Source organism: Dufourea novaeangliae, unplaced genomic scaffold, assembly GCF_001272555.1.
Source record: "Dufourea novaeangliae isolate 0120121106 unplaced genomic scaffold, ASM127255v1 scaffold8, whole genome shotgun sequence".
Taxonomy (NCBI): Eukaryota; Metazoa; Arthropoda; class Insecta; order Hymenoptera; family Halictidae; genus Dufourea; species Dufourea novaeangliae.
The window spans coordinates 6060289-6204467 of record NW_015373923.1 but is presented as its reverse complement, the minus strand read 5'-3'; the positions used below and the strand labels follow the sequence as shown (position 1 = coordinate 6204467).

The following is a 144179-nucleotide window of genomic DNA, read 5'->3' as shown; positions in this document are numbered from 1 at the left end:
TCTGGGTTCTCGACCGACTCCGACGCACCCGGGCCCAGAAAGAAGGGGATCGTCGAGAAATGGAACCGTTGCGCCGGATGTGTCCCTAGGCGGCGACCCGGGGGAAAACCTTGTCGAACTTGCCTCAGCATCAGCGCGGCTGTTGAAACCCCTAGGTATTTTTGCTTCGCGTTTCTTCTTTTTCGTTCTTTTAGTTCCACTTTTCCTAATTATCATTTTCCTGGCATTTCTTTTTCCAGTTTTACTTTCTCGAATTTTGGATTTCCTAGTTTTCAATCCTCAAGATTTCCTTGTTTTTTAGTTTTCCTCTTCCCATCATACCTTTTTTCCTAGGATCCCTTTTCCTAGGATCTCTCTCCCTAGGTTCCCTCTTCCTGTGATCTCCCTTCAGGTATCCTTCTTCCCAGCGTTCCACTTCCAGGCATCCCACTTCCAAGGCATCCCTTTCCCAAGGCACCCCTGTTCCTAGCATCCTTCTTCCAAGGCATCCCTCTTTCTAGCATCCCTCTTGCAAGGCAACCCTTTTTCCAGGCATCCCTCTTCCTAGCATCCCCTTTCCTAGCATTTCCTCTCAGCGTTAGTGTGGCTGTTGAAACCTCTAGGTATTTGTGCTTCACGTTTCTGGTCCGTGTGCAGTGCTATCCACTTAACCGTTCTTCTTTCTCTTCCACTCCACTTTCGCAGTGATCTAATGCTACTACATATTTCATATTCTCCACTTGCATAATGGAAAAGAACGTTATTATTAACGTGCCGATAGGTCGCAAACGGTATCGGTGAGCACCAGTAGCCAGAGCAGCCTCGAATCGCCGCCGTGTTCACCAGCCATCGAGCTAAGGCACAGACCACCACCGGCGCCCCTACCATCCAGTCCACCCGTCTGGTCCCAGGAAACGTTGTTCTAGTTACACGAAGAGAATTCACACGCGACACGTGGTATAACCGATACGAAAAAACACAAATCAACACACTCAGGAAGCTTTCGCGCGGACAGACGGCCCGATCGAATCGCACAAAGGTGATCCTCCTGCCGCGGGTGAACACATACGTGCAGGAGGATCGAACGAACTCACGAACGGGTGGCGAACCTGCAAATAATCGCTATGGTTCGTGGTATCAATTCTATTTTTTAAGAAATAGAAGTGGAGACAAAGCAAATGCTGCGTGGAATTAGAATTTTAGACGAGCAGGAAATCTGGAGCCGGGGTGTCGTTCGATGTTATTTTAACAGGAAGAATGGAACGGGAGAAAAATTCGAAAAAGAAATAAAAAAAACGTGCTTTCGTTGAAATAGATGCTGGCTGTGGATCTTTTTTCAGGAGAGAGGATGCAGAGGAAATTTGAGAAATGGGAACTGTTGGATGGAAAGGAGTTAGGTAAAGTCTGATCAAGGAATAGTATAAATGGACTTTAAACGGAAGATCATAATTAAGTGTAGCGAATAATAGAAAAGAACTGTTGAATTGTTCATGAAACAGTCGACCAGTCGAAGGGAAGACTCGGATGGAATTAATTCTGGTTCTCCGCGTGGCTGGCGAGGAGAGAGAAAGGCGGAGGCTGTCGCGGAAGAAAATGGTGTCACGAGGATGAACGTGGGTACAACAAAGGAATCACAGAAATGCCAAAATTGTTTGTATAGTTACGTCTAAGGGATAAGAAAAAAAGAAGAAGAAGGAACTAAGCAGCCAACAGAGACTAAAATAATAATTGCTCGAACGAACTGTTGTAAAAAAAAAGACGAGAAGAACGGGGGTAGCCGCTCGATAGATATATACTGTAAATAACAAAACCGAATAAACCACAGAGAACTGCGAGTCCCTTTGTGTTTTCCGGAAATAAAAAGAATGCCCGGGAAACACCGTATTACGTTTGCATTAAGACGAAGAAGAAGCAGGAACGGAAATTGAAATCAAAACATTTAAAACAACAAAAGACGTTGATCTAGCTGTGCGTGTAATAAGAAACAAAAAAAAAAAAACAAAAACAAAAATTAATGATGTTGAAACAGAAGAAATATCTTCGACCTCTCGTTATTCATGGTTTTTTTTTGTACTACGATGTGTCTATGTATGTACGTAACGTATATGCGCAATTAAAGGTAAAACGGAAAAAAAAATATGAAAATTTAGATTAACCGTGTGTCGTACGTTTCGACGGTGAAATTGTATGGAACTGAAAACGACTCCGTTATATTTTCGATGTTGAAAGGGATGTATTTTTCTGGTCGATGTTCGAACAATAACGGGAAAAGTATCGTTACAAGGATTATTTATGGGCTGCGGGTGTTTGTGCATATTTACACTTTTATAGAGAGAACGTAGGGAAACTGAAATTACAAATACGGAATGTTGCTTCCCCTGCCTGATGATGATGATTTTGAATAGATCGAACGTAAAGTATAAACTTAAGTATTGTTGAAACATGTACTACCACTGGCAGAATGTATTTGATCGAACAAAATTGTTCCGCTATGTCGTCAATTATAAAGTAAAACACGTATTTTTGTTGATGATAAAAAGCAAGAAAGTAGAAAAAATAGTATAGAATAAATGTATGTGTACCTTGTAAAATGGAAGATAAAATATGAGTAGGTGAGACAGTGTTTGGAAGGATATGTATAGTCATCTCCAAAAGTTTCTGACTACTGTCGTCATCCTTTCATTTATTCGGAAACTGAGAAATGTTTAAACAATTAACGATACTACTCACAAAATTTTCTATAATTTTCTCATTTTAATGAACGCTACATTATTCTGTCTTAAGTGAAAAGACAAGTAAATTTATTAATTTGTTAATATGTACTTTAAGTATTATTAACATTATTATTTGGTTCCTCACATGTGTACAGGATGTTTCGTTACGTTCGACTATCGAAGTATTCTACAAAGAAAGTCTTCATACAATAAACACTATAATTTATTTTTCTTGGAATGTACGTAACGAAACTATTGATATAATATAAGTACAAGTTCTTTAATTTTTCGTGCATTTACAATACATATTATATATTAATGTATCAACGAATTAATTTATTCTTCTATTCAATTGTTCTATTCTTTCGTATTTTCTGTGATAGGGGTGATAAGTGAAACACCCTGTATATAGTAATATTTTTTACTATCAAAGTATATGTGAAATAATTAATAAAAATGTTAATCGTTCGATCAAACACGTTCTGCGAGGAGTTAGTACATTGTTGTTACGTTTTGAACACTTTTGTATGCTACAAATGCATGAAGATCCGCAGTCTAATTGTTTAATTAGAAAAAAAAAATGGATCTCGATTTGTTAGTTCGAATGTATTCGGTCCTCTTCCAGTCTGAACGAAATCAAAAAACAAGGACAGTCTAATTAAAAAGAATCTCCGAAGTTTCTGTCTAGGTTTATTGATTCTTAACTGTCTCGTGCTTAGTTGATTGATTAATTAATGACGCTTCGATGACTGCCAATTAAACAGCAGAAATCCTTTGTGTACGCGTGTATGTGGCTTCCAGGGGCTGGTGAACGAGTGATTGTTTAATGTGAGCGTGCGTGCCTGTGTGTGTGTTTGTGTACGTGTATGCATGTATGCGTGCACTTGTGCATAGAAAACTAGAGAGACCGAAGCCAAATATTAATAGAGTTGTAAAATTTTCCGTTAATCGGGTCGCGTTTACGATTCACAAGAAGCAAAATTAAGAACAAAGTTTGTCATTCATTTATTGTGCAATGAATTAATACAATTAACTACACATTATAATTCATACAACACAATCGTATCATATCTATTTATTATTGTGTACTTGTGTAAATTTAAAAAATTAACTAAAACTACCTGCTCTATTGATTCAAAATGGGACACATCTTTCTAAAAATGTTTTCTAAAAATGTTCGCGTTATAGGAAACTAAAAGAACTAGTATGGTACATTGACGAGCAAATTCGGCATAAATTTCCCTAGCGGAAGTGTACATATCCTCACGAACAAATTCGGCTTCTGCAAGGAGAAATAGTGGTGTAGGGCCTCCTACTACTTGAACTCGGGAGTTACTGAAATTAATGCCAAATTAACATTCAGTTCTTCAATTTACTTCAGTACTTAAAATTTTACCAAATGGTAGGAGGCCCTTCCCCTAAACTACACTACTTTTTCTCCTAACGAAAAGACCTACCACTTGGTTTCGAAAGTTTCTGAAATTTATGCCAAATTAACATTCATTTTAACATTTATTTCAGTACTTGAATTAAATTTGAGTGTACATACACATTATTAACTTGGAAATTTTGGTTATCATTAATTAATAAAACAGATATCACCGTGAACGCGTGCCCGATTACACGTTCAACAATCACGTTACAACGCGAAACAACTTCTCTCGGTGCCTTTCCGCCGGATCTTCTTCCATTATCATTTAGAGAAACATCAACAGATACGGAAACACGAAAAAAAAATCGGAGGTGCAACTGTGTCGCGAGCGTTGCTCTCCGAGCAGTTCTAACCACGATAATCATGATCGTCAACGGCGATCACTGTTGTCATCGTGATTATAACGGACATGAATGAAAAAAAAAATAGAATAAAAGAGTTAAATTTCGTGAAAATTTGTCTCAAAAGTGTCGCAGAAAATAGTGTTCAAAATTAAACGAGAGCAAAAATCGAGAAGAAATATGTATAGAGATCGTGCGTGAAATTGGACGACGAAAAGTGACTGAATGGATCAATGAGAAGAATGAAATTAGACGGTTATGATTACGATGACGGTTCACGACCGCGAAAACAAAGGCCCCATTACTCTTTCGTAATGTTTGGAACGAAATCTATCCTGTTGTACGAACAATAAAACTTTCACCGTTTCCTACTATCATTTTCTTTCATGACGCCTTCCTCTTGCATTCTTTACTTTCCGAAAGTCAACGATCGTCCATTCGCGGGGTGTATATACTGTCGAATTTATGATATTTTCAAAGTTTCTCTACTTTCTCTTGGCTCTTGACCCTTTGAGCGTAGGGCATTCCAAAACTGAATCGCAACTGTGGACTTTCAATAGTATCCGATGACTAGACTGCGGATTTTGTGCGTTTATTTACTAATTTATAAAGTAACATTAATAAAAACAAATTTGACAGAGAATTTTTTAATTTAATTAGAAAGTGATCATCGAATCGAATTAGTTTCAATACGTACAAGATCAAACAGGACCACAGTAACTAAACGCAAAATTAATAATAAATGTTTTATCATCGAAAAGAATTAAAAGAACTTAAGAAAATTCATTTTCGACAAATGCGTTAAATATTAAGAATATTATTATGTTTTCTCTTGTGGGTCGCGTAATCACATTCAATCCGCAGTCTAACGACAATGAAAGTATTCTTTCTGTATACTCGTGCCCCAAACATAATTATTTCTTCGTCACTGGAGTATTTTACAAGAACCATGTACCCGACTTGCACTGTTTGTAACGAAAAACCCCTATACGATCTCCGAACCGAACAACTGTTTCTCGATGAACGGATGGTAGAACGCTCGTTTCCTTCGACGTATCTCTATTTTTTCAGATACCGAAATAAAAAAGAAAAATGTACGTGTTGAGCATAAAACGTTGAAACAACATATCCTCCACGACTTTTATTCTGCACTCTTAATTACCATACGAAACGAAATTCTCCCTTTGCACGAATCATTTCCTTTCACGGACAATTCATTTTTACCTCGATAACAATACCGAACGTAAGTATTCCATATTCAACCAGTTGTCCAACCAGAAATTGGGCGTTAGACAACGAGTCTAATGCAAATCACTGATGCATTTAATATTTTAGTCCAAATTAGAATTGAAATTTGAACATTTATTTTTACAGAAAACTGCATGGAAATTCACGTTGCAGTGTCCAGAGGATTTCATAGATTTTCAGTGTCACTTCGACCAACTTCGATTATCTTTAATCAATGATTAAGTTACCTACACCGTCAATTGAGTTAATTGTTGATTAAAGTTAATCGAAGTGGGTGGAAGTGACTCTTACAAAATAATTTGCAACGAAGCGATGAGATACCCTGTATATTTATATCCGAAAAATTACTTTTGCAATATGTATTGTTCATCAGGCCGACCGCTTGAGTGCGCTTTAGATAACCTCGAAGAAGCGTTGATAAGAAAATGATTTCTCTTCGAATCCGAATTGAATGGAATCAGTAGCTCGGTCGAATTTTCGGCGAGAAGGGGCAATTGAAATTCCGTGTACGTTTAATAATTATTGAAAACAAATTGCGAATTATTCGACTATGTGTATTTTGAACGTTAAATCGGTAATTTAATTAATACAGTGTTGTTATTCAGTTTGGTGTAAAACGATTCGTTATCGTGACTAAGTAAAATCAGATATCGAGTAGATTAGAATTGAAAGTTCAATTCGAAACAAGAGTGAATAGGACTGATAAATAATCAACGAGGAATTTTTTAGGAGTTAATAATGGATTTCAAGAGATTTATCACGAAGGTCTCGAACAGACGAAAGCCTGGTATTCTCCGGAAATGGGGTAAGAGTGGATCTGTAGTGTACAGGACTGGTCAAAAGTATGGGACCGATTTTCATTGACCCACTGATTAATATATTAGTACCAAAAAACAATCCATCAAATATTTTTAGTAAATCACATTTCATAAATTAAATTGTTAACATTTAGTGACTTCCAATTTTGGAATGACATACAAAAGTTTTTAGCATTGGTATGCATAAGATTAAAAATTTTACATGAGTTATGTTGCATCTTTCTATTTTGAATTTTAAATAAAACAAGGTTATTTTTAAATAAATATAATTCGAATATGTGAGAGTTTTCTGTGTAATACAGCCAAGATATTCATGGAAACCCCAAACGCGATAAGCCTGGCAAACGGAATGCCAAATGACAAGACATTTCCGTTCGAAGAGATTTCTATCAAGTACAAAGGGGGCCATAATATCAAATTATCGGGGGAGGATTTGCGTTGGTCCCTTCAATATGGACCATCACAAGGGTAACTCTTTAATGATTCATTAAAATGTGGAATAACTGGAATAGTGACATTTTCATATTTAACTTAAAAATATACAACTTTAAGTTATGTGTTATGTGCTTTACTTTCAATTAAGGTACTACAGTATTTTCTAATCAAGATATTGAGTGGAGAACAAAATAATTTTCGTTAGAATTAATGGAAGTTCAATGAACAATATTATTGAGGAGCAGTAATACTAAAAATTCTCGGTCAATATTCATTGTTTAAGTTAATAATGTCGAGAAGTTACAGCAGTTGAAAGTTGACTATTCATTATCTTCGACAATAACAAATTTGAATAAGAGGATTTGGATGTTAATTTATAATTTAAGGCAATCTATTAAAATTTTAAAGTTCATCTGTGCTTTTTTTCTGAAGATATTTACCACTGGTAAAGAAAATGAGGGATCTTCAGGAATATTGGCACAAGCCGAAGTATAATCAATGGGACGTACTTGTTACACCTGGATCGATGGAGGGTTGCAGCAAGGTTTTCGAGATGACATTAGAAATCGGAGATCCTGTGATGGTTCAAGTCCCGGCTTACAATGGAACCCTAAACGCGGTAAAATCTTAATGTATATTAACGAATTTGGATTCATTTATATTTGAACAATCGAATTATTCGATAGAATCATAATTTGCATCTTTTTTACGTTGGTTAAATACCCTTATGTTTAACCAAAAACATTTTACAATTATTATAATATTATTAAACAGAATCTATATATTATTATAAAATTCAATAATTTTACAAATTTATTCTATTAATGTCTTTATCGTTATTTAATTATTATTCAGTGAAATCTATTATACATGCTTCATTATTAACGAATTTAATAATCTTATGGATTCAATTATTAGTGAAAATTATCACTGTATCATTAGTATTTAATCAGGTCTATATTCAATTATGTACGGTCTCCCTAATTACGATTTACTCAAATCCATTAGTGAATTTAATCGTTCCATGTACTTAATTAAAAATCCATTATACATTTTGTATTACGGCGGAATCTAATAGTTCTATCCATAGATTGATCAGTCTCGTTATTATTACCCAATTACTTTTTTATTAAATTTTCGTTATCCACGGTCGAAGTTGTTTACACACGAACCTGATATTTTTAGCTAACACCATTCATGCCAGAGTTCCTCGAGATTGCGCAAGACCATGACGGAATAATCCCGGATGAGATCATGAAAATCTGCAAGGAACGATCGCGAGATGGTAAATCAATGCCAAAGGTACACATCACAGTATTTATACATATTTAGGGTAAACACACCAATGAATGAACACTTAAGAGATGTTGTAACTATTAAAGTCGAATTTTAAATAATAGTAGTATTAATAAATATTTGGCGCATGAAAATTATCATGAAATTATTCTAATATCTATACCTTTTTATAACGTATAGATTTCAATTTGAAAAATTATAAAAATTATACTAAATTAAACTTAGAAGAAAAAATACAGATTTCACAGAGTGAATGAACAGTGTTAAGTAAATGAACATTTCTAACCAGTGGCGCGAAAATTGTTTGAATACGAAATGAGGAATTGAAAAAAAATCAGTATTCAATTATTTGCTTAGTTTACTAACTTAATTTACACGTTTTTATATACATATAGAGTTCATTTACTGGTGCATGTACCCTATTATCTTCTGTTTTTTCTGTACAACGTCAAGTTTCTTTTATCGCTTACGTCGTCACGTATCAATCACCAACAACTTTATTTAGTTGTTTTCGTTGTTTTCGTTGTTTTCGAGTTCATTATTAAGCAAACACTGTATTGATACAGGAACAAAAAGTATAATAAACAAATAATCTTTACCACACGAACAATTTCAACACTGTACGATATCAACAAATTCATACAGTTCCTCGTAATATTAAACATTCAACTGGTTGCTGTAAATTCTGATATCTATTCTCTCACTTCGCTCTCTCGTTAAACACGCTCATTTTCCCACCACGTAACGAACAGTCATAAATCAATATCATTCGCTCTACTGGACCCAATACGAGTAATATTCTTCACGAGAACGATATACAATACGGGTGTAAACGTCAGATCGCATTAATCGTAGATTTTATCGTCCTCCTAGTCACGAACGGTTTAAAAACGTTTCCCGGTATTCCGTGGGATCGTATCTGACATAAAATATCGCGAAAACATTTAGAGGTTTCCAAGTGATTTCGCGTATCCGAATAATTTACGATTATTCCATTTTCTGACTAAAATACCGCTGACTCTTAAATGAAACGTTAGGGAAAAAATTTTTAACCATTAAAAAATCGTGTATCGCCTATTTTGACAGTTTTTGACCGACTTCGAAAAGGTGGAGGTATACAATTCGATGTGTATGTATGTTTTTCACTGGGATTGCTCGCAAATTTTAATTAATTATTAATTAATTCTTCATATTTAACGTATAATACTACTTTTTTAAATCAAAGAGATGTTTAAACAATATATAATTTCTATTTTTCTTATTTATACAGAAATGCAACAGCGGTTAAGAAAACATATTTTCTCTGACTCAATAGCATATTAAATACATTGCAAGCTATACTTTTTAGCGCATTTCGAAGTCGGTTCAAATTTTTTGAGAAACTCTTTTTGTTTTAAATAAAACAACATTATAGAAGATAACCGTTAGAATTTATTGTCTTGCGCTGATATGCTCTTTTTATAGAGAAATAATTGTAAGTTATCTAAGTGTCTACCGTTGCGATGAACACATTCATTCAACCTGGTCGGAAGAGATAACATATATTACGTCCGCCGTAACATGATTCTCGGAGTTTCCGGCGTATCGGAGTGCATGTAATGTCCCTTTCAAACCGTACCGTTGTCCATTATTTCTCCGTAAAAAGAGCAATGTTTACACCGCAAGACAATAAATTTGTAGGCTTTTGTCTAAAATATTATAATTTTATTTTAAAACCCATCAGGTGTTTTTGGCACACCCTGAACAACCGAGAAAGCTATCAGACTTGACTATCTAGCGATCGAGCCTCTGATGACCAGCCAGTCGTACGACCTCGAGTTCTATGAGTCTTTTAACTGTTTTAATTCCATTTAAAAAAAAAAACTTAGTTAATCAATCTACGTGTGTCTTATTGGTCCAAAGAATTCTCAAAATGCATCATAATATAAAAGAAATTTCACCCTAGAAAACAATAAATATTCTTTTAAGTCCCAAACTCCGAAACTTTGAAAGTTTCTTTTTTCTTGACCTTTTTTTTCTACCAATCGCAGCGCGTAGCCAAGGTCGGGGTTTTTCGTTAATATCTCGTTAACAAAGCCTCGGATAACATTTTTGCTAAAGAAAAAGTTGTTTCGAATCATCACAGGAACCCTCCATTTCCGGGAGTCGAAAATATTTTGGTACACCCTGTATAATGTTTTTATTCGTACACCAGTCCGCACGTATTCTTTAAGAAAGGGACGTCTGTTTTCTTCAGATAATCTACGTAAATCCAACGGGAGCCAACCCGACGGGCACGGTGCTAAGCGAGGATCGAAGGAAGAGGATCTACGAACTGGCTCGAACGTACGATTTCTTAATCGTCGAAGATGATCCATACTGTTTCATCCATTTCCTAGCGAAACAGCCGACGTCGTTTCTCGAACTGGACACCGAAGGTCGAGTGATACGTTTGGACTCGTTCAGCAAAACTCTTAGCGCTGGACTCCGATTGGGCGTCGTCACGGCTCATACGGACTTTATAAAAAAATTACTCTTACACATGGAGACCACGTGCATACACGCTTCATCCATGTCTCAGGTATTTTCTGTCATTGTTATACTGCGACGTGTTCTATTAATTAATTTAAACTTAAAAAAAAAAACAATAATTTTAATGTAAACTTAAAATTAATTTAAATGGCAGATACAAGTTCAAAGAATTTTTATATAATTTCATTGAATAAGAACTAATGTTTATATTTCCCCCAAATTCTTTATACCGGCATTTAAAGTATTTTTCAGTTTTTTAAATTGTATTTTATTGTATAATAAATGTGTATCGCGATCTACACTGCGAACAACAAAATTTCTCGACAGCGAAATTTTAAACTACACGGCTGAGTCAGCAGTCGCAATAGTAATACGTTCTTACAAATCGTTATAAACTGATACGTTGATAATAGGAATGGCACGTTATGTTGTTTATGGGTTGCATTGTTGTTCCGCAGATGTTGGTGTACAAATTGTTGGACACGTGGAGCATGCAGAAGCTGGAGCAGCACTTCGACGATATCCAAAGATTCTATCGCGAAAGACGAGACGTTATGTTGGCTTCGATCCAAAAGCATCTAACGGGTAATTTACTTTTTTTTTCGTTATAAACATATTTCGGCCATTACCAATCAGACGAAGAAGGATCTGGAAACCCTCCGCAACGACAGGACAACTTAAGAAATACCGTCGCCGTGGAAAATATCAACTAACAAAACATAATAACATATGGAATAAAAGGGGTCATTGTAACGACGGGACCAATAGGAATTGCCATAATTTCGGCAATCGGTATATTCTGTTATAAAAGGTATAAAGAACGAGGAAGCACCCAGGGGACACGAGGAATCCATACGTAACAGAACACCTATATCAGCACCGATGCCGATCATAACAATACCCCACACCTTCATCGTTAGAAGTGCACGAAATCCCTCTGCACGAACCATATAAGGGAATAGAGGCATACTAACAGGGAATCACCGACAGCAACCGTTTAGCATCCGTCAGCACTAACGACGAAGACCAACGAGAAGCAGAGAGGGAGGACTGCCGAAGGAACTATAAAACCCAACCGCAGCAGCGAGAAACAGACATACGTCAACAAGAAATCGCAGTAACAGAAACATGGGATCATACCGTAAAATATGCATGGAGGAATACCTAGACGACAGGAACTAGCCGACGCCCAGCACCTTGGCCGAAGCCATCTTGCCAGCGCAAGATCAGGCATCTTTCCAACGTCGCAAGTGCGTCCGAGGAATGGGACTCATAAACCATGCGAGACACCAGATTGTGCGTGGACCGTGGACGGGGAGGACTTGCAGCAGTACTACTGGGGGCCCATTGTCTAATCCTGGAGGACCGGGCCTGGCATGCTACCCGGTACACGGTCTGCAAGATTCAGGTCTTGCAAATCTGGTACAACAACAACTGCACGGGTTGTCTGCAAGCGTTCATCGCGGTGCTCCGATATCACCAGCCGGCATTCCCGCCTCTAAAGTAAACGCAGATATACTTTTTTTTTTCTTCACTTTTCTCTATTATTAATTTGTTATTTTTAGTTTTAGTTCTTTTCCCTCCCTCTCTGCCCCTGTTCATACTAGTATTATGTTAAATTATTCTACATATATACTACGCACCGTTATATTGCTATTGCTATATTATTGTTATATTATGTTATGTTACTACTACTACGCTACTCTGACGAGAAACCATTTGGAGATTTGTTTTCAGGGCACAAAAATCTATAAAAAAACGGCTATAGAGTGTTAGAAGTCCGAAGAAAAGTTAATAAATTGTTTTTAACCCTTTGCACTCGGAATTTCTAATTTTCCATACATTTTGTCGCTTCAGAGGCGACAGTTGAGTGCAAAGGGTTAATACAACTTATTAAAACCGTTTGAAGGACCCAACGTGCTCTGCTGCCATCGTGCGACGCCAGGTCTATTTAGCTTCATGCATTCTAGAAACCCTATTATAAGTTCTGTGAATGCAAAACAGCGTCGGGCCATTCGCCTCCGATTACACTCGAGATAGGTTGACGCTAACAGGTACCTTTGCGAATTTTCCAAGGAATACAATAGAATAAACTGGAAATTAATTGGAAAGTCTGTAACATACATACAGGGTGTCTCAGTATTAATGGTGCAACCTGGGAGTGGGTGTTTCTACATGTGAAAATATGGAGTAAAATGTTTTCTTCGAGGTTTCGTTTTCGAGGAAATCGACTTTGAAAATCTGCTCCACACGAGTGTAACTGAATAGGACTTGGCTAGCACGTTTGTTCATTGCATTTCGTTTCTACTTACTACCTTGTATGGCGAATACACGCGTTCGGGATTAATATTCAAAGTCGATTATGTATCTCGAAAACGAAGCCTCAAGTAAAAAAAAATGTATTCCATATTTTCGACTTAGTTTCTCATGTAGCATCACCCCTCTCCGCTTGCACCATCAATACTAGGACACCGTGTATATATGAGTCAATAAGAACTATCTATAATCATATACATATAGTGTAGGTATAATAAATCGTTACCTATTGGTAGTATCGAAAAACGTTTTAATGATTTATGTAGCATTTTAAGGGACACATCGGATGGATACAATTTGATATTTGTATGCCCTATTTTTTTTTTAGGTATCAAGGTGACCTTGATTTTTTTCAAGGTGATTGCGTCTTTTTTTAATACCATTATGCTATTGTAGGGATTTTGAGTGAATAGAAATATTTTATAAAGCAAGAATATTTAATGAAAGAAAAGGAGGAAAACAAAAACAAAGTCACACACAATACACTTGGTTACTCGCTCTCTGCTCTCTCTAACCCAGACCTGCATCTCCATCCCCGAAAACCGAACTCCTCACGCACACACTCATTCACACCGATAACATAGACACGCACTCCTTAAGACCTAGAGTTCCTTGAATCCATAAAGCAGCGACCCCACACTATAGGTAGCTGAATTCGTTTTTCCATTGACAATAACGCGATATTAAAGAAAAGATGGATTAACCTTGCAAAAATTCAATGTTACCTTCGTATCTTAAAGAAAATAAGATATATAAAATCAAGCTGTATCTATTCGATGAAAAAACGTTATCTGATGCAACCAAATAGGTAACGAGTTATTTTAAACAGTACTTATTGACTCACCTCGTGTATTCAAAAATACAAAAATATTTTTGTTGCTAGTGGAAGAACGTAGGACTTTTTAAAAATGTTTGACTTTGGCCAAAAAGTTTTATTGGAATATGTCTGTAAAAAAAGAAAGTTTTCAAAATATCGAAGAAATTCTACGTTTTTCCTCGGCAAATTTCTGCAACATATTTTCAGTTTACTTCATTGTATTTTGAGAAAAAAATTCACAAAGGTACTTATGATTTTCAAACGGTCAGGGTGGGCTCACCCTAATTATGATCTATCATTGTCGGAAATATCGAAGTTAAAAACCACGAATGTTAATGCATTCTGTTAAAAATAATAATACCGTATCGTTACGAACTAGTATATTTCAAATAGTACTTAAAAATAGTATTTTAAATAGCGTTGATATTAAGTATTCGTTGTGATATTGGTTAACCATCCGTCAGCGGACGCCAGGTCACTCGTGACCCATACGTTGACTCAATTTTTGTTTAATCTTTAACCGTACAGTACGCACGGTTAAAAATTAAACCGTAAAGGCATTGCAACTTGAACCACGCCCCCTCCTCTGGCCATTAGCGATAAGGAAACTCGCATACTCGCATGCACCCGAAGAAACTTTTTGTGTAGTGAGGCTTAGTGTAGTCAGTATTCAGTGTAGCAGCGATCAGGCAAGGCGAATATTAGAAAAGTGTTTTCGATACGTACAACAAATTGCATATAGTTATCAGAATATTAAATAGAATCTTTCATTTCAAATCTACGAATATGAGTGAATATGAGTTGTACAAATTGTATGTTCTTTTATATTTATGGGTTGTTTTTATTTATTTGCTAAAGCGGTACATATTCATAATAAGCTCTGCCATTTTCGTTTATTGTCTGTTAGTACTAATTGTAAATCATAATCAAGAAATAGCGAATAAATTTAGTAAAAGTGAGTTTTGAAGAACGTGTCTTGACGTCGTTCGTCTTCTGAGGGTAATTCGTAATTGCGTACGCGGTTTAAATGAACAAAAAATTGTGCGGAGAACATTTTCTTGTAGTTACTCGAATTTGCAGGGTTGGCAGAGTGGGACATTCCGGACGGCGGAATGTTCGTTTGGATAAAAGTGAACGGACTCGATGACGTGATGGAATTGGCGACGAAGAACTGCGTCTCCCATGGGATATTTCTTGTTCCTGGTCACGCGTTTAATTGCGATTTCGGGAAACCCGATCAACATCTACGACTCTGCTACAGCTATGCAACCACAGAAGAAATTGAAAAGGTTCCTTTCCCCCTTTTTAAAATTTTTTTTAATATATCTTAAGCTATGTTTTTATCAAGCAGTAATATATTATATTATTTTACGTATTATATTATATACAGAATGTAATTATGTATATTGTATTAATTTATGAAACAAACATTTAGACACATTTTTATTTTATGTTTCTTTCATTTTTAGGCGATGTCGATTCTGGCAATGTTAATACGCGAAGAGATTAAAAAAAAAGTGGGAAATAAACAACCGTACTAGCACATACAGAAATGTATTTTTACATCTAAATGGGACGTACGGATATATGACATTTTAAATATTTTGTACAAGAAATAAAGCACAATCAATTGAATGTATATATATCTGACTATTGTTACTTCGTTGAACATTATACTTAGTTCCCTGCTTTAGTATTTATTACTCCAGATCAGGCTATACAGGGTGGGGCAGTAATTATGTCCACTTTGAATATTGCCGAAGATGATTTTGGAATCTCCTCTATGCCTTCAACCACGCAGAAAATATTTGTGTCACAATATGCCTCTCTCTATACCCTGTAAGTTTTGTAAATAACATTTTTTCATATTATTACAAATAACGACAATATTCAAAGTGGACATACTTATTGTCCCACTCTGTATATTAATGTATTAATATTAGCTTTTTTATAGGTTTAGGCTCAAGAAAGAAGTCATGCGTTAAGGGATTTTAGTGCTGATAGCATTAGAGAATGAAGATTGAAGTTATTTATACAGGTAATTGTGAAAGGTGGATAGATGTAGAACTTTTGATTCCACCTAAATCAGTGATGGGCAACCGCGGGCTCCTGTGAAGGCGACGCGAGGCAGGAAACGTAACGACATATTTGCGTATTGGGATTCCTTGACCCTTCTCGCACATTTTAATCTAAACTAGCGTATCACTCGTATACATTAATAATCATTTATGTTTCTTTTTATTCAAAACAGATAGAAGCAACCTGATCTTGTGTCGGCCACGCGAAAATGGTGCCTTTATATTAAGTAGTATTATGTATAAGTAGTATTTAAAGCAATTGTTATTAAATTTATACAAATACCATTGTAAATTGTATATTTTCTTACGATTGTTTAAATAAAAGATAATAAAACGGTACATATGCGTTGTTCATTAATCCCATCAACACCTTCCTCCTAATTCCTCTTACTTTATTTATTCTTAAAGAAATCTGTATAAATATAGTTTTCTTAATAAAAATGATATTTTCATTTATTCTTGTACCAACAACCTCGAAACTTGTGAAACCATAGTCTCGGTTACGTTAACATTCGGCGCCAACTATCTTCCGGTGTAATTAGGCGCCCAAAATGATCGTCGTCGGTCTCAGATTATTCCTGACGACTTAATGCGTAAACCCAGTATTGCAGAACACCAGAATTAGTACAATTATTTATGCTAATATTAACGTTGACCCCTTATGGAGTGGCAACCCTAACAACAACAGGTTTGGATTGACAGTGTATCCCATCATGCATACCCCGTTTAGATCACTTTGGACAGCTGTTACACCGTTATACGGATAGCTTCCGTTTAGATACAGCACTCGATTTGTAGCTAAAAGAACGTAGATTAATGCCCTGTCATTCAAAATAACAATAAACAACCAGAACACTGTCAAAATCGCATTTAATTGCGGAATACCACTATTTTTTCGACTGGTGGCGCCACCCGTGGCAATTCGCTCAAACTGCTAGCCAAATTATATCGACAGGTGAGTGAAAATTTCCAGTGATGGAAAAATTCAAATATCTCAATAATTAAGCACTTAAAATGAACGTCATTAGTCTCAAATTGTCCCTCAGGACTTAATGCATGGACCCAATAGTGCAGAACCCCTGAATTAGTAAAATTAGTTATGCCTGTATTACCGTAGCCCCTTATGAGGCGGCAATCCTAATTGCAAAAGATTTCGATCACATTTACAACGCTGAACGGACATCATTTTTCCTCGTCACGCATTAAATTCGAAGTTTGAAGAATGTAGAACAATACTATCTAACGGCTGGGAACCAGTAATTACAAGAACATTGTTAAAAACGCATTTGTTTGCAACGATTGACACTGTATCTCGCCATGCGTACCCTGTTTAGTCCACTTTGAATAACTCTTCCAACGTTCTATGGACAAGTTACGTGTTGATCAAGCATTCAGTTTGAAGCTGAAGGAACGTAGATTAAACTCCTGTCATTGAAAATAACAATAAACGATCAGAACACTGTTAAAATCGCATTTAATTGTTGAGTACCACTATTTCTTTGACCGGTGGCGCCACCCGTGGCAATTCACTCAAACTGCTAGCCAAATTATATCGACAGGTGAGTGAAAATTTCCAGTGATGGAAAAATTCAAATATCTCAATAATTAAGCACTTAAAATGAACGTTATTAGTCTCAAATTGTCCCTCAGGACTTAATGCATGGACCCAATAGTGCAGAACCCCTGAATTAGTAAAATTAGTTATGCCTGTATTACCGTAGCCCCTTATGAGGCGGCAATCCTAATTGCAAAACATTTCGATCACATTTACAACGCTGAACGGACATCATTTTTCCTCGTCACGCATTAAATTCGAAGTTTGAAGAATGTAGAACAATACTATCTAACGGCTGGGAACCAGTAATTACAAGAACATCGTTAAAAACGCATTTGTTTGCAACGGTTGACACTGTATCTCGTCATGCGTACCCCGGTTAGTTCACTTTGGACAACGCTTACAACGTTATACTGACAGCTTTCGTCTTGACCAAGTCTTCCATTTATAGCTTGAAGAACGTAGATTAATCCCCTGTCATTGGTAATAACAATAATTGTCCAGAATACTGTTAAAATCGCATTTAATCGTGGAATACCACTATTTTTTTGACTGGTGGCGCCACCCGTGGCGAATCGCTGAAACTACTAGCTAATTATAGGCTAGCAGTTTCAGCGATTCGCCACGGGTGGCGCCACCAGTAAAAAAAAATAGTGGTATTCCACGATTAAATGCGATTTTAACAGTGTTCTGGTCGTTTATTGTTATTTTCAATGACAGGAGATTAATCTACGTTCTTCTAGCTTCAAACTGAATGCTTGATCAAGACGTAACTTCTCCATAGAACTTTGGCAGAGCTATTCAAAGTGAACTAAACAGGGTACGCATGGCGAGATACAGTGTCAACCGTTGCAAACAAATACGATTTTAACAATGTTCTTGTCATTACTGGTTTCCAGCCGTTAGAGAATAGTACTCTACGTTCTTTGAACGTTGTATCTAATGCAAAACGAAGAAATCATGCCCTTCTCATTAGTTGGTAAATGAGAAGGGGGCTCTATAGCCCCCGAAGAATGTCACAAAATATTACATTGGATATGTACAGTAGTCCCTCGGTAATTGATTATCTCGGGACTGTAAAGTGTAGAGGTCCAAATTTCCAGGAACCGATCACTTAAGGAGCGTTAATTACCAGCGCGCTTTTCCGATCAGTCGTCCGTTCATGTGCGCGACGCAGCAACGTTAGTGGTGGTCGGTGGTTAGTAGATGTTGGTGTGTAGAAAAGATCTCATCGGAAATGCATTTCAATTATCGCAATATTTATTCGGGGGAACTGAATGGAATGTACACATTCGATCTAATTAATATATTATATTTTTCTTCATATATACAAAAACATGACTGACCGCATATCCGGTGCACGCGTGATCATTGCGTTATTACATCGTATCGCGAGCCAGTAGTATTAAATACTATGTAAAAGGAAGATATAATACACGTAATAAACCTGAAGCGAATCAGTACAGCCATTTTCCTCGTGGTCTTCCTGTCGAATTATATATCGGTAAATCATTCTTCGTTGACGGTTAGACGACTGTCCGCGATCGTTTCACGACACTTCGTCGCGGGTACAATAGTTTCTCGATGGATTAGTCAGTTTTTACGTAACTGGGCCCCGATTATTCATCGTGAATAACGATGTACACGCTCGCCGCGCTAGACAACATTCCACATGTGAGCGTTCCCTCCGGGAAACCTTCTTTTTAGATTTGGAACTTATATGTATGGAAAGTACTTGTTGTATTGAGTTAAACGATACCAATTTTGAGTTCAGGAATCGTTTCATTGAAAAGTGATGAGGTGAAAAAGATTGCGAAATTCTGATATATTTTCTAATCTTTATTGCGACTGTAATGGTGGTTGTTGCATATGATTGGTTCTGGGAGGGATAGGATCCCAGATTGCACATGACGCCTTGAAGACGCACATTTTACGGCTATTTTAGGTCTAAGGCGCCTTTAAGCCATCTTTAAGGCGTCATGTGCTGTTTGAGGAGTAGAGTTCATGTTTCCAGTTTAAATTTGTAAACAGAGTGGTTTGAGTTGGCTAGACTTGAATTGTATGTCTGCATTTGCATAACAACTACTATTACCCGTGTTGTTTTGTCGTTTTTGTTTTTAAAGCATTATTTCGGCGTATCTTTTGCTTAATAACATTTCAATAGATGAATTCGTAAACTCAAAATTGCTATTTTTGCATGTTATTTGATACGTACTTTCGATCAATATAAATTTGCAGTGAAAAGAAAGGTTCCCCAGAGGAAAAGTTTATCAGGTAAACTTTACCCCGTTCCATAGGAGACTGTCGTTAGTGATTCTGCAGTTCGTTCGGAACAGTTTTCTGTGTGTGTATGTATATATCTACGGAGAACGATTATAGAGTTTCTTCATAAAAATATATGTATATATCGGCGCCTCCCCACTCTGAACCAGCGTGAATCTCAAACTTTATTTGTACGGAAATTTCAGGTTAAGCGATCAACAATGGCGACACAGCGCCGGAAACCGCAAAAATCGAAAAGTCGAGAGGGTCCTCGGTCCATTTCCGTTTCCTCATCCCGTCCACACGATTGGAAGACAGACGAAACGCGGAACCTGTATACCGTTAAGTCGTTACATACAGTTAGAAAAAAAAAAACAAAATACAATTGATTGTACATCGTTTGCAGTCTCGACACGGCGAAAAAAAACGTTCAACTCGAGGAAACACTTTGACCTGTATTCGAGTAGACGTGACACATCATCGTGAAGTCGTTAATAAACTATTTTCCTAGTAGAAACGCTTGGAATAGAGATCTGTTTTGTACTCGACACGATAACGAGTTCGCGTAAGTACGCTAAAGTGTTTCGTAGGTGGCCAAGCGCGTTGGATAGAAACAACGTCCAGAAAAATAAATTTCATCCGAGTCACGTGATCGTCCATCTTGGACGAATCGTTATTAGATTCTGTTTTCCGAATACACTGCTCGAACGCAGTGAAAAATCCGGTATCGAAAGAAATATTTTATACTTGATATACAATAGTAGTATTGTTACTAGAATTGATGTGAAAATTTAATTGATTATACTGCATGGTATTCATTCATCTCTTACACGTTGAGAAAGCGTCCACGAAACGTTAATCAAGTTTTTGATGTCATACAGATGATCCTCCGATTATCTCGAGCAGCGTTCTTACCGTTTAAGTAAACTCTCTTTCAGAATCTATCGAAAACGATTGAGAATCCAAACGAGTGGTCGTCGTCCATCTCTGGCAAGGGTTTCTTTCTCACTTGTAAATGATCAATCTTCCATTAGAGGAATTCTAATCCAAGGAAACCTTTTAGAAAAACGAACGCGTTTTGCAAACTACAATTTTGTATAAGAATCTGTATTCTATACGTTACCAGACCGCGGATGTTCATTCGGACATTCATTTCCACAAGCTTTTTCAGAAAAGTCAGAGTCACCGGAAAATTTATTTCTGTATTGTAAGGGTGTGGCAAAAAATTTGGTTACTTTTCCGTTCAAAAGTACTATATGTCAGCCACGAGATTGTTTGCGAGATAAATGCATAAACATCCGTAGTTCACACGTTACAGTACACTGGCTCTATCGTTGAGCACCGAAAAATACGTTTTATCGACGGAAACTGTACACGTACACGCATACACACAGGGTGAGCGCAGAGAGGGAGGGAAGGAGGGGCTCTGGTGTTTTAAAAAATACCGCGGATGCCTGACAAAAATAATTTTCCACGGTGGCAACCTTTCTACGAACTTATGTATAAAAGTAGTTTTAATTGGCATTGAGTGGTTGAAGGGGTCCGTGTAACCGGTCCTGATATACATGTACATACAGGGTGTCCCACCTAACGAGATCACCTTGAATATCTTATATGTTTTTGTAGATATAAACAAAGATGTAAGGGGAAAGTATTATTTGGTTAGAAGGAATAAATACTGTGATAAGCAAACATTTCTCTCAAGATCATGTTCTTCGAAATTTCATGGTCATGGATATTTTTTTTTTTAAATAGGACTATATTTTTACCAGTGTGGTGTGATTATTGAGATCAAGACCAATCCAATGGCCCATAATAGTGGCACTTTCATGTGACCTCGAGTACGAAAAATCCACAAATGTATGAGAGTAGATTTAAATAATAAAGAAACTACGATAGTAGGATCAATGCAAAAATGTATCGAAGTTGATGCACGTCACTTTGAGCATTTATGAAAATAAATTTTTTGCAAATCAAAAGCAAGTGAGATACTAAAAATGCTCACATTAGGTGGGATACTCTGTGTGTGTGTACAGTAAACTCGCGATAACTGGTCGCACGCATTACTTACACACGCGCACGCACTCCACTCTGTTTCCTTCTATAGCCAATAATTGATCAGGTGACGTCCAGTCGACCAAACTGCGAGGAGATCCCGCATGTTATTGGCTCTCGATAATTACCCGTTTCCTACAACTGCCCATCCTTAGAGTCCCAAACGCGGGTAATTATCGCGAGTCTACTATAGTTCTTAGGTATTCGAGCTAGCAAAGCGAACTTACCAAGTTATCACCGTTAAAATTTCTCGGGTCTAACTATCGGTGTGCCATTCGATCGCAACAGTACCAACAGTGATAAATTTTTTTGACAATTGTTACGATTCCAGGCCGTGAAAAGCCTCCGAATCACCGATCAGCGAAGCGAACATTAGTAGCAGCGTGATATAAAAAGTTCAAGAACATCGGTTTCAAGTTAACCGCGAACTAACTCGAACGGCGAAACTAACGGGATTGTTACCGAGTTATATTACAAAAAAGAACAGAATTAATTACACTGGAGAACTGCTCTCTAACGTACATTACGAGCTACGGAGGGACTGGCGAGTCGCCAGTGGCGACGCCCAGCGGAGATCGAGTGTCGAAAATTTTTTGGTCCTTACGTTTCTTCTACTGTACAGTGTCTTTAAGTAAATCTACACTGCCGGCCAAAAGTTCGAGGTTGTCATCTTGCTTTATATTCTTCATTGTGAAAAGTTAGGTGTTTAAACTTTAATTATACACTGATCAATGGGATTTCCTGTTATAAGTGTCGTTTATGCTTTAAGGTATCAATTGAAAAAGATTCCTTATAGAAACTTATGGAAAGAATGTTAAGAATCTGTAAAAATTTTGTAAAATGAAAAGGAGGTTATGTGGACAAAAAAGAAGCTCAGATTAGGTTAGCTTTTGAAGTTTCTTTAGGTTTTAAAAGTTCTTGAGTTTTTGTTAAATTAACTTTTAAGTTAAAGTTAATTTTAACAAGCTCATTATTGTATATCTTGTAAACACCCTCTGAAGTGAAATATTTTTTAGTTATAAGCTCGGAAGGACGAGTGACCTTCAACTTTTGACCAGTAGCTCACTACATATAGTACATCCCTCGCGATCCGAAACAATTCTCGTTAAATAAGACAAACATTGGAACAACGATTTCTTACTATTTTACACTAAAATATGTACATTCTCCGACATTAATGTTGCCGAGGTTCACGTGATCGTTGACCTAAACCGATTATCCTGGCGGGTCAAATTTCTGCAGAGGATTCCTTATTCGATCGCCAGATTCTTCGGGAACGATCTTGTTCGTCAAATTTTTTAGGTCGTATCGCTTAAATTAAAATTATAATTAGCCGTGACTAGCATTGCGGAGGGAAATGGTAACGCGGACAATAAAGAGGGGGTAATTTTCGTTGACTGTGCAAGATATTGGTTGTCGTTGGTTATGCTTTTTGTCTTTAAGATGTAGGAGAAAAACGAATCGCTCGTCGATCAATTTTCGCTTTTCTGGTCAACTGCTTTGACCAGGTAAGAGCTGTACATTAAATCATCGAGGAGTGTTGGCAGCTTCCTGGGCTTAGTTTAGTGTTCAGGCGTCATCCCCACCACTGGTGGAGGTCCCCGAGGACCCAGTCAAGCACCCAGTGGTGGAGATGACGCCTGAACAATAAATGCCCAGGAACCTTCGGACACTCATCGATGATTTACTGTATATTAGTTTCCAAGCGGTCGTTTTGGCGTTGCAACAGTTCCCATCCTTCTTCAGAATACAAGTGATTTTTTCGTTTTTGACTTGTTGGTTCTCCTGCGTGATAAACCATACAGCAAGCGTGACGCTATAAGTGGTACGCAGAAATCACTTGTAGTATAAAAAGGATGCAAACCGTTGTGGGGCAGAACAACTTGGAGACTATTATATCGTATGAAACTGCTATTTCCACCACCAGCGATTCTTCTTCGCCTAATTCATACACACTACCACAGACGAGGTATAGTAGTAGATATTTCATCCAATGTATTTTTGCAGCCCACTCTTCTGGGCTTACGTTACCCCATTTCCATTTTAGTGTCATTACCCACCGTAGATTTACCGTTCTCATAACGTGGAGGTCATTAAAATCACAGGCTTTTTAAGGTGTCGGTGCTACAGTTTAGGTGGGCCACCAACTCCCATAAGATGAAAGGTATATTTTTATACCTCGTCGGTGACACTATCATTCATGAGTATTTGTCTTTCCATCGAAGATAGGTTAACATGTTCTCAGTTTACATTTCGTTTCGAAAATTTTCAACGAATAACCATTAGTTTCCCTTGCTTCGTGGATGTTATTGTGAAGAAAATAAGTTCGTTTGTAAAATTTCGCTAATTTTTCAGTAAAATGAATGGGCGAATACTCGTGGGCGGTATCGTAACCCAAACAAAGATGGCCGCCGCGCATCCACCGTCCACAAAGGTTACAAGTTCCTCGGACGAAAAAACGAAGAAACGACACCGTGTTTTCTTCGTCTGCAGCGAATCATCGACATTAATCAGGTACACGAACGGTAACACGGGTTTACCTAATTCTCTCTTCGTCGAAGAAAAGGTTTCACGGAGCTTGGCACAGTTTCAGACAATGCGTCAGAGGAGGCATACGTTAAAATGCTTTCGACTGCTAGCATTCTTCGACGAAATTACGATCGACACTTCTAGTTCATCGAAAAAGTACACGACTTTCTTTACCCTTGTTCGTCCCACGATCCCGCTGAAGACGCGTCGCACTATCACAGACCAGCACGAAAAGTTCCTATTTCTCATCGATTCACAGAAAGCTCCCCACAATACAGCAAATAGACAGAATAATATCCAGCAAGCTCTGAACCGTTATAAAAATACAGACATCAGCTCGTGGCGCCACCACGCGGACACATGTGAAAGTATCTTCTTCCAGACTGTGCCCCATAACCGTGGGAAACTTCGAACTAGATTAGGGACTACCTCCCTGTGAAAACACGGTTCAAGCGTTCAGGAACGGGTCTTATACTCTTACACCGACGCCGTTGTCTCCTTTGATCTCCGAGACAAACTCGAACGTGGGCGTGCAGATTTCCGTGGGCGTCGGTATAGCGAGCGGAGCCAGCCGTTGACTGGTCTTGCTCGACGCGTTCTTGAGGATATAATCCGCGCCTGGCCTGACACGCAGTCTACTTCGGTGCAGGGACGGTTCCAGTCGCAGGATCGTGCAAGACCTCGTTGAGAGACACCTGTCCTGAAAGACCGAATCCGTGGACCTGGTCTGATGATCCATAACACTCCCCACCCTCCTGGGGTTCATCGTGGATGCGGATTCGTAGGTGGACGAGTCACGTTCTGAGTCTGGTGTTCGGATCGACTCATCGTTCTCCTCGAACGACGTGAAGATCTCCGAGTCGGGCACAGACGGGGCGCTAAAGAAGGACTCTCGCAGGGATGATGTTAGCGCGTCGGGGCACATGAACGGATCCAGGGACGTCAGATCGTTTAGATCGCTGCCGCTGTTGCAGACTTGAAAGTTGTTCACCGAGTACGACGAGGGGAAGGCTTGATGCTCGGCGACGTTCGACAGGACCTCCTGGCTTCTGGAGGACTCGGACCATCTCGAGTCGGACGGTCTTCTCGAGCTGAATCTAGTCGAATCGTGCTCGGCGAAGATCGGATCGGGTAGTCTACCTTCTCTGAACCTCTCGGAGTTCTTCATTAGAGCCTCGAACAGGTCTATAGGCTCGATCGACGTCGCCAGACACGCAGATGGGATGTTGCTCAAGGAAATGTCCCTGCTAGATTTGTCCGTGGATAGACGATCCTCGCTGTAGTCTTCGATGTTCAGTAGGACAGAGGGTATCACCGGATCCGAGTGTCTGACTGGACTTCGCCTGTTGGCCACTGGAGATTTCGCGTGGACTATGTTCATAGGTGGACTTAGCTTCTCCGTGATCTTTGTGCTCTCTTCCTCTAGAGGAGCTAGGGGAAGAGGATCTATAGGACTCGGCGGTTCTGAATGTATCGTCGGGACAGTCAGAGTCTCCATGACTCTGTAAGGCTCTAGTAATCTCATGTGAGTCATCGGCTCGATGGTGTTGATCGATTCGGAATGCTTCAGTATCTCCATGTTCCGCCTGGCCTGTAGTATTCTGGACGTTGTTTCTGTTCTAGGATCCAGACATCTCGACGTCGCATGATCCGGGTGAGCCAGGTTGGCCAGTCTGTTCGAGGTGATGACCATGTGCTTGGGGGACGTCTTCTGTCTGGGGCTCTCCAGCAGACTTGGCCGGGCATTTTCTGGGGTCGTCGGCGACGTGTAACTGTTCTGAAGTCTTAGATTCAAGTTCGGGCTGGTACGATCGAAGTGATTACCAATCTTCATTCGTGGTCGTGGGTATATATGGAATCGTCTTTGGTTCTCCAGCTGACGGGACAGCATCACGTGTTTGGCCAGCCCGCCGTCGCATCTATTGTGATCCAGATTCTGTACCGAGTATCTGTGCGTGTCGATCGCGTGACCACTAACTGGAAGCCTGAGACTTACGTCGGACGATTGACAGGCTGTCGCTGTCCTGGAAGTCCTTGGTGTGCACCGTTGGACTGTCAGCGCTCAGAACAGGATCCGACATGGTGTTCATCTGCAACGCTTTCCGGTTCAGGGTACCGTCGCTCTTCAGGTTCTGGTAGGAGGTGAACTTCGGCTCGGACGGTTTCGCGAAGTTCTTGCTGGTCAGCCGTTTGTGGTTCAGCTGTCTCATGTGTCGGATCTTGTTGAACGTCGGGTCAAGCAGGTACTTGAGATTCTTGAGCTTGTCGATATTGTGGTTCGAGTCGATCATGTGGTTTCGATCGATGATATACTTCAGATCGAGCATCTTTGTCAGGTCGTGGATGTCCTCCTCGACCACGTCCACCTGTCTGCTGGCGGACGATGTGTTCCTTTCTGGTGAAATGTCCGTGTTCATACCAGACATATCTTGACCTCGCCTTCCCGCGAAGAGGGTCGCGGTTGGTTTCGCTGCGAAACAATCCTCCACGGGATGACGTCTGCCCTCGTTGCTGTTATTCACTTCTGCCAATTCTAAGTTTGTATTCGATCCACGACGAATCGGAGAGCAACCGTATCGACTGGGCGTCACGCCGAACAGAGCGACCAGTTCCTCGGTGATCTTGCCCGCGGCGATTCTCATCTCGCCGTGATGGAACGCGTAGATCCAAGGGTTCACGCCGCTGTGCGCCATGATAGGTAGACCTAGCCACACGACCGCCCATTCTGAGAGGATGTCCGTGCCGCAGAAGATGTCCAGCAGCATACAGGTCTGCGAAATGAAGGTTTCCAGGTCAGTTAGAGACATTGTAAATGATGATTATTGGTGGAAAATGGGTTCGTCATAATTGCAGGTGTCAAAGTTCTCTTATGTATAGTACTCAGTAGTCTTTTAAATATTCCTGGAATCGATAAATTGCATTTCGAGTAAAACGTTTTTAAATGACAGTAATTTTCTTCTGGTGATAGATATATTGCTTAATTTTTTTTAGAAATTAGTAAGTAAATAACATATAATAAAATGTATATGTTGAATTTTTAATAAACAATAATTGTCTATATACAACACTATTTTTTGTATTTTCCCTCCTATTTAACAGCTCAAAGGTATGTAATCCCATAAAAAATTAGAAGATCACCGTGATCGACCATGTTGCAGGAAAGGCCAAGGACACAGTGGACCGATCGGGAATTCGGAAATTATCTTTATTCAGCCGAATAGATATTCGCTCGGCTCATCCGTGTGGGCGGTGTCTAATGTCCGTGTAGCATAAACAATAGGATCGAAGTATATCGTGATATGTGCGTGGGGGGTGGTGAACGTGGGCCATTTGTCTCGACCAGCCTCAATGGAGGCTGGAACCGATAACTGTGTATCTGCCAGTTGGTTGTTTTCACCCCGGGAACATGAAAAAAGCTGTATAACGTATTTGTGTATCTTAATAGAAGCGATTGAACACTTAGCGATGAAACTGCATTTTTATATACACCCCTATTAATAAATATACGGATTGTATTTTGAATTTTGCATATTATATGTTGGATTTGTTCGAGAATAATCTACGCATCTCATGTTGCAATCGTGATATACAGGATGCGGCATTTAAGTTGACACACGCAAACATCATATCTATTTCTAGAAAATGATCAATTCTCCCTCGATGAATTAAGTTAAAACCACAATACCAACCTAAATATGATGGCCGTTATTTTTTCGTACGCTTACTAGTAAGTTTCATGTTTGAAGATAATGTTTAAAACTTTTATGATTGGCGTATAATACAGTGAACGAGATCTGGTTAATATGTCTGACCATGTCAGACTGTTTCTACTTATTATGAACATAGACGGTAGTACGCTGTCGCTTTTCGCTTCGTCGATTTCGAGCATTCTTCATCTGTTATCCTGCCATCTAGTTACTATAGACATTCAGCAATTCAACGTCGTGGTTAACGGTCACTGTCACGGTTTATATTCGAAGCTCGAAAAAGGTTTGGAAAGAAATCTTTTAACGAAAGTAGCGAATAATCGTATCATATTCGAACTTTTTCGAAATATTCCCAAGGATAATCCGCGAGCATCAACGAATATTCTACCATCAGCGGGGTAATCTAAACTTTTCCGTTATAAATGTTAAACAGAAAACAAATTTCTCCGTCGAGGTAACCATACACAATGTACAACGTGTCTTCAACAAAGGTTCCTCCAGCTTTTATCCTAACAAGATACAATTCTCCATAATCATACTTCACACGACCCTAACTAGGTCTCCGAAAAGTCCTTATCAAATTATAATTACTCTCGAGGGAACACTCGATGGAAGTTGAATTAGTCAAGTAAAGTAGCAAACCTATCAGATCGTCAGAAAATTAAAGGCCAAAGAAAAGAGACTATACCACATCGTTGAACTTGTCTTGACATCAGCTACTACATTATGAAGTTAAAAATATATGATGTCATTTAAAAGACCATCGATCATCCTCAGAAGACATTAAAGACAACAATAATCAGAAAGTTTTTTATATCATCATATTTGCCTCCTTGAACAGTACAAATTTTCTCTTTAAAATATTCTTCCATCTTCAATCCTAATTGAGACATTTAGGTGTTCTATTTCTCGCGAATCACCCGGTATATATTTGTCGTCGTGAATTTTACGATTTACGGAGAGAATGAATGTTCACGGCTAAAGTTCCCTTAATTAGCTGGCAACGGTAGCTTTACTTTCACTGGCCAGGATACAAACACGAACGTATATCGCAGAGAGAAGGAGAGAGGATCGTTGGCCACGCAGGCAAGCACGATGAAACGTTTTGTAATTGTCGTGGTTCCGAAAGTTTTCTTTCGCGGTAGCCAAGAAAATCAGCGCAAAAACATGGCCAGAGAAGTTGCTGCACGGCCGGAACGCGAGTTTCCCGAAGCACGACTCTTCTATCACCGTGGTTAAGTCGACGGCGTTCTCGTTTCCGTAAGTTCTTCTTCTTCTTCCTAGCTGCCGCAATTTCGAAAGTTCCGTCGTTTTTCACCCTTCAACGCGTGGCCGGAAGTTTCCCCCCCCCCCGAGGTCGACCGAGGACAGACGGCGTCACGAAAACCTCATTACCACGCTCGGCCCTGTCGATTCTCGCGATGTCCATCGATCACCAGTCGCCCGAGTTAAAGCTCTTAAAATCTTGAACACTTTTTTTTTTAACACCCTGTGTATTTAATTTTCAAAATGAAATATTTGAATGAACTGTTCCCGAAATTGTATTGTCACATCTCGCACAGAGATAAATTTTTAATGTTTGTCAATTGAACAGTTTATATTACTTGTCCTGGGACGAATGGCTGACCTATACTACTGGTTTCAATGAATACCCTATTCCACTTGTCTGACAATGGGCGACCTGTTCTACTTGCGTCACCCTCAATTTCCTATTTTTGTTCCTTTTAAGTACGCCAATTGAAATTTTCATCATAATAAAATCAAATTATTATTTCACGAGAGTATTAATATTTCTGGAGAAATATCTGAAATTTCTGAATCAATGAACACGAAAACTGTGTCTTTCGAATGGAACTGAATTGTCGACATCAAGTTTTCTTGCGAAAAACATCGAAGTACAAGAAAGCGTTTTATTTCACGACGGTAATATTGTGTAAAAGGGAATCGTTCATTTTGTTTTGATATTCCGCTTCGAATGGGGGAAAATTGATAGAAAGAAGGGAAAATTGGTGCGCGTGCTTCGAAGACGTAGTTCATTTTGAAATTATATGTCTCACACGTTGTTACGTCGTTTGTTATGAAATATTCCCGTCCCTATAGTGAGTTTCCCGGTTTGACAACCAATGATTCTGTCTGAGAATTTCGTGTTTTCTGGTACGTCGCGAGTTATTTGTAAAACTACCCCTGGTGTGCGTGTTTTTCTCGCGAAAAAGGTAAAACCATCATCGTCTGTAGCGCCGAACAAACTATTCGTTGCAGGTTATACCTGAAACGTCATACAAAGTTTGTGCGAAAGTTACGATGAAACAGAAACTACCAGGGATCGTTTACGTGAAAATAAAATAGACGGATATTCCATTTCTTTTATCGGAACTATAGTTGATCCATTAAACAAAGTTATAATTTCATTAAATATAAACGTTGCAATAGGAGTAATTTTAGAATCCGAGGGAGCAAATCCGAAGCTATTTTTTAAGATAAAGATTGTTAAGAAACACTAATATTTCGCGCCAACTATTCTTCGGTAAAATTTATTACGAAACCGCGAAACACCAAACAGTATAAAACAAATTATATATTCAATAAAACTGTGTGACTAAAACTAAAATCGTGGGGCGCCCATAAGTGAATTATATGTATTGGTAGATAATCCATTATGAAAACCCCACGATTCTATTTTGTCTTTATAATAGCTATAAAAATTATTTTTTACTTTTTAGTGTATTTTTTGGATACATGTTTTTCTTTAGTATTTAATTTCGTTTATATATACACATATTAATAAAATCGTGTAACTTAAACGATTTTTCATGTATATGTTTTTATCATTGTGAACTTGTATTGAGTTACGACCGAAGATAAATACCGCGGTAACGCTGTATCCCAACGGTCCAATTCATTTCCACCGTCGATTTTTTCGGAATTGAAGCTCCGTATGAAAATGCAGACAGTACACAGCGTCGCGTGTTTTCACACTGCAACAAGACTTCTACGGTTTTGCAATTTCTTTCGTGTCGAGCATCGCAGATTCACCTTTGAAGGAGCGAAGTGGACAAGAAAGTATATGCTCCGCGGAGAAGAAATATGGCTTCACGTCAGACTTAAATTTTGTATCAGAGACCTCAGAAGCCACGTGCTGCCGACAAAGTAGAATTAATGCTGCGTACTTCCGGCACGCAAGTAGTAGATTGGAATAAAAACGGTCTGGCGTGGCGAACGAACGAAAGTTGTTGTACAAGTAAAAAATAAAAAATTTGTTATAACCTTAATATTTCCTATAGGGAAATAACAATGCATTTTCAAACATTGTTCCTCGAGTGGTTTTCCGAATCATTCACATACGACACGTCACTCTGTTTGAACAGTCTTTGAGACTTTTGTTGGAACATAAAAAAAATGTTCAAATAACTTACAAAAGAATGTAATTTCCAATCGTCGTCGATTTTAATCTATCTCGAAAGAATTTCCAATAAATTCGGACTGGATTATCCTGGATTGTCTCGAAAACAACGGAATACGCGCTTTCATTTAACATGCAAATCGTGACCTTTGTTCATAATTTTCCTCCGTGCAGAATATAATCAAACGTACCAATCGATGATATCCGTCATTTTATATGCATGAAGGTAATATGTATATAGATCTTATACTATAATTAAATGATCTTATATTTTCATAATCTCGTATCCGATAATCTCATATCCGTTCGTCGAATAATGAGTTTCTTATCTTCCATTTATTACAACGAACTTGTTATGTATACCCGTTGCATATCCGCAATTTTGATCCCTGAAACTGTGCACCTATGTAGGGTATCCCAAGTATATATTTCAATACGATAATATTAAAACTACCAGACAAACTAAAGCTCGCCATAAATTCCAACGAACACACACTAAAGTAAAGATATCACTAAAATTTAATACTATTTCTGTGTTATTACTAACGTATTAAAGCCTTTAATATGAAATCCGAAAATTCTGTCCTATTTTAACCTCTTGAGGCATAATGGCACATAATTTCCTTTTTCTTTTATTCAAGCATGATTACAAGGATACAACAAATATTATTGCGAATAAACACTTACACGGAAGTTCCGTAATAGAAAAGGATTATCTACCAACTGATTGTCACTAATATTCATAAATATATTTTATTATGAAGTTAATTTTTCGATATTCCTGTCCGCAATTGTGAATTTGCATAAACTTCCGTAGTCTATTGATGGAAAACAGTAACAAACTTTTTGCAAAATAATATTTCCTCGTCAATTTGACTTTCGCGTCGCAGATAAGGTTTCACTGTACAGGCCAGTTACAACGCGAACGTATATTTTGCCGTATTTTTGTTATTTTACCATAGAAATAAAACAACTGTACTACATTCGACTAAAGTTTTGAACCAATATAAAATATCAATGGGTCACTATAGTCACTGATAGGACACAGTGAGTGTACGAAATTAGGTGACTATAATCACCGGTAGTATCGAAAGGGTTAATTATTAGACCATATTTTCGGCCGATGGTATATGTACCCTCGCGAGCAAACTCGGTTCCCGCTAGGGGAAAAAATGGCGTGGAAGAAAAGTCTCCTACCATTTATTAAATTTATTTCAAGTACAGAAATAAATATTAAACCGTATATTAATTTGTCATAAATTTCAGTAAGTCCCAAAACTAAATGGGTAGGAGGTCCTTCGTCTATCTCACTTTTTCCCCCTAGCCGAAGCCGAGTTTGCTCGTCGGTGTATGTATACGGTGTTCCATTGTTTTACTCACTTGAAAGGGCAGCCAGAGAACGAGGAACGCTCCAACGGTGACGGCCAACGTCTGACCGTAACGCGGCAACGCCAGGGTCTGGGTCTGGTGTCTGAACGACAGCTCCACCGTGTAGATCGCGCGCGCGTGTGCACGCGCCACCAGGTACACGTACATGTAACAGCCGAGCAGCACGAGGGCGCTGGGCGCCCACACAGCGACCACCAGGAACACACGAACCGGGGGCAACACCGCCGCGCTGAACCTGCAGTTGCCGCTGTAACAGAGGGGGCGAAAGGGACTCATTATCCGCGTCTGTTTCGTAACCGAACGTACACGACTCGACTCCCCCACCTTTCGACTAATTAGCTTCGAACTGTGTGCGCGCACGTTAACACGTGGCACACGTGCGCCACGTGCGTCGCGACGTGGGTAATATCCGGGGACCGTTCGAATGGTGGAACAGGTGTGATCAACACTTTCAATATCAAATGGCGGGATAAGAACGTGGGTTTATTGTCGTGCTGGTTGTGATTTTCAGGCGATTTGCTCGGAAGAAATATTACTGGCTTTAGAGGGTATTCTCGTTTGGAGAAGTAAAAGAATCAGATTTTATAAAATTGTTTTTTTTTAAATTATGACACTATGAAAATGTGTTTCCAACGTGAAATGCTACACATCATTAAAATGAAGTTATAACGATTTTTCAAGAAACCATGTTTTCGATATTGATTGCCACATCTCACTAACGAATTAACCAATCTACTTCAGCTTTGATATACATATAAAATAGACGTCTTTTTATCTTGCGAACTACTATTACGTCAATATCTGCAATCTTTTTTCAATCGCCTGAAGAAGTTGTAAATTTAATGAATTTTTGCTTTACATGGTTTCTATTTTGTTAAAAAATTGTTTGCGAATTCTCGTGAACTTTTGTTTTCACCCGAATAATCGTGTGTCAGGGAGTGTAATTGACGTGTAGTGTACCTCCATTTTGTCACCCTGTTACGAAATCTCGTGAAATATCACAATATAACCGTTTCTAATAAAACGACGAATTTCCATTGTAAATTCGACCAGTCAGACTCTAGCACGTGTCCAAAACCTAGAATCGCATAATGGCCGCCGTGGAACCGAACCGTTACCGAAGAGGGAACGATATTCCATTTCCTATACCCGGTCTACTTCCCCAAACAATGAAGTTACATAAACTCAGCTGATTTGTCCATTATCCGCCCACCCGATGAATACGAACAGTTTATTCATATTTGTTGCAGCGAAACGAAGGGCACACGTGCCAAGGTCAGATCCACCGGTACCCGTATATTATCGATCACTTACACGCAATCTATATTCGAAACTGTAACTATTACTAGCAATGCTTCACCGCGCGCCGTGTAATGCCAGATGCTGCCTCGTAATATTCGCCTGGAATTATGGCGACCCAGTCGACGCTCCACCGTAAAGAAACAAGACGGCCGCGGGTTAACGTGCCGCCATCTTGTCTCGTAACGTACGTAACGAATTACCATTCGGTCAATTAGAATTGTGTCCTATTGTCGGTGTATAAACACAGTTCCAAAGGATAATAGACGGACATTATGAATTTGTATTAACCGGAAGAGTCCACTCTCGAGCAGGATTTCCGTGCTAGGTTTCGATTTATTTGCGTCGGCACTAGTGCGCGTCCACCAGTTTCCGGAATCGTGAAAGACGCGTCTGAAATATAACCTGTGGGAGGTGGAAATAGGCAACGATGGCGTGAACAGGGAACGAACGAAACTTTTCGGTGGAGTGTTCGATTGAATATACAAACGAAGGAGACAGAAGTTCTCGCGGGATCAATGAATGTTTGCCACGGCTTTTCCCGCCAGCGTGTGTGTGTGTTTAAGAAACGTGAGGAAACGGAACGTGGATCGGGTGCATTTTCAATGGTGGCGCTCAGGGGTAAGAGACCTGATATCCTTGTTTGGGGAACGTGACTGCCGGTTAATTCGATTTCATCAATTTTTGGACCGTGTGTCGACGTTCTTCAGGCTCTCTATGGTGAAAGTCTAACTGGTTTCTATTCGAAATTATTTTTAGAAATATGATACACGCGATTTGAAACAATTACGGTCCATGGCTACTGTGTGGGATCGCCAGTAACACACCACGGGACGTTTTCTAGGATCGACGTACACTCCTGTTCGTGAGTGTAGGATATTTTCTACTGTTAATTATACGAGGATTCTTCGTCAGAACCTGGTGAGGTTTCTAGGACAGTCGATATATTTATAAAACGCCATACGAAATGCAGGTGATTAGAGGACGATTGGCTCACCTGTGCGGCTCCGTCTCGCCGATAGCTTTCGCGTAGATTAAAGGGGACAGGCCGACGGCGATCGCGTAAATCCAGAACACGGCGATGTATTTCTCGATGCTGCTGTGCGTGATGATGTTCTTATACCTCAATGGCTGGGCGAGGGAGGTCAGCCGATCGACAGCGATCGCCACCGTGACCAGAACGCTCACGCTGCACAGAGCGATCACGATACAGTAAGGGATGATGCACAACGTGGACACACCATTTTCTGGTGGGCCGTAGAGTTCCAGTTGCATCCCGAAAGGCATGAACACGCCGACCTAGAAGCGTAACAATCACGTTTTGTATCGTATAATCTAAAAAATTCAGTGTAGTAAAGCGTTTAACCCTTTAACGGCGTTAGACGAGTATACTCGTCATGAGGAGCGACCAGTTTTTGGGTAACGACGAGTATACTCGTCATGGAACGATAATATAATTAGTTCGTTTAAATAAACTAATTTGTGGTGTTTGCCATTTTGTTTAATTTAATTCGAATTCACAGTAGGTATATTCACTTTATGTTTGACGAGTATACTCGTCATCGCTTGATGTTCATTACGCACGTAGATAGATATTTTCAAAGCAAAATTCCACCGTTAAAGGGTGAATAAAGCTTTATGACGTTTGTATGTCAACAGTAACCTTACGAAACTCTCAATAGGGGATGCAAAATTTCCGTCGAATTCCGTTTTTGCAAAATTAATCTAGAAGAAATTCGCTTAAATATCCGTGGTCTAGCTATGATCGATGTGTCAGCGATCGAATCATCCCGATGATGTATGACAATTGATATAAAATTGATACCGATTTTTGTCAAACTTATACATACGTAATTAAAGTGTTGTTCATCGCGTATATCGCAAGATGGCGTTGTTCAAATCACATTTTGTAGGCGGCAAGCTATTATAATAAATAAACGTTTTTGCTCTTGAATATAAGAGTTAATTATGAAATGGATCGTGTTCGAAACGTCGTTGATTCTCGTTTCTTCGTCGATACAGCTGACTAATTAAAATACTCGATTAATCTCGGGAAACAATGGCGGCTACTTCAGTGCTGGAGCAGCCTCTTGTGAGTCTGACGAAGCTGACTGCTGACGGGAGAGGATCCTGTCGATAGACAGCAGGGCTTTACGTGACCGTTAACGCGTAGAAAATTTTGTTGCTATATATCGATTCATCTCCATAAATTGCGCGTCGAATATTCCATGAATTAATCCCGGGAATTTTCCAATGGTTAAACAGATCATTGATTGATAAGCAAATAAGTTTATGGATCATTGACACATTTCATTTATCGTATAATAATTTTAAGTGATTCAGGAATGTTAATATCTTGGATGTTTAAAAGTCACGGTTAAGATTGTTTATGGAAGAAACATAGCGCGATAATAGGTGCAAACTTTGATTCAGACACAAGGATGTGTTCATCGTCCGCGATAATTGTACGAATATGCGATTCATTCGAGCGGAATGAAAGTATTATCAGAATGTGAATTTAATGCCCAATGAGTATGAAATTTATATGCACTCGTTAATGCTAATTGCGTTAATAATGGATTCACTTTTAGAATGCACTCCGAAATCTCCGTTCGAATATGCGATAAATTCTATACCCGTGAGCTAGCTTGGTCGAACAATTCCATATTTAATAACCCTCTATCAATTAATCACGTCTATCCCCCTCCTATATTATTTTCTACCTCTTCATCGAACAATCGTAGGAATCTTTTACTGGTCCTTCTAACAATCTTCTCTTGCCATTTGAAAAAATTTTCAAATTCACATGTTAAAAAACATGACTATGAAAATCATTGCACTATTATTTTCGTTGCACAACACTAATTTCAGTCTCACAGACCAATACTGCTAATGACTCAATGACATTCCTTCGTTAGTTAAAGCTGATCACGCACTGAATATGAGACACTAAAATTTAGTGTAATAATTTAGTGAAACGATTTATTCGAGTAGATCCATTTAATTAGATTTTTCTGATTGAGTAGAGTTCCCCCACTATTCATTACTAACCAAATAAATATGTTCGGACAAGTTTTCTGATTGTATTAAGCTTTCTATGCACTTAACCGTTTAGTATCGAGTGGCTACTCGACACTTGACTAAATTACTGGACGTGCCTGAACCAGCCTTCTGGGACCGTGCGTTATTAATGGAGGGTTAAACACACATAACTACACTTTTAATTGATAGACTGCGTGCACAGTAGGTACAGTTCGACAATAACAAAACCTGGAAACGGCACGAACCTTCATGGTTACCTGATAGCTACAGATGGGTCAAAATGATCGCTGTAACGAGGCTTAATCGAGCCATGTTATGCAGAAAGTTACCAACCCTCAATGATCTGAAACGAAGCAAATTTAGTTTGAAGATTCTCATTTAAAAATAAAAAACGTAGCTTCATTGCGTATACTTCATTTCTTGTTACTGTTTTACAGTACTTTTTAGTGGCCTATTTAACAGTGAGAAGTATAATTGATATTATTTTAAATTTTCTATAGTTAATTTTAAGGTCAATATTTGCAATAAGGGTGTCACATCCAATTTCGATGATTTTTCATGTTGTCGAAGTCACCACCCTGATTAGTGCTGTGCAGGTTCTAGTTGGGGGTCGCCGTGTGTAAAAAAGATATTATCAAAAAAAATTTAGGTTGATAATTATTTAGAGGTTTGGCCTTCTCCCCGATTGTGATACGCTGAAGTCAAAAACACAATATTTAAAAAAAAATTAATAACAGTTATCCATAAAAAAAAACAGTCATTCAAGATTGGTTAGAAACAGTTCAAAGAAAGGTATCATTGTTCTCTAAATAACTTTTTAATATACAACATTTGATAACTGAAACTTTTTAAACGTTACTCAGGGTGATGAATTTGACATCTTAAAAAATCATCGAAATCGGAAGTGGCCAGACCCACAGCAATGAGAGTTCCCTTTAAAAAATGCGACTAAAAAGCATTTCTCATTCTTTCGACTCTTTTCTTAAATACTTGTAATGACATACATTGATACCAAAAATATAAAAAAAAAAAAAGAAAAATTCACTTCCCAAGGTCATGGGTTCGGAAAAGACGATTACAGCCTGTTCTGAGCGTGTTAATTCATTTATGTCATTTCAAGGATCGGTAGGTTTCTGCGTAACTTGGCCTGATTGCATCCCTGGGCTTACCCCAAAATCGCTGACGGCCAGAGAGACTAGCAGGTAATTGGACGCTGTACGGAGCCTCTTGTACTTGTAGAACGCGGCCAGGATAATCGAGTTCCCGGTAAGGGTGACCGGCGACAAAATGCAAACTATCGACACCGCCAGCACCACCGAGATCGGGTTGACGTCCAGCCTTGTGTCGATCTTTGTCACCGTCGGTATCAGCGCGGTGGTCAATTCCCCGGACACGGTGGTGGGCAACGGGTCGGTCGCGGGCGTTGACATTGTAACTGTCCACCGAGCTACCGAACGAGCCACGTGCCGCGTGTTACCCACGGCGATGCTTGCGTCTCGTCGTTCAGGTAAGATTCCGCTCGTAAACGTGCCCCTCGTGGGACGACATGACGCATCCAGGCCGATTCGTAATTTCAGGTGGACTTGTTTCTTTCTTTTTTTTTTTTTTTTTTGTAATTAATCGATCGCCACGGAACCAAGACACCCTGTTAGCTCTGTCCCATTCGCAGGGCTCGAGTTCCCTGAAAGTGGAAAAACGGAATCTATGACTCATTGAAGATTGATTGCGATGTTGTAAGATAAGGGACCCAATTACAGATGGTGTCCGTATTATGGAGGGTTAACTATATTTCGATGAATTATAAAAACTGTACAGTGAAATTTTAATGGGTTATTAAAGCTCGATAGCTTAATTTATTTAGTTAGTTTTAATTTAGTTTGAAGAACTTGTTAGTTTGGAAATACTTGTGCTACTATAAAGTAATAGAAGTGGCTGGAGTATATAATTTGTACGAAACATCTTTCTTCATACAGACCAGTTCTCCTAAGACTTATGAGCAATAGTGTAAGTCACAGGATAGTTTAGTAATCTAGGGTTGAACTGTTAACGAGACTGAATAATTCTTTGTTAATAGTGTCCACTCGTTTTAGAAGAAATATTATTCAATTATAAAAATTAAAAATTCTTTATCTAAATAATAGAGTTCCCCGTCTCTGATAATCTGTTATAGAACACCCTCGTTATTCACTGTATATCTAGCCACGAAATTATTCAAGCATACTGTATACAGTTCAGTGGGAGAACGATAAACGATTCACTACGAACCTTCCATGATTTCACACGAATCCTCAGGCGCCATCGCAGAGTTTGATGCTCGCCTCGAATGCGGCCACTGTTTTAAACGGTGATTTAAGGCCGCGCCGATAAATTCCTCGTGAAATCACCATCAATTCACGACAGCCCAGCGCGCGTCGGTACGGAACACCCCGGAAATTACGCGATTTCGGCTGGCGATTCTCGACCTTGGCCCGGTTGTTTCTCGTCCTCTTTCACGCCCCGAGATTTTTATGGCTCTTTCTGCTTCCCTGCGCCGATTTCACCTTTCCTCCACACTGGACTTTCTGGAACAAACAGCCGTATTCGGTCGTGATTACTCCTACATCTGCGACCACGTGTCTCAAAATATTCTCGACATCTCCCCGATAAATTGGAGTATCCTCGCACAATCACACACGTAACAGCTGTGCTCACAACGCAGTTCAACGATCGCGTTGTATATACAGGGTGATTTACGAGAAACAGAACACCTAAATATTTCTGTTAGGATCGAATTTTGGTATTCTGCACTCAATTTGAAATTCGATTGTCTAGAATGACAGACGAAGCCGAATTGACAGATTCTCAATGACACGTTGTAATGTTTTAGATGTATTATAAGCATATTTAGATGTATAAAAATTTTTCTGTAGTTGTCTTCAAGGTCCTTTGAGGGTCACGGATGGATTTTAAATAACACTATATATTTTTAACTTCATAGTGTAGTAGCTGATGTCAAGACTATAGATCTATGGATGTTTATCGAATATAATACTAAGCAAAATTTTGTTGTTTTTTAAGTTTCACCAGGTAAGTTTATATAATAAGTCTATCAGTTTCAGTTCATAAAAAGTACGGCCTTTCGACGTCTCGCGATCGAACCCTTTATTAGAAACTACAGACAAAAGAAAAACGAAGTTCCCCAGTAGTTTTCAAATACCAAGAACAGAATGACTTTCCTTCGAAACACTCCTAACCTGGAGTATCAAACAAGTCTCTAAAGTTTGTACAACACTCCCGTACACCGTATTCTGTCAGAAAGAAACGAAAGCAGTAGAAAACTTCGTTCATTCGTCGGGACACTTGATCGAGACAGTAAATCGGTTCTTCCAACACACAAATCACGAAAGCACAATCCTTACGGTTCAGTGTCTCTAAACATTCCACAGTAACGCTAAAAACGATCTACAAAATCACCCATCGACCTCTAACTCGCTACTGAATCCTTCTTCCTTCAATAATCAACCGTTCAGTTCGGATCGTTCCCTTTGTGGGACTCGATCTCCATACAACGTACTCCGTCAAAGAAACGGGTGACCTGGAAGGGGGTGTTAGATCACGGGTCTAGTTTATATTCAGCCGCACGTCTTCCATTATCACGAATTTGCAATTCGTATGGGGGACCACCACCGGTGTTAAAGCTTCCAGAGACAAATGACCGGTGACAGGGTTAACCGCTCGGCGAGGACGTTTGGGGCTTATCAAAACCAACGTATACACCGGTGGCTCCTCTTCTTTTCTCGGCTCCCAGGAGTGGCAGAGATGGGCAAATTCATTATCTAGATGAAAAGTTTCGAATAACGAATAAAAGGTAAAAATGTATTTCGTCACATTTAATTGTTTAAGCTTTAACATATTAGTGCAAGGGCGTAGTTGATTCCGGGAGAATGAAACATCAGGATCAAAAATTTCTAACAGATTGTTTAGTCAGTATGAGTGTCGTGTTACCGTCGGAACGAAATTTATTTCGACCGCTAAAAAATAAACAAACATGGCGCAGGTTTAAAGCTCAAATTTCGAAATTTAGTGAATTTTTTTTAGTCATTTTGCGCTGTATAAAGTATGAAATTGTTGATCAAAAAAGGTTTTCGTGGTCCATTCGATAACCATCAATGTGCTGAATGACATGGACAAATTTTTGATTGATTGGACAAATAGTTTTTTTTGCAATCACCTACGCCAGCACTAAATAACTTTTTCAAGAGGCTCATTTCAGTGCGATTTAAAATGACAAAAGTTTAAACAAATTTTGTTATACTCTCAATAAGTGCACTAATAAATAGATAATACTTCATTTATGTTGAACATATCGTTCACTGAAAAAGAAAAATGTCAAAAAATGACTATTTCTCAGGGCACCTTCATTAATTCAGCACCCGCGACAGCGCATTTCCCAGCTCTGTTTTTTCCGAGAACATTGTAATTAAGGTCCAGTGGCCGCGCTGTTAGTTCGGCCATTTTGACGAGATTTCAGTGACCGTGTTTAACTCGCCTCCCCCCTCTCTTTTCTCGGTCGGTAAAACGACACCCAGCAATTCTTTGCTGATTTTGCATCGGTGAAAAAGTGCATGCGTGGTTTCATAGTGGGTTCTTTTAGGTTGCAGTAGGATTTTTATCCTTTTGCATTTGAAGCTGTTTCAGCTGGAGGAACTAGCAACTCGAGGCTGTTTCCCAGTAACGAACTATAGAATCGACAAAATTTTCAAAAATTAGAAAATAAGTATTTTTTACAGTCGAAAATGCGAATGTTGTCGTAAGTCAAGGAAGTCATAACTCGAGGAATATCTGTATAATGAAATACAGTAATGCCTCGATGAGTGCGACGTACTCAGGTTCACTTTGGAACTTTCGTGGCAAGGCAGGAAAGTTTTGAGCTTCTCATAAATTTGTTTTTTTGCCTGAAGCCGAGCCTCTTCCTAGCTACTGTTTACTTTGTTTTGATTGGTTCCACAAAGTGACTCCCCCAGTGGTGGGAATAACGCCGCTACTCGTGTCGCATTCATCAAGGAATCGCTGTAATGAGACTAACCTTAACCTTCAATAGCCTCCTGTGACTTTAAAGTAACAAACACCGATTGATATTTTTCTGGTCTGATGTAATTTTTCGCCGCTATATGACGTACACATCGTGTTCTATAACCTCTCCAATCTCGGTAATCGATAAGATTCTAGCTTGAGATATCGGAGTGATAATAAAATCTTTCAAAATCGTAAATATTTTATTAATCGAAATCTTCTATTAAAAATTGGTTGGCACGATTATCGATGATGCTAATAATGTTTTTTATTAAATGTTTATTGACTCACATTTTATGTAATCAATCGTAAGACGACGTCTAAGACACAACACTCACGACACAATCTATTCGTTGCCAGCGGAGTTGACCTATACGGAGCCAACTGTACGTTAACCGTGAACGTGACCGTTTCACACGGTATTTTCTCGCGTCAGGGTATCCCTATCATTGTTTTCACGCGTCGGAGAACAGGTTCGGTGCCTAATGGGCAGAAGGTCGGTTAATCATCGGCGGCGGCGGCCCTTCCGCTTGCTTTCGCGTATCGTTCAGCAAGATGGATCCCAGGCCGCTCTCGGATCATCGATCCCGCTCGAAAATAGCCGATCGCATGAAATAAACGGATCGATCAACCACACCATTGCACGCACACTTCGTATTACATGGTCTTTCAGTTTCGTCTGCGCGGTAGGTGAGGGCATACACTTGCACTTTTATGAAGACACGGCTGACAGACGTAATTACAAACGATGGATGTACATGTAACGATGGATATACTTGAAACGGTGGATATACTTGAAACGGTGGATATACTTGAAACCGTAGATATACCTTAAACCGTAGATATATCTAAAATGGAGGATATAGGTACCTGAAAGGGTGGATTTACCTGAAAGGGTGGATATACCGAAAAGGCTGGATTTACCTGAAAGGGTGGATATACCGAAAAGGCTGGATTTACCTGAAAGGGTGGATATACCGAAAAAGGTGGATGCGTCTCAAATGGCGGATATAGACTTGAAACGGTGAATATACCTACAATGGTGAATGTATCTAAAATGATGGATACACTTAAAATGATGAGTACATCTAAAATGGTGGATATATCTAAAATCGTGGACATATTTGAAACTGTAGTTATCGGTACCCGAAAGGGTACCCTATACCTAAAACGGTAGATATACTTATATCAGGTACCGACCTGGAAGGGTGGATATACATAAATGGGTGGGTATACAATATGAAATGGTGGATATGGGTACTTGTAACGGTGGATATAAATACCTAAAAACGATGGACATACCTGAAGTACCCGTGACTTCGTTTAAGACGAGACCGAGAAGAAATGTGGTGCTGATTTCAATGGACACTAGCGAACGTTCTTGTACGAGAGGGTCGCCGCCGAAGATCGCGCCAAAGATGGGACACGAGTGGCAATTTCCACGAGATGTCGGGTCTCCTACTATTTCATACCCTCGACAACGTGTTTCTTCTTTGGATAAAGGATGATATAACGTTACGAAGCTTTCAACTGAACGTCCAATGCCGCTTGGGCTACCTGTCTCACAGTCGTAACTTCGGACACGAATACCCGTAGCCAGCTTATCTCCCCCTTTTCCGCAACTGTCGCTTACGGGAATTTACGTAACCCTTTCGTCAGATCGATAACGAGCTCGGTGGTGGTGTGTGCGTGTGTTTCATTTGATCGAAGGAAACATATACTTGAAACATCGAAGATCACTTCGACGATGGTGTGTGCCCGATACGATGATGGAGACTCGAATCGAAGCAAATGGAGATGCAGAGGTATATTGAGTAGTTTGAAGGAGCATCTGGATATTTTTATGCTAAAAGCTAAAGTTATAATTAGACTGTGGAATTTTATGCAAATTCAGATTCTTGTAGATTAATCTATTGAATTAGAATCGTATTAGAGATTTGTTTTCTTTATCAAAGATTTCGTTAGGTTCGGAGTGAAGCGAACTTAATATTCACCACTTCGAAAATTCTTGCTGTGTTTTGTGTTTTATGATACATGCATTGAATCCGTAGTCTAATTATAATAAAATTGACGTTACCAATTTGAACCAAAATTGAATTCATCAAAAATAAAACGACCCCTGACACTGATTTCGTAGCCTCTTTATCGACGAACAATTTATTTCGAGAAAAACGAAGCAATGGATCGAATATGAAGATAAAAATACACTGGTGAATAACTGAAAAGGTTATTAGAGTAGACTGCGGATTATACGCATTTATGATATACGACGATATGTGAAATATGATAAATGGTAAAGTTACCATCAGATCTAATATAATTCTCTGTTTTATTTGTGTCTTAATAAAATCCTTCAGAAATAAATGAAAATCCAATTGTCGCATCTGTGTTTTACAAATCACTTCGAAGAATGTTATTTTGCATAAAGTTCCACAGTATAGTGATCAGAGTATACTCAAATGGTGGATATTTATTTTTTACGTTATAAATTCTAGACGACACGAAAACGGCACTTCGAGTGTACCAACGAAAAAATTGACGATCATAATTTATTTCCCAAAGTACTTGGGGGTAATTTCTTAAAAGTGTGCCCGACGAACTATTCAATGTCGTTAGAAGAATAGGACGTCGATTTTGGACCGCCTTCAGAAAATATTAAAGGAAGTACTTTATATCTCGTTGGCAACGAGCATCTGACACTTTTTTGCATCAGCTCCTCGTAAAAATCTCTTCTACAATCGAGCATGCGAATTTTATTTCCATCCTGGACGTAGTCAATTATGCGATCGAGCGCACGGTTCGCTTTGGTATAAATAGAGACCCTATAGAGAATATTCTACGGCGATCTATTAAAAAGGAGATGCTTGAAGTATGGAATCTTCGGAGATTCTTTGCTAAAGGGATTATTGACGATAATATCGTATAGTTCACTATTAATATCTTGTGAAAAATTTCATTCGATTACGATTATAATGGTGAATTGAGCTTGAAAGAAGGAGCAATTTATTTTACGAAATTGCAAGGGAAATATATTCCTGTCACGATTCACCTTCACTGAGGTACATTATCTATATGATCCTTCATGTTAGTATCTTCTCCTGCGGTAGAATTTCTCCGAACCGAAGCGAACGTTGTTTGACCACACGCCACATAGTGTAATTAACGATTCCTTCTGGGCAGTGGTCGCAGAAATCTACGCAAACCTGGCTGGTTTCATCATCCGATCCATTCATCGAATGTTCGTAGAAATACTTAACGATTCTCTGGAATGTATAATTCGTTCCATGAAGATAAAGCAGACATGAGCAAATTGTCTCTACTATCTCTCAAATTTAAAAAAAAAATAAAATAATACTTCTTCTTGAATGAGTTGACATTTGCCAAACAATTATTTTTTTACCTCATTAATCTGTTCACTGCATTCTTTTGGTATCTTGTATAAAAAATTTGTGCTCATAAAATTGAGAACCAATAGACGTACTCAGAATATTTGAAACATTTTGTTCTTAAACAATGCGTTTGCTCACGATAAATAACGAACTAGTAGTCACACTAACACAGTTTTCCTAATGGATGTGAGTTAAAGAAGGTTCGTACAACCGATCGTCAAGAAACGTTCCAAATATTGTCACTAAAGTGATAAAGTAGGCATTCCATTGTAATGGACAAATAATGCAGTTCGCAGTTTAACCCTTCAATGCTCAGTGTTGCACCGGTGCAACATTCATTTTAAAAGTGTATCAAATTTAATTTTCGTCAGTAAGGATCTGCAGTTTCACTGACGTGAAGTAAAAGTGAAATTTCAGTATTTCCTCGAAAAATAAATAAAAAGAAAACACCAAAAACAATGAAAAAATAACAAAATACAACATATGTATCAGTCTCATAATTCCGAAAGAATGATTTATGGGTCCGAGCGTTAAAGGGTTGACTGTTTAAAGCTCCGAATGACGCTCCTAGATACTGCAGCTTGTCACTGTGTATTATTCGAGTGAAATTGTACCGAACTCTGGGACAAAGTGAAGAGACGATTTCGAGACAAAAAGAATACATACTTTCGCTGCAGCGACACTCGATGGTGTTGGTTTATCAGCGCGATTTTTCGTTTGTGATTTCTTCCCCTGTCCGATTCCGACATTTTTTTTTTCAAAGAGCACCGAAGAGAACCAATCGAAAGGGATGGCAAAATGAATTTCCTCCCGGGTAGGATAGGAAGAGGACCAACGGTACCAACAGATTGGCGTCGACAAGGTTCTTTTCTTTTTTTTTTTTTCGTTCGTCGATTGTATTTTTGATTCCAGCTGGGAACCGTTTCGATTTCCGATATAACTGATGGTTGATTGGGGGTGGAAGGGGGATCAGGACGTTCGATAATCAACTTTCGGATTGAACATTCAAATTCAGCTACTCGCTGATCCCGTCGACACAGCCCGTCTATCTCTCTGTCGATCGTTTCTTCATTCCTCCCCCCCCAACGCTTCTGCCTACACGTTTTTTTCTCTTTCTCTCACGATCCAATTAAGCCCTCCGACACGATCGAGACGGAGGCGAGATCTCTGTACGCGATGACGAGAATTCGGATAAATGCGATTAGCTTGACGTCGCGAAACGGGCGTTTCTCGATTATCTTTCGTGCTAGTTTTTCCTTTGCCGCTCGCGAAAATTATGAGTAAATCGGGGTAATTTGTCGCCTGGATGGAGTAGAGAGGATTTTGTTTGCAGGAGAAATTGTGGAGTGCTTATTTGTTCTTTTTTTACTTTGAAAGGATAACTTTTGGAATGGGAAATTTGATTCCAAGTGTAGCTTCAAGGTAAGAGAAATTATCTAAGATATTTTGTTTAACTGTTAACTGTTTCTGCCGAATATACTCGTCATAAAGAAATGGCAATTTTTTTGCGTATTATAAGTATACTAGATAAAAACACAAAAAGTTGCCATTTCTTTATGACAAGTATACTCGTCAAAAGCAGTTAACAGGTTGGCACGTGGCGATTCTGTAAAAACTTTCGTTAATTAAATCTGATCTCGCGTTTATGATCAGTACTACGATCACAATTTCACAAAGAATTACCTGCATTTCGAATTATTTAATTTAGTCGTTAATTAATTCCTTTGATTGCGTAAGATCCATGTAAAATTTAAATGCAATTAGTAACAAGCAAATAGCAATACAGTGGGGACAATAATCCGATAAATACATGCCAATAAATACATAGCGATAACGATAATTAATAGCACAAAGGGAAGTGTTTAAATTAATCGAAAGGCAACTTCCGGTCAGCAGCGAACGATTGAAAGATAATATGCAAACTGTAATTGACAATAAGTGTCAACAAATACATAACAATGGCGATAAACAGACCGTGGATTAAATACGCAACTGAATGATCAGAACTGAATAAAAGAGGGATTTCAAGAAAGATTAATAAATTTATTACTAAACAAATTTTTCATAGAATTTTGTTTTTCATTGAAATACAAATGCTCCATTCATGCTTATACTCATCACATAATTACTATACTGAATTCGAAGATGACTCTTCTAAAGTATAAATTCGCCTTTATACCGATGAATATTTGAAGGACGGATTCATCCTTGGCCGACGTGGATGCTGATGAATGTATTTAAAGGCCTCGGTGTGGAGCATTCGACCGCTAATCGATCGTATCGTATCGTACATAATTGTAAATTAAACGGGCCACGCGATTTATCCACCGAAATTAACGCGAAACCCTCGCGGAGAGCGTTTCGTATCGCGGAAAATGGAATTGAATTTCGGTTCGCAAATTGTACAGTTCGGGTGCGCGCCACCACGCCGTTCGACAATGTAATTACCTGAGATTCATTCGCGAATTAAATCACCGGCTGGTGTTGTTTAACAACGGAATTTATACGCGAATTGAGCAACCCCCCCCCCTCCTCTCCAAGCGTTTCGCCACGAAATCGTATCCCGCCGTTCGGTTAATTTAATTTTACGAGGAACCGAGATCGCCACTCCTGGAAGTTTTTGATGTTCGTATCGCGACACTCCGTCTAGTTATTGTTTTATTGGGTTCTTTCGGGAGTTATTATTATTTTCGCCCGTCGTATACGGCAAGCATTATTGTGGGGTTGTTCGAAGTATTTTTCGGTTGTTTGGACAGTTCGTAACGGTTTCAAGGGTTGGGGGTCCCGTTGTAAACGGCTAAAAATGAACGAATTCTTGGGGAATTTATTGCGAAGAAAATATTAAATCTGATTCTTTATTGTACGATTAAATTAAATAAACAAAATTTTCTTCTTTATGAAAAATCCATGAAGATTATGGTTATAACGACTTATGTGCGGCCTATAGTATATCCAGGGAATGTAACACAAGAAACATTCAACCAATTGACCCTTCCGACCTTGCATGTATGTACATATTCTTTAACATGTACATCTTAAATCATATTTTCAGCATTGTTTATTTAAAAAAATTACCTTTTTTTCAATGTCACGGTTTGTTGAAATTTGTTTCTTTTTTAGCTTTAGAATAGATTCAGGTATCCATAGCATAAATAATTCATTAAAATATTTTTCAATACAGCCGATAGGTAACGAGTTACTTTAAATAGAAGTTCTTATTGGTTCACCCTGTATATTTTGTCCAGTAAAGCTGGCTATCTGTGAGAAACGGTGTCTTACCGAAGCCATTTATTTCGTTGCCGTTTACGACCAATACGAATATCCAGCGTGAGTATCATCGTTCTATTAGTTAGGTCGCTTTCGTGATGGGAGTATGTACGTCGTCGACGTTTTCACGTATTATTGATTTTACGCAACGATCGATTTCTCTCGGCGCTTTTCCCTCGAAGCGATGATAAAATGAATTTTCGTTAATTGCATTAATTGTTCTTCGTAGAGGCCGATGCGAATTTGCACGAGGGATCAGTCGACGACAGGGTAGATCACGATGAAATTTGACTTTTTTTTTAGTAACGACAGGAAAACGACGTAACGCAAATACGATGGAGATTGTTCCTTGGATTACGGGCCACGATACGGTCCTACAATTTCTCCTACGCGATGAAGATTCGGTGAAATCGAGAATCTTTATTGTTGCTTCTTCGATGGATTCTGCGATTTCGTTCTCGCGTGAACACGATGAAATTGCAAATGTGAGAGGAGTTTAGGTGACGGGGGCATGCGAGAAGGAAGAAAATTTGAGAAGAGGATACGGTCTATGCATGTTTCAAATTGTACAACTGATTCAAGTTTGTGATATTGAGCACAAAATGGATACTGAGGAAATTGGTATTCTTATTTGAGAAGTAAGGTGGACGTGATTTTTAGTTAGAATATTAGGTTTACCTATAAGTAATCCACTAGATTTTTGTGAAACTTTGTGTTACTTTCGAAATAATTCAAACACATCTAGTAGAAAGTAGCATGGGACAGTCATTGATCAGACGAGTAGTTTAAGGATTATCACCATTAACGCAAGTAGTATGTGTCGTGTGTATCGTCAGACTTGTACAAAAATGTCGGACTGGACCAATAATACAAAAAGTAGTCATGGTCAGACACGCAGCGTAAGACGGCATAATACAACAGGCAAGTAGTATAAGTAGTACTAGTGATCAGACAAGTAGTATAAGTAAGGATATTAACCAGACAAGTAGTATGAGTGGGTATAGTCAGACAGAACGTCCAAGTAATATATTCTTCGTCAAATTCTTAACACAGAGAACATAAATCATGCTACTTAGGTCCATATTCTTATCGACTTTAATTAAATATTTATTAGCAGAATGAATCACAACTATTGATTTCTTCGATTAAGGGCTAAAATATTCCTTTGTATATACAATAACATGATCGATTCACGATCTCGAAGACTGTTACAAACTCAGTCGCTGAATCATGCACGATCTATAAATAATCATTCTTTATGCAACGTTACCCTCACGGTTGGTCGCCGCGTGGCGCGGGGAACGCAAACTGGAAGAGTCAATAAATGGTGTGCTGTTTGAGTTCCACTTCCGGTGTTTGGGGGGGGGGGGGGGGGGGGGGGGCGTGTGGATCCATTCAAAAACGAAAGAAAAAAGGAATTTGCATAATCGATATATCGTTTTCGCCGTCGGAAAAATTTAGAACGCGGCTTACCACCGATAAACGTTCTACATTTACAAACGTCGTGAGAAAAGGACGGTGGGCGGGGAGAAATTTGTACCTGTTTGGCGGAAATTGAAACTTGGGGATTTGGATTGCACCGAGGAAAAGAATAAATTACAATTTATTACGATCCGTACATGAATATCGTTCATTTTTATGTCCCATTCAGGAACGTACGTTACGATTTTATATGGCGATTCACAGGAATAATGGAATTTCGCGGAAACGAACGAGCAATTCATCGTATTTCTCGTCAAGGTGATAAATCTTTGTTTATAGAAAATGGAAGGTGTACACCAGAACAACCCACCCGGGCTTTTGTCGCCGTATTTTCTCTCGATCGTACAAATCATCTTCCCTTTGTCCCAGCTCGTCGGGCGTGAGTGTCGATAATAATTTCCGAGTCCATAAAATTCTCGAGAACGACCGTTGGTTTTTGTCGTTGGATCGAGGCGTCTTTAGAAGAGCTATTTATTTACACCGTTCGGTGCAAAGAGGTATCGTAGCCAAGGACAGTCACGATCCACTGGACAAATATACACGTATTCGTAGAGTCGCTTGGGGACACACACGTGAAAAACCAAGACACGTGCAATTCCTATGTCGTTTGCTTCGACGTGACTTTGAAACTGAAACGGGATTCCCACGGTCTGAAACACGGCGGGGAATGAATGCACGTCGGTACAGTAAACAGGGTTAATGGTGATGTGTTGGTACTTGGGGAGTCGTTGGTAATCTGGAAGGAAGATCGAATTTTGGACCTGGAGTGTGTATTTTAGATAATCAGACGAGGGAAACAGTGAAATAGGAGAATGGTTATTATAGTAAATAGAAGGAATGAGGGTTCACAAGTGAAGTAAGTAGGACGAATTAGTAGAACAGGGCCTGCTTTGCGTCAGACAAGTAATGCGAGTGTAACATGGGTCAGACGAGCAGTGTATGCAGAATTTTGGTCAGATAAGTAGAGTAAATACGATTAGAGTCAGGCGAGTAATATAGGCACAAGTCTGGCGAGTCATGTAGAATAAGTACGATTTAATACAGACGAGCAGTATACGTAGAATTAGAGTAAATTAAGCGACATACATTATATTCGGTTGATACTTCTGCTAAAATCGTACATAACTGCACACACTGACTAAGAATTGTATACACTTACTAAACTTCACAATCTTATCTTGACAGATATAAAACATCCAGTCAGACAAGTAGTATAAGTACTCCTTGTGCCCAGACAAACAGAACGAAGAACGTCTACAAAATGTTCTTCGAGATCTCTCGCTTCTGGCGTTCGAATCACGCCTGGAATGTTTCTCTTCCAGAGGAGCCTCGTTGTTCGGGTCGGATCAGGTGGTAATTGGGGCAACATTCTGAAGCGATCGGGAGCCTCCCTCGTCCCTCCACGGTCTTTCTGATCTCATCTCATCGAGGATCTAATATTTCCCTGGTTAGTGGTGTATTATTACGCGAATAACCGCGGGCATCTCCTCTGTGTATCGCAAGCGATGCCCTCGACCGTGTACACACCACCGACGGGTGAATGCATACATTTGCATATATAGTTCCTTCGTTGTGCGCCACGCTCGCCACGTGGCACGCGGCGAAATTCACGGCGGAATGTTGCACAACACTCGGTTTAACCTGCTTACGAATTCACTTATTCATGACGGGATTGATACGATCTCCATGGTATAGAACGTTCCTTCTGCCTCCCACCTCTAGCTAAATGTCCTTTTCGCGAGCGACACGCAGCGAAACTTACAGATTTGCTCGCAAGCTCGACAAATAACGAGTTGCTAACAATGCTTAACGTTACTGCTGTTCCCTTATCGTCGTAGACTGTGTGTATCTAACCACGACCTTGTACGATCTATTTCTATCCGTATCACCTCTACGAAACAAATGTAACAATCTTTTCGGAATATACGTTTTGCGAGCATCGAGCGTTATTCAACAGATCGACGACCGACAAAGTTTAGTTCATAAATATGGGTGACAAGTACCTACATGTTGCAATAAGATTGGATTATTGAAATACTGTTAGAAAATTTTCGCGTACAATTAATATCGCAGTATAATTTGAAACGAGACAAACAGTCTCTAGTAACTAGGCGCATATATCGGGTGAGTCAATAAGAACTACTATCTAGAGTAGTCAATAAGATCTATTATCTAAGTCGTTACCTATTGATTGTATCAGAAAATGTTTTAATAAATTATGTAGCATTTCAAGGGATGCATCGGATGGATACATTTTGATTTTTTTATATCATATTTGTTTTGAGATATCAGGGTGGCCTTGAGATTTTTCAAAGTCAATGCATTATTTCTTATTGTCTCACCCTGTATGTTTGACGACTTATGACCCAAAAAGCGAAATAAAGTGTGTCTTCCTACGTACGGTTTTTTTCACTGTGGCAGTCAACATGTTCAGTCTGCTGTATCTATTTGTTTACTGAACTGAAAGTATCATCTCATGCATTACAATTTCTGGACAGGAATACAGTAAACCTTCCATTAACGCTTGAAACTCCGGGATCGCGGCAGAACAGTTATCGCAGAGGGACACGATTTGTCACTTCATGAATTCTATTTTGGGTCGAGCCTCCAGTGTAGAACCCCCTAGTAATGGGGATGGAAAGTAGAAGGTAGTTAATGTAGAGATCCTTCCGAGAAGTTATCGAAAATTTACTATATTCGATCAATTTTTATCCAATTCGACAATCGGAAAAGAATGTTTCCGAACTGATGGCACAACTCGGCAGGATATGATTCTACATGCAAAAGTACTTCGTTTTCCAGAAAATCGAATTTGAATATCTGCTGGTTACGCGTGCAGTTACGAAATAGAACTTGGCTAACGCATACAGTTATCGAATAAGACTTGATTAACGCGTCTGTTCATTGAATACTGGTTCTACTTATTCTCTCTACGAATACATATGCACGTAAGATGAATTTTTAAATTCAATTATCTCAGAAACGAAGCATCGTACAAGAAAATGTTATTCCACATTTTCGACTTATTTTTCCGCGTAGAATCACATTCTTTCGGGTTGTACTATCATTTTGGGAACACCCTGTATACCGTACGATTAAATTCCTTGAACCTTTTTGTTTCTTGAACTTCGAACTTTGACTGCATTTCATGCCACCGCCGTTACTACTACACGTCAGGTGCTCACGGTGCAAAAGGCAATCGGCTAAGGCCAAGGCTTTGGAATTCTTAAAAATTGCACGACAGCCCAACATCGCGAGGAGAGTACAGAGTTTCTTTTACATTTCAAACGCGTTTTCGTTATCGTTACCCATTCCCGACGAGATGCCAGAGTGGTTGCATTCTACACGAGTAGAAGCGCGCTACGGGGCGAATTAAACGGAAATGAGATAAAGAAACTCGCTCGAAGAAAATGTTCTCTTTCTCGCGACGAAAATGGGAAACACGGACCGAGAGGGCTTGTCGATTATTCATTAGCTGCGCGGCGACGTTACTCGAAAGTTCAACAACTTCGGAAAGCTTCTTCGACTGTGACTCATTAGTATTACAATTACGGATATTCATTAAGCAGCAGAAGTTGTACCATTAAACAGTAATTTAAATACTGTGGCGAGGCTATTATCAGATGCAGAGTAAACGAAAAATCTCAATTAGGTTGATTAATACTAGAACTAACTAACTTTATAAAGTTTATTTATGAATTAGTTATAAATGCCCGTTTTTTAATGAACGTGGAAAAAATAACATAGTTTAATTGATATCGATTCTCTATCTCAATTTACTTTAATGCTCAACATTACTAATTTAATTGTCATGTTAGGCAGTACCTTGAAACGAGTAGAGTACATCGTGAAATTTTGCAATTAAGAACCTAACTATGTTAACAATTTTCATTCATAAAAGTAACGTCAAACATACCAATCGGTAAAATCGACCATTTCATGTGCAACGACCTAATATATCGATCGTTCGAGCTACAAATGCATAAAATCCGCAGTCTACTCATTACACACGGCCTTCAATATTCCCATTACTACCCCCTATCTGTACGTCAACAACACAATTTACTACTTTCTACGTTCACTCAACAACGCCACTCAAACAGCGAACACAACATCTGTCTTGCGACATTTTACAAATAAAACGGTATTTATCCAAAGAGAGAAAAAAACGATCCTTTGTATAATGGAATCACAAAGTCCATAAATCATCCATCAAACTGAAATCAATATTAACGCAAACTTCGCGGAACTCCTTGTTGGAAAACTTTCAAGCCGTGGAGAAAGGTTTATATTCTTAAAGGAGAATCTTCTCTCGTTTTATCAGATACAAAGCAATTATCAGGGTGGAAACTATATAACAAAAACGAAACAACAGATTCACGGATGGTCTAGTTGGGGAAAGTTCGCTCGACTACCACCGACGATTTTAACCCATTAAATCCCAAGAAGTGAATTATACATATAATTATTTATTACTTATAAAAGTATATATACGAAAAAATATAAATGGTATCAAACACATTTCTGTTCATCAAAACATCATCTGCGATACCCGATACTATCTTTGTGAACTTTTATCTGAAACAAATTTTTTTAATGTTGTATTAAGATAGACAAAAGGAACTGTTTAAGCTTTAACTTGTAGTTTCAGATACAAATTTTCAACTTCCTTTTTTACCAAAAAAAAGAAAGAATGCACGAATTAAAAAGTTTCTTCGTCAAGTACCTGCTTTAAGTTTTAAGAATATTGCCACAAAGTTTGATGCAAATTGGTTAAGTAGTCTTTTAAATATTTCTGGTACCGATTTCAAAACTGCATTTCGAGTAAAACAATTTTAAATGACAGCCATTTTCTTCTGTTCGTAAAAATATGTATATATACCTCAATTTTCCAGAAAATACTAAGGAAATAAAATTAAATTTTCAATAAAAAATAATTCTGCACATACAAAAACATTTTTTGAATTTTCCCTCTCATTTAACAGCTCAAAGGTATGTAACCCCTTGACGCAACGTTGGGTCCTAATGGGTTAATAACTTTTGCCGTATTGTTCCCAGAAATTCCCGTTGAATGGTTTTCTTCAGTAGCATATTTAGTTTTCATCTCTGGGAGTCTCGATCGTTTTCGTCGATCAGCTCACGTTTTCGTTCGCGGGACGATAAATTTTCGCTACTCCGACGGCCGACTAATTGCATCGCGAGGATTGGTACACAGACGGGCAAAAACCGTCCCGTTGCGATAAGACAACCGAATACCCGAATCACTAGACTGATTTATTCCGTTTGCGGCATTGCGGGAATAATCCCGGGTGGCTCGTTCATCACGTGAGCCGTTTAACAAAGAGTCTCGATAGAGCTTTTTCGCGAGATTCGCGGCGTTTCGCTTTTCTTCTGCTTCGTATCACGATTTTCATTTCGAAGCACATTCTGTGTGATTCTTGGAAACGTTGAACTCCTCCTCGATCGAAGGGAATAAGGGTAGAAAGGGTTTCGAAAATAACCATTTCAAACAGTTATGTATCGGTTCTGACCGAAACAGTTACAAGAAACGGGACAATGTTATAATAGTTATGGATATAAACGGTTCTGGTTTTTATCGATTTCGATTTATCAGAAACTGATAATATATCGGTTCTATAACTGTGATTTGTCGGTTCTATATCGGTTCGAAAACTGGTCTGGAATTGATCCTCAAAGGGGTTGAAACAGTTCCGAGAATAATTATTTCAAACTATTATCTACTGTTACTCATACAGTGTGATGAAAAAAAAGGTGCATAAGTTATAGAGTAGATAGTACTCGTCAAATGATGAGAAAAAGTTCTAATAAACATGGGTCGAGAAATTAATATTTTCAAAGTTATAAACAATTTTTTGTTTCGGTTAAAGCGATAACTTGATTCTAGCATGAAGATTATTCATTCATTACCATTATTATTATAAAATTGTAAAGTTGCAAACTCTGACAGAATCTGCAAAAGTAATGTCCAACGTGTTAAAAACTCGATACGAATTGTTTACGGTTTGTTAGGCGAACACTGAGAATCCTGATTCTGTTGTTCCGTTCTGAGCATCGATATCGAAAATGTCGCTTCGGATTTATTTACAGTGAATCCGATAACCATTCGATTTCCGTCGTCAGTCACGGTAAATATTGTAAATAAAGGGACTGTTTATGTTCCCACCAGCATTTTAAGCACGCGCCCATTAATACAACCATTAAGGTGGAACACAATATTAATCCGAACACGTTCGACAGCAAACGAATTGTTATTTCCCCAGAGTAATTAATTTCCGTGCGTGATCTGTACAGACCGTTTCAGAATCACTTTGACGAAACTTACAAAAAGTGATAAAATCCGTTCCATAAGTACTGACGAGTGTGAAATTTTTCGAAATGTTCAATTACTACACTGCGTGACGTAACAATAGAAACCACCCTAAAATTTTCAGTTCTTATGTATTGTGGTTAAAATAGAAACGAACCAAGCATGCCATATCTGAAATCCTGTTGGCAAGTAATATTTCTCACGTTACATAAGGATTTAAAATTTTAGGGTGATTTTATTATACAACACCAGTTTTCTGAAACATAATTTTTATTCTGTGATGAAGCACCGTGCCATACGACGAAAGCAGTGGAGAAATTTCTACAGGACAAAAATATTCCATTACGTAACTAGATTGGTCAGGAAAATCCCCTGACCTTGATTGAGAATGTTGGGAACCCTTGGAAATTTCCAAAGAAAATGTTACCAACAAGAGGGTTTTAATAGAAACAATTATCTACTATTGGAATCATAATGAATACTTCAAAGAAATATGCTCCAAGCGCATACCAAGTACGTCTCGACGAGTACGTGCTGTTATAGCAACAAAAGAAGGAATAACAAAATATTGATTTAAAATATTCCTTGCATATAATAAAAAAACAAATTTTGTTTCTTTAATACTGTGTTTAACATTAACCTAACATTTTGTACTAATTTTGTATGAACACATTTCTTTTATTTAATAGCAAAAAAGTTTGTTTTTCTATCAAATGTTCAACTGGTCACATTAATATGGCCAGGGACTGTAATTATGGCACCCAATGTATATCCAAAGGTAACAAATTATTTCGCTATGCACAAATTATCTCAAATCAGTTATTCCCAATACTGTGGATATAACCTACATGTTTATTCGCTAATGACGATTTCCAATCGTCGAACGGTTGTTTGTACAGTTATCATAGAATCAATTACGAAAATGTGTCACACTTACGATCCAGCTTTCCTCCACGTTCATTTCACCACCCCCCGGGGTGGTCTCCATCGTCCTTATCGCAGAAAGGCGATTTATACGTGAAACGTAGCGAAACATATCCAAACAACGGATTACACACGTGTATTACCGTGCGCAATTTGTAGACACTCCGGGCAAATTGCTCGTCGCGCGTGTTCGCCGAGCGTTAAAGGGCGTTCGCGCGTGAGGGTGCGTCAAAGGACCCTTCCGACGACGTTTTACCGAAATTGAATCGTGATCCGAGTGATCGATAAGAAGGAATAAACTACGCCCAAGACTGCCTAAAACCGTCATATTTTCATCAACCGAAACGCTTTCCATTAAGGAACGTTCAATTCCCGTATGGACCACCTGTCTTGGATCCCTTAATTGTCAGACTGCGGATGTTTATGCAAATTCACAATTTCCGATCGTAATACCTAAAACTTAAAACAGGATAGAATTTTGAATTCAGTACTGGAAACTTTGCTGCCGTAGTAATAACACATAAATAATATTAAACTGTATTCAAATTTTTATTTCATTGTACTTTCCAAGTTAAAGGACACTATAAATGCATAAATATCTGTATTCTACTCACATCGTTCGAATAATTCTGAGTGGCCTGTGGATAGTATTGAACTGTATTAAAAGCTTTATTTTATTGAATTTTTTAAATTAAGAACTGCTATTAAATTCAGGTGACCAGATGTCCCGGATTAGGCGGGACTCCCCCGGATTGGATATATTACTTTTCTAACATTTTCACTGTGGCACGAAGTTACTGTTTCTTCTATTTCATACTAGATAGTGCTATCAACTGACAACAAATGTTTCTACAGTAGACGTAATAAACTAAGAAAATGGTGCTTTCAAAAATGTGTGACCATTTCTTTTGGACATGCCTCTCATTGCAACCTAAAACATCTGGTCACCTTATATTAAATGCACAAGCATCCACAGACTATTAATTGTACTCGTTATTGATCGAAAGAAAATTAAATCGAAGGGAACAAGAAGGGGAATGAGCAAACGATATCTCGAATTTTAATGGAATACATTACATGGGCGATAGTGGAGGAGCTTCAAAACTGATACATATGGGAAATATGTCGTCACGGTCGAATTAATTGCACGGTACCGCGGGGCACGAAGATACGCGGGAAATTCGAAACGCAACGTTGGACATCCAGAATCAAGGGGGACAGGAATGTGTCGTCGAATTCCGGGCAGGTCGATAGGCGAACCGCGGATTAATTAAGGTCTCAGCCACGGAGACGACAGCTGCCGACCTCGCATAATCTTGGCTCCTGCTGATACTCGGACGAATTAGTCGAATTTCTTAAGTGAAATCTGTGCCGAGTGACCTTGCCGTCGAACAAGGGACGAGAACGAGGTATTAGTGGTCTTTAGCGAAGTCTCTGGAATCTATTTAACCCTCAATCGTGATCGAGGTATTGCACAACTGAGAATTATCTAAACGAGTAATTTATTACCTTGGATATAGGTGAATGATTCTTTGAAGTGAAAATGTCATCATTAGACTGAGAATGTTTATGCGTTTATAGCGTTACTTAACTTGGAAAATGCAATGAAATGAAGATTTTAATGGAGTTTAATACTATTTATGTGTTATTGTTAACGTAGTGAAGCATCTAGTGTGAAATTCAAAGATCTTCGTCATTTTAATTTTTAGATACTAGTATCTGAAATTGTGAATTTACATGAACTTCCGCAGGTTAGTCCATAAGCTTATGAAATATTTAATGTTCACTGCCGAGGAGCCTTCGAACACTCATAGATGACTTACTGTATACTTCGGTAACCAAAATCCAATTTATCAGACTGTAACTCCTCAATTTGAGACAAACTATTGTATAAAAAGTGGATGACATTAAATTGAAGGTCTAACTACACTACTTTCGCTAAATTACCAACAACAAAGACCTGCGTGAATTTAAAGTTCCATTTGAGAGACTCGAACCGACACTCCGAGAGGATAACGACGCCGTGTAAAGGGTTAGGTTCGGGGTCAAGTTTAGGTTAGGTCAGGTTTCGACTTCGGAAATTTAATTCTGGTGGGCAGGTTTTTTTGTTCGCGGCTGTTGGAAGCGAGAAGAATTGAACGGTTAATAATTAAGCGACGGACTCAGGCGGTCAAGCCTTAATTTTGCTTTGGCCGGCCAGAGGCGTTCTTAGTTGCGTTCAGGGAGAAGTGTTCTTCCGACGACCCTAACTACGTTCCATATAATGAAATTTCCGCGGGACGTTCAGGTAGCCGGGACGGTGAAAGAGGAATTTTAACTTCGGTCAACGCGACCAATAGGGCGACTAAGGACGTTCTTCCGAGAGAGGAGAAATTGTAGTTGGGAACCAAAATACGCCCTGATTATAATAAAAGCTATCCTTGAGGAGGCAATGTGAAATATGGAATAGGTTGGAACCCTTCTTAGTGAAATTCCTACGGTGCTTCACTCGTCCCGATTGACGATCTCTCTTTTAATAAGATGGTATACGGGAATTTATGCTTCTTTGGGATCTAAGCTGACTTCTCGAGATCAGGGGAGGCCACAATCAACGCGACGAATGCACTGTCCTTTGATTGTGTATTATTATTCTGTCAGGTTAGTTCAGAGATTTTTGAGAATTTTTTGTAAAAAAATAGTGACTTTGTTTCGAGTGTTATTTTCAGAAAAGACAATAAATCGAAATGCTTTTGCTCCGTTAACCTTCATGCGAATAGGGGAACCTCTGAGGCTCTTTTATTATTTTATAATGAACAATATAATAATAATATATATATATAATAATTAATTAAAAATTGTTTACCTTTTTACTACGTAAATACACTGAATTACCCCTGCTATTCTCCTCACTTCTTCTTGACGTTAATATCCCTTCCAATAAAATTATTTCGAACTTTGAAATGATTTGTTCAGATAGTCGAAGACCATCTGTTTGGCAAAATAAATGTCTATTCAATGTCACTTTAAAGTTAGTCACGTCCAGAAGGGACCCGTCAAGATAACTTACTTGTCGAACATTAAAACTTTATACGGGGGAATTCAAAGAGGAAGGAGTCCAGAGAGGAAGGAAAAAAAGTTTGCCTTCGAGGGCGAAAAACTGGAAAAATACGACCCGTAGGTACACGGTTCCGTCAAAAATTAAATGGTACACGTCCCGATCACCCAGTAAACACACGGAAAAATTCACACTAACACTGTATGATGCGTGTACACTGTCCACACACACATATGAGGAAAATGTTTGTTCATTTTCACTCTATTAAGGTTGCGGCTTGTTGAATGGTCATGAATAATAACAGGGATCACAAATAACCACCCCGTTGATTGACACTGTAAGCCGAGGTTCCGAAGAGCTTCCCCCCACTCTGTCGTCACTCGTCGTCGGATTCGTAGATCCTCACTTTTCGAGAATTGATTTTCAACTGGCACATTGGGTCACGATATTTTCTTAATAATACCGTCCAGATCGGATTCCATCCACCTGAATGACCTGTTTGCGCGTGAAACGTGCGAGGGGTGGGGAAGAGTACTCTTCCGACCCTCCAATAGAAGAATGGAAAAGCAATTAAAGAGTTTCCGCTTAGTTTTCGAAGTTTTTCTTACGGAAACGACATCCCGAAGTTTTATTCCACGATTTCCATGGTTATTTTACAGTTGGTACGTTATGTATTTAGGAAATTGCACCGAGGAAAACGTAAATGTATCGTTAGAGCGAGTTTAATATTAGAACTGCCAAAGAAGTCAAAATTACTGATCAGCCTGTTCTTATAACGACGATACAAATATTATGACAATATATGGTTTTTCATAACTTTCATTGTGATATGAAAATGAAAAAAACAGTTGCAATTTTTTCAACTTCTTTGTTACACATCATTTAATAAACCAAGATCCTAACTTCACAAAAGAGCTTAAGTCACTTGGACCAATTTAAAAAAAACCTTACCTTCGATACGTTTACTTCTGGTATTTAAACGTACACCTCGATTCTTGCACCTGCATACAGAATCGCTCGTATTCACGTCACTTACGAGGACATTCGAGGATCCTCCGACGATTATTGAACCTTCGCCGTCGAGGAAAACGTCGATACTTTATTGTCACCTGCACTTCCAGCTGTCGTCAGTGTTTGTGTCTTATTTGTCCCGGTCGAGTTCCCCCCTCCCTTTTTAACCGATTTAATTGAGCATTAAAGCTGATATTCTCAGGGATCATTTTTCCATTCCATTAGATGATTCACGTGATAAAACTTTCCGCTGTAAGGTTCTAGACGTCACTGAATCCCACGGCCCCCCGAAGGTACGTATCCGTTCGACACATATTTTTATCACGTTATTACACTTTCTCGTGGTTCTGAAAATTACATTTCCATTTTCGAACCGTCTCCACTGACTGGTTCCTATATTTAGCGTACCCTTCACAGACAGGCGATTTCTATAAAAAGATTTTCTGTTAAGTTTGGAACAATGTGTAGAATCGTTTGTTGCTTCTGATTTCGATCGATAACGAGCAATACCGATCGAAATAATGAAGATAACGTGGCCAGATTATTACGTGCACTGACAAGTAATTTTAAACATTATATTTCGCATTTTAGATTCAGAATGATCTTTCCAACCTTCTGTTTAGTCATCATTGCGCAGATGATGGCGACAAATAATGAGTACAGTAAGTTGGATAACTTTCTCGGTCAGGATAACTTTGCTCCAATGTCAGAAAATGATCATCTTCGATTTTACACCTCAGCAAATCGTTCAGTTGATATTTACACGAACAAGTATTTCACGTAAAAATACCTGCAAAATCGAAAATGATCATTTGCTGACTTTGTGACAAAATTACCCTTGACAGAGTCAAAGTTACCCCAATTTACGATATTGTTAGAATAGGTATTTGAATTATTTCGAAAAGAATACAGAGTTCCGCCAAAAAAATAATCCCTAACCCAGACTACTTATTACTACATCTATTATTTCGTCAGTAAATCAGCCCATAAAATTGCATTCTAATTGCTAATATAATAATAATATTAAAAACAAAGACACACTTTTTTCGACATTTTTAGTTGCGATCAGTTTTTGTATCTGTTCCAGCGTAGCCAACAATCGCGCGATGATAATAATGATACACGGAGTCCATTTAATTTCGGCTGAGGCGATACGAAATGGTCTTCCATGCGGGGACGTTAAACTCTTATCTGTGGTCGCGGCAAGGTCCCAGATGTCGTTACGTTCCGCTGTTTCCAGCGGTATCTACCACCTCGAGGCCGCGCGCGTGCCCGCTGCAAAATTGTGCGCTCTCCTGGCGGTTCGTGCATACAAACGATATGTTTGGGGCACGATATACGTGTGTTCTTTACGAAGAAGGAAAGCAAAAGTGAAGTATCCAGAATAGAAATATCATTCCCATGCAAATGTCACTACGGTGGTCCAAGAACAACAAAGCTTTAGTGTGTTTTCCAACCGCATAAGGGACAACGTGTGTCTCCCAGGAACAAACAGATCGAACTAATATCGCGCAGGAGCTGTTCTCTGGCGAGCAAGGATCGACCGAACGGCTGGCAGCAACATCTGAGAGCGAAGAGATTGCGGCTGCACACAAAAATAAACCGAAAGTGTGGAATAAAATTTTATCGTATGATGCTTTTGAGATAATCGAATTTGAAAATTTATGTAACGTAATTGTACTGACAGCAAGTAGAAACTGACTGTAATGAACAGACGTGGTAGCAGAGTCCTGTTCAATTGAACGTGTATTTGGGAAATATTCAAATTCGATTATTTCGTGAAGGAAATATGTGGAAAAATTTTATTCTAGATTTTTGACTTATTTTTCTCTGTAGAACCAGTTTTTCTCGGGTTGTACCAGCATTTCGGAATGATCCTGTATACGTCAGTAGAGCCGCGAAAGGAGTAATATTAATCTGTGCAAACTAATCGATACGAATCTATCCATAACTGTATAAATACCCGCAGTTAATCTGTACACCTAATAACTGCAAGAAAAAATTATTTGAATTAAATAAAAAATAAAATTAATTTTCTTATGTTATCTGGAAAATTAAAATAAGAAAATACTTAAAATAGTTCGTTATTTACATACATTATATATTCAATATTTATATATTTTATTTGAAATAAGACAACAAATATTCATTTTACATAATACATTTATGATTATTTGTTATGTTATTTCAAATCAAATGTGCCCAACCCTGGTTTAACCACACCGACTAAAGTTCCGACGTCGAACAACATTAAATCCAAATGATCCCGTTCCCAACAACTATAAGCACCCAGCGTCTATCGATTTTGTGACTTCTGTAACGTCAAGATTCGAATGGAATCGCGAATGGAAACCGACGGAGAAAGCTTTGGTAGACGATGGTTCTAGCGTCGCGAGACGGTGCGACGCCCGGCGTCTGCGCCGTCGTCCTTGAACCGGCCGCGAATAAGCTTGCAACGTGTCGATGTGTGTTTTCCAGATTTCCCAGAAGGCCGTGGTCACTGTCGCCTCCTCGTTCGGTTCGATTATCGATCGTCTACCGCTGCCCGAATGAATGTGCATCGAACCGATCCAGCATTAATTACTCGGCCCGTGTTCACCTCCACTCGATGCGATTCCATTTGCACGAGCTCTGTCTGTCGCTTTACGAGAAACACCGTGATAAAAATTTAGGGTAAACGCACCAATGAATGAACACACTTAAGAGATTTCATAACTGTTCAAGTTCGACTTTTAAATGATATTAATACGTATTTGTCGCATGAAAATTAGATTTTTAATATGTAGTGTAAATCCTTGATGAGTGTCCGAAGGACGGAATTGAACATTAAATATTTCATAAACTAATGTACATATGCAGCTGAAATGAATATTATTGGATTCTGAATTCCAAGCTCTATGAGTCAGTGAGTCAGTAAGAATATCTAAAATAACTCACTACCTATTAGTTGTGTCAAAAAGATGTAATTTGATTTCATTATATCTTACTTTTTTTTATATATCAAGGTGACCTTGAGTTTTTTCAAGGTCAATGTATCTTTTTTTAATACCATTCTGCTATAGATCCCTTAAAATGCTACATAATTCATTAAAACGTTTTCTGATACAATCAGTAGGTAAGGAGTTATTTTAGATAGTAATTTTTTAATTTAATTGTTGAGAATAAGGACAAAATACGCGTGAAATGCGTCTGGCGCAATGGGTTATACTACTTGAATAGCCGAGTCCCAGCTGATACACGGGCTCGATCGATGGCCTAGTTGAATTTAATGAATGAAATGAAATGAAAGGAACGAAACCAACTCGTGGAACAGTTGAAGGGCACGCCTCTTAAGTATGAATAATTCGTTGTATCAGACGTATTTTACGCCTGTTTTGTCTCGTATGCTATTATGAAATACCAAACGGTGGTCTAGAATATATCATTTTTGCGAAACGTAATATTTTCTTCGTACAGACTAGGTTTTATAATACTTGTGAGCGGTAACGTAGGTACTGGTTTTGTCGAAAAATACAAAAATCAAAATAACAGGGTGCATTTGGTACAGAAAGAAGCTACTTTCCGTGAGACCGTGAATGACACTAAATAAGTTCCTCTCTCTGGAAAATTAAAATACTAATACAATGTTCGAAGATATTACGAACTTCTGAGGTGCCTTGATGATAAATCGGTCATTCGCTTGGAACAGTGATAACTAACTTGTGATTGGTCGTATATCATCCATTTTACAGTTACACGCAACCCGAACTTCATCGTTCATAGCGGTATCATAGACATTGTGGTGTAATCCTGAAGATTTCTCATATTCGTCCATGTTATCTCTGTCGTAATAATAGAGCAAATCTTATACATATAGCAACTTGTATCCGATTATGTTTATATGACCTGCTCGAAATAATGATTTTTAATCTCGATAACATTGGTTCTCATTTTTCCTAATATTTGTCCTACGAAGTGGATATCACATGGTACAAGCCATTGGGTATATACATAAGAAATTGGTAGTAAAGCTAGTCAGTGGAGAGATTAGGGTGTGTCTGACAGTCCGATGAGATGATACACTGACCTCATTGATTCGACCCTATCTATGTTTTGAGACGAGGATAAGGGGGACCAGAGGCTTTCAGCATCTGTCTCGATCCTTCGTATTCCTGTGTAACGAGGGACACTAAGGTCGACCGTAGACACATAAATTTCTGTCTGACCAATCCCGATCCAACATCACTATCTCATACTTGATACAGAGTAATACGAATTTCTGAAGCGAACCATTCACGTCCATACTCACGGCTCGAGTACCTAAAATATTTTATTAATGACGTACACCTACCGTTGGAACGTATTTGCCCTTCTGTCGAAGAAAGTTTTAACCCTCTGAGGCCTGAATTACGTTATCGTTATTTTTTAACCGTAATGTTTATTCCAGATACTTGAAAATTGTTCAAATATTGCGACTGCAATCATTTAGTAGCATCTCAGAGGACTTCGAAGAACTAGTAAATACTTATATGTATATACAAGTCTCGGATGGGATCTAAGAATATTGCTTCGTGGCAGTATGTTATTGTAATATAAATACCACTACAAAGTTGTGGTACTATTTATATTACAACAAAATTTAACTCTAGGGAGATAAATATAATTGTAGGGCTATATACTATAAAGATGTGGTACTATTTATATTACAAGAAAATGCTGCCATGAACCAATACGCTTAGAATCCGGCAAAGACTTCTAAGTATTTACTAGTTCCTTGAAGTCCTCTGATAGTGATTCAGGACATAAAGGGTTAAGATTTCACATCAGGAATGTTCGCTAAACGACCATCAAAGTTTAGCCTTGTTTTATGGCTCCTATTGTAAACGAAATTTAATATTTTTTAATTTTTAAGAAACAATTGCAAAGTGACGTTGGCACTCATAACAGACATGCGTAGGATATACTACCAAACGCACTGAAGCCTAAGTTTGCATACTTTGATCTAATTACTAAAAATTTGCGGCAGCCACCTTACCGTCGCGAAAGTTACAGTTTCCGTCCGTTTAAATCCGCCAGGAGTTTTTACCAGAACCACCGTAATTTTCCCCTAGAACGATTTGCTTACACGTAAAATCGCCATTCACAGAGGACTAGGGGATGGCAATAAGAGAGAAGTCGGTGAAAAATCGACTCGTGGAAGGCCAGGTAAGAGGATCACGCAACGAAGAACGCAGAAACCTATGCTAATATCGGTAAGGGTGGGCTGCTACCCGTGTGACCCATGCCCGCGGGTACCAGTCGACCGTCTGGAAACTGTATCTCCGATACCCTCGGGCTCGATTAACTTGCGTGCCTCCCCGTTCGGGTCGTTTAATTGTTCACGATGGGGTATATCGAAGTGGCTTCGGGGTTCGATCGTAGTAAAACGAATGGAGAATTGTACAGCTCTTGGAGAAACCTTCCTTTTTTTTCTTTTTCTCGAACGAAACCGCCGCGGATCAATACTTCGAACGCCTGTAGAAACACACGTGTGAATATACTTGCCGAGCTATCGCAGCTACTTCGAGACATCGATAGAAAGGTGTTGCAGACTTGTTTACGGTTATTGTGATTTTTATAGGAACGAGAAAGTGATTTGCGAGAAGGGGTTATTTTGACAGAGTAGCGAACCGAGGATCTTTGCCTCTCTTTAGAAGCTTTGGATTTTTGCCCCTGAAAGTGAATCTTGATTTTTACACTTCGGGTGTGCATCGAGGATGAAGGAGATCACAATCCATTCAATTAATCAAAAGTAGACCTGGGCATTTCTGAAATAATATTATTTGAAATACTATTTCAAATAACATGTTGTTTTATTTTATGATTATTTCCATGTCTGTGATCACGTATGAAATAACGTTTGAAATAATATTTCAAATAATGTTATTTTATTTTTTAATCATTTGAAATAATTTATTATATATTATTTCTATAAATAAATAAATTAATTAATTAAAGACTTATAAAAAACGACCTTTACTATTTTCTTCGCAAATCCGACCACTTGCAACTTTTTCAAAATTGTTTCGCCGCATCATTTATTACACTAATCCTTCTACCTCCACAAAAAAAACTCAAGTCACTTTGTCCAATTTTAAAAAAGTTCTGTTTCAAAGGGTGTTCGAATACTTTTGATACCCACTGTGTATCTCTCCGTCCCTCTCTCTCTCTCTCTATAATCGCGTTTCCGTATTTCCCGTTTGTTGGATCGTGCTCCGTGGGTACGACTTCCGGGAGCAGCGAATAGGGGAACGCGGGAGAGAATAGAGGATTCTTGGCGTGCCGTTCGAGGCGAACGGATAAATCACTTTTGCCTGTGCCATGAATGGCCGTGGTTCTCCGGACCGTCTGGCGACTCTGGATCGTATTTAACCCATTGTGCTGAAGTTACGGTCGAACACCCGATCACACACGTGTCGTGGAATTATCAGTATATACAGGGTGTCCAAAAAGATGGGATTGTACCCAAAATTTTAGGACACCCTGTATATATGTAATTCTCGAATGGGAATACAAAGAATTCGGTAACGCAGTTCCTGAACGGTTGGCGAGCTGCCTGGTGCACTTGACCCTGCTGCACTTGCACCCGTCGTTCCTTCGCAAGCGCGACCAGCCCGCTAGGGTCACGGACGGTTCTCGTTTTAAAACGGAATCCCGTTGTTGTGCTCGTCGACACCTATGCGACACGGTGAACTCACGTGCCCACGACACGAGCGCGCCAGGACGTTCCTCCGGTGGCAGTGGCACGCACGCGTGCATGCGATGACCTTGGACGAACCGTGGTGTTACTCTCCAGTTATATTGGTGTAGTTGAACTCTCGATGTAATTCTCCGTTCGGGACACGTGCAGAGGATCGCGTAATTTAGCGTTCCAGAGCAATTTTTATAAAGTCACCATGTTTTTTTGATGATTTCTTATAATTGTTTAATACCAATAAAAAATTCGTGTTCGGTAGCATTTTGGGAATAATTCAAGAATGCGTACACATTGGTTTCAATAAAATAAATATAACACTTACTTAAAGAAAAAAATATGATTCAATAGAATGAACAAACTGCGAAATTTCTATAAAGTCATTCGCTTTTTATATAAGTAAAGATGAAATTGGCAATTGTTTTTCATTATTTCTATATTAATAGTTAATGTGACCTCCATTTCTTTGAATGAAAATACAAGAACAGATACGACGGAGCAATAAAATTGGTGGTACTTTGAAAATAAACTAGCCGAAATTTCTATAGTCATCTTCATTTTCGTAGATATTTTCAAAATACCACCAATTTTATTGCTCCATCGTATGTTTTTGTATTTCCATTGTTTTAACATTCATAAAAAAGACTGGGAAAAAAGCGACATATTAAAATTCCGACCTAAATTACAAACGAAACGTAGCAGTTTGTTTTTCTTGGAATCTCACGCTGTACCCACACACTGTTCTCACGACCATACAAAGAATCTATTCACTATGCAGAGATTGCACGCGACAATCGTTCTTCAAGGCAACTATTTTCCAATTTCCAGCCAACCGCTTTTCTTATCAACCATCGACCAGAACCGACCATTCCCGATACTCTTCGCCCACCCACAGAACATATCGCATGTAAATTGAAACATAAAACTGTGGTGACGATCCGTCAGTCAGTTTAGTTATCCTCGTTTTCTACGAACGATGTATCCAATTTTCGCGGTTCGGAGAAAATCACGTCGGTATATACGGCGTGCATTCCTTCAGTTCCACCATTTCCAAGTTATCCAACCAACCAACCGCGTCTCCTTCGTGCAAACAACAAAAAACAACAAACGATGTTCGTCAAATGGATCCACCTGCCTCTCCTAACCTATACTATAATCAGTTTGCCTCTCGAGACCGAAGGAAGGAGTAATCACCGATTCTTTCATCCAGGAAATTTCACCAACCTCGAAATCATCGTTTCCTGCGTGAATCAAACTGCCGTACGTTTATTCAATCCCGATAGAAGAGTCTACGTGGTTCGAAACGCTGATGAAAATTTGGTGGACGATATCGCGCGAGCTTTCGGGATGAACGCTGCGATTTTTGTTGTGGATGGACCGATGGAGGTGAAAAACGAACGGATACCAGGTAGATTGTTCGATTTCAATTCGATTCTTCAGAAGATTGATTCCCTTGGGTGTCACGTCACTGGTATGTATAACACATATACTAACAGATACAAGTATAGTTAATAAAAGTAAATCCTCGATGAGTGTTTGGAGGCTCCTCGGTACCGATCATTAAATATTTCATAAACCTATGGTCATATGCGGGTGAAACAAACATTATTGGCTTCAAAATTCCAAGCAGTATCACTGTCCTAAACCTCACTAAAAAGTCAGCGTTACATTTGTGGGTCTCTCCTTATCAAAATGCCGCGGAGCCTTCGAACACTCATCAAGGATTTACTGTATTCCGTTATGATAAAATAAAAGTTACGGAATCAGTACATATAGAAATAATTTCCAATTAATTTCGGTGCATTACTTTTATCAAATCAACGTAGGATAATATTTCTTTCTTTAATTATCAGACCTGGTCCCATACTTTCGGTCGTTAGTGAACATGTGTTTTATATGACAGTGACGTGTCACCCAAGGGAATGGATCTTCTGAAAAATCGAATCGAAATCGAACAAACCTAATACCAGGCTACATCGTGATCGAGAACGATCAATTCCCTAAATCACGGGCTGCGCTTCTGCCGGGAAGGCCGGTGTTACGCACGTTGCAGTATCTGTTCGTGACCAAGACAGGAAGGGGCGAGGTTTTGTCGTTCGCGAGAGATTTACGGAACGCAGGCTATCGGGACGTGGCATTTCTGGTGTTCGACGTGGCGGCGGCTGCTACTGGCACTGTGATCCGTGCAAGATCGACAGACAAGGGGATCACGCTGCGATCCGTGGGATCGTGCAGTTCGTTCGTGAACGACGTGCAACAAATTCCGCCGTTTGCGACAGATGCCCGGCTATATTGTCCACGTGGAGGATGCTCGGTGAAGTATGGAATGGTCGCGGATGAAACTGTCAGATTCTGGCGCAAGGAGGACACGCTCAAGTTGAAACGTGAGCAAGCTAATTCTATAAGCAAGAGTATTTGCGTTTTGGGTACTGGTAGGTTCGTGAACAAAGAGGTCCAAACATGGACAACTGTTCAAACTTCTATAAGCACAGGGAAGTTTGAGCAGTCCAAACAGTTGTTTGTGTTGCTCAAACTATCGATTCGGTTCGAAACTCCTCGTCAGAAGCCTAAGTAACTGTTTGGATTGTTCAAACTTCTTTCTCGTCAGAAGTCCAAATATCTGTTTGGACAGTTAAAATTCTTCGTTAAACTATTATCAATAATAATAGATGATTAACGTACAGATGCTAACTAATGATTTATCAAGCTACTAGATCATTATTTGAAATATTAATTGTTTATACATTGAAGTACAGAATGAACAGAGAGATCGGACCTGAATTGCTACAAATTTCACCAGAGAATATTTTCGGACGATTAATATTAAATTGTATAAACGAAAAGAACATGCTGAAAAAGAAGAAGGCTGACAATGTTCGGTATTTAAAAAGAAAATACTAATCCAGTTCATCCTGTTTCGTAAAGTGGAATAGAAAATTCCGAAATAACATTACGATTCTTCGGTGTTTACTAGACGGTATCGACTAACAGTGGACTTATTATAAAACTGTTTCGGTCCAAGGTCACGGTGGGGTGTCTCGTCTCGGGAAAAATTCACGAAAAGTAGCTTGACCCTATTGTATTACTTTATCCGGTGCTTACGACACCGGCACGCAGGAAAAGCTTGAAAAATGATCGCGCGCCAAGGCCACCCAACCTCCTCTTGGCAATGAAATCGCTCGCCTTGTCGCGAACAGCACCGAAAATGGAGCTTACTCATTCGGGTAATTTATCACGCAACCTATCCGGGGGTAAACGGGGCATCAATTATTTCTTGAAGCCACGGGGGCTACTGAATATGCATCGCGCCAATGACTTAACAGTCCTACCCCTTGTCTCGAATTAATTATGCGGATTAACGAACGAGCCACAGTGAAAAAGAAAACACAACCGCTGTTCCTATCCAACAGCCAGTAGCAGACAAATTGAACAAAACTCTGTTCAAGCCATTCCATGAGTTTCCTTCACTGCTCAAAATTCAGCTGGAGATTTTATTATCATATGCATCCCCTTTCCATTGTAAATTCGTCGACGATCCATTTACCATATCAATTATTCAGAGGCCAAAGTGACTGATTACCTACATGATTTTCACTATTTAATGGTATGCAAAAATTCTGTAAACAATCTGGTATTTACTATTATAAATTAATAGAGAAAAAACTGGTAATCCGAATTTTCCCTGTTACTTATTTTTTTTTTATACGTTATCGAATGGTGTTTCATACATCGAATTCGGTCTAACAAGGGGAGGCACGGAAGTGGCCCCCTCCGATTTTGATGAAACTTCGTACGTCTGTTAAGCAGTCAAAAATAAGGGAGACGTATTTTTTTTATCGGTTAATATGCGATTTTAAGGGGTGAAACCACCCCTCGAAGTTTCGATCCGAAATTTTTTTGTTATAAACAAATTATATTCTGGACAATTTGTTAGCACCATATTATTCTACATAAAAAAAACCGCAAACCTCGTCCATTAGAAGTTTTCATGTATCTCCTCTGGTTTTCGAGATAGTACTTTCGGGTGGAAACTTCGAGGGGTGGTTTCCCCCCTTAAAGTCGCGTCTCAGCCCATAAAAAAAATACGTATACCTTATTTTTTACTGCTTAACAGACGTACGAAGTATCATCAAAATCAGAGGAGGACACTTCCATGCCTTTCCTTGTAAGACCAGTTTTGACCCTCTTATCCAACTATACCCTTTCGCGAAGTTGATCGTTCCAGCCAATGAACCGCTCCCATATTTCACCAGGAAACGATACTCTGCAATCGGTCGGTTCGCTGTTGGTCGAGCATTTCGGCGATCACCACAACATCAGCATCGATTCGAGGGCGGGGAACAGTATGGCATGGGGTGACGGGATAGCGAAGCTCATTAACCGCGACATAGACGTGATAATTGGCCCCAGGCTTGGTGATCTGAACGTGTTGCTCGACATGGAGATAGTCTGCTGGTACATGTACCGGGATATGGTGTTCGCCGGTTTGGTACGCGTGAAAACCATTGAGAACGACCTCCTGTCGCTGTTGATGCCGTTCCATTACCTGGTATGGATCTGCGTTGTCGTGCTGCTGGTCGTTTATATTCTGCTGCTGGCCGTGTTGCAGAGACTCTCTTGTATGGGATTGATCAAAGAACACGTGAAATTCGAGTACGTTTGCACGATAACCCTCGGCCAGGGGATCATATACCCAAAGAACTTCGGTTTGAAGCTGGTGATGTTGCTCTGGATGGTGTTCGCCCTCTTTCTGAGCACCACTTACAACAGCACGTTCACCAGCTCGCTGGCGGAGGTCGAGACCGAGGATCTGCTGAAGAATCTCGAGCAAGTACGTGACTCTGGTCAACCACTTGGCGGCCCGGCTATCATCCTCTCCTATTTCAACGACTCCACCGAACGGTCTATAAAGGAGCTGTACCATAGGTAACCATTTCTCGATCAATTTCTCCGATAACTGGACTTTATTGCCGTCTGCTCGCGAAAGTTCGTAGACCTTTCTATTGTTCACTTGTCTTGTGCACTCACGCAGAGACACACAGAAGAGGATACTCCAGTTGAACTGCGAGTTTTATCTGATATATTGCAATTCGTTGAATCCAGTTGTATCGATTTTTTAAATGTATTACAGTGAGAGTTCTTGTTTCAATTCTTTTGTTGGCATTCATGAATAGGAGAAGTAGCAGTTGAAGTTTGTGCACGGAATTGTTTTTCAACCCCAGAATTGTCCCAACTCAGAACAGCTTCAACTCTGAACCCTTCCAACCCTGAATCGCCTTAACTCTGCACCCCCAAGTCTGAATCGCTTTAACTCTGCACCCCCGAAACTGTGAAGCCTCCCAACTCTGAATCGCCTCAATTCCGAATCACTCGATCCAAAATCGCTCAACTCAGAATAGCTCCAATTCTGATTCGCCCTAGCCTGAATCATCTGTCGATGAAAGAATACTGAGGAACACTGTTTCTTTTTTTTTTAAACAGATACAAGGTAGTGGAGCCGGAGGAGGCCTTAGAGATAATATTTTCCAAAAAAGGTCTCGCCGTGCTGCAACACTTCACCGTGGACAGAATGAACTGGGACTACAGGGACAACCGTAGTTTACGCTTGTACTCTCTATCGAAACCCGTGTTCAGATTTCCTGTGTTCCTCTACTCGAGGAGAGGGTACATTTACAGAAGACCACTCCGACAACTCGTCACGAGGTACCGCGAGGTAGGGATGATACAGAAGCTGGAGAACGTATTCCTGATCGAAGAGGATAAACATATAGCTATTCGCCAATCGTCGGACGAGATTTTGACCATTAAGCATCTACGGCCTATATTCGAACTGTTCTTCATGTGTCAGGGGATCAGTGTTTTAATACTGATCGTCGAATTGATGCAGGTCCGTCTCTTGAAGACTTCTTAGCACATCATCGGTACAAATATTTGTCATCGCTAAACCCGATTAAGAGGAGTATTTGCATAACTGTTTGCGCTGATATTACAGAACGATAGACTCTTCTTCTTTCGATATTTCACTTTGGGAATTTTCAATAAATCATCAAAGATTCTATTTGTTTTATGGGCCTTATTCTGAAAGAAGTGGCTTGTAGGTTTTCTGTAAACTTTGGTACCTTTGTGGTAGTAAAATGAATCTAGTATGAATTGATCAGACTAATTATCCCATACAGTTACATATGTAAATTATAAAAATTAATTATTCCTTCGTTATGAGTAGCTCGTTGAAAACTAATTACAATAAAGAGTGTATTAAAAATAATTGAAATTTTCATTTTACTTAGAACCTGACAGTAGCCCCAACGAAATATTCTAACATCTGTGTGACCCCAACCTCTACAAGTTAATTAAAAAAAATCTAACCTTCAGACCTAGATAGCTCCAATTTTCTCTCGGTCTCGGGAACATATATTCTCAGAAACAACCCACGACGATTGTAATTTAATTTCTGAAAACTCTATATTCGCGATCTAAACAGCTTCGGATTCCGCTCAATCCCCCGGTGGAAAGCTTCTCTACGAAACAATCCACTGCAATTACACTTCCGTCGATTGTAACCGGCTGAACATCGTCGACGAAAGGGGTCGTTCAAAGTCGTCAAGTCCGAGAAGAATACACCGACGCAAAGTTTCCACGAACGTTCTCGAGTATCCCTAGTCGCTATTTCCTTCGGCGATATGACGCAAATCGTTTGGTGCTTCCGAGCAAGGTACCTACATTCGGGGGCTGCTTGCATTGCTCCCGTCGTCTCCCGTTACACACAACACTGTCCCAAATTGTCCTTGGAACACGGAGCTTTTGAAGGTTCGCGACTGTATTGCGTCACGTTCCCCACGGAACCATCATCCCTCGTTTACGAAACAACACAGCTTCTTCTCACTCGGGCGTGTGCGTTTTCGCGTCACTCTCTTTCTTTCTCCCTCGCAAGACGCATTACCATAAAACGCATCCCAGTGAGTTTTACGATCGTGCCTGGTCAGCGTGCAAGGCCGAGCGCGCGCAACAGAATTTATCGAACGAAAGGGAAAATTCAGATCGATTCAATTTTCTAAACTGAACACGCTGTTGCGTTTTACGGCTGGTCGTTTTGCGTTTAACGTTTTTCCAACCCCGCCCTTTGCGGTGGTATTGGATTCGATTCGCTTCGGCAGTCATTTCCACTTCGCTTCGATCGGTCGAATTGCGTTTTTCGATGTTTCACGATCAATCGTAATCAGATCCATTTAGTTTCTCGCTGCGTCGAACTTTACGGGAGGAAAGTGAACTTTTGCACGTCGACGATTCGGGAACTTTCAGTCGAATTGAAGTAATTATTTTACTTGTGGTAGTACAGTGCTTTTTAGATTTTAGTGGCCTGATATAAGGTCTTGTTGCTCGAGGTGTTCCTGTTCTTTTATCGTGAATTCACGATTGACGACTGATATAGGAGTTGTTCAGAGGCCAATGTGGTGACATTTTGAATATTCCATTGAAACAAACGAAGCTGACCTTCATATGACTTATACGCGTTGACCTATCAAAAAATTATTCATATCAAATTATGCGCCCCTCGATACCATGCAAGTTTGGTCTGACACATTTTTTTCTATCACCACACATACTAAAGTTGTAAGTTCATGTTAAAAAAATAAATCTTTTAATAAATAGATTTTTCAAGAATGTATAGTGATTTGACGAAAAAGTGTTTTAAACAAAAACTAATCAGCTTTGTATCGGCTACATGTTACCAGAAAAAATTCAGTGATTAAGAAATAATATTGTACTGAGCCAATTAACTAAAAACTATAATGTTACGTTAATTCTTTGTACCTATTAGTTAGTTTCAATTATTTTTTGTCTTTCATGGTGCACCATTCTGCTCAAATTATCTATGCTACAACATTACCTCAGCTATTATTTTCTATCCCAAGGTGGGTCCAAAAAGTAACAATCCGACTTGGTCAATCCTCACAGTCATAATATTTTTAACAATTACTCTAAAATCATTACATCGCTATAGAACTAACCTTGAATCTCAAACCTCTCGGTATAAATTACCATTAAATCTCTAGCTAAAATATAGCCTTTTTTATTTCATGAAAACCAAAAACTATTACCTTCTACCCCGGTCTCCCCTATATCCACCTCCAACTCTTCCATACCCAAGTGTGTATATCACACCTTCCCATAATCTATCCATCCTCGTTCCGCCCGTTTCCTCCATCCACTGCAACCACGCGCCGCCACGTTCAGACTCCAAGGAAGGGCGCTGACGATCAAGGCCAAGGATTAATTTCCCGGGATTGGACCTTGGCCAGGGTTCATTTCGCGGATGGCTCGTCGGCAAACGAATAGAATCCATTCAATCCAGCCGAGTCAACAGCTCGCCGAAAGAGGATCGAATTCGCGATTAACGGTGCCGCGAGACGTTGGCAACTTCGTTTGGGACCGCGTGTCTCCTATCGGTCGCGGATCGTTTGTTGGTTTTTTTTTCCCCTCACTCGTAACGTCCACACGCGACGTGCGATCGCGGCGATAATGAAACACAACAACTCCCCTGTTCCACCTCCCTTTAATCGTCGGTGGTACGCACTTCACCAGCGGGTGAATAATGACGGGACCCTTGATACGTATAACGACTTTCTCGTTCGCCTTGGTACGACCTTCTGTCTTCACGACTTTTTCGGCTACTCATTCTTCTTCCAACTAACGGTCCACCATTAGTCACTAATTCGAAGTTTTCACATTCTTTTTGTGTTTTTTTTTTGTGCACCACCGATCAGACCGCCTGGAAAACTGATGGGGCGCTTGGGAAGGAGGTTCGTAGGATCGATTTTCTTTTGATCAATCCTTATTATTTCGTTGCCTACCCTTTCGGGTTTTCTATATGTCCCTAAAGTATTAGACCTTCTGCTTGAACACCCTTGTATATATAGTAATATTAGGTATTTGAATGATAAATATTGCTTTGAACTTCATAGTTTCAACAATTATGACGTAGCTTGAACAGGAGATTTTTTAATCGAAGAAAGATTTCCCTCGATCAACCCTTATTACCTCGTTACCAACCCGTTCGGTTTTTCTTTATGTGTGATCGTAACCTTGCGTACCCTCATGAACATTACGAACCGCAATTCAGTCGTTAATGATCTCCTCGGTGCCTCGTAAACAAGTTCCTCTGGCAGCTGGTTCCTCGGAACGAATTGGACACGGTGAGAGGGAGTTTGAAAAAGGATTACTCGAAGCTCTTCCACTTTCGGTAAATTTATTTTTCGATATCTTCTGGGGGGATCAGGAGGGACACGCGTGGCGATGATATTAATGGAATTTCTGGTTATTGGTTGTTCTTAGTTAATTGCCATCTCAGAGCTGTTCGTTGAAAATGAGAACATAATATTGTCACAAATGTTCATTTACCAAACGATTACGACTCTGATGGTAAGTTCCCGGTCGTATCCGACTAGTTTGTCGTTCCCATTGTGCTCTCCCCACTCTATTATTTTTGTATTATTTTCGTTTTAAATTATTTTGTATTATTTGCTAAACTTTAATACTTATATTAATGTATGTTAGAACATCTCCTTGAGATTGCCGGGAAATTGAAAAAAAGAGACGATCTTATTCTTCATTTTATTACTTTGTTAGACTTTGACAGCGCTGTGTCTTCCAGTAACTCCTTAACGCGTATACTCGAATTAACTCGAGCAAGCGGCATTACGTTGCGAGAAAACCGTGCGTAAATTGGTTAAAAGCTGACGTGAAACGATTGTAGGTCACACAAGTTAAAATTCTGAAGATTGGATATTATCTTAGCAGCCAATTACTGCTATGCACGTAAGTTAATATTATTGGCATTACTATATCGTGTCTCTGGTCTGTCAACAGTCCACGATATTAGGATATCTGTAAATGGTAGCGCAGATAAGACCGGCACGATACCATGCTAAAATGTTCCATTGATACCACGCGACTGATAGCTGCCCAAAAATATACTCGATCACTGTCCTCCCTCGTTCATTCTTCGCTAACCCGTACACGTATCTCACTCGACGACGTTCAGAATACATATTAATAAATCAGCGCTTGCTTCCGAGTCTATAATACGATCTAAAAATAGCTCTGATCCATTTTCGTTACAGCAATCGGTACAAAAGAGTACACATATAATAATACACACAAAAGAAAGATAATAATATTCGCACAAAAGCAGCTAATAATAAACCGTCAAAAGTCTCTCCTGAAATATATTCAAACAATAAGTTCTCCCTATTTTCGGTAGTTGCAACTTCCTGTTCATTCACGGGAAATCCCTCCAAGAGACCGAGCAAACAATTGTTCCGGATAAGAGCATCGAATGAAATTGACTGATCCCGATATCTGTCCGTAAACGTGCTGCTACCGTTCGACAGACAGTTCTGTGTCTGTGTGTAGGACAAACACATTGAGAACGACGAAACCCACACAGAAACGGATCGATGATGATAATCAAGCCCGTATCGCGGCGTCCTCCGCTTAATTGCGGATCATTGGCTTGGCCAGGCTCTGGGTTGACGTTGTCACGTGTATCCGGTTGATTTTCGGTTGTTTCCTAATCGTGCCACGAGTATAGTAGGTACGTGCGTCCCCGGTGATCGCGTAGACTTTCCGTGTAACGGCCACGGGGATCGACTAGGCGGGCCAAACGAAATTAATTCTTGATGCGTTCGCCCGGACATCGAGGGGTGGGGGGCGGTGAACGCGTTCAGGGACCACGGACGAGAACGTTCCTTGCGAATTGATTACAGTCACTGGCGCCATCCGAGTTCCCGGGCCCGTTTAGGCCAATCGGATTATCCGATTGGAAAAACGGTTTTTCCACCACGTGAATCGAGACTTGAATTACATTATCGTTATTGTTTTACCGCAATTTTAATTCCAGATACTTGAAAACTGTTCAGGCATACTTTTTTTTGTATCTTTTTATTGAAATACCTAAATATGGTGTCTGTGTGCTGTCACCATTTGATAGTATTCTATAGCGTCCTTCCTCCTCGTTTCTTAAGTACTTCATTAAATAACTACAGTTGTGTTTGGATGATATTACGAATTACTCTACCTATTTTCCTGATTAAGTTTAAATATACATACTCGTTTCAGTCTTCCTTCTTTTTACCCATTCCTCACCGACACAGTCGCACATTTTTAAAACTCTAATTAATTACAAAAACTGCCCTGTCATATCTCTGTTCCCTTATCTTCACCACCCATGTTTTGCGTACACTCTATAATTCAATGTAATAGAACGCACGATAGACCATGACTGCTGCGTACAGTCGACCAGAGTGACAACATAGCTGCCCCTCAATCCATAAACTCTAAATTTTCGAATAAGACATCTACACTATAGACTACTTCACAAAATCATATTTTCAGGGGTTTCGTCGTGAAAATACAAATGAATTATACGCAAGTATTGGGACCATTTCTAAGTTAACTAATCGCGAGAAGTAATGCATTTCTAATTAAAAAAAATATTAAATACTTTCGTTTAATATGGATATTTTCGACTTCGAAATAACAAGACGCAACATATACATATATCAGTCTCATGATTTTGAAATAACGATTTAAGAATCTGAATAAAGGGTTAAGATACGGAATTCTTTATCGAGCTTTTAGCTTCAGGAATTCAATCTTAATTAAAACTTCCTAGCGACTGCTCGAACTTCACATCCCACGTGAAATTCTCGACGCCTCTCGGATGAGTCACCGGTTCATTCATCGACTCATCAAGATTGGATGAACTCTGACACGGATCCCTTCGTCTCCCCCCGCGTCTAATTGATCGCGAAAGAAAGCATTCCGCGCGTCAAACCCTGACATTATCAGCTCCATAGAACCGAGATTAGGGGCGGCAGCGAGCAGTAAACAGAGAATGACGCACACAAGGGCGCTGAGACATGACTGAGACTCGCGCCCACACTGGCAGATCCAGTCTAGGCACGGATGGTATCGTTCTACTTCGTGTCATCGTTCTGACATGTGTCTTCCTGTTGGTTGCACGGACAGGAATACGATATGTCCAACTCACCATCGAAAGAAATGTAGGAACCTTATTCTTATTTCGGATTCTCAAGGACCCTTGGATATTTGACTGCTGTTCATACGGTTGTTTTGTGTCGGACACTGAGGAGTACAGTAGGAGTATAGTGTACAGGGTGTCCCACGTACGTGTCGGTACAGAATTTCAAGAATTTCCTTGAACTTAAGTTAAAATGTGTAATCAAATATTTTATTTACTCTTAAAAGAAAATTCAGTTCTGAAAGGGTTAAATGAAACTGTAGTATTTTTTAAGGATTTTTCGTGACGAATCCAACGACGGTAAATACGTTATATAGAAAAATACAAGTAACGTCAACAAAAAATCAACAAAAGTTGTATACGACGTCGTGGTACATCAAACGGTACTGCTTCAGAAACAATCGACCGTTGACAAGTACAAACACCGCGGCGTTGCATAACTTCTGTTAACTTTTCACAGGTTATTTGTGTCTTTTTGTAATATATTTCTAGTTGCCGAATTTTTTTATGGTTCATACTAATGAGAAATATTTAAAAAATATTGTACTTTCATTTAAAAAAACAAAAGTTAACATTCATATCCTCGAAAAAAATGCAGATAAACAAGCTCTGATTTACGAGAGTTGTGCACATTTAAATATAGTTCGATTTTTGTTTAATACAATTTTTTTGTGTTAAGGAAGTTCCTGAAATTTCTTGGTGACACGTACGAGGGACACCCTGTATAGATATTCCTGTAACGCGAACTAAAAAATTGCTGAAAAAGACTCATTTGCGATATGGAAACTTATGCGTTTTTGAATTCGTATAATGCGGAAGATACATGTTTATGTTATAGGGAGTCCTACTGTAATTTTCACGCATTGATAAAGAAGAATGTCTTCCGTTTCCTTAGCGTGTGAATTTTGCATTGTCCAGCCACTAGAGACTGATATCGACGCGGCTCGCGGTACATTCATGTACAAACACAGAGGGAAGATCAATTGTAGCCAAGCAAGCTCGCGTGACGAGCTGCTCTTGTCACCGCAATTGTCCAATTATTGGTTTATAGGGGGGAAAGTAAAGCTTGCGCAACGCCCTATCGAACGAACGACTTCGAACGGGACTGTTCGAATGGTTTTAACTTAAAGACTGAGCTGTTTGCTTGGCAGATGTTGGTAAAGTGTGATTCTTTAATACAATACAGTACTTGGCCAAAAAAATTGGGTCACCCATAATTTTCCAAAATTTTTCGCGGTAATAGTAGACTTAAAGGGCCAGAACGTAATTTAATTAAACTCTGATACTAAACTCCCCATGAACACTGATCGACTTACAACTACAAAATAGTAAAAGATACATTGGAATGCTTTCTATAAAGACAAGAAGGTACATAAGGCATAAAACGTGTAGTTAAAAAAATGTTTAAAAAATCAGGGGCCTCCAAGACACAACGTGTGTTCTATAGGGTTAAGATGTATATGTTTTTGGTCACAGTTAATTAACATCCAAACACATAAATATCTCGTATGTAAATAAGTAATAAATTCGTTCACAGACGTGTTTTCACATTTTCCTACATTTATAGAGATTCCTCACTTTTCACAGATTCCCCTCAATTTGCCTGATTCTATGGACCAATCCCTCTTCGATCGGGACAAAAAAACGTAAACGGATTGAACGACCATTAGCGACGTGATTTCCTAGCCGAGGATTTTCGGTGGGCGGCAGAGGGGAGGGGATGATCGTGACAGGGGAAATGTCGCGGACACGATACGGCCATCGGGGTAATTAAGTTTCAATACCGGAACCTTGACATTTGCGCGTGCTGGGTGGCCTGGGCGACGCGCCGGATGGCGAACGCGCGCGAAAGGGGATGAAAAAAGAAACGGAATCGGCTGATATCGGTGACGAGCGTTGCTCCAACAGGTTTTTGGTACAAATAAGGCTGATTCACGAGACGGCACCTCGGACATGGTTCGTGTTATGCGAGTGTCACTTTTTACACCTTTTCGGTGCACCTTGCAAAGGAAATGGAGATTGATGCGTGGACGATAAACGACAGCGCGAGGATCGAAATAACACGATCGAGATCCTCCCAGCTAATAAAAACACCGGTGATTTACGCATCCGCGATGGAAAAATAAAGTATTATAGTCATCGTTCACTGCTCTAGCTGTCACGTGGAAAAGTTCTTCCAACATCAATATACAGGATGTTCAAAAAAAAGTTGTGATTTATCTTCTAATCGAGCATCTGATATACTGATCTTTCACTATTGCTAGTAGAAAAAAGTCTTGTCCAGCAAGGACAGAATTCTAATTATCGATACCAGTAGATGGTTCGATGGAACACTTCCAAGACGAACTTTTTATTAGCGTTAGAGTGTAAGACGGTCGAATAACCTACGCGAACGTATTTCAGGCGTGAAGACATTAACGGGTGCCACTTGTTCCATTAGCCATCGTTCTGCAAAGAGTATCAGGGATTTGGAGCCCGGCCAAATCACCTCAGCCATCTGGGCGTAGGACTACCCTACGAACAACACTTCTAACTTCGATGGATGCTGATTACTGGTGAACTTTCCCTCACAATTCCTAGCGCCTGTTTTTCTTGCGCGCCCTATATTCGTTTCACCTTTCAAGTATCCAAGATGCATCACAAACCACGCTACAAGTGTCACGCTGTTCTTGTAATAAATCACAGAATAAATCATCGTGTTAATTTGTGCATTGCAAATTTTTTATTATCATTATTAAAAAATTAAACGAAGTGACTGATTTTTTTTCTGATATTTGCATTGTTCAACGGCAGGAATTTCTATCGATCGGATTTAATTGAATTTTGATATGCAGCGAAGCGAATCACGTATTTGTAGACCAAGGTCCTCCTTTCATGCATCTGTCAAACGACCGACATTAACGACACACAGAATTACCGCCAGTTCTGGAACCGTAACCCCTGATTAAATAGTTTCGGCACAATGATAAAAGCTTTCATGCCTTATTCAATTTTCGCGGGATAAAAGACTTCTATCCCCAATCTCGCTCAAGAAAATAAAAAGTTACCGTACTCACGGCTTAAGGGGCGTGAAAAAAGTTTCTGCATTTAGTTTCAGTACTTCTTCCTCCGTTTTATGACGACTGGTCTCACGGATTTAAGGGCACCGTAAGTAACTTGCCACGATGCTCTCGTTCAGTTCTATTCAAGATGAACAAATAGTCAGAAAAATTGATCCACTATTCTTCCTAATATTAGTCTATTCAATGATAGATAACTCGAAGCTTAACCCTTTAAGGCTCAGATCCTTAAATCATTATTTTAAAATTATGACTGACGTATATTTTGTATCTTGTTATTTTGAAGTCGAAAATATCGATCTTAAACGAACATATTTTTAAGAATTTTATTTCTTATTTTGAATTCTTTAAGGCCCAAACACCCCCTCTGGTAAAAAAAATTATTTCTCGCGATTAGTTAACTCAAAAATGGTACCAATACGTGCACCTCATCTTTTCACAATACCCCTGGCAATATGATTTCCTAGATGTGCCGTATATACTGGGCGTTAAAGGGTTAAATACTTGACACTAGAACTAGCAAGCAAGTCAAAATGACTTGTCAATACATTCTTACAATGACGATTAAAATGTTATGACAATACATTTTCTCAGATCTTTTGTACCTTTTATTACGACATGAAAGTGAAGAAATTAGTCAATTTCTAAATTTCTAAATTTTCAAAAGTTTTTCACGTTTATCCACCGATCGAAGCAAATATACGTTTATCGTCGGTAATTCTAGCGTTAAATCACCATCTACAGTCCGCAGGAAGTGAATTCCACTATCAAAATAGGATCTACCAGTAGTCTCTGCCAACCGAACGTGTTCGGAAATTTCGAAAAGACATTTCACCCTTGTATCACAGTGTTGGCGTATACTCGAGGTCTTTTAAAATGCAAAGGATATCGGGATATCGTCGATATATACCAGTCTTCCTGGTTCCGTGATTAACGACCTTCCAAAATGTCCTACCGCCGCGACGCGAAACATTGTTCGGAATCGATGCAAACGCTTCGTGTCTCCGTCTTGTGTACGACAAACAACCCGAGATGCATTATGCATGCTAGATAGCGCGTCATTATTGGCTTCGAACCTTGATACACACGCCTTTCACAGCTTCTTGCCCCCCCTTGCCCATAAAAAATTACGAAACTCGCCTGCTTTACGGGCCACTGATACACGACACGCCTATTCTATCTAAACACTCTCTCGATATTGGTCTCCGTTGTATTCAATGCAGCAGGTTCTTTTACGGTTATAGTTATAGGGTACGGGAGGCCGGAAGAAATGGTTCGTTCAAGGTTACATCGAAGCTATCTTAAGAACAGCACATAGCGCTACGCCTCTAGCTCACCATAACCTGTCAATCGAACGATTTTTCGCAAAGATTCTCTATACACTGACCTATACCCTTTCGTCTCCGCCGACAGGAAACCAGCGTGAGCGACAGAACGTAGCAGCCATCTTTGTTTACGTCACGTGACTCCGGGAAAATGAAAAATGGCGGATAGTCCTGGTAGCTTACGAAGGAACTTCGACACCTTTTGTTGTATTTATTCCGATTTTATATTCTTTTTGTAGTTCTTCTTTCACATTAAACCTATCTGAAAACAGTATCCCTCGGTTCCTCGCAAACCCACTGTCAGAGGAACACCAATCTCGTGTAACCGTGTAAATACAGTAAATCCTCCGTGAGTGTTCGAAAGATCCTCGGTAGAGAACATTAAATATTTCATAAACTAATGGCCATATGTAGCTCAAACAGAAATCATTAGCTTCACAATTCTAAGATCTATTACTGTGTTAGACCTCATTAAAAAATCAGCGTTACACCTGGGGACTTCTCTCTGTCAGTGCCGAGGAGCCTTCGAAGGCTCATCGAGGATTTACTGAACCTTACGATTTCTCCATAGCTTTCATCCACCTGTGTATGTGCAATCTCCTTTATTTATTCAAAGCACCCAGCACACACACGAACATCACTTTGCATTCCTCTTCACCCCTCGATCGCCCACGGTCGCGTTTAATCCCCTAGCATCGGATGCATCTAGTCTCACCTTGACGAATGATTAAGTTTCCACGCGTGTACACATTTGTCTTTCCTTTCCCGCAGCCAGATAGACCAGGTGCACACCGTCATATCGCGCGTTTCTACCTTGCTGCGCCCTTGCCACCCCCCCTCCATTACCCACACGATTATCGAGCTTTTTACCGGCTGCTTCCTAGCCGCGATCGAAACGTCCTTAATGCATCATTCTCTTTCTCCCTCTCTCTTTGTGCTCTGTTATCGACATTAAACGAGACGCAAATGAGGGAAACAGAAGGCCTTGCGTAAATGCGATTAACTGCGATACTCCGAAATGTAGTTCACGGTCATGGCGGGAAACGGCAGCGTTGTCTAAAGTATTGGAGGGGGATTGATAGAGGGACGGTTTTAGCTCGGAAAATCGGCTTTACCGATTCCAGTGGAAGCCACGAAACACGCCAGGCATCCGACGATTTTCAGCCTCGAGCAAGAAAGACCAAAATGAAATATCGATACTCGGATCGATAGCGTACGCCGAGGGCGTCGTTTACGGTGATATTGAAGGCATAATGTAGTTCAGGGGCGGAACGATAAACCGTGGAACAATATTGCGTGGTGATGGGTGGGATAGTAGGGGGGGGTGGGGATTGCAAGGGTACGCTTTTGAATGCTGCCTGGTTTTGTTAATCGATGGGAATTCTATGATTTTCAGGGATCACCCCACTTTGTCCCGATTGTTTCCGTGGAATTTCCGTTTTAACTGAGTGCACATAGCCGCGACAGAACGGGCGCGGATGAAGGGGGCGAATTGAAGAGAGTTGTTCGATGAAAAGTGGATTCCGAAGAACTCTTTCTCTCTGGGGAATTGGTGAGATGGGAGGGGGGAGCGGCTTTTGAAGAAGCCGTCCCTCTGATTGTTGGGTAATGGACGGATAAAAATCTTTCGAACCGCTGAAGGATGATATCTTTTTCTGTTCCCGTAAACCGATGAAATGTACTTCTGGGATCTTTTAAGTAGGAAGCATTTCTGTTAGGTGTAGGGGAGATCGGGGCGCAAGGGACGAATGTAACAACTGTTGTAAAACAAATGCCAATCGACTAAAAGTCGTTTCACATACTTTCTCTTCCCAGCTTTATAGGGGGTGAACGTACAAATGAATGAACAGTTAAGAGATTTTATAACCATTAACCCCTTGCCTTGCGACATCGAGTTAGACACGTGAGGACGACTTCAAACTGAATTTAATAAACACATATATTATTCGTTTTCTTTGAGTCCCCGTGAAATACTGTTCCACTGGTATTAACATTTAAGGTTTCGAATAAATGTAACACTCACCATAAGAATAGAATTCCTTTTGTGCCTGGGAAAACATTAACAATAAAGTAATTCTTGAGAGTGAAATCGTGAGAAAGATCATATAGCAAGGGATTAAAGTCAAATTTTAAATGTTCATAATATTAAATAAATACGTGGCATTCTGAGTTGGTTAGAGACAATTCAAGAAAAAATATGTCAGGGTAATCGGGTGTGGGTGCATTTCAGAAATTTATCCGTTTATTCAATAACACTTCCTCTTCCCAATACCTTCCCAATACCTTCCCAATACCCTCTCCATAATCCATCTAAAAATCGTCAAAACGCACTCACAGGTAGAGACTACAATAACTACATATTATTCCATTGAAAATTCACAAAATCTCAGACGCCTAGTCTCTCCACACTTGAGTCTAATTTTCGAACGTTCTCCACCCGAGAATTTAACGACTCGCTATTCAGAGTCTCGACGACAAGCGCAAACCGAATTATCCATTGAATCCCCGTCATGCGATGAAATTTCGACTGAAGGAGGAGGGGGCAGGTACAGAGTTCTCCCAGCGCGCACATACGATGGCGAAATACCAAACTCAATTTCGAGGTTCAGGCATCTCCACAGCCTTCTGCATTCGCGGTCGTCAAAGAAGCCTGACTTCGTGTCGCGTTTCCGAGGCAGGGTTGGGAGGCAAGCTTCCTGACGCTATAGATCCTAGCCCTACGGCGGCCTAGCGAGATAATGGTCCCCGTATCTATGTCAGTCAGCTGTTAGACCTGCAGAGAAGGCGGTGACGAAGTTGGCGCGCGGCGGTAACTTTATCGGCGAGCCACGGGGAAGTTTGTTTTAATGAATCTTCCGAAATAATAGGATTACGGGATTGCGATAAGCGTCAGGGAGGTCTGATCCGGCCTCGGACTAAGGCGTCTTTCACCTACTTTCGATGGTTGAATTCTAATTTCTCGCTTTGATCCAAAACCCCCACTAGAGAGATCAAAGAGCAGACACGGGGGATAGTTTTCTCTCGATTCCCACGGTAAAGCAAACAGATTTCCGTTGCTAATTAGAGAGGTACCGAAAAACTGATACGTGGTTCTCGATAGAGTGGATAGGAACAGTTAAAGTCCATTTTAGATCGTTTGATCTTTTAACACACTGGAACTAACAAGGGAAGGCACGGAAGTGTCCCCCTCCGATTTCGATGAAACTTCGTATGTCTGTTAAGCAGTCAAAAATAAGGGATACGTATTTTTTTTATCGGCTGAGACGCAATTTTAAGAGGTGAAACCACGTAATTTTTTTGGTAGAGAATTAAAAAACGTATCGAATGGTGTATAAAAGAATGAATAGTTACATTTAAAAAAAATAGATATGACTTTGGAATTTTTGAAACGCCTCCACGTTCGAGGAAGATACATACACCATGTGATGCTTCGCTCGAAACCATTGAATGCTTGCTAATGAAATTTTTGTTCCTACCTTCTACCGTTTTAACATTGTGGGTTGTTCCAGTTGCGTTGGACAATTTGTATATTGCAATAAAACTTGCGAAGAATCTCAGAGAATACACCGTTATTTCATTTCAATAATTTTTATAAGAGTTTACGAACCACTTATTTTGACTGTTCTAGAAGTTCCAGCGTTAAAAATGGCAATCTATCTATTGAATGGAAATTTTGTCTCTAAACCGATCCGTTTTTGTTCGTTAACGTTTTACTGGAACAGAATCGTTAAAGTGAAAATATAATCGATTAACCATGGTTATCTTTCGCTTTTCGCTCGCTTGAACGTCAGCCGTGTCTGGTGAATTACTAAAAGGCTCCGGACGCAGCGCTCGTTTAATGGACACCGCCCGTAAGGGGTGGTAGAGAGCGAAAATAAAAGAGAAAAATCGGCCCCATCGGTAGGGCTCAGTACATATTACCGCTCGCGATTTAATAACGCGGCAGAATGCACTCTCCCACTTTTGATTCGATCGTGGGGTAAACGGCTTTGACGTGTCGCGATCCACGGAATTGTAATCTCGAAAACTGTACCATTTTCCTTTTGAATAGGTAACCTTGATAACATATGCCTAAGTCAGAGTCATCAGATATGGGTGCTTTTCGTAAGTTCACCCAAAAAAAAAAAGACAAACAATATTATAATATATAATATGTTTTTTAAAAAAGTAAACGTTCGCGTTGTACTCAATGTAGGGGAGAGTTGCCTATTTGGGACCACTTTTATATTTTTCTCTCTTACACACGCATAGAACATCGCAGGATGCAAAGAGAAACGGAAAAAAGACAAGCATTATACGTAGATTATATGGTGTATTGGTCGTTTTGAACAAATGTGCGATAAGAATAATATCTCAAAAAAACTAAACCAATGACTTCGGTCTATTTCAGGCAACTGGTTTCCTAATTTGGACCACCGGTGTCCTACATTGGACCGCTCCTAAAAACCAATAAAATTAAATCTCCAATTTAAAAAAAAACTGTTCAGGACATTCAAAAAAAAATAGAAGTAAATTCAAAAACCAGCACAAATCCCGCAAAAAAGGCTACAGTAATTTCTCAGAGTAAACATAAAATAATTCGGTGTTTTCCAGCGTAAAATATTCTCCGAATCACATCGTGATGCGCCTCGATTAATCTGTCCACGATCCTATAACACAGATTATTCCTCAGCCGGCGATCGGACGCATTGGCTTCAGCGTCCCGGGGCAAAGCTTATTACTACTGTTCTCCCCCGCCAATAAACCTCACCCGTCCATGACGATCAAGGAATGCAATCGACATCTGGTCTATGACGTCCAAACTTCTGTCATCAAGCAACGATTCGGAAGGCCATTTCGAAACCGATTCTCCCCCTCCGTTGCGTTTTGATCGAGCGCCACGTGCACCGTTGGTAAACGAAAAAAAGCGTACCGTATGTACGTATGCCCGCGGTTACGCGAAAATAAACGTTCCAGTTTCGAAGCGAATCGGGCATTGTTTAAACTCCTCGTATCGGGGTCAATTAAACAGGCATTCACTGTATGTAGCTACGAAGAGCTCCCCCTGGAACCCACCGGCGTTATGTACATATCTTGCGTCTGTGGATCCATGTGTGTCAGGGTGAAATCACGCGTACGTATACGCAAATTTTCAACCGGCGGAATGACGCGCGTGTGGTGATTTAGCTGAGGCCAGTCCCTGGCTGGCGAGACCCCCTTAATTCGAGGATTCCATTTTCCAGACTCATGGTTATGGGCTCTCGAATCGGGACCGTGAATTTATGGGATCATCCGCGTAAACAAGGGAGACAGCCCATCGTTCAGAGGTTGCACCGTGATGTTGGGGCTGGAGTGTGTTAGGGGACTGTGATCTTCAGGCAACATTAACGTCATCAATTACCATTTAGAAGAGTTTACTTGATTGGACAGTTTGTGACTGTTTGGTAGTATCGAAGTAGAATTGCGATGAAGAAGTATTCGTTTGATGCTGGGAGATGCATTGTGATATTGGGTTGCGGCGTATTAGAGGGCTGAGTTTAACATTTACTATTACCAAGTACCATTCAGAAGACTTTATTTTATTCGAGTATTTGTGACTGTTTGGTGGTATCCAATTGGAGTTGTGATAAAAAATATTCCGTTGATACTAAGGGTGCGGGGTGTGTAGTTTAATATCATTTTAAATGAAACGAATGGCCCTTTGAAGGTGTCCTTATTGCTGTTGACCCGGCTATAATTGATCTAGTATCTAGATTCATTAACGTTTCTAAAGACACGATTTGTCTCGAAACTGTTGAATATTGTTAGACCGTGGTCAACTTAACTAACATTTACGAAGCCCATTCACCGTGGGCGTCTATTTGATCCGGCATGCCAACATCCTGAGTTCCCGACAACTTTTAAAGTTCTTCCTGTTGTACATTCATTGTGGAAGTTTCCACATACGTGAGATTCACGGGACTTCATATAAGCCAGAAATACCGGGATCTTTTTCTCTTTAAGGGAAAATTCTCCGAGATTTCCTGTCTTAGAATACACGTTACTAAAAAAAAATTCATTCACTCGTATCTTACGAACCCGAAATTTTTATCTGAGAATTAGAAAATCTTCTTAGAGTATATTATTCAATAAAATAAAAAGTATTGGATGAAACAGCAAATATTTAGGGTATTTAAATGACAGAAGATTAACATTTCCAACATTAATAAAGATGTTGGTTCCTCGCTAATTTGACTCCTAATTCACGCAGCTCGAATTCGCAATTTTCGCAGCAACATGACGGAAGTTATTGATGGTAAATACGTAAGCATTCAGTGCCCGAGGCTGCTCCCTGACCCGGGTATGCGTACAAACCTAACCCGTACCTTCCGGTACCCCGGAGAATTTCATGAGATTGGCTAAATTTAACAAGAATACTATGATACCGATACATTTTCGAAGAATCACAAGGCCAATGCATATTCGTTCACTTTCTATTCAAAACGACGATTTAAAGGGTACTAAAACAATTCCAAAACCATTAAACTACCTAAATCGTATCAACATGTACAGTTAATTGTGAATTAATCCAAACATGTTATTATTAGTGTCTAATAGAATGGTATTTTGCATAAAAATCCGCAGTCTATATATCAGTCTCATAATTATGAAATGACGATTTAAGAGTCTGGGCATTAAAGGGTTAATACACTCTGGCTCTGGGGCCCAGATATATTTGTCTAAACAATCTGCATTCTACTAATAACCCAAACAAGTGATCGATACGACCATAAATAACAAAGAATAGAAAAATCAAATATGTATATTATTCGTCTTATTAAACGTCAGTAATAAAGAATTAAATAGTACAGACAATGATAGTACCTAATGTCAGTAATAAAGATAAAGAAGAACCTGTTTTGAAAGTCAAACAGTCGTTCCATCGTCTCGACACCGTCCGCCCCCAACACTACGGTGGTCCTTTAATCATTCTGACAGGGTGTTCGATAAAAAATTAGAGCTCCACGAACAAATCACAAGGCGAAACAGTCGGCGTTAAGCCGCTTTTCGAGCGACAACGAAATTACTCGCTCGGAAATAGGCCGAAGTATTAAAAGTGTTTCTGGTCCAGGAGCACATCATGTCGGCTGCCCCTTTTTTCCCCTTTGAGGCCTCAAGAAAAAAAAATCTCGGCCAAGGCCAACGAACCCTCCGTAGCCCACCCTCGGCGAAAGTTAAAAGAAAAAACCATCGGGAGCATCCTTTCTTATTACAGACGAACGACTCTGGACACGGAAAAAGAGGACGAGACAAAGAGAGGGAAAGAAAGAAAGAGAAGAAACAGGGGAAATTGACTTTTTGTCAGGTAATAATACCATAATCTGAAACCTCGTTTTGCGTTCCTTTCGCCGTGATCGTGAAAGAAATCCGGACTCTCTTTCCGTTTCCTTGGACCGGGGGGAAAAGCATCCCTCTTTCACTTGGCCAACAGAGAATCGTAAATCAAATTTTAGGACTCGGAACCCCCTTCGGTGGGGCGGTCCTCGAGCGTTCTCCAAGTGAACGGTGTTGTCATGACGGTAAAAGCCGTTTCTCGAGGGAAAAATCCATTCGGTTCCGTTTTCGGTATAGAAAACGAGTTAAAATTGAAGAAACGTCGGAGTAAAGAGTTACGAGAATTCTTTGTATCATGTACGAATATAAAATATCGTTAATGTCTAATATTTGTAACCAAATAAGTGTTTTCGAATGTAATTGTATGAGAAATGCTCAAAGTGTGTTTACTAATTTCTGTAGATTTGGTTTCTTGTTAACTTGGTTGATTGTAGCAATCGAGAAAATTAAATAGGGATATTTGATTTGAGAAATGAGGTCAAAACGTGGTTTTTCGGAGCCTCTCGGGGTAAAAGAGTATTTATCGACGATCTCATCCAAGGAGATTCGATTTTCTTTTATTCTTTTCCGTTCAGCAAGATAAATAAAGACATGGAAAGCAAACATTTGTACATTTATTCAGGCCTCCAGGCTCGACGGAGCGTGTTGGAATCAACTTTCAACCCATGGGGAACTTCCGGCCGTGAGGATAGAACTCCTTGAACTACCGATGTCCCCGTGGAACACTGGTGGTAACGATTGATCGGTGACGACCATGACCGAATGACCAGTGTTCCAGCGCTGATCGAGAATGTCCAGTATCCAGCGGTATCAAGAATAACCGATATCATACATTGATAAAAACTTCACCGGAATTAAAACAAAAATCGAACTTCTCGAATGAAATCTCAACTGAAACGTGAATTCCTACAGTGATATTGGTTCAAACGCAATATTGATTATAAAGCTGGACGAAGTGACGAAACAAATTTTTAACAGTAACTTTCGAAATCCTGAAATAAAATTATTAATACTAAAGTTTTCTTATTGCACAAAATTTCTCATTATGTATCGGAATTGTTGAACTACAACTTCGGTAGAAAATTGACAAATCTGCCGCAGGGATCCAATATGATGCACGTAACAGAGACTTGGAATAGATTGACCTCAAACCCACGATCGTCAGTGCCTCGATTTCTCTGTATCAAACGCAACATGTAGGTAATATCCTCTTGGATTAATAGTTCTCGTAACGAGTCCTCGACGAATTAAACGCGTAATGCACTGAAGTGGAGTACCGCGAAAGGGAAGAGATCAATCGCGGTAATTCCGAGCAGCGTTCACGGTGCAACCGTTGTTCGCCACATTGGAGCGCGTTCGTAAGCGCTCGAAGGGACAGACGTTTAATAGGCGAAGACGAGTTCACTCGCCCTGTGAAAATGCATCTTCACCTGGCAAGACGAGTTAATTCGTTCTCTGAGAATTATTCTTCACTTCGCAAGACGAATTAATTCGTCCTCTGAAACTGTATCTTCGCCTGACAAGTTAATTCGTCCTCTGAGAATTCTTCTGCACCTGCCAAGACGAGTTAACTCGTCTTCTGAGAATGTATCATAACTAATTTCCGACATTCATCCATTTATAATTAATTTTCGGAAAATTCATCGTGACCCGGCAAGACCACTGAACTGGTCACCCCAACGTTAAAAAGTAACACCTGTTGCGAAAGAACGACCACCCCGAATTTGTCTCTTATATCCTAATTGGGTTACGGTACAGAAGTAGTGAATCCTCCAGTGTTCTTTCCATCTATCTACCACTGATATTTATTTAAGCCGCACATGGCCATTAGTTTATGAAATATTTAATATTCAGTGCCTTCGAACAATCGTCCAGAATTTACTGGATATTCATGCCTGCCGCAAGCAGGACGACTCAACTCGTCTTCTACCATTTCTCGCCAACCCACCAAAAGGTAAAACACGCTCTCGATCGCAAAGCCGCGTTGATTAACCGTGTTTAACCATCTCAACCGGAAGATATCATGATGGAACGTAGCAATCGGGTTTCGGGTCAATTAAACGTGAGTTAGCAACGCTCGAATTTCAATTAACCGCGGAACACACCGGACGGAACTAGGTAGGTGGGTATGTAGGTAGGTAGGTAGGTCGCGGGTCGGGAACACGCCCACGCAGGTCGTCGAGCTCGACGCACAGGTCGACGGTACGGGTGGCGGCGGTCCTGCGACCGGGAGCTACGGGGTCACGTTATTCGGGTCAACGGGGAAACGTCCTTCGCTTCACTACAGGAATCCCTTTATGCGCGACCATGGTGCCCATGGTTATTTCTGTCCGCGAGGCTGCATCCGTGCCGCCGCTCGGGAACGAGCGGCCGACCCTTTCCAGCTTCCCCGGCCGCGGCGTCCTCCATTTTGTCGAACGGGGAGCACTCTCTTTTCGCGCGGGCACGATCTTGCTGCTGGTTTTTATTTTTAAAAGGCGTCTGGGAGCGTCTCCGAGCTCGACGTTTCTAATGAAATGACGGACACGGGACCAGTTTTCATGCGACGACGCTGTTCTGCACCGACGAGATCGAGATCCATTTAACCGAATATCAAGCACGATGATTTCTCTTTAGTGCAAATCATAGTGTACCGATCCCCGTACGAAATTAAAAAAAAATATTATCTTACTAGGGATGTTTTTTTGTATGAATAAGTATTAGTAACAGGTATGTATACTATGATAAACGATAAACTGATGAAAAAGGTTTTCAGTTAAAAATTCGTAATCATGTGACAACAAATTGCAATTGAAAAAATTAACAGAAAACTTTGTTATTTAATAAAAACTTAAAGTCACCATAATTTTTTTTAATGAAATTACATTTTCTTCCGTCAATCGATGCATCTCAGTATACTCTAGTGTAGTAAAAAATTTCGTGTTTCAGCGGACTTCAGTTTGGAGAACTGGTTAACTCGACAAAATTGAAATTCCAGGTATGGCCCCGCTATTGTTTTCGTGTTCCATACCTTTACGATGAAATTCTACTAAAATGTTTCTCCAACAATATTTTTATAATATACTTCTCATATCAACCAACAATGCCTATATCGTCAACGTTTAATTTTTATTCACATGCTAATAGCATAATATTTGTAATAAATCGAGAGGACAAACAAAAAATGCACTTCATCACAACTATAGCTAATTCTTAATCATCAATGTTATAAGCCGCACACTTTTTACTCGACACAATTATTAATTAGTATAGATTGTCGTTGCATCGATTGCAACTAGAGATTTCGTTGAACGTAATACATCCATATTTCCAGAGAAATAATGTCGAGCAATCTGTCGTGTGTATTTTTATCAATTTGCGGTTCGTTTGCGGACCACGGAAAGAACAAGCCGATGATATAAGCGTCGTTTGATGCAATCTGGGAAAATGATACGCGGATTCGTGCATTTTCGAAACTTATATCGCGACAAGTTGAGCAAACGCCAAGAGCTGCATCCAACGAAATAACGCCGCGGCCGGAATAAACTCGTTATCGTGGCGATTTACTACGCCAAAATTGTCAGTTGGCTGTAACCGAAACGGAAATTAAGTCTGAAGTACTGTATGGTGTTTATGAACACCTCACTCGCTATAGTTACATTCCTTTTGATGCGTTTTCACGTTCGTCGAAATGGTTGGATATAAAATATTATTCGTTTTCCAATTTCCGTGATTACTGTTCGTATCGACGACTCGGCTTTCGTAAATTCCACCGTTTTATGAAATTACGTTAACCCTTAACTGGTAAGGTGGAAATCTTATCACCTATTAATTAATATACAAATCTTACGACTTATTGCAGAACTAGTTGTTTTGTAAGAAACCATCGAAATAAACAAGCATCTCTTTAACCCTTTAACGCCCAGACCCTTAAATCGTTATTTCAAAATTATGAGATTGATATATCAGTATGTGTCTTGTGTCTTTATGAATTACTTTAGGAAATCTCATTCCACATAAAAATCGGCACTCCAGCGATGAATCTGCCACTGTGTTTTCTACTAACCTAATGCAATCAATGTAACGAGACTTTTTATTTCCAATCTCTTAACGTACGAAACCTCTTCGGAAGAAACCGAAGGAAACAAAGTTTGGGGAGGGGGTGGCGATTTAAGGAGAGCGAAGAATGGATATTAATTCGACGCAGATGATGCATCAGTTTCCAACGGACCTCGTTAACGCGTCGATCCCGAGTCTGTTAATGGATCGTGTCGAATTTCAATTCCCCCATAGTTCGACCTACTTTCTGATGATGGAGAGGGTGAGTGGGCCGGTGGCCGAATTCATTGAGAGCCCATTCTTCCTTCGGCCTGGGTGCTGCCCGAAACGCTCCTAATTGCCACGAAATCGAACTTCGACGCGCCGAACCAATACCCCTTCAGGGGGTTTTCCACTCTCTCGACCAAAGTGTGTCTTTAAAAGCATTCTTCTTCTCTCGATCGCACGGAAGGTCGCTTTTTCTATTCTTGTATCGACCAAACAAGTAACAAGTTACTGTGTGTACCATTTTACTCCTCTTGATCTTTAACAAGGGGTAGTAAAAAAGAAAAAAAAATAGTTGAACGCGTTCAGTAGAGTAAGAATGGACAAGAATTACACGAAGTGAAATTCACCTTCACTGATATTTTGTAATCAGAGAGGAAACAGTAAGTCATATCGAATGCTGTGAACCAATCCCAGAATCTAGTTTTATTGGTAGATATTATGGTAGAAACATTTGGATTAATCGATACGGTCTATGTTTAGTCAGATGGTTAATTCCATAATTTGTCCGTTTAATTTCATAATGTTACCTCTGACAAAAATAAAATAAATCGAGCGAAACAACTGACCGAGGATTATGGAATCTGAAACACACAGCTTCCATTGTTCATTGTTTTATACATACATTTGCCGACTCGTGGACAACAATTAAGTCGGACCAGCTTAACCGCGCGACAATTAAATTTATCCGTATAGTACATCGCTGGAAATTTAATTAATGACTGTTCTACACACACGAAATGATTATCTACAGAATGTCCCACGGAACCGGGACAAGCTATATTTTCAAAACGATAGGAGGTAGAAGAAACTTTCATTTAGCAAAAAGTGGTTTCGGGTAGTGTATCATATGCCGTAGTTGCCTATTTTGGACCACTTTTTTATTTTTCTCTCTTACACGCGCATAGAACATCGCAGGATGCAAAGAGAAACGGAAAAAAGTTTATACCAGTATTATTTAAAATTATGGCACTTACAAGGTGTAAAATGAAATTCACTTGAAATAGCACGTGAAACGACAAACAAATTAATTACCTGTTTCACTGTTCTCGCATATTTTATTTCCGCTCCTTAAATTAATATACCCAACGGAAAATCTGTAAATATATTTCTTTATAGAGACACACAAATGGTCCAATCTAGGAGCCGGTCCAATATAGGCAACTCTTCCCTATATGTTAGGTCACCTCTATTTTTTTAAATGTAACTACACAGGGTGTCCCAAAATAATAGGAAATACAGTTCCATTAAAAAAAATAGAGGTGACCTTGTAATCACTGAAACCCCTCTATTTCTGTCAATAAAATTTTCCTAGTCAAATTTTCTTCCACCTCCCATAGTTTTAATAATATCGCCTGTCCTAATTGCGTGGGACACCTTGTATACACACACTGACTCGGCGTACGTGTTATTATACGGGGCATTTCGAATTGTCGCGATTCGAAATTAAACCCGCCGGTTCACCCGTGAATTTTCCGCCGACGACCGGAAGGCGGATATTTTCACCGTGGTATCGTGAAATTCCCGAGAGGCCGTTGGTTTATGCAAAAGTTATAATGGACGAGGAACACGCATACACGTAGAGGTACAGGGGGATGGTGGACCCCGGGGTATTTGACTTCAACGTTGCCCCGTTACCGAGAAAATAACGGAGAGAGAACGTAAAATTGTTCTGTAACATCGTTCCGTCGAGTAATGAAACTTCGACTGACTGGAATTAATTTTCACTATTCCTCTCTCTCTCTCTGATTCTTTGCGTGTTCCACGGAGTGGAAAATTAGAATAAAATAACGGATTCAACGATCGCTGTGTGACGATTTTAAAAGCGCCGCCAGAGAGCACTGTTTTCCTCCGGGATACGTATATCGAAGATCGTGTATTTCTTATTTAAATTAGTTGCGTTTGAAATGTACCGAACTGGAAGAATTATAAATTGTTTTTTCTAAAATGAAATCAAAACATACTTGCAATACAATTTTCGCAGACTGTTGAAGAGTGTACGAAGGCTCGGAAGTTGTTTCGAGCTCCGTTTCAGCAGTTTATTGAGATCGTTTATATAAATTCTATGGACTTTGATTTCAGTTGGAAATTCTCTATGTTCGATTAACCCTCAGGATAAACGTGACAGTTATGGACTTTCGATATTTTATTTCCCTGCACCATGACGCAGGAAAATTGAGCTTACCCTCTACGTTTCTTCTTCCGTCTGTGAAAAGAGGAACCCCGAGGGATCGTCGAAGGAAATTCTGTAATGATTATCGCATTTTTTTTCGCGCGTGCTTCAGGCAGAATGCTCTCTTTTCCGGAGTAACGAGCATACGGTCCCGTCAGAAGGTCGTTACTTCCATTTTCCCTATTTTTTATCCCCTCTGGAAAATATTTCACGATTCATTGGTTGACAATTACTGTCAAACAAAGTCAATAATGTGTGCCGGACATTTTCTTGATAATTTTGAAAGCCAATCGAGATCTAATATGAATGCCACTAAAAAGGCTATTATAAGATAGCTACCTTGTATATTTATTTTCTTATCGAGCAATTCGTCAGAAAATACACACACACGCGGTTGATTTCCGACAGTTTGCCAACGATAATAACAGCGTATATTTATTTATTCAAATTCTGGTTGGCTAAACTGGGTCATCGTATAAATCAATTGAAATTCGTCAAGGTGGGTATTTTAACGATTAAAAATAGTCTTTTGCGCTGCGTCGCGTCGCGGAGGAACGAGGAAAAAATGTTGGCAATATTTTTGAAACGCTCGACAAGATAACGATATACGTAAAAGCTGCTGCACGGAGCTTGATGTGTGTTTGTACGTTTATACGAAACCAGAGTCCTCAATTCGATTTCCGGAGCGCGAGACGACGCGACAATGCAAATAGCGTTTAAGAGCTGCGCGAAGGCGCGACATTGACATACGTCGTCTGACGTTTTTCATGGAAATCATGGTCACTGAACCATATTAGAATCCTCCGTTAATATTTTCTTCAGTTTTTTACTCGATTACGTTACATATAGTCGAAGCTATCAATGGTATTCGAGTAGATAATTTTGATGATATCATTTTAGTCTTATCTTAGAAATATTCAATAATTATTGTAAATATATAAACCACTCTAGAAGTGGTAAAAACATCGGAGACTCATTATACTCATCAAACAATTATCATGTATTAGGTGTAATTACCAATAAGTCGTCTACTATATTTTTGGTAAAATCAGTAATTCGTTTTTATGGAGATCAAGGATCTGTACGATTTCATTTATATTCGTAATGATTTCCCAACACCCTGTACCATTTTTGCTCAACGTAAAATCGAGAAAATTAATTTGCAATTATATCGCCTTACATTTAGAAGATACAGTGGACTACGTATTGGTAAAATAAGTGATCATTTATCTTTTAAACATCCTAGACCTATTGTAAAACACAGAAAACGTAAATGTATATCACAATTCTGTAGCGAAGATTTCTCACTTTCGCGCGAAAGAAGACGAAACGGTTTCCACAAGTCACGTGGCGCGACACGTAAGTATCTTAACCACTTCCGGTGACCGTAATATCTGTCGGGGAAACGTGTTCGTTCTGTGAACTACGACCGTCCTCCACTGAAACAAAAGGGTTCCTTTCGCAAAGACATCGCCCGTTTCTTTCGCGACTTCTTTAATGAATTCCTGGGTATACGGACGTAGGTGGCTCTATGCAACCGAGAAATCGAGAAAAAGCCACCCGAAGAGATTCCTTTTGGTTCCCGTCGCCTTTCGTCTTCACGGTCGGTGCACAAGATTTCATTCATAAAAGAGAAAAATGTCGAAATCGCGAAACGTCAAACTAATTCCTTTGCCTCTTGTTTCAGTACTGTGACATTAAATTTATGACAGAGTATGAATTCATCGCGCAGAAGAGAATGCAAGGGGTGTGTTCCTAGAAGAAACGAGGAATATTCTACCTGTTATTGGGGGATAAAAAGGTATTTTACGTATCAATAATTGCTTTGATCCGAAACTACAGACCTTTTAAAGTGTATGATGGAAATTTGAATAGTTGGACAGGATATTTAGTTGACAGTGTGTAGAAGGTTCAGGTCGTCGAACGGTTTAAAGTAGCGAAGCAACATTCGTGTATCCTTTAGCAATCAGCGAGGCAACGCTGCGAGGCTTCTATCCTTACAGGAAGAAGCCATTCAGAACATTCCCTGTGAATCACTCTGTCAAAATTAGAAGTCTTCCTTCATTCACTATCTATTTCTATTACACTGAACATGTGAAAATAGATACAGTTCTATAAGAAAAGAATAGATGGCGGTTTCAAGTCGATAAAATCGCCTTAAGATCCAAAAGATCAAATTCTTCGTTCTACACTTGAAACCTACAAAAGGGCGGGAAAATATTTAAATGTAAAACGAAAATATAACTGGTTCGTGCAAAGGCACCGTTCAATAAGAAAAGAAAAAGGTAGTTTCAACTCGAAATTGTCGTTCAAGATCCGAAAGATTAAAATCTCCGTTCGTGAAAATCGTAAAAGGGCGGGAAAATATTTCGATTTAAAAGGGAGCATAACTGGTTCGATGCAAAGGCATCATTTTATAATAAAAGGAAATCTCAGATTCAAGTCGATAAAGTCGTCTACCCGAAAGATCGAAATCTCCATTCGACCTTTGAAAACCACAAAAGGGCGGGAAAATATTTAAATTTAAAACGGAAATATAACTGGTTCGATGAAAAGGTACCGTTTTACAAAGAGAAGAAAATTGCAACTTCAGGCCGATAGAGTCGTCTTAAGATCAAAAAGATCGAAATCTCCACTCGCCACTCGAAACATGTAAAAGGGCGGGAAAATATTCGAATTTAAAATGGATATTACAATTGGTTCGATGCAAAGGCCTGGAATTAATTTGTACACCTGATACTAATGTCCTAGATATACAGACGCAATCACTGAGTGACAATTATTCACAATTTCTTCGTATCGGGTTTTTCCAGAGGATTCGAACCGCTTCAGGCTGTTAGATCGACTGTAAAAGTCTATTTCCAGCGCGAATTAACTGCGTTTGCACCGGTTGGATATGTCGCGACCAGACTGCGCCGCTGGTAATGTTTCTGCGGCCTGGCCGAGGAAACATTGCCCGAGACAGATGCACGGCGACAGTGTAAATACTCGTCTATTCCCCGGGAATAGGTATCCCCGCAGAAGGTAAATCGGCCCGGCAGCGGCGCGTGTAAATACGGACACCACTTACACAACCCGAAAAATCAACTCGACGAAATAATTTAAATTTCATCGTGGTTAGGTAATTCCGGAAAACCCAGCGAAATTACTCAGTGTTTCCCTTCGGCCACGTTGTGTAGGGCATTTACATTGAAATTATAAAGTTGCTGGGGGAATTACCCTTTAATCCAGCCTGTGATTTCGAATAATAATTCATTTATAAGCTCAGTTGTTACTTGGGTGTAACACACACCGTTGTTCTAATGGTGAAGTTGGGAAACTGTAGAAACTGAATTCCTCACGAGAGAAGAAAACCACTTTGTCCATTAATGTAACATCACTTTGCAATGATTTTATCCACCAACCACATGCTATTTTATATTTATTCTCCGATTTTTTTTTTAATACATAGTCGGAAAGTAAATTAAAGTATGAATTAATTTGGATGTTCAAAATCCTTCGTGAATATTTTCTTCAGTTTCCACGCGATTACTGTCGATGGGATTCGAACCAATAATCTGATTTCAAGCGTCGCTCGTCACATATAAGCATATTCATTAATGATATCAAATGCATTGATAAGTACTTCAGTGATTTATATAATAAAAAATATTCATAAATATTTAATAATCAAAATCACTGAAATAAATTCATTTAACAGAGTAACTGCATTTTCCGTGACTTCAACAATCGGAACGAGGAAATTTCCTTTTGCGTCTCTAGAAGAAGATCACTTCTACGCAAATACAATATCATTGAACAATAACCCTCTATTTACGAAACCACTCACTCGGTAGAACAGAACGATTCGCCTCAACGACGAATCAGAGCTATAATTGACGTTCCTTAATTCGCCCTGAACCCTTTATTCCCTGTCCGGCGGTCTTCATTCCCAAATGTCAAACGCAAACAATCCCCCATCGTGTTTCTGGGGCTATATATCCCCACACACACACGTTCGGTCGAATGCACGTGTAACCCCTGTCTCATCCTGTCGCGGGAGCAATTAATCAATTTCACCGGAGTAGGTGCCGGGGAAACGCCGTCACAACTTGGGGGGATTTTAATTATACACGCAACGATCAAACCCGAAGGAGGAGGTTCGTCCCCAGAAACGAGCTTCTTAGCCCAGCCACGGGTCTCGATATATCGCGTATCTCCTCTATCCTTTCGATTGCGACGACGACTCAATTCCGTAGAGTGCATATCTAGTGTATACTGGGTGTTCAAAGAAAAAACATCATTTAATATTTATATGGCATATGGGACTGACAAGGGAAGGCATCGAAGCGTCCCCCTCCGATTTCGATGAAACTTCGTATGTCTGTTAAGCAATCAAAAATAACGGATACGTATTTTTTTCTATCGGCTGAGGTGCGACTTTACGGGGCGAAACCTTTAATAAAGCGAAGAAAGTTTCATTTGATTCCAGTGTCTGTAAATTTATCCAGAAAACTCTATACTTGCAGAAACATCCACAATCTACTGATAATAGATAAAATTGTATTCGAACAGAACAGAATTGGCTGGCTGACGTTTGAACAGTTCCTACGGAATACCTGAATTTCCCAACATTTGCAGACCCCAAATTTAATTTCCTCGTTTCATTCAAAATTCTCTACTCGGTGCATGCCGGGAATCGTCCCACAATTGGGCAGAAATCAAATTCGAAACTCTGGAATTAAAGGAAAACGAGCCTGCCCAGGTCGAGAAAGATTAATGCAAATAAATCGTATTATCCTTCGTTACCACCGTTAAAGTAATCGAAATTATTCGTAGAGTTCGAGGGACAGAATCGATCGGTTTGTCTTTAAAATTCGAGCAAGGAACATGCCCCCGTTCGTCTTCCTTTCTTTCGATGTGTTTAGCGGAATCGCTTCCGTACAGAGTATTAAAGATCCTCCAGAGGGAGAAAGTTGTTTGCCTTTAAATTGTTAGTATCCGGGGGTAACATCTCTCCCTCCCCTACGACAGTTTGATTGTTATCGTCATCAGTACACTGTTTTCATTCGATCCGCCTACAGAGTTCGCTTAGCTCTCGCAAGAGCACGAGAACTTGAATGTTTACTTCGTCTCGTAACTTCGTCGAGCGTCCCAGAGACTTTAATATTTCCTTCTCGTGGTAATTTCATTTACTCGAGGATTTCCACCGGTCAGGTTCCCGTTAATTCTTCGGATAAAGTGTATTGTATTAGATGTACCAATAACATTAAAACTACCAGAGTAGTCAAAGTGACTGGTTAACACATCCTTATAACGATGATCAAAATGTTACATCAGTGCATCTTCTCAGACCTTTCACAACTTTCGTTGCAATATGAAAACGAAGAAATTAATTAATTCACAAATTTGAATATTTTCAAAAGTTTATTATGCATTGCAATATAAAAACGAAGGAGATAGTTAATTTATAAATGTGAATATTTTCAAATGTTCGTCATGTTTAGCAATCCTATAGTAGGTACTTCTAGCATTAAATTAATCTACTACACATTGTTTAATATAATCTGTCTATTTTCGAGGAAATCAGAAGCCTATGCCGATTTTAGTGATATTTGGTCCTCATTCTTCAATGTCCAGCGCCATTTTGAGAAACGAAAAGGGTAAAACAATGTTTTAAATTTAAACTGTGTTACCAGTTTATTGAAAAGGAATAATGGATTATTTATTGGTACAGCAGATATTATCCTTCAATAATCTTTTATTGTTTTATCCCCCTTTCTTTCTCCTCGATCGAGAGGATTATACGACCAAGAGGACGCCATTCACCCCTTCTCAGGGAGTCGAGGGGGTGTAAATATCGGAGAGTCGATTGATGGTCGCAATTAAAATCACCAAGCGGAACGGATAGAAACCTTTTCCCCCGGCTTCTCGAAAGTGTCGTCGCGACACTTTGTACTCGGAGAATCGCATCAACCGGTTATAATATCGATCCTCTCTATTTCACGGAAGATTCACCTCTCCTGGCTAGAGATTCACGAGGATTTCCATCCGCCTGACTCTCCCCTTCCGAAATTAAGAATTACACAGTCTGCAACGGGGATTTCCCGAAGGTTCGAATGAAATTTTCATTTTCATGTGTCAGCTCGGCCCAGCCGGAAGTAACTCCAAGATCCCGTTTAATCCCGCGGGATGACAGACGTTCATTATTTACGCTCACGTCATCTCTTTCGCCGTATTTTCGCTGGAACGTTTTCAAATATCTTTTTCAGCGGTGTACGAAACCAGGAAACTTACTGCGTTAGCGGAAATTGTTCGATTCAACATTCTGTCTAGAAATTATTTCCTAGGGCTGTTAGCTTCACTTTAAACACAACGATTTTATTGTGCAAATGTGAATGCATAAGTCAGTTAGCGCAAATCATTCGAACATGTAAACCGTGGATGATCATAGTTTCTCAAAAAGTCGAAAATAAATTCGCCTTGAGGAAACCAATTCCGTATTGTTACGTTGAAAGTGAAATCAATGGAAACCGGCGATGCCAAGTTAATGTCTGCGTACTAACGTTGTATGTATAATTTAATCGAGAGTCGTTCGACGGCTGACAGTTTGAGGGGGACGAAGCCTAATTACGTTCCCTAACCTGTAACGGATTAGCATGCTCGAACCTAATGGTGTTAGCGCATGTCTCCTACCGTGACCTCCGGTTATCCGATTGATGAAATCAAGGAATCGATTAGTTCGTCTGCGTGGAAATTTCGCTACCTCCCTTTCCATCGTGGAACTGCGTGTTCTGCATTTTATGGCCCATTTGCACCGTCTCTGAACAACCCAGTCACCCTTCGAGGTCTTAAGGGTGTGTTCAGGCTATTGAGCAATTGGTCGTTGGGAAAGGATTACTAAACGGTAAACGAACGGTGAAAATTGGAGTGAAAAGCTTACGAAAATGTCTTCAAATAAGTATTTTTACAGACTGAGTTCTCCCCGACAGACGAAGGAATCGAAGTGTAATTGGATTAAAGAAATTATAAAGATACAGTTTTCTGAGATATTTCGCAGCTTCTGTTGCGATTACCTTTTGGTTATTCTATTTACATTATCTTTCTACTACGTTTCTACGTAAAAGTAAATATTGTTCCTAAATGTAATTAATAATTATTTGCAATGCAGTTCATGTATACGTAAATTGTGTCGAGTGAGAAATGGCTATTTCACACAACTTGAACCCTAGTCGAGTACTATTGATCTTAACCCTCAGAAACCACACCCCTCCTCAGCATACATAAACACCGCACCAGTGCGACTTGGGATTTGGAATTTTCGATGATTAAGAACTTGAAGGGGATAAAAGCAAACAGAACTCATTACATATCTTTTAGGGTAAAATTTCCTCAGAAATTCAATAGTGATAATTGTAAAAGTGAGAAATAACATTTTAACTAAAATGGTAAATTAGAAAACAAAGGGAGGAAGCAATAGCTGGTTGGTGTAAATTCGCAATATAGTCTCGTGTCCGAGGATTAATACTAGTAATTAATTTCCACGTCTAACAAAAATGGCCGCATTTTTCTTAACCCCACATTCATACATCCGCTCCGCAATCAAGAATTAAAAGGATTACGATCAATTTACTCTCGGAATTCGTTTCAAGTACCAGAAAAATTAATTCCCACAAGCGAGCGCTACAAATCCCAAAGAAACAAAAAAATATATAACTCTTCCTTCCTCTCATTTTCGCGAGCGTGTCCGTTTCCCCATCGCAACAAAGCCACGTCTCGACCACCCACCTCCCTTTCGTTTGTTCGTTTCAATTACAATTCAGGCTCGAGTTTTTTTTCATTGGTCGCCGCGGATTTACAGATTCAATACTCGCGACCTTCGCCTTCAACCGCGCGTAATTCGTAATTACGCGTTACACAAGGGTCGAGGAGAGTCTCTTCCTTCGTCGACCGAATTAAACCGTTGTTCCGTTTCTCTGCCTTTCATTTATCCGGAGGGGTCGTTCGGATCCTGTTTTCTTCTAGCCAGCTGTTTTATCAACGACAAAGGGTCTAGAAATCGAGACAGAAGGCGAGAAAAAACGAAAAGAATGGGACGCCAAAGGAAAAGACCTGTTTCTCCCCTGCTCGCCCTGTTACGTAATCTATGCCTCCTCGCCTCTCTGCGCCGTTTCCGCCTGTTCACCTTTGAACAATGATTATCGCGTCGATCTTTTTCATCCTTAATGAAGCTCTTGTGAAACGTTAACGAGCGACACTGGCTGCCCGGAACGGGGGGCTTGGTTTCCCGATAATTCGACGCGTCGCGAAATAATAGGGGAGCGATTCCGCGTCGGTCGAGTCGGTTAATTATAGGAAAAGTCGAGGGAAATTATTGGGATATGGACTATTTATTGCTCTCGATCGGGTCTGCACTAGGTTATCCATCGGACTACTTGCTAAGCCTTTGCGGATTTGCGAAGTTCAATTTATCGTAAATTGATTGACGACCACTATCTGAAATTTATTATTTTTCTTTTGGTATTTACTCCTCTTTGTTTGAATATTTAGGTTATCGTTGGTTGACCATGGAATATTTTTTAACATTTATTTTAGTACTTGAATTAAAGTTACTAAGTGGTACGAGTCCCTACCCCTATGCCACTTTTTCCCATAGCGGAAATCGAATTTGCTCGTGAGGGTACATGGATCTATTTTTAAAGGGGTTGGAATAATGTGCGAAGCAGTTCGAAATGTAACATCTTCTGAGGATTTTGGTGCTGTTAAGGAAAAAGTAAAAATATCAAGTACCTATAAAGTTAGTTCAACTATCACCAGGCATTTCTGAACTGTAAATTAAGTAACAGAGGATACCGTTTATTACTCTGGAAGATGGTATAATTGAATTATACCTCCAGTTCCTTAATTTGACTGCGTTCCACAGAAGTACGAAAGGAACAGCATAATGAATTACTGTAATTAATGCGGTACGAGTGAATATAACGGAGGGGATATCTCCAGGGCCATTGTAGTATAAAAAGAATTCACATTTTCTGACGTTTTTACGTCCCTATATTATTAGACAGCGGAATTACACGAATATCTACCATGGAAAAACATAGTAAACTCAATACCTTGTTTTTATTTTTCTAGAAATCAGATCTACACCACTTTTAAATTGAACGACTCGGTTCAAGATGAATGAAGTTCTCTACTGCTGCAACAAACACGAGTATAATAATATTGAGTTATTTTGAATTTTCGTAGCGTTACAAGCCCAGCACTTTTACTGAACAAAGGATAAATCGTTTGAACAGTGGACAGGTATTATTTTTCAGGTGTGGAATGGATATATTTGATATCCATCTGGCTGCTCCTTTTTGTTGTTTTCTGTAGGGAATACCGATGGAACGTATGAACAAGCACAAAGTCCATTTTCATTACGTTCCATCAAACTTGTAAAACAAATTACACCGCCTCAACTGGGAAAATTTTATAACATCTACCCAATCAATTAGACTGCCTCATTAGTTGATTTTTCCTTCGAATCCATAGAATATTCTGTACCAAGAATAATACTTCAAACACAACAAATATAGGTTGAAGTATTATTTTTAGCTAAAACAATTGAAGTTGTATATAATTGATAGAATGAAATTACTGAAAAAGAAAGTAGCACATGATATAACTTGAACAATATAAATTTTAACTCTCCTCTTCAAAATGCTACGACCTTCCCGAACAACCCAATGTACCATTACCACCAGATATTATGATAAAATTAAGTATGTACAAAAATCAGTAGGTAAACACACAAATAAATAAAAAGTCGCTGAAAGAGATGAGGTCAAACCTGAACGAACTGATTCGTTAACAGGTTAATCGATAAAATAAATGTTTTCGTTCGTCAGAATGGAAATTTACGTAAACACTCCATAATTCCTATAAGTATACAATGTTTTTCATTCAATATTAAGTATCCCGTGAAACTGTGCACCGTTGTCCTTTCATTAAAATAACGAGAGGAACGTTTCGATTCGATTAACGACGACCAATCATAATGGCCCGTCCCACGCTGACGTTCACGATCGTAAATACGACCGTCGTCGATCGGAATCGCAGGGTCCGTGATCAATTACAGGACCACGGAAGACACCGATCGAGGGGCACACGCGACGTGGCCCACGGCGACAGATTTTAATTGTCGTAATCGGGCTCGAAATGAATTCCCCCGTCGATTTTCGTGTTACGTGACTCCTCGCGACTACGGGAGCCTCGAGCGAATTATAATTAGCACCGAACACTCTCGGGCACGTCTGGTTTCATTTACGCCACCGCCACCGGCTGAATGCACTCCAGATGAGCGGTCGCTCCTCCGTCGGTTGCGCCAACACCCGTTTCCCGTTCGTATAAACAGAACCGATCGTTTTTGCGAAATCGCGCGACAGACGAGAATCTGAACACCGGCGACACGGTCGATATCTGTTGCACAGGAAACGGTCATACACGTTTTACATCATCACGAGTTTTAACCCTTTCAAGCCTGAATTTTTAACAAATAAGTAATTGTATAGCAGTTTTTAAACAACATCTGACTGAAGAATATTGGCTTGAATCGACTTGATTCACAAGGGAAGGCACAGAAGGGTCCCGTTCCGATTTTGATAAAATTTCGTATATCTGTTAAGCAGTCAAAAATAAGGGATACGTATTTTTTTGTATCGCCTGAGATGTAACTTTAAGGGGTTAAACCATCCCTCGAAGTTTCGATCCGAAATTTTTTTGTTATAAACAAATTATATTTTGGACAATTTGTTAGCACTATATTATTCTACATAAAAAACCGCAAACCTTGTCCATTAGAAGTTTTCATGTATCTCCTCTGGTTTTTAAGATAATATTTTCGGGTCGAAACTTCGAGGGATGGTTTCACCCCTTAAAGTCGCGTTTCAGCCGATACAAAAAAATACGTATCTCGTATTTTTTACTGCTTCACAGACATACGAAGTTTCATCAAAATCGGAGGGGGACACTTCCGTGCCTTTCCTTGTCAGTATGACGACGGAGGGTTGAAAGGTACTTCTAATCTATAAATGTGAGTTATACTTTCTCTAAATGACACCAAACTCAGAAGAGTAGATAGACCATCAGCTTCAAGGCATTAACAAAGTGCACTCGTTCTTGAAACTACGATGCTGATGAACAATAAAATAGTGTCTTCTGTTATAAAGGAAAACAATTTACCAGGAGTCACTGAAAAGCTGCCTGACCTAGCATTAAAAAACTTAACCAAGGACGCGTACGTAACTCCTATGCAATGAAAACAAAGAACAGACCAGAAATGAATAGTCGTTCAAAGTAATTCGAGGTGCAGTTAAAGTAAGGACCTTAATGAAGTCGAGTCGATAAGCTAATGTCGAGATGAGAAAGAAGAAAAAAGAAAAGGTGCCTCGAGGATTTACATTTCCCGACCTCGTCGCACAAGGTTTTAGTTTCAAGCGGCAAATAATCCTGCTCTCGAAAGATTCATTGTCGCGGATATCGGTTCTTTGAAGGAGCATCTACGGAGAGAGCGTGTGTCGCGAGACCTAATTCCATAATGGAGGATTACCCCCTAGGGCAAACGATATCGAATAAAGTAAATCGGTGTTTCTTCGTCAATTACACTGTTCAACACGAATTTCGATCTGCAACATCCACTGAGTAATCCTTGTAAAGTGTCATCTCTTAAACACCAATCCATAAGCAAAGTTTAATAACCCCTTACCCTATGATTTTCTGATCCTCTACAGTCTCCATAATTACTTTATTATCAATAATTCCCCAAAAACAAAAGGAATTGTACTTATCGCAATTGTACATTTACTCTAAAACGTAAATATTGATATTAGCAAACTAGTATTTCACTTGGGTGCAAAGAAAACGAATGATATTTCTGTTTGTTGAATCCATTTTGATATCGTCACCACGAGTCTGACTCGATGTTAGAAGGCAAAGGATTAAACCCATGACTTTCTGTGAAAACGCACAGTTCTGGGCACAAAATGACGTATTACGTAAAAAGTACAATTTACTCTGAAAAGATACAGGAGAGTTTCCTAAATATATTTGACGAGGATCATCCACTGGAGGTTGTAGAACAGAAAAAATGTTTTAATTTGTTGGACAACGTTACCCGAGGGATCGTGGTGATATGTCGGAGATCCCTTTCTCCTGTGCGTTCGCCCCTTTTCGAGGGGTTGAATGGAAGGCGAGATTACGGTCTCCCCATTCTTTAAATGTCGCCACTCCGAAACGCGGGCGGTGCACGAACCCCTGCGACAATGGGCAGCGTGGTTCGATAAAAGAATTTCTGGCATCGGAGGGAATATGTTCATGGAAGATTGTCTCGGAGCTTGTTACGCAAGCTACGAGAAAGATTCCTTTCTTATTTCCCCGTGAGTGTCGCCGTTATTGTGACGTTCTCCCATCCGGTCTAGTCGACATGACTTGTACACGACGTTAGGGTGATATCTGAGAACACGGGCGGAACCTCCTAAGAAATAACCCACGCAGATTCCTTAGAAAATTTACAGGAGTATAGGGATCAACTGACAAGATAAGGGAGAGGTCGCAACGAGAGGGTCACTGATTGTCATGAAACTTTCAGGACATGTGGAGTAGGCGTCTTCCTCTTTACAAATCGCTCCTATGTAGAAACAGATAGTCGAAAGGTTTTGAGTTATTTGATTTCGGTGTGACTTGAATACATGTTATGTTGCCCGATTATTCGTAGGTGTTGTAGCTTTCGGACAACGTCTGTGGTTTCTATATCGTAACGACCAGAGTTTAAGTATGAAATAAAATTATATATATTTATAACACAAATTTAATATAAAAAAAACCATATATAACTTGAACATAATTATTTATAGACAACTACGTTCCTTGAAAAATTTATCTTCGTGTATTTGAGGAAGTTTTAGATGACCAGAGCTCGGTTTCTGGTTAGGTTATAGGACACGTTAGGGTTCAAATACGTCACAATATTTTTTGGAAGGGACGTATCTAAAACTCTGGTCGTGACGATATGTAGAAACCATGGACGCTGTCTAAATATTACAATACCCGCAAATAATCGGGCAATATAAGTTGTATTTAAATCACTGCTGGGAAACTTTGAAAGCAAATAACACAAAAACTTTCGAGTATCTGCCCCTGTACAATACACGTCCTAAAAGTTCCACTAAAATCGGCGATCCGAGTTGAAGCCCTCTCTGCTTGTGAAAACGGAGGTTGAACCCTCTAAGAAATAGCCCTCGAAGGTTGTTGAACAATTTAGAAGATTGTAGAGATCAACGGAGAAGCGTACTACTGTACTGATCGATATAAACGATTTCAATAAAATGCCATTCCTGTCGATAGAAACTATAAAATTTTTACAGCAAAATAGTATTTACTAAAACTGGTGTGTTACAGTCAACTAATATTACAGCAATATTGGAGCAATCAAAAGACTCTAATCGTCTGTACCTTACACATCTATTTCGTCCTCCAATAGATGTTTCGCGTATTTCCACCCATTTTTTACCCTGCAGCCCTCGTTTTCTCGGAATTCCACCTTTGACACACAAACACGCCTCTTTTTTCCTCTTGAATACCGAACCGCCTTAAATATATCATCGTCTTTCTCACTCTCCACATCCATTTTTTCCGTCCTCACCTTGGTAGGTCTGTGCCAACGATAACCAAGCTTCTCTTCCCCTCCTTACAATCGCGAAATCCCTGTCCGAGACATGTGTGCCGATAAAATACGGGGCCACTTTTCCTTGCGGTACACGACTCTCTTTTCACGACCGCGAAGGATCCCGAAATATTTCCATCTGGATCTGAAGCGATGCGCGAAGGGTGCGGCCAAGATTGAAACGTGACCTGGCCGGTCACGTTGGGTCTGGCGCCCCTTCCCCCGGCCTGAAATCTATCTCGGTTCACTGCTCAGGGAAGGGGGGCAGAACTGTCACACTCTGTGTGTAAACTGTGTCAGTAAATCTCAGTACACGTGATCCCTTAGGCAGATTCCTGCCTGGAAAATGTTCGTTCTGATAATCGATCGTCTTGTATTTTCTATCTAACGATTGCCAATCTATACATAGGCAGGAAAACATCGTTACTACCTAATTTGTTTTATGAATTAAGGACAGTACTATAACTTTTTGGAACACACCGTGCAGTGTTACATTGTTTGCTTTCTCCTTTGCACTGTTATTTATTGTTGTTCTTTTATGTTATAGCAGCTATGATAAAGTTGTATGCCTATTCATATTAAATAACATATCTTTATATCACCGAAGTCACTAATCACATTTGCAACCGTAAATTATTAATAATCATGGTAGATAGTATTAGATGTATGAATTACCAACGCGACGTCGAAAAATTCATGCTTCTCTCACAGCACAATAAATTTCCAAGAGACAAAGTTTTTTCAACTATTACATTGTATATCTTCTCTCTGGCAGTTTGTTTTTCTTATCCGAACTACATCCTCTGGGTGTGACGTCTGCGTTCGTTTTAACCTCGACGTTTATTTAGAGTAGAGGGCTTTTTTCGACATTTATTTTTGATAGACGCGACCGCAAGTTTCGCGACGATACTGAAATAGAGACTTCTGTTTACGAAATTTCGCGTATTCCCGTTGTGACGCGTGTGAAAATCCAAGTTTCCCGGTGTTTCGCGCGAGTCACCGAATTTTACTCGACCGAACAGAGATATAAAACGTAGAATCAAGCACGGGGGGTTGTAAGAAATAGAAATGAAAATTCTTAACGACTCCGTGTTCTCACCAGACTATATAAGTCATTTTTCATGTATGCCTCAGAGCAAATCGACCTCCTCGAGTACCACGTAACTTCAGGGGACGCCGTAAAAATGGCGGCGACATGAGCTAACCGCTATTAATAATTTACCGATCCATTAATGCTGACGATGTTTTGAAGGGGGTGGGAGGAGGGGCAAACGACTCTTTCGGATGGTCTTCGCTTCAAACGATGTCTCGCTGAGAGTAACAGCGACGGTTTCGTAGAGGACTGTCGACAGTTTGCCCCGGAAGACTTTTATGATAATGACCGAACGTTTAAGAATCACAAAAAAAAAAAGAGAACACGTTTGCAGGAGAATCGTGCAACGACGACTTGAATCGCAAACGTCGTTTCAAGCTCTGCGCGTGCCAGAAATAGAATCTGGGTTTACAGTGGAGCAATACCCTCTTTAAGTATCGAACGTCCAACTGTCATCCGCTTCGCGACTTTTCTTGCCCCCTTATCGCCCAGTCGCACGTTTGCTCACTTCCGATCCGACCCCCGATAAGATTTCTGATATCGAATAATGGATACGGAAGTGAAATAAGACGAATTTCCTTGGACGAAATTTAGGGGTTGATAAGGATTGATAAAATCGGTTTTTTGTTATTTATTCTTCACGCGACCGTCGATCTTAAAATTACGGAAACGGCGTTAAGGTGTTGCACGTTATGTTTTATGGTGTTTTTGCGATTTATGGACTCGTTAGTCGGGGATTTTTGGAAGTTCTTTTGGTAGAAATGTCACTTGTGGATCAATTTTCGAATGTTAGCGACAACAGTTACTCTCTGCTACATGGAACTTAGTTCATAAACAAATATGGAATTTACGATGATCGAATTACTCGGAGGAAAGTTAAGAAAGTTAATAAGAAAGTTGCGTAAGCTTTAAGAAAATATGCGAACAAGTCAATTTTGGTTCCAAGGATGAACATGGTGGAGGCTGGTAGTGTTGACGTATAATTATTTAAAAGCATTATAATTATTTTAAAACATAATTAACGATCGATGAGGAAAGTGTTGCGTTTTGATTACGTTTGAGGGTAAACGCGAGTTTGCTTGATACCTCGAATCTGCGACTTGTTACTACGATACGGAATAAATATCGCAATCCCAAAGGCAAACACGTCTGCTGGTTATCTTGAATGTGGGCTCAAAGTGAACCACCGTCGCCGCGAATTAATGAACACGGAAGTTTCGTTTTGACGCTTTGTAGACATCCGCCGTCTCTCGTTTAGCCCTCACTAATTTTCCTCCGAAGAGGGTTGTTTCAAAGTGCCTAACGCGGGAGGGATCACTTTGTCTCCCTCTTGCAGGTGCCGGCGAACACAGTTAAGCCGCGATCACGCGGTTTCATCCTCGGCGAATTCTAATTAGTGGAACTTCGAACACGCCTTCAAAATTCTCCGTCGTCGTGTTAATTAATTTCGCGGCTGTTTTATCTACATATACCCCGTTCATCTGGCCGCGGGCGAGCCGGTAATTTTTCGCGAACAGCTACTAACCCCTTCCTGCGGTGAGCAATTAGGGGTGGGGCACTTAGAGTTCACGGTAATTGCCGTGATAATAAACGGATAGGATCTCGGATGGCCGGTTGAAAGACACCTGTTCGATTCTGAAATACACGTGGATCGCCTGCAAAGCCGCAGGGACATTTTGTATTTCTGTAGAAATTTCTCAGTGACTTTAATAATTCGAAGTTGCTTCCTATTTATGTGGTATAGTGGAATTTCACGAATTTCTGTGTGCCAGTTTGTGAGAAGAACGATTCATTTGGTGTATCTATGCGCGATCAGTTGTATAGCCATAATATGTAGATTAAAATATCTGCATTTGACATGACGAACAAAGTTTGAATTTGATAAGAAAATCGTCGATTATTCACTGACATATCTCATTTTTACGGGATCTTTCATAATCGTTCATTTTCGCGAATCCATAGACGAGTCAACTTATTACATCGAAAAATATTGTTACAAATTATCGGAATTATCATTCATACATGACAATGTAGGTATCCCCATATATTATAATTTCTCACTGATTTCATTACGTCATCTTTTAAATCTCTCACGCTGAAAACACTTTCTGTACCCACTATGAACATAACCTAGAACGAACCATATAACCCATAAATACAATTTGTATTACGTATCGACGATACTACTTTCACTATAACATTAAGTTAAGAATTAATGTAAGATATTTCCAAAGTATATTAGAGAACAAGTCAGTTTTATATCGAATTATAGCCTAACACAGATCATTTTTAACTTGTCGTTACGCTGAAAACAGTATTATCGTTCGATGGTAAAAGTCATCGGTATGTGGGTACTTTTTTTCTTCCATTGTACATAACCTAGAATTCAATTTCAGAACCAAACAGAAAGATCGTGCATTTCTGTTTTCGGTTAATGACCGCAAGAATACTAAGTGCATTGTAAATATGTACTGTCAAGAACGTACCTCGAGACGAAAATAAAATAACTGAATCACAGCCTCCGCTTGCTAGGGCGTCATCGGTGTCGGAGGGCAACGGCCCGACGACGGGTTATCGTACCGAATTTAGTTTCGTTTAGTCGCGATCGAGGATACGATCTTTTCCTCTTTACAACGGTCTCATAATCTTCGTTAACGCGGGAATATACAGTCTGCAGGGTCGCCTCCTGCGGAACGTTCACGTTGCAGATTAGAGTCTCCCCGCGACGCGTCAATTATGTTACACACACCGATCCCTGGGGTAACTCGTTATTGGTTAACAGTGGAAAGAAGTTCTCCGTGCCCAGACGTCGGTGTGAATACCCGAGAACGGGAACAGGTATACCTTCGCTTTTCGCGCGTCCCTTTTATGAAATTACGTGAAAGGTTTGAGGTGTCGGGTAGAAGATTAAGGCGTAGATCAGAACGAAGTGCAGCCTGCTTCAGAAGGTCGAAAGGCCGATCCGATAAATTTTTGTCGGGTATGTTGCATAAATATAAGTAGGTACCGTGACAGAAGTGTTGACAGATTGTCATGGAATCGATATTGACACTACAACGGCCGATGATGCCACAGTGGCGTGATGCGAGTGCAAACTGTTAGTGGCCGATGACGCGACAGTGGCGCCATGTGAGGGTCACCTAGTACTTCTCGGATATTCAAAATTAGTGAATTTTTTTCAGATACATATATAGCAAAAATTATATTTTGTTAATTCCTGACAACAACAGCGGGCCTCCGGTGAAAGTTACCGGCGAAACTAGCTGGTTGTCATAGTATTAATAAAAAATATGCGCTGTGTTCACAGCGTAGATTCTGGGCATTAAAATAAAGAGAAAATGTCATATATGTTTACTTTATTTTTTCAGTTATAATTTTTAGTAAAAGAACAACGATATATGTAAATGAGTGCCCGGTGAAATATCCAACGTTCTTGCTGTATAGTTACAGTTGAAGACAAGAAATAAGCAAATGCTATCGAAGTAAAAATAGATCATTAAAATAATCAGTGTGAAGAGATACAGAAGATACGACTTTAAGGGCCACAGATACAAAGCTTCTATCGACCAAGATCAACAACACGGCTAAAGAGAATCGCGGAAAATATTCTCAAGACTTTTCAAGACTGTTTGCTCGAAACTTTATTCGAAGTGTAAGAACGTCAGGATCGAAGACCAAACAGCAAGAACCACCCAAGCAAACAGTGAGCATCGACTGTTCGGAAAGAATAAAGAAGCCCCCTCGAACGGTGTATACACAATAACGTGTCCTATTTACAGAGAAATTCTGGAAACCTAATACATTTCTCAGCGAGCACAATGTACATCAACATGAGTTTGGTATCTCTCAAAGGGCTCACCCCTCTAGGGAGTGATCTAGAACCGGGGAATGTTCACCGGAATTAGTTGTGTTGAAGTCGCCAGGTCGGAACAGTTTTGGAACTCTCGGGTAAAATGGCGGAAAGTTCCCAGCTCAACAAACCAGCAGTGTGTCGGTGCGTTGGTTTGGCCGTGTTAACTTGACGGTCGCGATTCAGAAATTAGGTTCTGTGTCTCAGCGGGAAGGCGTTCGTGATTCAAATAGAGAGGCGGAGGAAGGTTTATTTTTACCGGGGTCGAATCAGCGCCGTTTCATTGAAGCCACTACCCCCCACCAACCCGTCTGTCTGGAACAACAACAATAGCAGTCGACGAGCGAGAAAGGGAACGCACGTTCATCTCCTATGAAATAAATGACGCCCGTGAAAAAAAGTTCTGTAAATCGGGTCACAGCTTTGTGCACGAGCGCCCAAGGCCTCCTGCGGTTTTCCCGAGAACCGTAATATTTTTTTTTTATTTTCTCGAAAATCCCTCGTTTGTTTTTTATCGCTACGAGTGTTTTTCCGGTGCAGTGGAAGCTTCTGGGGCGAGATGTGTGTATTTACCACACCACGTTCTTAAGATTCCTGATTCCACACCTGCGTAGCTGGCTGACGTGCGCGTGAATCCATCACACTGTTTTGTCTGCTTGTACTCTGGTATTAAATTTAAAAGCGGATGCACGCCGTGAGGCGATTCAAGCCGCCTACTCGTGAAAATTTATTACAGTGGCGGGGTAGGTCACGAATTCAAATGAATATCATAAATCGTATCGTGGAACCATTAGTGGGAGTGTTATAGGCACGGGAATTCAGGCGACACGGACGGGCATCGAGAGGGATGAATGCGCGGAGTAACGAAAACAGTTGAATGGCGGGCCGTAGTAGAGGGGGTTGGAATGTTTGTTGAATTTCTGTGATGCGTCATACTTGATTTCGTATCGTTTGGTAATTGGAGGCTTCGCAGGATGCAGATCTTATCATAGAAACGTTGAATTTCCAGTGAAATGAGTTTAAAAATTAGTCTCTCTGGGCTATGTCCTTCTTTCTTTGTGTATTTTTTTATTCTGTGATAGGATAAAGTGAAATAAGGTACTATGCAAAAGACCACCAGGTACCTGCCTTCGTTCGCTAGGAAAGCTCAATTTTCCCAAAAATTTTATATAGCCCGAACGAAAAAACTCCATACGTTTCGTGCATGATTCGACGACCTCGACAAAGAGCCTATCTGTTCCGTACAAGCCGTCCGAGCAACCGAGGTCTCAAAGGAAGAGACTGGTCGTGATGGCGGCCACTTTGGCGAATCGTTGTCTGCTTATCAACCCCGTACGAAACACGGGTCGTCATGCGCCCGCGAGTCTCGTGCTTATTTAACGACACGCTGTCGTCAATCGATATACCTTTCTACGATCCCTCGCGGCCGAGTAAACAACCCCCCGGCGTACAAAGGGTCTCGTGGATGCAAAAAAGACTGGCTCCAAGGGTGAACCTCGAATATTTCAAACATGCAGAGATATCGCAACCTCGCTAGAACGAGCAACGGGAGAGGATTTTTCTTTCCAAATGTGATCACAAGTTACGAATTTTTTTCGTTAGTCTCTATTTTTTATTCGTGTGTCACGTGTGGCGATATTCGACGATTTAAGGCTGTCCCTTTGGAGTTAAAGGTCCGTAATCAGTTGAAATTGGAATTAACAATCAAATTGGAGTTACCAGTATTCCAATTGAAATTCAATTTGAAAAATAAAATTGGAATTAGATTTGGAATTATTCAACGTAAGGGAAAACAGAGTGTGGAAATTGTGATTTCTTACCTGGAGCAACACGCTTATCGTAGGAACGATATAGAGTATTCTAAATTTCTGATAATTTATGGGGTAAAAATGAACTGTTCGCTGAGAGTATTACTAGGTATGTTGGAATCTTTCTGCTGTACTTCGAAAAATTCAGAAGAAAGTATTAGAAACATAATATTCAGTTGATTTGAAAATGGCGCCGTAGGAGCATTGAGAGGTGTGAACGTGACCGCTCGTCACGTGATCACTGGTGCGTGCGTGGGTTCCTGCGCGCGCGTGTGTTTGGCGTGTCGCACAGTTCGTCGCAAATAGTTCGTTAACGCGTACACGTGGGGTGATTTTTTTTGTTTCTTTCCTTTACCATTATACGTATCAAAGACACGCTACATTTTTGTTGTGTATTTGTGAAGCCAAGAATAAATATGTATTTGTTTTCACATAAACGGGAGTATACGATAATTGTATACGACCCAGGAACCTTCTGACAAGAAGAGTCGGTTCGAAGAAAATTTCGGGACAAAGTTTCAACCTTCAAGATGAGAGAATTAGAAGTCTCGTTTTTGGAGGCGTGCGTTATTTATCGATTATTTCCTGCGTAACGGTAAGTCTCCTGAATTCGAATCTTATCTTCTGTTACTAACATCGCCTAATCACGCGATAAATTTTAACCAACCTTAACTGGTCGCCAATTGTCGCAACACTGATAACCGGCTACTTTCATTAGTAGCCAACTGTTTTTGTCAGGAAATGAAAAATTTTTTAAAAAATTCAATAACTTTGGATTTGAACAGGACCTTTGTTGAATATCTCTGCAAAAGTACCATTTGACCCACTCACATGACACGCCACAGTAGGGCGTCATCGATCGTCCTAGTGTTAATACCCCGTAAAATAAAGAACATTATCACACTATAAAACTATCGTACGCATTCACATCAGTTTCTCGAAACGTCCCCGGGACAAACAAGGACTGTGAAAGGGTAACGAAGCGTCACGCGTATCTGTAACGTGGGAGTCCCTCCTGCCAACTATTCTCGGTGGTTTTCCTCCACACACATACATACAGTGACACAGTTGCTCGCGCGTGGCTCACGTATAATCCTTGTTTTTCGCGACTAGTCAGAGAACTAAGTACACTTCCGACCTGATGTACAGGGTGTCCCAAAATAGGTGTAAGTTCTTGAAATGGGTGATTTCTGGGGCGATTTAAAACAACTTTTTCCTTAGGGAAAAAAGTCCCCCAAGGCTTTGTTAACGAGACATTAACGAAAAACCTCGACCGATCAGAGCTCGAGACTGCTGGCGTTTTTCGTTAATCACTCGTTAACAAAGCCTCGGAGAACTTTTTTGCTATAGAAAGAGTGGTTTCAAATCATCCCAGGAATCACCTCGTTCAAGGACTCATACCTATTTTGGGACACCCTGTATACGCGAGTCTAGACACGGGCCGCTCCTTATTATTTCCATTCATATTGCCCTGCTTACGTGAAAGTCGCCGATCGTCGAATATAGTTTCCTTTTATTCAATCGTTTCTCCCGTGGGCGTGTGCAATATCCACCGGATATGAGACGTATGTATTCTTCCGTGCGCTACTGGCGACAATTGCGACTGCACACGCAATTTTCTTCTTACAGTCTTCCGCGCTGTTCGTCGCCGGTTCCTCGCGACGACACGTGTTCGTCCCCTTCGCGACACGTAGCTAGGCCAGCGACAGGGGTTGAATTACCAGGCAGAAAATTGATGTCTCGATTTCAGACCGCCTTTCTTAAGTAAATTACAATTTATCGGGTTGAGCCCTCCTCGCCCCCACCCCCCGCCAGCCACCCTTTGACCTCAGGTGGAGGGAAAGTTTCCAGAGCAGAAGAGCTCGGGGAGGGTCTCGGGCGGAGAGGATGAGTTGGAAGATTACATGGTAAAGGTGAATCAGATTTGGCGATCGAAAGATAATCCTGAGAGTCTTTTTACTGTTGTAGTCATATAGGATTTTACGTGTAATTTTGTTTGGTTTCTGGAATCGAATATGTTATCGTCAAGTTATGTCTATTGGGTTTGATTGGTTTGTGGATTTCGCATAATTACGGGATAGTCGAATGTGTGAAATGAAATAGAATGGAGAGTTTCATGAATTTAAAACGGAAGTCCGATGTCTGTTGACTCCGTTTTGATTTAATCAGGTTGATAAATGTCAGTGGATCGTTTCTTCGTGAAATATGAGCTTAACAGAACGGCAATTTGAATAAACATTCGTTCTTGGATAATGGTATTTCGAGAAAACATTGTATCGTAGAGTATGGATGTTTGTACAAATTGACGATTTTATGGATTCAGTTGTAAAAACCGTGATTTGAACGGAAATTGTCCGTATTGAATTATCATCCGGGTAACTCTTCGTTTATAAATGTTCAGGGGAATGAGTATAAATGGTCCGACACCCTCTGCCCCGCCAAACACGCCAATAAGACATGATTTACCCTAACACAGGTGTAATAATATAAATGAGGAAAAAATATGAAAAATCATCAACAGATGCATACCATTTAGTAGAAACGAGTTCACTCGGTATTCTCTGATGAATAAATTCCGATCTCCATCACGACAAGAATAAAGTAACAATTTCACTAAACATTTCCACACATTTGCATATAAAACTCTACTCTCCTTCAATTCGAACCAAGTTTATGATTACGATGGCCACATCCAAACTCGCGGAATCCTACACAAAAGAGATATCCAATGCAGTGCATATTCAGCTTCCAAATAAAATATCCCCTTACGTCACAATAACTCAAAAAGAAACCTACCAAAAGACATCAGTTTGCGATCCCGTTTTTCACCCGTACGAGTGTCATTAAAATTCATTAATAATTCCACTACGAAACTGTCACGGTAACCGTACCCTATCTGTCAAAAGTTTCGTCTGGAAAGTTTCGTAGAAGGAGCTTCCTTCGTAATGCATTCCCTTCAGGCCCTCCAGTCGCGTGTATTAGTATCCGAAACGTGCTCTTAAACTTTGAACATTATTCACATTATTCTCGACGGTATCCTTTAGAATGCACTTTCCCTGTATAGCTAAGTGGCGGGCGGCGCGGATATAAAGCGCATCTCAGAGATAAAATTCAATGTTACAGCGACGGAGGAGGTCAATGCTACCCGCATGCGTGTAATCATTGGCCAGCCTTCGATCTAGATTAACGACGCATTCTGCACATTTTCTCCTTCTAACAGTTCCCTCTGCAATGCCTAACTTTTCCGGTAAATTGACGGGAATGGGAAGTTCAGTTTGGTACCATTAGCGTTGGTTCGAATTGATTCGAGTCGATTTCTGTCGATTCCAGTCGATTCCAGTCGATTCAGTTAGTTCGATTCGAGTTGGTTGGAGTCGTTTCGGTTCAGTTCGGTTCGAGTCGGTACGGTTCAGTTGCCCCGAAACGAATAAAATATTAATTGTTCTGTTTAACATGTCGCCGATTACGCAAAAAAAAATTATTCAATTTCGAATCAGTAACATTCACTAACCTGTATAGTACACAAGTTTAATTCATTCTGATCTTGTTACACAGTATTGAATTTTCCTCCAACAGGATGGAATTATTTACTTTAATCAGTCACTTGATTCCCGGTTGCACCCTAACCGCCGAAAGTTTGAATTACCCCAGTTCAACAGAGATCGCAGCTCGACTTCCAGAAGTCAACATTGCATGTCGAAGGTAGAATATGATATTGTAATTTCTGTGTGATATTCTATGTCTTACTTGGATTTGTCTCGTGGCTGTTGTTAAAAGGGATCTACGTGAGTGGGTGTAAGTAATGTACGCCTTGGTAATACGCTGAGCAATTCATTTAGTCAACTAAACGTTAACAGGCTACATTAAACCGTAAATTGTCTTACATAATTATTCAGGGATATTATACCGTAACAAGATAAATTTATACCAAATCTTGTCAGATGTGACACTGACTGTATTAAATTTACCTACTAAAATAAATGCAGAGAAGACATTGTCAAATGAATCACTCCAATTCTCGTGTATTATCCAATAAAATGTTGTACTACTGCTGCTCGAATTATATTGGGCAGGAATAAAAATGGAATTGAGGAAATATATTTACATCACGCTAGATTAATATATTTAACTATTGGTGTTAAATTAGTCTACAAACTGTAGGCTTCCGACCATTAATAATTGCCCAGATACGAAAGGAATTTTATTCTTATAGCAGATGTAACATTTACTCTGAATCTTAAATGTTCATGCCAGCGAAACAGTGTTTTACTGTGACTTAAAGAAAACGAATAATATGAATGTTTATTAAATCCATTTTGAAATCGTCATCACGTGTGTGACTGGATGTTGTAAGACTAGGGGTTAAAGAACAAATTTATTAAAAGAATCATTAGGAGCAACAGCGGAATCAGACGATAAGTTACGACAAAATTTTGTTTGTAAATATTTAAAAGTACTAATTCCGGTGTCACTTTATTGAAATTGTGAAAACGCCTCTTCCGTCGAACGGACAAATTCTAGCGAGCGCGTGTGTCACATTTCCCATAAACGGCCGTCTTTTTTCTCGTATATTCCACGATGTGAAAATCGAAGGATTTCCCTTAGTATACGGCCCAGCGAAAACTCCCCCGCCGCTGTTCCGTAGCCCTCGCTAAGCACATATAACCGAGTTCCAGGAAAGCTATCCGGTTCACGGGGTACACGCGATTGGCAATGTTCTTTCACTGGCATCGTAGGGTCAATTTCGCGACGAGAATACACGTGTAATTTCAACGACATTGTTTTCTGAGAATTTGATTGCTCCTCGTGTGTTCAACGACTTCCACGCTTCAATGTTTTCGCTGTTCCGGTATAGGTATACCCACCGACAAGTCTATCTCAGCATCTTCTTCCATGTTTCGATACTGATTTCTGAGTTTGTTTTTCAACGGAATAATTTAAAATGGAATAAGATCGGAGACACGGGAAATAAATGAATGTTTAACGCCTGGCTCTGGATATTTCTATTGTATAAGTAGGTATCCACGGTTCACTGTAACCTGACCATTCAGTATAGAATACCTTTTTTTTTTGGAATATAGAGTAGAAGTCCCAATTACTGCCACCTTAAGGTCGTAGCGTAACTTCATTTCATTTCATTTTTCAACATTAATTTTTAAATACCAGGTACGCACAGGTACATGTATTTCTTTGTATTTATGTAAATCAGAGTTCCAATTTAACGATGCAATTTCTTTGTACATAATTCTTCACATGTTACGCTTTTATTAAGTAAAATAAATGAAATGACAGTATTAGGTATACTGGCAGTAATTGGGACATTTACCTTATGAGCCGTTCAATTTCTCATTATTTTTCGGTCTATCATAAATACTTGTAACATAGTTCTCTACCTCAACGAAAACATTATTTTTCTAAAATATTACGTGTTTACTTCCAGCCGTAATTTTCACGAATAATTATTAATAACGTAAATCATAGTATAGTTTGGTCCCCAAACTTTAGGGTTAACGGAAACTTAGTCGAAATAATCTCCGTTTAGAACGTGTTAACTGGGAGCCCAATGAACTATGCACACTCGTAGCTCGTCGTACAGTTCGACAAGGTTGAATAAATATTAACGAACCGCCAAAGGTGTGTGCAGAGGAGGAGGAGGCGACAAATCGCGCGCTTGTGACGTATTCCATAGGGAATTTCTAGGCCCGCGGCGAAGGGTGGGTTGTTCGCGTGTGAATATTTTAACTGTCCCCGGCTCCCTTAATTAGTAAACACGATAGAGAAAGTGGGGGAGAGAACGGGCGAGCATGGTCGATATTCAAATTCGGGATATTAGAATTTCTCCTCTCACACGCGAAGGCTCGCGTAGGCGTGAACTTTCCACGAAGGGGGGGTTCTTTCGAATTCTTAGGGCCTGATACCGTTTCCAATATGCGTTTATCGGACGGAACTCGATAAAATTGCATAGAAGTCACCGGTTCACGGTGGAGACGCGGCCGGAATTATTGGATTTTCCGTCGGCAGAACGCGATACGGAAAGTAAACGCGTCCAACACCCCCGTTGCAATTCTCTTTTCCTTCGTTTTCGTCGATGACTTCGCCCCCCCCCCCATTCTTTGACTCTGCGACTCTGGAGAAATCGAACTTATCAGATCGAAAGGAAAAACGAATGAAAGAAAACGATGGAGGAGAATCGTCTGGAAAATTAAGGTTCACGATGAAAGGTGCATCCGGGATGTGTAACAGTCAGCAGTTGGATTATGGTGGCGAACGAGGCTGACCGCCACGGGAATATTTTCTGGACGATGATCGTCGGAATTAAACGGAGGAAAACGCGGATTGTACGATTTTATAGAATCGATTGGGCCTTCGAGATGGGCACTGAATGCGGTGAACGATTTCTTTTCATAGTTTTACAGATATTCGTGTAATAGATCGATTATTTTACCTGTGTGTTAACTGTCCGTTAATCTGAAAAACGATCGATGGAATTTTTTTCTTTCGAACGCTTTCAATGGTAATTATAGGGATAGACGTTGATGGATACCTTTGTCCAGTAATTTGAATGATAATCGCGGGTGGGGAGGGGGTCGATGCGATTCTTCAGCTACTTTCTGTTCAGGTGGGAGCACATGGTTCCCATAAACTCTCTTACAAATATATTTATTAGTAAATGATATAAAAAATTTAGAAAATTACACCTAAACATTTTTCGAAAAATTTAAAGAACTCTTTCATTCACAAAACTACATAATCACAGCTCTCCTCCCCCATGTTTCCTCTACACAGGATAAAAAAAGAAATCATTGAAATGAGATTTCATCAGTCAGATACACAAACTTTATAAGATTACACCACAAGAATTCTCGGAATAATTCAAAGAACTCTTTGTTCTACCAAATTAATCACGATCTCCCCTTCCACCCTCATATTTCCTCTCCACAGAACAATAAAAGTAATCGTTAAAACGAGTTTTCAAGAACCAGTTACACAAAACTTATCTACAGCATTGCACCACCAAAATTCTCAAAAAAATTCAAACAACTTTTTCTTGCACAAAACTAATAACAACCCCTCCACCCCATGTTTTCTCTCCATAGAACAACAAAAGAAATCGTTCAAACAAAGATTTCATACAGACACCCAAACACTCGTTCCATTACGTGACAAGAAGCAAGTTCACGATGAAACCAGAAGTTCGTACTCACAGTTAGAAGGTGCGACAACCCGCGGGCAGAAGTTCACAGGGTCCAAGGTCCAAATGTCCACGATGTGTCGCGTGATAGACTCGGAAGAAGAATAACGACGACGTCAATTCACCCTGATCACTGCACACAGTGTTTCGCAAGTCACAAATTCCACGATCGAGCGTATAGATCAACGGGTAGCGCGAAGGTGGAAAACCCACCGCGTACGGATGGTGTGTATCGCGACGCCGCGTGCCGACTGAAGCCAGTCGGTTCGTTTTTCGTTCCGTCGACTCCGTATTCGACACGGGACGGTGGGGAACCTGGTGCGTCTGCCGGCAGCGAACGCCAGTCGTCGTCTCTCTCCCCTTCCCCACCACCACACACGTCGACTCAGCCGGCGTCCCCCCTTCCCCGTGGCCAGACGACGCAGTCTACCCCTATTCTATTCACCCCCCTACAGGCGCGAACTCCGGTCCACGTGGTGCGCAATCGTCGAACGGTCGACGCTCGCGACGCCGGGCGTCGGATAGCGGCGTCGAAATGTGCCCTTGATGTTTGTCTTTTTGATTGTACCCGTGTGTACCAGACGTTTGTTCGCGCGGTTTGATATTCTGTTTTTGTCTGTTGGAGACCAGGGGGTGGGTGGTACTCTTAACCGTGCCGTCAATTTAACACGTAATGGGAGAATATGATCGGTGACTGACATAGCTTCTTCTTCTGAAAAGGGATTTTGTTAAGAGGATGTTTGTAGGGAGATGAATGTTTAATGTTCTTTAGTTTGGGGTGTTTATATCTCAAAAACTAGAGCCAATCAAGAACAAACAATGACATCTTCAGGATCAAGAGCATTAAATTACATAAAACCAATTCTTAAATCCCTGGCAACAGATTGACTGTTACCACCAACATCCACCCCCGTCTATCGAAAAATCCTACAAACACCGTATTACACCCTTTCTTCAGCTTCGGACAATCCCCAAGAACAGACTTTGTACCTTACGTCGCCAAACAGCCACTGTTACCGAGCAATCTCTCAAACCCCCGAAAGAAACTTCCACGCCCACGACTTCCGCGGTGCAGGGGCGAGTCACCCCCTCGATCCTCAGCGTCACATCGCGTCGTCCACACAGTTACCATTCCACACGAGTCTCCGTTCTTTTTCCCAAACACATCGAGAACCGTGTGTGTACCATCGTGAGCGACGAACATCGTCGTTGTCGGCGATGCAGCCGACGATCGATCGAGTGCACCCGCGCGATGGAACAAGGATAATGCGCGTGGCGGATCCTGCTGGCGAACGAAGACAGAGTAGAAGGGGGCGAGGATGCTGCAGGGAGGACATATCCACAGAGGGGTGGAGGATGGGATCTTCCGGTCGTAAATCTTGGGGGCATGGGTTCACGGGCCGGTGAAGGTCAAGTGCTTGGCCACGAGTGCACCACAGAGAGGTCGAAGAAGGGGTTGAATCGCGTGGACCCATCCCCGCGATACGCCCAGTTTTTCGTGTAATTTCTTAAGTGCTTCCGCGAGGCGGTGAACATCGTGACGGGGATTGTCCGTGTCGAGCACGGTTTTCTGTAGGTACACAGGAAGTGTTCACGGTATAGGGTTTTTTAAAGTATAGGTTTTGATTATTTAGCTGGGAAACAGGAGAATCGTTCCACGGAATTGGAAATAGCGGTTCTGTGATTGTCCGTGAGGAGAATCGTTGGGAAGGGTACACGATGACTGGAGGTTATTGAACTCTCTGCTTGAAAGACTGATACTTTGTATTCTGTTTCTGTATTTGCTACTTGCTACACGGGGAATGTTCGATGGTTTGTTTGGATCGGATGGTGGGTAGACTGCGATTCGTGTGGGATGATTTTTGGGAAAATGTGATGAGTCTAATGAAATGTGACAGGGGGTTATCATTAACTTTTAGACTGACTTCTTTTAATAGAAAAAGTGTTTTTTAGCAAAAAAGTTGTATGTATTTAATATGTGCACTGCGCTGGTATTTCGAATTTTTTCAGTGTCTCAAAAGGGATACTCCTGGCAGCGTAATGGTGAAGGAACTGTAGAATATCTTATTTTATTATCTTGGGAATATATTTAGATGTGAGAGTGTATGTGTAGTGTAGTGGCGATGAAAAGTTATTGATTCTGAAAGATGAGAAGATACTGAACTTTACTATAGTAATCCAATATTTAATCCTTCCGATAAAATGCATCTAAATGATTGGCGTCAGATTCTGGTTGATATTGCGATAAATGATCGGTTTTACTATTAAGCAAAACTTCACAGCAGAAGAATGTATTCTTTCTTCCATATTATGCGACAAAGTGGATTTCTTAATCGTTAGTTAGTGACTGACACGTGTGTGGGTTTCACACTACCCGCGGAGAATCGAAAATCCGAGTAAAATGCATCTTAGGAAGTAGAGTATGTATAGATTATCTGGAATAAATTTCAACTTTGAAACTGAAGTAATTAAACACCCTCATCGAGGCGACTTTAATGCGGTCCAGAACGAAAGAGAACAGAGAGTGCCATGCATATTGATGATACGTGAATTAGCTAGTACAAACTACATACACGGAAAAAGTTTTAGTATCCATCTGGAATTACCAAGTAAGCTCCAACACCCTGTACAAAGTTAGTATATATAACCCTAAAAATTGACAGTGACTTTATAGAAAATATTTAACTGCGTCACTATACTACGATACTCGATGAAAGTCAGTCGGTGTTGGGAAACCCGAAGTTTACCCAACTGCAATTATTTATAACAAACTACGTTTGGTACGACGATCTAAAATTAACGATATAGGATCATATCTATATTATTTATCATTTGTAAACCATGCTCCAGTGATAGTCTCCGCATTACCATCCAATTTTCTTAAATTACAATCTTTCAAGTCCCTACGACCAAAATACGGACCACCCCCCTGAGCAATCCCTTTATTACAAAAACAACGCACGAGGGTCATAAACCACCCGCGTCCATGGTATAAGGGTTATAAAAGTCAGAGGAAACTAGAGGCGTTACGTTTATACAATGAGTAAAGGTATCTTTGTTCCGTTCTTATCAGGCACCTTCGACGTTTCGATCCAATCAAGCCGCAGTGCGCTCAATCATCCACCCCCCTCAGGATGCTTCCGCATACGAATAGCTGAACGGTTCCCGCGGTGTTCACCGTTTCTCGATCCTCTCTGGATCACTAATCTCAGGAGCATCTCCATATACATATATCTATCTCTGTGTTCGTGCTAGGGCACACAGCTGTCAAGGGTGTTTGGCTCGGGCTAATGGGCAATTTCATTTCGGACACGCTAGGCTTCCGTCCGTTTATCACGGTTTACCAAGTGGACTGTTCAGGATCCAACGGGGTTCAGACTCTCTGTTTGCCATTCGCCGTTTCCCTCTGGTTCGGCGTATGAAGGAAGACCCTTAATAATTCCATCACAGGGGTCGTTTACCCCTGCAGAAGGGCGGCCTTGGGAACGATAACGCTTGTGTAGCCGCGAGCTTCGATTGGACTCGAGGTTTCGATAACGAACCGCTTGTTCGTCGTCTGTTTTTTTTCTTTTTTTTTTTTTAATGAAGAGCGTCGTCCTGCATGCGTGTCGAGGGTTAAATTTATCGGGGACGTTTATGGATACCGTAAATTTTGCGGAAAACGAGAGCTGCGTTGTATCCTTCGCAAACGTGGTTTCAAACACAGCTCGTAGTGGAGCAGGTGTACATACGGTCAGTTGCTATTACGTTTATAATTCTGTAGCATATTGTCTGTTGTCGTGAATTAATTAGTTTGAGGGATGCTCGAGCTTCCTGGAGCTGACTGGTCTGGAATTTTAGCATTTTCGACTTGTTTACTTTGGAATATTCTCAGTCTTGTGAAATAGTAGTTTAATTGAACAACGCAATAAACGATCTATCGACAGAATACATAAAATGGCTGAGTAACTAAATAAATTTAAGGATTCATTTGTTGACGAAACGACCGTTGTAACATTGTTTACAAATCATTATCATCAATAAAGGCATTACTCAACTTTCTTCGAATTTTTCGTATTTCAATACTCCACTTCATGTTTAAATGTTCAAAGCTTTGTTAGAAACTTTCGGACCTGTAGTCCGAGTGAAGTGATTTCCGCGTAGTTTAAGTTCAAGGAGCCTTAAACTTCGAAGTTCAAATTAACTTTTCAGCAAGTTTTATCCTCTTCGGTATGTATGGTTATACATTTTATGGAGACGTCTATATAGTAGAAGCTATTTATTATGTAGTAGTATGTATCCGTAAAAAAATTCGATTCACAAGTTTCGGTTGTAAATTCCCGCCCCGACCCTGTTCGTTTGCCGCGGCCATTGATATGATTTAAGGAACGATATCCTTGAACTCTTCTGAACGAAGGTCGAAGTGCGCGCGTGAAAAGAATGGCTTGATAAAACCTGGTCTCTGTCAGCTGTCGCCGTGATTTCAGCCACTTTTGAGGTTATGTCCGACCATACCCGTACCTAATTTTACACCCTCTTTGAAGGTCGCTGCTAGTTTCGAGAAAATGAAACGCGCGCCTTATGAAAAAAATCTCATGAAATCATTTCAACAAAAGCTGTCCCAGGGTTTTAAAGCTCGAGTATTGTGCTCGATATATATACTGTTAATTTCCGATAGGTCCGCAGAGTGTTTGCATGCGTGCGTTAATGGCGACCATGAAATTTGCATACGTACTTGAATCGACTTTGTGATTTAGAATCTGTCGATATTACACTAATACAAATGCAGAATCGTGTTGCGTAACGTGCATACCGAATCACTTCCATAATTTCGATCAAAATTCAGTTGCTTTCGATGCATGACACTTTCTCTTATAGTGTCCTTGAATATTAGTCGTAAAAATAGTACTACGATAGTGTTCCATTTTGACTTGAAATATCGCTTATTGTATGTTCACTTAAAGATTATTTACCTGTGGTGGAAAATCTCTAATATAGAAAATTCGAGAGTAATTACTAGGCTGGCAATGTTTATGCAAATGTAGATCGTGCTTCTCCATTTGACAAAAACTTGAATCAAACAGAAAATTATTTTTTCTATATTAGGGATTCTATTAGGTCCCAAGGAAAATGAAAATCCGAACCGAATTTCCAATTCCACTGCAACCACACTTGACTGTCAAACTAAAGAATTGACAACAGAAACGACAAATCTACTGTACCTCGATGTTTTCATTGTCCAAAGAAACATATTACATGGATGAGGTGTATGTAATCAGTTACAGGACTATTTACCACGACAGCACATGATGGGCAACGATACCACACACAGTCGTAAACCAAAGAAATAAAAAAGACATTTTTATAATCTGTTATTATGCCACGATTGTGTATCGTGTTTTCCTGTTACGAGAAAACTGGGAATTTAATCTTTTGCGACTCGAATTGTTTCGAAACCATCGACAATTTTCGGACACGAACTACGATTTCTTCGTGTCGTCTCCTTTCTTCTCTTCATCGTCGGTGTCGTCCTCGTCTACCGACAAATCCGAGCTTTCCTCCGCCTTGTCGGCCGTTGTTTTCTCGCCGTCGTCGTCGTCTGGCTGGTTCGATTGCTCGTTTCCATCTTCGCCGTTTGCGTCCTCAGCGCTCTTGCGCTTCTCAGACTGGTTATCGTGCTCGTAACCGTCGTTCTCGACAACCTCCTCGGTTCCGGACCTGAAAGCACCCCGCAATGAAACTCGTCAAAAGCAATTCGTGTAACTGTTTATTGCCCCGTGACTCGTTCGCGGAAAAGTTTTTAACGCGTTCAATGGTAATCGGCGACCATCACCAGATCAAAGTGAATTGCTTGTTATTCCTTACTTTGTAATGTTCATTGCTCCGTGAATTATTAGGCATACCAACGAGTAATAAATGGTTCTGTAGTCAATATTTGTACACAAAATTTTTGTGAAAATCACTATTCAATATTTGTAACAAAATACAACTTTAAGTTCAGAACATTTTTCCGATCGTCTGTTTAATGAAAATGACGGAGGATGTCAGAGACAAATCTCCGAAACGAAGGGATTAATATTGAAAAAAAGCCTTTTAACATTCAACTTTAACAACTATTGGATCATGTAGTAGAAACTCTGGAAAGTATCCCTGAATTTTTGCAAATTTCCCGGAAGCTTATGAGATTAAAATAATAGGTCTTGATATGAAAGACCCAGAGGGGTAACAGAAGTAGTAAAAATAACGGGGGTCACGAAGGGTTAAAGATAATGCGTTAATTGTATAATATCCAGCGAATGTTACTTTATCACGTTCATTATATATGTTTATTTGTGACATTTACCCGCTGCACCTCCGTCCGCGTTTGCTGCGTCTTCGAGACTTCCGCCTTCTGGAACCACTTCTAGATCGTCGTCTTCTACGCGACGTTCGCCTCCTGGCATCCTGCACCTCGTAACTTTCGAAATTCATCGGTGTACGACGCCGACTCCTGTCCCGGGATACCGTTTTGCACGTGTCCCGGCTGTTCCTCAAGTAATCATCGTCGCTGACAAGGTCCGAGGACACCCGGAGGACTCTGTACGCGGCGTCCTTTGGGATCAAGTAGCCGGATTCTACGCCGAAGTCCAAGGCCTTTTGTATATACCTCTTCATCTTCTTCACCCCTGGACAAACAAGCAAAAATATTGTCATTGATGAATTTAACTCTTTACGGTTACACTTGTCCGACAGGATAAATATAATCTTTTTTCGCAGCAGTTCGTTAATACACAATATTAAACAAATTTTCTTAATTCAGACGTCCCAATAACCTTCACAATTATTAACGTTTTCTTTTGCAAGAGGATACAGATTGATTGTTAAATATATAGCGATTTCACCCGCTAACTGCATTTGTCATAAACAATTTGCAGAGGTTTCCACTAACCTTCACCAGTGCTACGTTTGCACATGCAGGCGGATCGGTTCGGGTCTTTAGACGTGCGACGACGTTTCACCCGATGCATCTTCGAATTCTTGCTAGATTCCCTACGTTTGTTCGTCATGTTCCTGGCGTGGGTCACCCTGGAATTCAGGGATTCCAGAAGTTCGTTGCGGCGTTTCCGTGGCCGACAAAGCGTGCACTGTGGGTCGTGGGCGTCGTACGTCCGCTTGTCGCGTTGATTGCCACCTAGGCTGAGAAACTTGTACACCAGCTCGGAGATGTTTGGCTTACGACGACGGCCCTCTGAAACGCAACAAATCTTACGTCACCGACCGGAACAACCCCTGCAACGTAATCGTGCGACCCATTTCGTTAGAAGTTCCACGCTTTTCGTTCATTATTTCCGAGCTTCTCACAACTTTCCTTTTTTGTTTTTATTAATTATTTCTTAAAATTCGACGTTCATTGTCTAAACGGCAAGAAGTTACAAGCTTTCTTAAACGTAGTAAGTCAATGAAAAATTAGAAATCTCTGACCTTAACTTCGATAATTTCAATCTTGAAAACGAATAAGATCAACGAATTGTGATCCTGATTATTGGCCATAGAATATTAGATGAATTTATTTTCCATTAAACGGTTACAATTGATAACCGTGAGTTGTGAGTTGTAACGGATTAACACAGAAGGAAAAGCGAAGTAGAAAATCCTAGTTGGAGGGTAGATACTAAATAAACAGAACGCTGATGCGACAAGTAAATGGGTTTGCACGATCTAAGATAGCCAAGAAGTCGGTCAATAACGATCCGTAATCGAGTCCTTCGCGAAAGCAGAAAAACATGCTGCCCAATTACAGAAGTGTCGCTGTAATTAAATTAACTACGACCGGGAGCATATCTCAGAGAGATTGAATTGGCCATCGTTTCGTAAGGATTAAATTGAAGATGTTTAATCCTGTCGCGGAATATTCGACGCTGAGATTTAATTAGTTTTCGGAAAGTTTCAGAGCATTTTACTTTTTCCGTAAACGACAAGGTTTCTTAGACGGCGTGAAGGATACGTACGAATGAACGGAAGTTTTTTTCTAAAATATTTCGTATGAATTTTCTTATTAACTATCATCAAATTTCAAACGTACAGCGATGCTCGTCGGAAAATAAATTCGATAACACGGATTTGTTTCAATTTTGCTTCAAGCTTGAGCACTCACTGATCTTGTGATGGCTTCGCGCGCGAGGACGTCTCTTTACATTGGCCATTTTGTGCTTACTGTTGCTTCCGAAATCTCTTTGGACAGGAACGTTTAACGGGGTACGGTGTTGCTCGTCTGTTATTTAGAATTTCTCCAGGCTTTTGCTCGTCCGTGACGCGAAATTTTGTCTGCCGATTTCCAGGACATTGATGAAAAGGAGAGAAACAGGACCCGGCGGCTGCCAATCCGTCGGCGTCTTTTCTCCTATCCTGTTTTCTTCTTTTTTTGTCCACGAAAAAAAAGTTTTTGTTCGTTGTTTTTACGTTTAACGTCGCTTGTAAAGCAGGCGCCGCTTTTGCTTTTCACCTAAATTCATTTTGTTTACTACACTGCAGCTGGGCACGGAAGTTGTCGATCGATTCGAATCGGATCGAGAGGAGAATCGATGCCATCTTCGATTCAGGATTCAGGGTCTACATATTTATTAAATAAACTTGGGAATAATGATCTATTATTTGTAAATTTGCATGTATCAAATTTAAACTTGACTGTTCGATTAAAAAATGATAGTCAATTACTCATTTACAAAGATAACAGTGTAGAAAGTCCGTCTATCTACACTACATGTTATCTAAATTCTCTGATTTCTTACTGTACTCGGAAGTCAATGGCGGCTTCATGACCAATTCACAAACTCACATAATCTATAATCTATAAAATGCCCTCTATTGATTCAAATGACTACAAATGATAAAATACCTATACTTTATACCTACTACCCTGTAATTCTCTTTTTTCCAACACAATTAAAATTTAAAAACACAGAACAGCAAGCTCGACAAATTTTAGAGATCCTAATATAAATTTCCTTTATTCTCGTCATTACACTGTCCCCCACCTCGTCTCGCACCGGAATATATTTCCAAATTTCTCAAAATATATACATATACAAGGAATACATTTGTCCAAAACAACGGTAAATGGTCTAGTAAAACTAAAATGACAAAAACGAAAAAACAATCCTGCCGCTAATGTACATCTCCGGTTTCGTTCCTCTCCTGCTCGTCGTTATTCGGTAACTGTGGCAGCTCTTCGACTTCTCTGTTAGGATCTCCAGGGTTTTCGTTCCCCTCCTGCGTCTCGATCTCCACGCTCGATGTCGAGTTCCGTCGTTCTGTCACGGTCTTCTGATCCAGCTCGATGTCGCTGTATGTGCTGTCGTCGTCGTCGTCGGTCCGATTCTGCTTCGTCTCCGCGAAATTATCCTTCTCGTCCTTGTCTACGTACGAGGACCTGGTCGTCCGATTTTTGCGATCCTGTCGACTTTCGACCACCTCGTCGTTGCGCCTAGAAGGCTGTTTTCTTTTCCTTTTGGGCGGCAGTGAGGGCTGCGAACACGCTACTCGATTTCTGCATTTCAAATAATAGGGCCTGAATTTTAGCTACAGTTGTTCGGTTAGAAGAAGCTCAGTTACTTTTCCTCTCACAAGAAAAAGACACGGAAGTATCCCCCTCTGATTTCGATGAAACTTCGTATGTGTGTTAAGCAGTCAAAAATAAGGGATACGTATTTTTTTTCATCGGCTGAGACGCGCATTTAAGGGGTGAAACCACCCCTCGAAGTTTCGACCTGAAAGTACTATCTCAAAAACCAGAGGAGATACATGAAAACACGAGGTTTGCAGTTCTTTTATATAGAGTAATATGGTGCTAACAGATTGTCCAAAATATAATTTGGAACTTCGAGGGATCGTTTAACCCCTTAAAGTCGCGTCTCAGCCGATTAAAAAAAAATACGTATATTTTTGATTGCTTAACAGATATACGAAGTTTCATCAAAATCGGAGCGGGACACTTCCGTGCCTTCCCTTGTCAGACAAAATTCAGCTTTCACTTTCGTACAGTCTACTAACTTCCTTCTCACGGGCTCTTTCCTCTTCTTGCTCCCCGCCGAGTTCCTCTCCCGTCGAGTAGTCTCCGCGTCCTTCTTCTTCGTGTTTGGGTTGGTCAGATTCAAGTCCGACTTGGGATTCCTCGACGCGGACGTCTTTCTACGTTTCCGTGGAACAAGCCGGTCCGACGACTGGCCGCGTCGTGGTTTCCGCCTGACAGCCAACGGTGGGGTCAACCGTCGACGTTCCTTCCGCTCGATGAACGACGGATCCACGTTGCCTTGACGGGCCCTACGCCGTCGCTTCCGTGACTCTGGGTCGCTGCTCCTGGATTCCACCAGCGTTGGCGACACGCGGATCACTTGACCCTTCGGATCTGCCGGGATCAAGTAACCGGACCTCACGCCGAACGACAACGCCTTGCGGATGTACTTCTTGGCTTGCTTTTTGCCTGCGATATAACGTTCATTCTGAAGGATGATTGAAGGCGGCTTGATATACTAGAGTATTATGAGTATCAATGGCTAATACAGCGCAAAGTAAACAGGTAGTAATTTAATCCTCTACTGTAAAGTGTGATTTAGAAAAGAAATGAAAGAATTCTTGTTGTTAGAAGTGACATACGTACCAATTTTACCATTATTAACTATTAAACTATAGAACATATGTCTTGTACAACTGATCAGTGGTAAACAATATATACAGAAAAGCAATTAATTTGGGTTATTCTGGGTTAACAGTAAAATTATTTGAATAGAGAAGTATTTAGACTTGGAATCAAGTATAGTCAATGGGAGCAGATTTCCAATTTGGGTCAAATTGGAAATAGAACCTAACCCTAACCCAATAGATATACTGGAGGATTAATCCATAAGGTGCCATGGTCCCCATTTGGGGATTATATTCAACTCCACCACTGCTTTGATATTTCTCACGTTTAATATTATGTACCACACACTTTCGAAAACAAGTTGCCAGTTTTTGTATTAATATTGTGATTACGATGTTCAAGAAAAAATGAACAAAAAATTACCTTCCTCGATGCCAGCCTTGATGTAATTGTTGATGATCTGAACAAGGGATTTCTTCTTGAGCAGTGCCCTGGTGTTATCGATCGAGTTCGCGAGCGTAATCGGTTCGATGGAGATATTTGATACGCTACTGTTCCCGGAGCCGGAGGCTCTCGAGCTATTTGTGGCGTCCATCACCCTCGACAGGTTCTCCATGGACGTTGCGCGAGATTTTGTGTACTCGGACACCCCGATGGACGCTGAGCTCTCATGAAGGGATGAGGTGTCGTACGACGGCTCCCGTAGATCCTGATATTTCCGCATTTTTTCGCGATAACGACCACTGTCCTTGGATATTCTTACACCTCTGTGATCTGAAGGGACGCTCGGTACTGTGGAACGGCACAAAAAAGCTCAATCATTACTCCTATAATAGTATAGAAGTGTAAGTTTATTCTGGATCTTTATTGGAATAGAATTAAAATTTTGGTACTGTAGATGTAAAGAATAATTTGAACACGTTTATCGTCAGACGGGTGATTTTGTCGAATGAAATGTGAAACTTATCGCCTCTCGTATTCATAATTAAGAATATTATCGTAATGTTCATTATAGGTTTCCAGTGTGTGATTCTACAGTATCGTCTAACATCGTTTAGGCATAAAAAATTTTGGATTTCTTGTATGTATGATTCTTCGATGTTTATATCACGGTTGGTGTATAAAAACGTAACACTTTTACATAGTCTTAATTTCACGGTGTAATATAATTATCATCACGGTATCGAAGACTTATGCAATGCAAATGGCACAAGAAGGAACCCAACGTAAACCCTATTTCGTTACGTACAGTTCCGATTCTGTAAACCTGGAAGAAAAATTTTCTCTTTTAATAGTCCCCTTTTACGTAGCCTGTCGCTCTTATAAAGCAATTCAATTTTCCTTCCCCTTTTCGAAGATGGCGAATAAAACATTTCGGTCGTGAAATAGATATTAACCACTCGGATGATTAAAATTCTCTCAGGACAATCGTCGTCTTCGTCATTGAGGAAGGGAGGGCGAGGAACTTTTGACATTAAATGAAAGACCAATATACAGGGTGAACCACGAATCGTGATCAGTAGAGATTACTCTGTTATTAGCAGTCCGATTGAAAATGTTTTTATCAGGTATATCATGGTTTCAAGAGAGCTTTAATGAGATTATAGCAAATTTTTTGTCAACTCTTTTTTTTCAGAATTTTTCAGGGTCACCTTCAATTTTTTACAAATACATCTATAATTTTTTTACGCCTATCCGTTAGAGGATTTCAAGACGAATTCGGTAAGTATCATAATATAACATGTGTTACATTTCTTTTTAAATTGAATTTTTCAAAGAAAATTGAAAATTTGCTATAAACACGTTAAAGCTCTCTTGAAACCATGCCATACCTGATAAAAACATTTTCGATCGGACTGCTAATAACAAAGTAATCTCTACTGATCACGATTCGTGGTTCACCCTGTAGTTAGCGATGGTTTCGATCGAAACTAATCCCAGTTATGGTTCATTTCGACAATTCCCTTTCGTGAAATGTACGTTTCTTATGAATTCCGTTCAATATTATATGTATATATAAGCGATTACATAAATCGAAGTACCTTGGTTATGTGAGTCGACGTTCAGCAGTCTGTAGACCAATTCTGGCACGTTGACCGGCTGACAGGTTTGCACTCGACGCGAAAATGTTGACCGTTTACGATGGTGTCGACGGGGATAACGTGGATCGATTATTCGTTCGTTCCCGGTCGAGCCTCTCGGCTTCCTCTTCGGCGGCGCCATTGCTAGCGGTGTATTTCTTTTCTCGCGACGAAACTTCCAGCCGAAACAGCGGAGTCGTCGTCGACGCGAAGAACAACAAAAAAAAAAAGAATAACGATCGACGACCAATTTTCTACATACATACGATCTGATTAATAGTTCACGTTGTCCCGTCTTGGACACGGAACGTCCGCGAATCGATCCAATGACGAGAAGCCGAATATAGCGACGTTATTCCTGACAGAAGCTTTTTACTCATTTCTATCCATTCTAACATATCCCGAGACACCTCGCCACTAACAGTGATACAATTCATCCTTTCTTACGATTGCACAATCGATACACTGTATCTGAATTTCATGGAATTCTCAGCGCTTTTTGAGCTTGTTAAATGTTAAGAAAGTGTGTCGAAATAAAATACCTTCTTTTCTTTCGTTACTTTATCATATAAATGCTTATAAAATCGTATTAAAAACTATTTTCCAGAAAAGAAACTTGGTTTTACAGTTTTGTATTCATCCCGCCACAATGATACATACCCACCCTCATCTACACACTTTTCTTTTCTTTTATTTAACCTTCTCCTATGAATACTACGCCCTTAGCCCTATTGCCTTCTTTTCTGTAATTTTCCTATCTATTTCTCTTAACTATCCTATTATTCTCCCATTTGTTGTCCCTTTTAATATTCTTTCTACACTAAATTCCAGTCTCTCTGTGTCAGTACAATCCTCAATTACATTGGTGCGTGAATGGCACAAAAGAGAATGTCATATATTATGTTCATCGACCGTATTATTACAAAAGTAGACCTCAAAGGATTAATAAGATTTCAGAATCTTCTGTTTCTTTTAGCCTGAAAATATTTCCTCCGACGTTTCTGTACTGATCCATCGTGCCGCGTGAATTATTAATGTCGGGAATATCATTATGGATCGAACCAATCTCAAACACTTCGAAACACGTGACGAGGGAAGTTTGATACACTTCTCTCGGTGAAAAGTTGCGATTCAACGTAGATTCGATACGAATGGACTCGGCACTCTTTTTATTTATTTAACGGCTGCTTCTGGACCTTCATTCGATGTTGTGATCGAGTTTCGCAACCTCCGAGAGCTGTGTCGGAGGATCGTTCGTGTCGGATCTAAGGATTTTGCAGTACCACTGATATCGAGTTTCACGGTTTTGAGAAATTCTTGTGTGGAATTTCCTGATTCCGGGAGCTGTTTCGCCTCGAATCCCGTAAGATTCAGGACTTCCGGTGTCGGTATTGAATTTTATTGCTTTGAGAGATTCCGCTGTAGGATTCTAGAACTGTCAAGGTTTTCGATGTTGTCACACATGATTTTACTGATCTTATTATCTTTAACACTATTCTACGAATTTTGTTACCTTCAATAAGATTCTATGGATCTTACCACCATTAACATACGTTCATTACCACCATATTGTTTCGAAAACGTTCGTCAGAGACCACTCTTTACGTGTCCATGATTCTCTTCATTGAAATCTTACTTTTTCAATTAGACATTAAAATTGCACGAAACAGACCTAATTAACGACCAAAAATATGGATAAATACTGCAAATCACATTCCGTTTTTATCAAATGACGTATACCGACTTAGAAATCGGAACGTCATACATATAGCCGTTGACGAAAATCTTCGTACACCCCACAAATAAGGTCACTTTTCTGTGATGCATAATTGTTTTTTTCTTACTTGTAAAAATATTCACATTGCTAATACATTTTGTTACGAAATAGTTAATATCAGCTCATGTGTTAACAAATAGACGTGATATTACACGAATTTATTGTTTATCCCGGTCATCGTTTTGGTACGTTGTCAAAAAGTTTTTTTTTCATAAAATCAAGAACCAAGAGCCATTTTAAGACTACTAAATATTTTGTTATAAACAGTATGTTTACTCACGATAAATAACGCATTAGTAGTCACAGTAACACCGTTTTTCTATATGTTTGGATGTCATTTAGACAAATTTTGCACTGTCGATCGGTAAGAAATGTTCCAGATATTGTCACTCAAGCGATGAAGTAGACGTACACTGTAGTAGACAAATGCAGTTAGCGGGTTACATGAATAAAAATGACCTTTTTATGGGGTGTACCTTCGTACCGGCGAGTGACTATATGTATGTCACGCCCGATATGAAACCGTCTAAGCTTGTTTTATCAAATCCCTTAACACGTTCGCTGCCACCAGAAGACCGTGAGGAACGTGTCATGTTCCACCGATTTGTATTCTCATCCACCATACGCCCACACCTCAAATGAGTTATTCCACTTTCATCGACACGACAAAATCACCTGTCGACACGCTGTCGGCGCTTGGCAAGAAAATCTGTTAAATCAATCTTCACGCTTACAATATCAAATTTTACGATTTAAATACTGTCTATTAATATAGACTTACTTTACCTCTACCATTAACACTTAACTCTACTTACATTACCTGTTACCACCCCAAATTCTTGAATATCTTTCCCCCGAATTCAATAATTTTCCAATCAACATTACATCGACACTCGCAACAAATCAAACATTCCTCCTAAAACGATCAACATCTCAGACCCTCATCCATCGCAATTATACGCTCCACTGACCACGACCCCATTATTTCCATAAAACTTGCCCCCCCCCCCCTCTCAAGATCATTCCGTATCTTTCAGAACTTTTTTCAAACAAAATCCATCCTCGCTTAACAGGTGTGTTGCGGAAGTTCTTTTCGAGCGTCGATTTTCGTCGATTTATTGTACTTTGATTGTTGTTCCGCGGAGTTGCCGACTGCTCGACCCCTGGTGAACGATCCTCTCCCCCCATTTGGTCCCCCCCTCGACGTCGTTTTCGTCCCTGTTATCGATTAGCTAGGACGACGACGGTGCCAGTTCCATGGACGGGAAACTTCCGAGCGTCGTCCTTGACTTTGCGGAAACCACCCCCGTGTCCTCTTCACCCCACCCCCAGCACCACCCCCTCCCCGCGAATACGGTGTTCTTTCCGCTTGGCTGGCCACCGAGGTGATCCGCGGCTCCGTGAATGGCTCGTGCCACGGATTATCGCGGATTTCCGTTTCGTTCTGGTGGACCCCGTTCGATAAAACTTCACCCGTTCCGGGGGAAAATGTTCTGCATCCTCCCCTTGGTGTCCTTTAATTCTTGCTTATCCGGAACAGTTCGCGGTTTCGTGAGCGTGGAAATTGGTTTCTCAATAGTTCGAGGATAATTATACGATCCTATTCATAAATATTAGGAAATTTTTCGAATATCGAGATAGATCTAATGAGGCATTTCGAAATTGTTGAAGGTCCGAAATAAATAGTGTTTGAAGGATATTAAACCTTGGTGGATGACACTTATGTTGATGTAAACATAGCCTAAAATGTATCGTTCTTCGTAGGACCAACTGTTTTAATACTTTTGAACGGCAGTGTATACCGGGTGTTTCACGAGAAATATAACACCTAAATATCTGCGATAGGATTGAAGGCAGAAGAAAATGTTAAAGAGGAAAGTTGTATTGTTCAAGGAGACAAATATAATGATATAAAAAATGAATTGATTGTTGTGGTCTTCCAGGTCTTTCGAGGGTCAAGGATGATTTTTTTAATGGCACTGTATAGTTTTAACTTCATAGTGTAGTAGCTGATGTCAAGATGACCTGGACTCTAAATTTTGTGGAAAGTGATAGATCAGGAAATCGGTCTTTGTAAAGCCGAACAGCTTCTCGAAGACACTGATGACTTTCGTGATACATGGAAATAAGATCGATCTTCCTTAAACGGTATATCGATAAACTGCAACAGTACCGCAATAATTCGATGACAATAACAGACATACGTACCCGATGTACCACATTCAAAGGGTTAAGATCGAACATCATAAACGCATACCTACATCACCGCTACTAAAGCTTGATCACCGTGGAACGGTTACCTCTTTTTCGTACCTGTTTATCTCAGTTCCAGCCTCGAAACGGACATTACTATCCCGCGAAAGCTAATGCCTCCTTTTTATATCTGGCATTGGGAAGCCGAACGATTCGTCGGAGCGGCCATTCGAGACGTAACGCGTATTCCGTGGGACCAGGTGGCCAATACAGACACGAAAGTTTCGCCGTGATCGCGGACGAAAGCAATGTCCCGTGGTAATGTCTTCCTCCGCCCGTTGGAAGAAATCGTAAACTCCGAGGGGTTTGTGGAGAAACGAGAGTCTGAGAGGAACCGACGAACTAAAGGAAGACTCGGAACACGGGAATCCTCGTGGGAGACTTTTCTTTCGCCGCCGTGGGCATTAAAGGGCGCAGTAACGTTCTCTTCCTTTAAGGCCGTCGCTTGCGTCTGGCAAGCAAGCTGTGGAAATAGGTCAACCGTTCTGCAATGTAATGTCGCTTATCGGTCCCGATTAAACGGAAAATATTGTCAACCGGCCGGGAAAACGGATATTTAAAAACATTCGTCCGACAACGGTGGATTAATTGAATTTCCCGTACCGGATACCGATTCCAACATAGTTCTGCATCGAACGTTTTATGGTCGTGACCTTATATGTTATTTTCACCCGCGGCTTTTATTAAAATGTTTAGAGGACATTGTCGGGGCATTGAAACGGATGACGCAGGGAACTGTGAAGGTGAGAGGAGACTTTTTTATACGAATTGTAATTGTTTTTTTCTAAAGAAATCATCAGATTTATACTTCAGGTTTGTTTTTCCTCGTCCGAATATACTTAAGGGTATTAACATAAAAGTCCTTGTGAGAAAGGTTAGACACTCTCCTAAATTCACACCTCGATTAAATTAAACCGATATCACCCGACTATCAAATTTACCTGATAAATTTGATCCCAACGAGCCACCAATAATAACATATCCGTTGAACGTATAACAATTCTCGAGATTCTTTCGTGGATAGAAACTGTCCAGGTATTAAATAAGAATTCCTCTAATTACTCCGAACCGGCGATAGTTCGGATCAAGCTCTTCACGGTTCGCCTAACCAAATTATTTATCGATTGGAATGCGTATATTGTTTTCCATTTTTCATCTGAATTTTTTAAA

General features: G+C 40.0%; 5 protein-coding genes across 5 annotated transcripts in view; 2 read left to right on the top strand and 3 right to left on the bottom strand.

Annotated features, from left to right (window-relative positions):
• LOC107194795 overlaps positions 1-1250 on the top strand; it is a 36467-nt gene extending 35217 nt beyond the window's left edge. The window contains exons 8-9 of the mRNA XM_015584495.1: positions 1-155; positions 761-1250. The exon at positions 1-155 is cut by the window's left edge and continues 86 nt beyond it. Coding sequence (XP_015439981.1) covers positions 1-155; positions 761-905 — 300 coding nt within the window. The 3' untranslated portion in view covers positions 906-1250. The remainder of the gene's footprint in view (positions 156-760) is intronic.
• Positions 1251-6452: 5202 nt separating this feature from the next.
• On the top strand, positions 6453-15522 carry LOC107194903 (kynurenine/alpha-aminoadipate aminotransferase, mitochondrial-like). Its single transcript, XM_015584616.1, has 8 exons — positions 6453-6519; positions 6835-7000; positions 7400-7586; positions 8153-8269; positions 10500-10823; positions 11233-11359; positions 14988-15196; positions 15377-15522. Exons 1-8 carry the CDS (start codon positions 6453-6455, stop codon positions 15446-15448), a joined length of 1269 nt encoding a protein of 422 aa, XP_015440102.1. The 3' UTR covers positions 15449-15522.
• Positions 15523-24855: 9333 nt separating this feature from the next.
• LOC107194789 lies at positions 24856-116084 on the bottom strand. The gene is given in 7 exon segments (XM_015584489.1): positions 24856-26413; positions 26415-27157; positions 32874-33129; positions 35179-35480; positions 38393-38904; positions 39489-39784; positions 115938-116084. Coding segments are annotated over 5 exon segments (3120 nt in total). The 5' UTR covers positions 38654-38904; positions 39489-39784; positions 115938-116084.
• A 15676-nt stretch (positions 116085-131760) lies between these two features.
• LOC107194605 (serine/arginine-rich splicing factor 11-like) lies at positions 131761-134463 on the bottom strand. Its single transcript, XM_015584248.1, has 4 exons — positions 134415-134463; positions 133209-133508; positions 132624-132945; positions 131761-131998 (listed from the first exon to the last, which is right to left on the bottom strand). The coding sequence occupies exons 1-4, from the start codon at positions 134461-134463 to the stop codon at positions 131761-131763; spliced, it is 909 nt and encodes a 302-aa protein (XP_015439734.1).
• A 961-nt stretch (positions 134464-135424) lies between these two features.
• LOC107194604 lies at positions 135425-137622 on the bottom strand. Its single transcript, XM_015584247.1, has 3 exons — positions 137322-137622; positions 136310-136739; positions 135425-135806 (listed from the first exon to the last, which is right to left on the bottom strand). The coding sequence occupies exons 1-3, from the start codon at positions 137620-137622 to the stop codon at positions 135425-135427; spliced, it is 1113 nt and encodes a 370-aa protein (XP_015439733.1).
• Positions 137623-144179: the final 6557 nt, after the last annotated feature.

Excerpts from the sequence above, each read along its gene's own strand:
- LOC107194604 (XM_015584247.1), bottom strand. The coding sequence starts at position 137,622 with ATGCGGAAATATCAGGATCTACGGGAGCCGTCGTACGACACCTCATCC. Across the intron at positions 136,740-137,321 it reads CAAGGCTGGCATCGAGGAAG|GCAAAAAGCAAGCCAAGAAG; the intron begins GTAATTTTTTGT and ends GTTATATCGCAG. Across the intron at positions 135,807-136,309 it reads AAAGAGCCCGTGAGAAGGAA|AAATCGAGTAGCGTGTTCGC; the intron begins GTTAGTAGACTG and ends TTTGAAATGCAG.
- LOC107194903 (XM_015584616.1), top strand. The coding sequence starts at position 6,453 with ATGGATTTCAAGAGATTTATCACGAAGGTCTCGAACAGACGAAAGCCT. Across the intron at positions 8,270-10,499 it reads ATGGTAAATCAATGCCAAAG|ATAATCTACGTAAATCCAAC; the intron begins GTACACATCACA and ends TGTTTTCTTCAG. Across the intron at positions 11,360-14,987 it reads GATCCAAAAGCATCTAACGG|GGTTGGCAGAGTGGGACATT; the intron begins GTAATTTACTTT and ends TCGAATTTGCAG.
- LOC107194605 (XM_015584248.1), bottom strand. The coding sequence starts at position 134,463 with ATGGCCAATGTAAAGAGACGTCCTCGCGCGCGAAGCCATCACAAGATC. Across the intron at positions 133,509-134,414 it reads GCGAAGCCATCACAAGATCA|AGGGCCGTCGTCGTAAGCCA; the intron begins GTGAGTGCTCAA and ends GTTGCGTTTCAG. Across the intron at positions 132,946-133,208 it reads CAAACGTAGCACTGGTGAAG|GGGTGAAGAAGATGAAGAGG; the intron begins GTTAGTGGAAAC and ends TTGTTTGTCCAG.